General features: G+C 39.6%; 2 protein-coding genes across 3 annotated transcripts; one reads left to right on the plus strand and one right to left on the minus strand.

The window, feature by feature from the left end:
- Nucleotides 1–4805: 4805 nt before the first annotated feature.
- SCGB3A1 (secretoglobin family 3A member 1) lies at nucleotides 4806–6858 on the plus strand. Its single transcript, XM_086413528.1, is given in 4 exon segments — nucleotides 4806–4951; nucleotides 5723–5830; nucleotides 5833–5888; nucleotides 6847–6858. Coding segments are annotated over 4 exon segments (231 nt in total). The 5' UTR covers nucleotides 4806–4896.
- Nucleotides 6859–36995: 30137 nt separating this feature from the next.
- Nucleotides 36996–120253, minus strand: CNOT6 (CCR4-NOT transcription complex subunit 6). Of its 2 annotated transcripts, none has more exons than XM_086407837.1 (12): nucleotides 119847–120253; nucleotides 100965–101078; nucleotides 63638–63824; nucleotides 61590–61675; nucleotides 49553–49642; nucleotides 49388–49456; nucleotides 47982–48139; nucleotides 47031–47185; nucleotides 46144–46298; nucleotides 45019–45249; nucleotides 43075–43277; nucleotides 36996–41022 (listed from the first exon to the last, which is right to left on the minus strand). In XM_086407837.1, exons 2-12 carry the CDS (start codon nucleotides 101074–101076, stop codon nucleotides 40810–40812), a joined length of 1659 nt encoding a protein of 552 aa, XP_086263963.1. In that variant the 5' UTR covers nucleotides 101077–101078; nucleotides 119847–120253; the 3' UTR covers nucleotides 36996–40809. The 2 variants fall into 2 exon arrangements, with proteins under 2 accessions (XP_086263963.1, XP_086263962.1); XM_086407836.1 differs by having other exon boundaries at nucleotides 49538–49642.
- Between the last annotated feature and the right edge of the window lie 17008 nt (nucleotides 120254–137261).

Genomic DNA, 137261 nt, shown 5'->3' on the forward strand with positions numbered 1-137261 from the left:
CTTAGGACACGGAAAGGTTTCATTGTATTTCGCTTTAAATCAGAAAAACATCATAGTAATGAATATATATAGTTATATATATATAAAATAATGGGTCCAACATGGATTATATTTTTTTATTGACGCATCAGTTCAGTTCAGTTCAGTTGCTCAGTCGTGTCTGACTCTTTGCGACCCCATGGACTGCAGCATGCCAGGCTTCCCTGTCCGTCACCAACTCCCGGAGTTTACTCAAACTCATGTCCATTGAGTCAGTGATGCTATCCAACCATCTAATCCTCAGTTGTCCCCTTCTGCTCCCACCTTCAATCTTTCCCAGCATCAGGGTCTTTTCCAATGAGTCAGTTTTTCCCATCAGGTAGCCAAAGCATTGGAGTTTCAGCTTCAGCATCAGTCCTTCCAATGAATATTCAGGACTGATTTCCTTTAGGATGAACTGGTTGGATCTCCATGCAGTCCAAGGGACTCTCAAGTGTCTTCTCCAACACCACAGTTCAAAAGCATCAATTCTTTGGTGCTCAGCCCTTTTTATGGTCCAACTTTCACATCCGTACGTGACTACTGGAAAAACCACAGCCTTGACTAGATAGACCTTTGTTGGCAAAATAATGTCTCTGTGTTTTAATACGCTGTCTAGGTTGGTCATAACTTTTCTTCCAAGGAGTAAGCATCTTTTAATTTCACGGCTGCAGTCACCATCTGCAGTGATTTTGGAGCCCCAAAAAATAAAGTCTGCCACTGTTTTCATTGTTTCCCCATATATTTGTCATGAAATGATGGTACTGGATGGCATGATCTTAGTTTTCTGAATGTTAAGCTTTAAGCCAACTTTTCCACTCTCCTCTTTCACTTTCATCAAGAGGCTCTTTAGTTCTTCTCGGGCTTTCTGTGGTAAGGGTGGTGTCATCTGCATATCTGAGGTTATTGATATTTCTCCCAGCAATCTTGATTCCAGCTTGTGCTTCTTCCAGCCCAGCGTTTCTCATGATATACTCTGCATATAAGTTAAATAAGCAGGGTGATAGTATAGAGCCTTGGCATATTCCCTTTCCTATTTGGAACCAGTCTGTTGTTCCATGTCCAGTTCTAACTGTTGCTTCCTGACCTGCATATAGGTTTCTCAACAGCAGGTCAGGTGGTCTGGTATTCCCATCTCTTTCAGAATTTTCCACAGTGTATTGTGATCCACATAGTCAAAGGCTTTGGCATAGTCAATAAAGCAGAAATAGATGTTTTTCTGGAACTCTCTTGCTTTTTCAATGATCCAGTCGATGTTGGCAATTTGATCTCTTGTTCCTCTGCCTTTTCTAAAATCAGCTTGAACATCTTGAAGTTCACGGTTCACATACTGCTGAAGCCTGGCTTGGAGAATTTTGAGCATTACTTTACTAGTGTGTGAGATGAGTGCAATTGTGCGGTAGTTTGAGCATTCTTTGGGATTGCCTTTCTTTGGGATTGGAATGAAAACGAACCATTTCCAGTCCGTGGCCACTGCTGAGTTTTCCAAATTTGCTGGCATATTGAGTGCAGCACTTTCACAGCATTATCTTTTAGGATTTGAAATAGCTCAACTGGAATTCCATCACCTCCACTAGCTTTGTTCATAGTGATGCTTCCTAATGCCCACTTCACATTCCAGATGTCTGGCTCTAGGTGAGGGATCACACCATTGTGATTATCTGGGTCATGAAGATTTTTTTGTACAGTTCTGTGTATTCTTGCCACCTCTTCTTAATATCTTCAGTCTCTGTTAGGATACAATTTCTGTTCTTTATTGAGCCTATCTTTGCATGAAATGTTCCCTTGGTATCTCTGATTTTCTTGAAGAGATTTCTAGTCTTTCCCATTCTATTTTTTTCCTTTATTTCTTTGCACTGATCACTGAGGAAGGCTTTCTTATCTCTCCTTGCTATTCTTTAGAACTCTGCACTCAAACAGGTATATCTTTCCTTTTCTCCTTTGCCTTTCACTTCTCTTCTTTTCACAGCTATTTGTAAGGCCCCCTCAGACAACCATTTTGCCTTTTTGCATTTCTTTTTCTTGGGGATGGTCTTGGTCACTACCTCCTGTTCAGTGTCACAAACCTCTGTCCATAGTTCTTCAGGCATTCTATCAGATCTAATCCATTGAATCTATTTGTCATTTCCACTGTATAATCATAAGGGATTTGATTTAGGTCATACCTGAATGGTCTAGGCTAGGCCCTAGTCCTCATTAATTAATTTGATCCAGAAGATTAGACAAAGTAGTAGAAAATGTTATCTGCCCCTTGGGTGCCATTAGATGGGTTTTGGCCAAGAACCCAACGAATTCTGCCTTGCTTCAGTGAGAAGCGATGGCAAAGAAAAACAAATGCCAGAGTACTTTGAGTCCTGAACTCATAGGTCTGTTATGTTGGATTGGAGCCAAGAGCCTAGATCACAGGCCTAAGGGCTTGCTTCCTGGTCCTATATCTGCGAGACAGAAGAGCCAAGGGGCAGAGAAGGTCAGCACTGGGTGAAAAATAGGCACCAGGAAAAAGAGGAAGAGCAGTGGGCTGACCACTGAGGGACCCACCATCAAACTATCCAAAGCATGGAACTGGCTGGCAGGAGCTCTCTTTTAGGAGAGGCTGGAGTGAGAAGCAGAGGAGCTGAGTTCTTCTTCCCTGGTAGGGAACTTGGTCCATCTTTTTCTTCCTTCTGGAAACCCTGTTTTCAGGGTTTCAACTGTTTCTTGAAGCTAAAGGTGTGGCCTCCTAGGGAGTCAGAACTTCCTGACTCTGGTCTTCAGGGACTTGGCTGTAGCTCGTGTATCTTAAAGGACGCTGCCTAGATGCAGCTCCAGAACTGTGAAGTGGTTCAGGAATTATGTTGACTCTGAGGACCCACTAATGCCAAATTCTGCCATGTTCCATTTCCAATTGGGAATCATGCTGAGTTGTACTCTCCAAGCTCTACAGGTAGGGCTGCTCTTTGACCAGCAGATGACAAAGGGATCTGGGTGAAGTCAACAACCCCATGACCTGCAGTTGGCCATCTGTAGGAGTGCAGTCCCTTCCAAAATCCCCACAACCAAATATCAACTGACGAAGCTGTGACTCAAGTCTGCACAGCCAATGGCAGTCTGACCTCAGCTCTCCTCAGCCTTTCCGTGTGGCTCTCCCAGGCCAGAGACCCCTTATGCCCACCACTGCTGGCCCACAGCAGGTGGGGACACTTTGGCTGTGGGTGGACCTGGGCCGTCTGGGACCCCTGGGAACCACTGACATTTCTCCCCAACCCCAAGTTGGCATGAACCATACATGCTCTTGTAAGACCCATGTCCCTAAGTCTCAAAGGGACAAAAGGGCATATAAGAACATTCTAGCACCAACCAGCACCATGCTCCCAACACACACACACACACACACACACACATACACATACACACACACGCACGCACATTGAAGAAACTTTACTGACAATTCTGCCCCAGCAGATTCTCCTCAGGGCACATATTCTCCATTCCAAGCAGAGGTGGTGCTCCTGGGAAAGGACACAGTGCAGGGGACACCATGTCCCTGTCCTTAGGCCTGAGAAAATGGCAGGAGACACACTAATATGGGGAAGAGGAAGGTGGGCAAAGACAGAATCTCCTTGGTTTGAAACTGGGAGAAATTTCTCAACTGTGTCTGGTTTTCCTTACCCAAGTTGTGCTATTGTTCCCACTCACCCGGGAACCAGTATCCAATTTGGAAAACCCTTAGGCCTTGAGTTTCATAGAGAAACTCCTCTGGTTTTACCCCACCACTGGCACCCTCTGCCTGCTGGGGAGATGGTTACCCTGGCTAGTAGAAAAAGGTAACCTCACCTTTTCAGGAGGCATCCGCTTGAGAACATGAGGCTCGGGCTCTGGAGGTGGCCATGGCCATCTGCCTTTCCCACCCTGCTGCAAAACAAACAAACAAACAAACAAACAAAACAGTCAAGGAAGAATGGGAGAAAGGAGTGTGAGACCATGTGAATGTGCACACAGTCATCTGGGCTATTACCAAGTCATGCAGTGTCTGCAGGAGGAAGAATATGAAGCACCTTGCAGAGGCGACTATGGAGAAAGGGGCCTGGAGATCCCTCCAGGCTGCAAAGGTCAAGACCCGCTTGTAACCACGATGTGGGTATTCTAAGACATACCCTAAAAAGTCATTGTCCCTCTGATGCACCAGTGTCATGGGGCTAAATGTTTTGTTCATTCTCTCTGCAGTCACAGATGTGTGAGGACTCCAGGAGGAACCCCTCAGTATGTAGACTGATTTCAAAGATGAAAAAATGTCTGACATCCTTCTGTTTGCTTTAGTAGCATTCTGTGGCCTTACTAACGGGGGAGGTGGCCAGGAGTGAGAACTGGACACCTGAAGGGCTACCCAGAGTTTGCCCCTGGTCAACCTCACTAGCCTCCCCACGACCAGAAGGAGCCACAAGGACACCCACTGCACAGCATTTTACGGTCTGAGAGCAGAGGAAAGGACTAGAGTCATATACCTGTCCCTTTCACACCCACAGTACTACTGAAGGTCAGATGGTATCAGGCTAGAGAGCTCTCCAGACAGGTGAAGGCCTGGGTGAGCCTTGTGCAGACAAAGCACAACCTCTGTTCCTGCACTCACAGGAGGGCCCAGCCCTCTGGCCCAGGAGACTGCCAAGAGGAAGTCCCTGAGACCTGGGATGGGGTCGGGGTACAGGTCTCCTAGGACCCACTGGCCTGAGCAGGAAGTTGGCCAAGGCTCTTCCTGTTATCTGAGCAAACAGTACATTTCTCAGGAGGGTAGAGTGAGGCCCTGGTTCTGGAGAAGGGTGAGGATGGGGTATATGAAGCCCAGGGCCAGGCTCTAGGAAGAGCAACTTTGGTCCTAGGAGCATCCACGGAGCCCAGTCTGCCATGAAGCTTGCCACCACCTTCCTGGAGCTCTGTGTGGCCCTGCTCAGCTACTCTGGTGAGTGCTGTCCGGCCTTGGCTCTTGGCTGCACCATGCGCTCCTAACATGGGATCCTTGTCCCCCTCTTCCATGCCAGCTGTTCTTGCCCCTGCTGCTTCTGCACCTTGGGCACCAGGCTCCTCATGCCCATCCCGCCAGTGGCCTGGATGAACCAGGTCATTCCTCTGCTTACCGCCTCCAAGGCTCCCCATCCCTCAGGGCAGGAAGTCTTGCTCCTCCCTAAAGTCTTCCAGTCCTCTGGGGTCTGTCCCCTGAGCCCTCAGGCCTCCTGCCCATTCCAGACTCTCTTCTTTACTCACCAACACCAGGCTTTCCCACCCTCAGTCTAGTGCAAGTGCAGGCCCTAGTCTGGAAACACTGACTTGATCTCTGCTTCAGTCTTTACAGCACAGCCCAGGCATCGCCACCTCTGGGAAACCTACCCTTGCTCCCACACAGCTCAGTTTCCCTCCTTCCACTCCCAAGCTGCCTCCTATGTCCTTCCATCCAACCAGACCCTTGCTGGGCCCCAGCTCTCTGGTTACACAGCCACGTCTCCCCACTGGCCAGGCCTGCCTGGACTCAGCACAGGGCAGACATCAGTGAGGATGGAGTAGGTGGTCAGGGGTGCTGGTCAGCTAAAAAGTCTCTCTAGGCACCTCCTGGAGGAGACCAGCCTTCAGCAAGCCTCCTCAGGACCCCCAGGTCCAAGTGAGTGGCTCGTCTCTACCTATGTTCACAGCCGCTGCTTTCTTCCTAAGCTCAGTGGTCAAGTGTGTGGTTCCACAGGCAGCTGCCCTTCCCCCGCCACGGAGGCCAACCCACTTTTCAAAGATGTCAACCCTCTGAAGTTCCTGCCATCCAGCCTGGGAATCCCAGTGAAGTATCTCACGGAGAGCTGAAGTGTGTGGCTGAGCTGAGCCCTGAGGCCACAGGGGTCTTGAAGGTTCTATTGGTAATTTGGGCGCCTTCCCTGTGGAGGCAGTCCTCTCCAGCCATCCTCCAGCAAAGTGGAAATACTCCACTCCTCAAAATCCTACAAGACACATCTGGGTCTCATGTCACTGAAACCTCATTTCCAAGTCAATCCTAAAGGAAATCAGTCCTGAATAGTCATTGGAAGGACTGACATTGAAGCTGAAACTCCAATATTTTGGCCATCTGATGCAAAGAACTAACTCATTGGAAAAGACCCTGAGGTTGGGAAAGATTGAAGGCAGGAGGAGAAGGGGATGACAGAGGATGAGATGGTTGGATGGCATCACTGACTCAATGGACAAGAGTTTGAGCAGGCTCCGGGAGTTGGTGATGGACAGGGAAGCCTGGCCTGCTGCAGTCCATGGGGTCACAAAGAGTTGGACATAACTGAGCAACTGAGCTGAACTGAACTGATCCAGACTTAACTGGCTCGAATTAAACACAACTGACTCCAACATCGGGAGAATAACACAGGGAAATATCTTATTGTTTAAGCCATGCAATGCTTGGAGGATATACAAGAGTATTTCTTAGCAACAATTAAAATAACCTTGATTAGTGAAGCTGGGTTTCAGATGCAATGAATTTAACCAGCGATTACCCACAGTTTCAATAGACCTGACCTTTTTCTTTTCCTATTTTTGACAAGTATATGTAGTGAGTTAAAATTTGTGTGGGGATCATTTTGATGCATTCACAGTCAAATTAGGGTAGGGAGGAGGCCACTTGGATCCAGATTAAATTTAAATTTCACTGTCAACACATTGACCACAAGGTTCTCAAGGGTTCTAAATCTTTGTGTAAAGCTCTGGTCTGGACAAAAACGAACCAGTAATGAGAGGAATTATTATCTCTGGCAAAGAAGGCGGGAGGGACATGACCTGATCCCAGGCCAATCTCTTCCAGCATTATACACGTATCCAGGCTCCTTGCAGGTGGTCTGGTAACGGTTCCTCAGTTAATGCACTGGATTAAAACATTCAAAGGGATCTCTGAGAGAACACTGTATGCACAAAACCTTGTTGGAACTGACAGTTGGCTTGGGAACTAGACCACGGATTCCATCATGACATGGCCCTGCTACATTCCACCTGGGAAAATCAGTTCGGGAAACTGAACTGGAAACTTCACAGGAAAATCAGTTCAGTTCAGTTCATTTGCTCAGTCATGTCCGACTTTTTGCAACTACATGAAGTGCAGCACACCAGGCCCCCCTGTCCATCACCAACTCCCAGAGTTTACCCAAACCCATGTTCATCGAGTCGGTGATGCCATCCAGCCATCTCATCCTCTGTCGTCCCCTTCTCCTGCCCTCAATCTTTCTCAGCATCACGGTCTTTTCAAATGAGTCAGCTCTTTGCATCAGGTTGCCAAAGTATTGGAGTTTCAGCTTCAACATCAGTCCTACCAATGAACACTCAGGACTGATCTCCTTTAGGATGGACTGGTTTAATCTCCTTGCAGTTCAAGGGACTCTCAAGGGTCTTCTCCAACACCACAGTTCAAAAGAATCAATTCTTCAGCGCTCAGCTTTCTTTCTTTTTTTTTTTTTTAATTTGTGTTTATTTTTTTAATTGTATTTAATTTTTAAACTTTACATAATTGTATTAGTTTTGCCAAATATCAAAATGAATCCACCACAGGTATACATGTGTTCCCCATCCTGAACCCTCCTCCCTCCTTCCTCCCCATACCATCCCTCTGGGTCGTCCCAGTGCACTAGCCCCAAGCGTCCAGTATCGTGCATCGAACCTGGACTGGCATCTTGTTTCATACATGATATTTTACATGTTTCAATGCCATTCTCCCAAATCTTCCCACCTTCTCCCTCTCCTACAGAGTCCATAAGACTGTTCTATACATCACTGTCTCTTTTGCTGTCTCGTTCACAGGGTTATTGTTACCATCTTTCTAAATTCCAGTGAAAAAGTTGGCTTAAAGCTCCACATTCAGAAAACGAAGATCACGGCATCTGGTCCCATCACTTCATGGGAAATAGATGGGGAACCAGTGGAAACAGTGTCAGACTTTATTTTCTGGGCTCCAAAATCACTGCAGATGGTGACTGCAGCCATGAAATTAAAAGACGCTTACTCCTTGGAAGGAAAGTGATGACCAACCTAGATAGCATATTCCAAAGCAGAGACATTCCTTTGCCAACAAAGGTTCATCCAGTCAAGGCTATGGTTTTTCCTGTGGTCATGTATGGATGTGAGTGTTGGACTGTGAAGAAGGCTGAGCACCGAAAGAATTGATGCTTTTGAACTTGGAGGTGTTGGAGAAGACTCCTGAGGGTCCCTTGGACTGCAAGGAGATCCAACCAGTCCATTCTGAAGGCGATCAACCCAGGGATTTCTTTGGAAGGACTGATGCTAAAGCTGAAACTCCAGTCCTTTGGCCACCTCATGCGAAGAGTTGACTCATTGGAAAAGACTCTGATGCTGGGAGGGATTGGGGGCAGGAAGAGAAGGGGACGACAGAGGAGGAGATGGCTGGATGGCATCACTGACTCCATGGACGTGAGTCTCAGTGAACTCCGGGAGTTGGTGATGGACAGGGAGGCCTGGCGTGCTGCGATTCATGGGGTCGCCAAGAGTCGGACACGACTGAGCGACTGATCTGATCTGATCTGATGTGCTGTCCGTGATCTCACGTGCCTTTCGGGCAGGGGTAATGGAGATGGACACCAAGCGGCAGGGCGGCCATCTGGCATCTCGGCCTAGAGCGGTTTCACAAGTGACATCTCAGAACCGGGGCTGAGACAGCCATCCCTCCCCGGGCCCCCCTCGGTGGCCGGGATGGGGGTGGGGTGGGGGAGTGTGAGGTTAGGGAGACGGGAGTGGGGGACTGGGCTAAGGGTCGGGGTCAGGGGGGGCGGCGCGCGAGGCGAGGGGACTGTCCCAGTCCCCCTGAGAAGTGAAGGCAGGTTCCATCCCCCTGAGAACTTTCTGCCTTCAGGCATGTGAGAGGAGTACGTTTCTCTCCAATCCACGGCCACGCATCATTTTCCGCCCTGACAGGAAAGCAAAGCAAGCATGGCAATAAACATTTTCTCAGGAGAAGCTGGAGATCCCTGTAAGGAAGCTATTCCCCATGCCTGGTGGCAGAGTGTTTTTATTTGTCCCCAAGTGGGTATGGAGGCATTCCGGGTCGCCTGAGTCAGGCGGCCTGACACCCTTTTGTGAGGCCGGTGCTCAGCTTTCTTCACAGTCCAACTCTCACATCCATACATGACCACTGGAAAAATCATAGCCTTGACTAGACAGACCTTTGTTGTGAAAGTAATGTCTGCTTTTTAATATGCTGTCTAGGTTGGTCATAACTTTCCTTCCAAGGAGTAAGCGTCTTTTAATTTCATGGCTGCAATCACCATCCGCAGTGATTTTAGAGCCCCGAAAAATAAAGTCTGACACTGTATCCACTGTTTCCCCATCTATTTGCCATGAAGTGACGGGACCAGATGCCATGATCTTCATTTTCTGAATGTTGAGCTTTAAGCCAACTTTTTCACTCTCCTCTTTCACTTTCATTGATAGGCACTTTAGTTTTTCTTCACTTTCTGCCATAAGGGTGGTGTCATCTGCATATCTGAGGTTATTGATATTTCTCCCAGCAATCTTGATTCCAGCTTGCGCTTCCTCCAGCCCAGCATTTCTCGTGATGTACTCTGCATATAAGTTAAATAAGCAGGGTGACAATATACAGCCTTGACGTGGAGGGGAAATCAAAGTGTCTAGAAAAGGAAGACCATGAGTATCACTTGAAGTCCCAAGGCTAGCTGCAATAGCTAGATTCTTTCTTTCTGTAGATTCCTGAGGAAGATGGAATATGGTGGAGAGAAAGCTAGATCTCTTTAATATCTTATTTTGCCAATTTGAGTTTGTAACCATGTAAGTATTTTACAAGACTAAAAATAATTAAAGCAACATCAAAAAAATTAAATTAAAAAAAAAGAAACAAGAATATCCACAGGCATATGAAAAGATGCTCAATATGGTTAATCATCAGAGAAATACAAATTAAAACTACAATGAAATACCACTTCACATCTGAAATATCACCGCACAAACTAGTGACAGGGAATATAGCCAGTATGTTGTAATAGCTGTAAGTGAAACGTAACCTTTAAAAATTGTGAACCACTATGTTGTACACCTAAAGCTTATGTAATGTTGTACATCAACTACACCTCAATATAAGTAAATGAAACAAGGTGGCACACGTGAAAAGAAGCTTAGCATTGATAGTCATCAAAGAAATGCAAATGAAAGGCCACAGTGAGATACCACCTCACGTCTGTCAGAAAGACCACAAATAATAATGTTGGTGAGGATGTAGACAAAAAGGAACCTTCATACATGGTTGGTGAGAATGTAAATCAATGCAAGTGGAAAACAGAATGGAGATTTCTCCAAAAAGTCAAACTAGAACTACCATATGATCTAGTAATTCTGCTCCTGGGCATATCTGAAGAAAATGAAAACACTAATTCAAAAGACACATACACCCCAATGTTCAGAGCAGCATTATTTACAATAGCCAAGACAAGAAAGTTGGCAACCTAAGTGTCCAACAACAGATGAATAAAGATATGACAGATACACACACAAGGGGACATTACTCAACCATACAGAAAAGAACGAACTTCTGCCATTTCCAAGAATGTGGATGGACCTAGAGGGTATTATCCTTAGGGAAATAAGTCAGAGAAAGACAAATATTGTATGCTGTCATTTATATGTGTAACCTAAAACATAAAATGAATGAATATAACAAAACAGAAACAGACTCATATATATATATATATATAAAGAGAGGAAACTAGCAGTTACCAGTGGGGAAAGGAGTGGGAAGGAGGAGCAAGATAGGGGTAGGCAATTAAGAGATACAAACTATTACTTACAAAATAAATAAGCAACAAGGATATATTGTGCAGCACATAGAAATATAGCCACTATTTTGTAATAACTTTATTTTATTTACTTTTTGGCTACACTGCATGGCTTACAGGATCATATTTCCCTAATCAGGAATTGAATCCAGGCCCCTATAGTAAAAGCATCAAGTCTTAACCACAGGACTGCCAGGGAATTTCCTATAATAATTGTAAAAGGACTATGATCTATAAAAATTTGCATCACTGTTGTGTACAATTGAAACTAATATAGTAAAATCAACTATACTTCAATTAAAAAAAATTTAAAGAAACATATAAACCAAATCTTGTTTCCAGTGGTGGTATAATCAGCAGAGAGAAACTATTTCAAGTAACATGAAAATGCAGTAATTTGGGATTCTACATCCTGCACCCCAAGGACAAGAACTGTAAAAACAATGAAATTTTCTGGTTGGTAGCATTGCTATACTGAGGCTATTCTTTGCATATTCTAAGCCAAATGAGTAATTATGTTAATGTCATTGAAACCTGGGGATTCCCTGGTGGCTCAGCTGGTAAAGAATCTGCCTGCAATGCAGGAAACCCCAGTTTGATTCCTGGTCAGGAAGATCTGCTGGAGAAGGGATAGGCTACCCACTCCAGTATTCTTGGGTTTCCCTGGTGGCTCAGATGGTAAATAATCCACTTGCAATGCGTGAGACCTGGGTTCGATCCATGGGTTGGGAAGATCCTTTGGAGAAGGTAACAGCTACCCACCTCAGTATTCTGGCCCGGAGAATTCTGTGGACTATATGACTGTATGGGGTCTCAAAGAGTTGGACACGACTGAGCAACTTTCACTTTCATTGAAACCTGAGATTTCTGGCAAAGTTGATACCGATATGAGATGATCAAAGTAAAAATCTTATACCTCAAGATTTGAACTGGAAGTACAATTATAATTGTATGGTGTATTTTTCCTTAGAAGGGAAAACCTCTTATCTCCAAAAAGGACCCAGGAACAGCCTAACCCTATAACTTAACTAATGAGAATTGTGGCCTCTAGATAACATTTCTCACTAAAGGAACCAGGGATCTTTCAAGGAATGGCTGGTTCCAGGTTTGTAGCAGGAAATGTGAAAGATGAACCTGAAACATCTTTCCATGTAGAACAAAAGGAAGTTACTGAAGACTATTGAGATTGTGCCAAAAAGACACAGAGAACAGTTTGAATACAGTACCCACCAGCCAAAGTTGGGGTAACTTGAACATCAGTAATGGTAATAAGTGGAGTAGATGAAATTCACTCAGTTCAGTTCAGTTCAATCACTCAGTCATGTCCGACTCTTTGCAACCCCATGAATCGCAGCATGCCAGGCCTCCCTGTCTGTCACCAACTCCCGGAGTTCACTCAAATTTACATCCATTGAGTCAGTGATGCCATCCAGCCATCTCATCCTCTGTCATCCCCTTTTCCTCCTGCCCCCGATCCCTCCCAGCATCAGAGTCTTTTCCAATGAGTCAACACTTCACATCAGGTGGCCAAAGTATTGGAGTTTCAGCTTTAGCATCAGTCCTTCCAAGGAACACCCAGGACTGATCTCCTTTAGAATGGACTGGTTGGATCTCCTTGCAGTTCAAGGGACTCTCAAGAGTCTTCTCCAACACCACAGTTCAAAAGCATCAATTCTTTGGCGCTCAGCCTTCTTCACAGTCCAACTCTCACATCCTTACATGACCACTGGAAAAATCATAGCCTTGACTAGACGGACCTTTGTTGGCAAAGTAATGTCTCTGCTTTTCAATATGCTATCTAGGATGGTCATAACTTTCCATCCAAGGAGTAAGCGTCTTTTAATTTCATAGCTGCAGTCACCATCTGCAGTGATTTTGGAACCCCAAAAAAATAAAGTCTGACACTGTTTCCCCATCTATTTGCCATGAAATGATGGGACCAGATGCCATGATCTTCGTTTTCTGAATGTTGAGCTTTAAGCCAACCTTTTCACTCTCACTTTCATCAAGGGGCTTTTGGAACCAGTCTGCTGTTTCATGTCCAGTTCTAACTGTTGCTTCCTGACCTGCATATAGGTTTCTCAGGAGGCAGGTCAGGTGGTCTGGTATTCCCATCTCTTTCAGAATTTTCCACAGTTTATTGTGATCCACATAGTCAAAGGTTTTGGCATAGTCAATAAAGCAGAAATAGATGTTTTTCTGGAACTCTCTTCCTTTTTCCATGATCCAGCTTGTTAAAATCCATATGATTTTGATATGGGGGAAATAGTTTGTGTGGTAACAGAGATACAAGGAAATCAACTCAGTGTTCTGAAAATTGATAAACATTTTTTAAAAATGCTTATCACTTTGAAATATGTACTGAAATATTTATAGATTAAATGATATGATGTCTGGACTTTGCTTTGAAATAACCCAGGATGTACACAACAGATAGGCTAGTTGAAACAAGATTAGTTATATAGTGGTAATTGAAGCTTGGTGATGGGTGAATCAAGTTCATTCAGTTGTTCTTTGCTGCTCCTGCTAAGTCACATTGGTCATGTCTGACTCTGTGTGACCCCATAGATGGCAGCCCACCAGGCTCCCGTCCCTGGGATTCTCCAGGCAAGAGTACTGGAGTTGGTTGCCATTTCCTTCTCCAATGCATGAAAGTGAAAAGTGAAAGTGAAGTTGCTCAGTTGTGTCCGACTCTTCATGACCCCATGGACTACAGCCCACCAGGCTCCTCTGTCCATGGGACTTCCCAGGCAAGGGAACTGGAGTGGGGTGCCATTGCCTTCTTCCAGTTGTTCTCTACACTACTGCATGTGTTAGAAATATTTCAAAACACAAAGTCAAAAAAATAAAAAGATTGAAAGTGAGAGAATATATGCAGCACATATAATTGATAAAAGATAAGTATCCTGAGTATGCAAAGAATTATGCATCAATCAGAAAAGGACAAAACACTCAATAGGCATAAAATCATAAGAGGAACCTGAAATATAATTGAAACCACAATGAAATATTATACCTACCAGACTACCAAAAATTAAAAATCAGACAAAAGCAAGCATTGGCTAAGTTGTAGTGAAGACCTTCACCACACGGGCTCCCAAATAGGTGGACACAACTTAGCGACTGAACAACAGCAAGTTGTGGAATGATGAAAAAAGCCTCACATACTGCTAATGGGAGAGTAAATGGGAACAAAGTCTTTGAACAAATTTAAGCATATCTAGTAAGTCAAACATGTGCTTGATTTCAGTTCATTCAGTTCAGTCGCTCAGTCGTGTCCGACTCTTGGCGACCCCATGAATCGCAACACGCCAGGCCTCCCTGTCCATCACCAACTCCCGGAGTTCACTCAGACTCACGTCCATCGAGTCAGTGATGCCATCCAGCCATCTCATCCTCTGTCGTCCCCTTCTCCTCCTGCCCCCAATCCCTCCCAGCATCAGAGTCTTTTCCAATGAGTCAACTCTTCGCATGAGGTGGCCAAAGTATTGGAGTTTCAGCTTTAGCATCATTCCTTCCAAAGAAATCCCAGGGCTGATCTCCTTCAGAATGGACTGGTTGGATCTCCTTGCAGTTCAAGGGACTCTCAAGAGTCTTCTCCAATACCACAGTTCAAAAGCATCAATTCTTCGGCGCTCAGCCTTCTTCACAGTCCAACTCTTACATCCATACATGACCACTGGAAAAACCATAGCCTTGACTAGACAGACCTTTGTTGGCAAAGTAATGTCTCTGCTTTTCAATATGCTATCTAGGATGGTCATAACTTTCCTTTCAAGGAGTAAGCGTCTTTTAATTTCATGGCTGGAGTCACCATCTGTAGTGATTTTGGAGCCCAGAAAAATAAAGTCTGACACTGTTTCCACTGTTTACACATCTATTTGCCATGAAGTGATGGGACCAGATGCCATGATCTTCGTTTTCTGAATGTTGAGCTTTAAGCCAACTTTTTCACTCTCCACTTTCACTTTCATCAAGAGGCTTTTGAGTTCCTCTTCACTTTCTGCCATAAGGGTGGTGTCATCTGCATATCTGAGGTTTTTTATATTTCTCCTGGCAATCTTGATTCCAGCTTGTGCTTCTTCCAGTCCAGTGTTTCTCATGATGTACTCTGCATATAAGTTAAATAAGCAGGGTGACAATATACAGCCTTGATGAACTCCTTTTCCTGTTTGGAACCAGTCTGTTGTTCCATGTCGAGTTCTAACTGTTGCTTTCTGACCTGCATATAGGTTTCTCAAGAGGCAGGTCAGGTGGTCTGGTATTCCCATCTCTTTCAGAATTTTCCACAGTTTATTGTGATCCACACAGTCAAAGGCTTTGGCATAGTCAATAAAGCAGAAATAGATATTTTTCTGGAACTCTCTTGCTTTTTCCATGATCCAGCAGATGTTGGCAATTTGATCTCTGGTTCCTCTGCCTTTTCTAAAACCAGCTTGAACATCAGGAAGTTCACGGTTCACATATTGCTGAAGCCTCCTTGGAGAATTTTGAGCATTACTTTACTAGTGTGTGAGATGAGTGCAATTGTGCAGTAGTTTGAGCATTCTTTGGCATTGCCTTTCTTTGGGATTGGAATGAAAACTGACCTTTTCCAGTCCTGTGGCCACTGCTGAGTTTTCCAAATTTGCTGGCATATTGAGTGCAGCACTTTCACAGCATCATCTTTCAGGATTTGAAATAGCTCAACTGGAATTCCATCACCACCTAGCAATTCCAACCCTCAGGTTAATACTTCAGAGAAGCTCTTGTACTCCAACACCTACCAGAATGTTCAGAGCAGAATGATTTTTAAGAGCAGGGGTAAGGAGGAAGCAAACTAGAAACAACAATTCAAAGACACTTGCAGAGAAGAATGAATAAATATATTTTGGAATATTCACAAAATACAGTATCATATACAGTGAAAACACATTTGCTACTACAACTGCATGTATTAACATGAATGAATGTCAGAAATGCAGCGACCAAAGAATTCAAGTCCCAGAAGAAATCATACAAAATGATTTTATTTGTCAACTACAAGTAGGCACTTGTTATTGACATCTACAAGGATTATTGAAATATGTGCTGCTTCAGCTGCTGATTTTCAACACGCCACTGTACGGAGCTCAAGATGGAGTGCAAAAATGAGGCACTCTGGGAAAACTGGCAGAACAAGTTTTCAGATAGTTAGACACTTTCAGGAGCAACATTATGAACCCAATTTTTGTATATAATCATATCTAGAAAAGCATTCAAATCCTTCATGGTGACACCTGCTCCTCGTGAATAGCAGAAACCTTCTGCGAAAAAAATTTGTGCTTGATTGCATGTGCTCCCCCTTCACCAAAATGATCTTCCCTGCCCCCACCCTGCCTCTTTGGAGCTGTTTCTCAGAGCTATCTGGGGTGCTGTCTGAGGGCTACAGACCTTATTTTGCCTTCAAATAAAATTTAACTCACAGCCTTTACATTGTGCCTTTTTTTTTTTTTTTTTAAGTTGAAAGTTTTACAGTGACCATGAAGGGACCCACAGTGGACGTCTCTCCTTCACCTGAACTCTATGAAGAACTGGAGTCTTTGTAGCAGCAGAAGCCCTTGTGCCCATCTGCCTCCTCAGAAAGTCCAGAAAAACTTGGGTAAGTCTGTCCTGGTTTTTGGATCTCCCATACTGGTTGATGATCCTGAGCTTTATTTGGTGTTGTATAGCAGGTATCTGCCCTCTCCCAGTTGAAAGATACTGGGGAGAGGGAGCCAGTTGAAAGATACTGGTGAATCTTTCCAGTGGAAACTGCGGGGGGTGTGGGGGTGGGTGCTAGTTGAAAGTTACCAGGGAATACCCACCAGGTAAAAGATACTGGGGGGACAGCCTTGATTGAAAGATTTCAGAGTTTTCTAAGTTGTAGGAGACAGTCTTGACTGAATGGTTAGGTAAGAGGCTGATTTGGCAGTCTTCCTCAATTCAGCTGCCTTAATAGAATTTGTCAAGATTTGGGAAGATATGAGAACTTTGCTCTGAAGAAAAGTGACAAGACTCTCAGCAGGTTCTGGCTTTCTCAGGCAACTGAAAAATTTACAGGAGTGGTGGAGGCAGAGTCCTCATACTGTGTAGTGGTCCCACAGGGAAACCCACTCATTAACTAAAACACTTGCTCATCAGGGATCACAACTAATAATTGCATTCAATGATCCAATCACCCATGCTGGTCTTAAGCTGCCAAGGGAAAAACCAAGACATGTAAGAGGGCTGAAATGACTCTATAGAGAGTGATGACTAGAGGAGATAAGCTCACAAGCTGGTCCACCACACAATTTCACTAGTAAATTTATCCCTGACAAATCCAACTTTAAAATGGGAAATAGCACCTCTCAAACACAGAAATAAGGGCCATCAGAAGTCAACCTCTAAAACACACCTTGGCCAGGATTATGAACATACAAAACTCATACTTGCAAGTACCTAGTTAATTGGGAAAATTATACTAAAGAAAATGTCAACCTAAAATGGTCAAATTGAGGTTCTTTTGATATTCCAAAATTGATATTTTTACACATACATTAGATAATGCTGGCCATAAGATCAACATACTGAATGGACTGGTATTTTTATTTATATTTAGAAGTTTCTAAACGAGGAAATGATGGAGTAACTTCTTTGTAGAAAACAACAAGATTGCTTGAAACTATATCAGAATTTTAAAAGGTCACCAGAAGTACTCTCTGTCTGTTTCTCCCATGTATCTTCTTCTATTTGAATTGCCTGGCCCAGACACTATCTTTTTTTTCTCCTCCAACTCTTCAGCCTCCTGCTGCTCCCCTTTCTCCAGTAAAAGAGGATTTAAAAAATCAGAAGTGATTTCTCCCTTTAAGGAGAAGCCTATCATAGGAAGAGGTGACCTGTCCTTAGTCCTTATGTACACACCCTGGACCCAAACAGAACCTAGAGCTTAGCCTTAGCTAAGTCAGGATGCATTGCAATTTTCTAAGGAATTTGAGTTAACCACCCAGTCCTATGACCCTGGGTATTCAAATCTATTAATATATCAATTAATACAGTTGTTAGTTTCTGAAAACAAAGCAAGGGAATGAATAAAGAAAGCAGGTGGGGACAATCCCTTAATGTGTTTTGAACAACAGGCTTGCACTAAATGCAAGGAATTAGCCTTTGACTGTGTGGATCACAATAAACTGTGGAAAATTCTGAAAGAGATGGGAATACCAGACCACCTGACCTGCCTCTTGAGAAACCTATATGCAGGTCAGGAAGCAACAGTTAGAACTCGACATGGAACAACAGACTGGTTCCAAACAGGAAAAGGAGTTTGTCAAGGCTGTATACTGTCACCCTGCTTATTTAACTTATATGCAGAGTACATCATGAGAAATGCTGGGCTGGAAGAAGCATAAGCTGGAATCAAGATTGCCAGGAGAAATATAAAAAACCTCAGATATGCAGATGACACCACCCTTATGGCAGAAAGTGAAGAGGAACTCAAAAGCCTCTTGACGAAGGTCAAAGAGGAGAGTGAAAAAGTTGGCTTAAAGCTCAACATTCAGAAAACGAAGACCATGGCATCTGGTCCCATCACTTCATGGCAAATAGATGGGGAAACAGTGTCAGACTTTATTTTTGGGGGCTCCAAAATCACTGCAGTTGGTGACTGCAGCCATGAAATTAGAAGAAGCTTACTCCTTGGAAGGAAAGTTATGACCAACCTAGATAGCATATTGAAAAGCAGAGACATTACTTTGCCAACAAAGGTCCGTCTAGTCAAGGCTATGGTTTTTCCAGTGGTCATGTATGGATGTGAGAGTTGGACTGTGAAGAAAGCTGAGTGCCGAAGAACTGATGCTTTTGAACTGTGGTGTTGGAGAAGACTCTTGAGAGTCCCTTGAACTGCAAGGAGATCCAACCAGTCCATTCTGAAGGAGATCAGCCCTGGGATTTCTTTGGAAGGAATGATGCTAAAGCTGAAACTCCAGTACTTTGGCCACCTTATGCGAAGAGTTGACTCATTGGAAAAGACTCTGATGCTGGGAGGGGTTGGGGGCAGGAGGAGAAGGGGATGACAGAAGATGAGATGGCTGGATGGCATCACCAACTTGATAGATGTAAGTCTGAGTGAACTCCGGGAGTTGGTGATGCACAGGGAGGCCTGGCATGCTGCAATTCATGGAGTCACAAAGAGTCAGACACGACTGAGCAACTCAACTGAACTGAGCACAGAAATTACTCAAATTTATCCCAGAGCTTTTTCAAAAAATGTAGACTGGACAGATTCAACAGTGCAAGAAAAGATCAGATAAATCAATTCTGAACTATGGTGAAATGCTTGAGAAAACTTTAAAGCAATATTCTGACTTGACATTTAAATCATTTTCTAACCACCAAAATGATCCTTTGCTTAACTACACCTCTTAGATGGAGGATTTGGACCTAGATGAGTATTTGGCTACTCTAGTCAAAAGACAGTCTAAGTTGGTCAGAGTTATATAAAAATGTCCTTATTACACTGGCTGACCAATTTTTCACAATCATTAAGAAAAAATGGGGTACCTACAACAATTATGAACCTTCAGTTATGCCAATTAAGTGCACATTTTATTGGCATATGGTTGCTCATAGTAGTCTCTTATGATCCTTTGTATTTCTGTGTTGTCTGTTGTAACTTCTCCTTTTTCATTTTTAATTTTATTGATTTGAGTCTTCTCATTTTTTTTTTTTTTTTGATGAGTCTGGCTAATGGTTTGTCTATTTCATTTATCTTCTCAAAGAACCAGCTATTAGTTTTTACTGATCTTTGCTATAGTTCATTTCTTTTTCCTTTATTTTTGCTCTAATCTTTATGATTTCTTTTCTTCTACTAACTTTGTAGGTTTTTGTTCTTCTTTTTCTATGTGCTTTAGGTGTAAGGTTAGGTTTATATTTGATGTCTCTCTTGTTTCTTGGGGCAGGCTTGTATTGGTATGAACTTCCCTCTTAGCACTGCTTTTACTGAATCCCATAGGCTTTGGGTTGTCATGTTTCTAGGCATAGTTTGATTTCCTTTTTTATTTCTGCAGTGATCTGTTGGTTATTCAGAAGCATGTTGTTTAACCTCCATGTGCTTGTGTTTCTGTAATTTTTTTTTTTTTCTGTAGTTGATACCTAATCTTACAGTGTGTGATCAGAAAAGATGCTTGAACTGATTTCAGTGTTTTAAAATTCACCAAGGCTTGATTTGTGGGCCAGGATGTGATCTATCCTGGAGAATGTTCCATGTACACTTGAGAAAAAGGTGAACTCCATTGTTTTGAGGTGAAATGCCCTGTAGATGTTGGTTAGGTCCAACTGGTCCAATGTATCATTTAAACTTCTGTTTCCTTGTTAATTTTCTGTCTGGATGATCTGTCCCTTGGTGTGAGTGGAGTATTATAGTCCCCTACTATTATTGTATTACTGTTGACTTCCCCTTTAATAGTTGTTAGCATTTGCCTTATGTGCTGAGGTGCTCCTATGTTGGGTGCAAATATACTAATAATTGTTATGCCTTCTTCTTGGATTGATCCCTTGATCATTATGTAATGTCCTTTGTCTCTTATAGCAGTCTTTATTTTAAAGTCTATTTTATCTAATAAGAGTATTGCTACTCCTACTTTCTTTTAGTCTCTTTTTGCATGGAATATCTTTTTCCAGCCCCTCACTTTCAGTCTGTATGGGTCCCTAGCTTTGAGGTGGATCTCTTGTAGATAGCATATATAGTGGTCTTGTTTTCGTATCCATTCAGCCAGTCTATGTCTTTTGGTTGGAGCATTTAACCCATTTATGTTTAAGGTAATTATTGATAAGTATGATCCCTTACCATTTACTTTATTGTTTGGGGTTTGCTTAAGGGCTTTTTCTGTGTTTCCTGTCTAGAGAAGTTCTTTTACTATTTATTGAAGAGCTGGATTGGTGGTGCTGAAATCTCTTAGCTTTTGCTCACCTGCAAAACTTTGATTTCTCCATCGAATCTGAATGAGATCCTTGCTAGGTAGAGAAATCCTGATTGCAGGTTTTTCATCACTTTAAGTATATCCCACCATCCTCTTCTGGCCAGCATTGGATTGGAAGAATCGATATAGTGAAAATGACTACACTACCCAAAGCAATCTATAGATTCAATGCAATCCCTATCAAACTACCAACAGTATTTTTCACAGAACTAGAATAGATAATTTCACAATTTGTTTGGAAACACAAAAGACCCTGAATAGCCAAAGCAATCTTGAGAAAGAAGAAAGGAACTGGAGGAATCAACCTTCCCAACTTCAAACTATACTGCAGAGCAACAGTCATTAAGACAGTATGGTAGTGGCACAAAAATAGAAATATAGGCCATTGGAACAAGACAGGAAGTCCAGAGATAAATCCACACACCTTTGGACACCTTTGACAAAGGAGCAAAAATATACAATGGAGAAAAAGACAGTCTCTTTAGCAAGTGGTGCTAGGAAAACTGGACAACTACATGTAAGAGAGTAAAATTAGAACACTTCTAACACCATACACAAAAACAAACAAAATGGATTAAAGAGCTAAATATAAGCCCAGAAACAATAAAATTCTTAGAGGAAAACATAGGCAGAACACTCTCTGACATAAATCACAGCAAGATCCTCTATGACAAATCTCCTACAGAAATGGAAATAAAAGCAAAACTAAATAGGTAGGACGAAGTTAAACTTACAAGCTTTTGCAGAGCAAGGGAAACTATAAACAAGGTGCAGAGACAAACCTCAGGAGGGGAGAAAATAATAGTAAGTGAAACAACTGATAAAGGATTAATCTCCAAAATATATAAGTAGTTCATGTGGCTGAAAACCAGAAAAACAAACAATGCAATCAAAAAGTGGACAGAAGACCTAAACAGGTATTTCTCCAAAGAAGGCATACAGATGACTAATAAACACATGAAGAGATGCTCAACATCACTCATTATTTGAGAAATGCATATCAAAACCACAACGAGGTATCATCTCACACTGGTCAGAATGGTCATCATCAAAAAGCCTACAAACAGTAAATGCTGGAGAAAATGGAATCCTCTTAAACTGTTGGTGGGAATGCAAACTGATACAACTACTATGGAGAACAATATGGAGATTCCTTTAAAAACTAGGAATAAAAATACCAAATGACCTAGCAATTCCACTACTGGGCATATGCCCTAAAGAAACCAAGATTGAAAAAGACACATGTCCCCCAATATTCACTGCAGTACTATTTACAGTACTTAGGGCATGGAGAAGGAAATGGCAACCCACTCCAGTGTTCTTGCCTGGAGAATCCCAGGGACGGGGGAGCCAGGTGGGCTGCCATCTATGGGGTCGCACAGAGTCGGACACGACTGAAGTGACTTAGCAGTAGCAGCACGACATGGAAGCAACCTAGATGCCCATCAGCAGATGAATGGATAAGTAAGTTGTGGTACATATACACAGTGGAATATTACTCAGCTATAAAAAGGTATGCACCTGAGTCAGTTCTAATGAGGTAGATGAAACTAGAGCCTATTATACGAAGTGAAGTACATCCGAAAGAGAAAGACAAATATCATATATTAATGCATATATATGGAATCTAGAAAGATCATACTCACAACCCTATGTGCAAGGCCAGCAAAGGAGACACAGATGTAAAGAACACTTTTGGACTTAGTGTGAGGAGAAGGTGGGATGATTTGAGAGAATAGCATCGAAACATATATATTACTGTATGCAAAATAGACAACTATTGGGAGTCTGACGTATGACACAGGGCAAACAAAGCCATTGCTCTGTAACAACCTAGAGGGATGGGGTAGGGAGGGAGTTGGGAGGATGGTACAGGGTGCAGGGGACAAATGTATGCCTATGGCCAATTCATATTGATGTATCACAAAACCCCTCACAATATTGTAAAGTAATTATCCTCCAATTAAATTAAATAATTGTTTAAAAATGCAAAAAAAATAATTACTGATAGGTTAAAAAAAGTAAAGTAAGCTGTATAAAGCTTGAACTTCACTTTTCTCTCTGTTAAGAGGGTAAGTTTTACTAAGATGCTAAACTGCCTTTGATAACTGATTTTAAGTTGTTTGCCCTTTAAGTGATCTATTCTGTCCTTGCTTTGAAATCTTTTATTATTTTGCTAAGTGAACAACTATTTTTCACAGTGACATATAATCCTATCTATTATTCTAAACCCTTTTGATATTTACTGACAAAACTTCCTAAATCAAAATTTAATGAAGTCCTTTGCCCTCTTGCTAACTTTAGGATGCTTCAAAGGGCCCCTGAAACATCCCAAACAGAGATATTAATTAGTTGTATTTGATATGTTAAATTACCTGAAGTATTGTTAAATGAGTAATCTTCTCAGGTTATATTGAGGATAAATGCTTATTAATATAGACATTTTAGAGATTATATGGAATTTCTAAAGATCTGACATATCCTTGTAAATGCTATAGGTCATAATTCTAGTTATTAAAGTGCTATGTGTCACAGCAGTGATCAAGTCTCTCTGTCAATTGCATTGCGATCAGATTTTAAATGTCTTAAGTCTTTGTCATTATAGGCAGTTGTGGTTTTATTATAAAGCCTTTGGGAAAATTTTTCCCCTCCAAGATTAACAGAAAGAACTTTTGGATAAATACAAGTTTCTGACTTTTAGACCATAATGCTGAACTAGTTAAGAAAATGAAAAATCCTAATGAGAACCTGATGGCTTCATAAACTGTTAGCTAAGAGAGTTAGTTACATAAGACTGAGTGAACTGGTGAATACGGTTATAATTCTTACGGTTTCTATCTGGTTTAAATTTTTTCTATGTATAAGGAAACTTTACCCTCAAACTAATTATGATTCACAGTAATTTGGTAAATTATACGTTTGTAAGCAGAATTGAAATGTTTTTTCTCTATCTGTTCCCTCCAGAGATTTTTAAACTCTTAGGCCCTGGCAGGTTTATCAGATAAATTGTCAAGACTACCTCACTAGCAGGTACAGAAACCTCAAGGTATTTTGTTATTGTTGCTATTTAGTCGCTAAAGTCATGTCCAACTTTTTTGCGACCCCATGGACTGTAACCTGCCTGCCTGTCCATGAGATTTCCCAGGCAAGAATACTGGAGTGGGCTTCCATTTCTTTCTCCAGGGCATAGTCCTGATCCAAATATCGAATCCATATCTCCCACTTGGCAAGCAGATTCTTTACCACTGAGACATGAGGGAAGTCCCTCAAGGTATTTTGGGGACCTTGAAAAGGAAGGAATTCACCTAAATCTGTTAGGTGGAATCTGTGATAAGCCATTGGCATGACTTTCTTAGCTCTGAGTGATATTTTAAAAGTTCAGTCTGAGACTCCTCATAAAAGTTTCAGGAAAGCAAAAGGCCTGTATGATGAATTATAGTTATATAAATTATCAGGCCAAGTTTTTTGACACTAGACGTATTTTACAAACATATTAGTCTTTAATTTGGATATATTTGGTAGAGATGCAGGTGATTTTAGAGAGAAAAAGATGTTTCAATAAATACTTATTTCCAATTTAATGGAGGTCTGTATTACTAAGATTCACTTTCCGGATAATTCCTTGTTGTTATGCTCCATTAATGTAAAGTTTAACTGATTCATTAAAAAATATTTCTGAAGCTTATCTTAGTAATTTCTGGATGAAGATCAGATGCTCTACAACATTCAACCAGGAAATTATGTATACTGGAAAAGGCATCATTTAATAGACTCACCACAACCCAGATACAAAGGCCCTCAACAGGATCCCTGCACTGTACTGTTCTATAGGAAGGACTGATAACCTCAAACTCACCTTAAAACAATGCTCAAACTGAAGAAACTGTACTTCCACCTGAAATGAGATGTCAGAATTAGACAGCTTACCCAAGATGCTGGACATGACTTGCATGATCATTTCTAATGTTTTCTTGACTTCTTGCTGCTGCTAAGTCACTTCAGTCGTGTCCGACTCTGTGCGACCCCACAGACGGCAGCCCACCAGGCTCCCCCGTCCCTAGGATTCTCCAGGTAGGAACACTGGAGTGGGTTGCCATTTCCTTCTCCAATGCATGAAAGTGAAAAGTGAAAGTGAAGTCGCTCAGTCATGTCCGACTCTTTGCGACCCCATGGACTGCAGCCCATCAGGCTCCTCCGTCCATGGGATTTTCCAGGCAAGAGTACTGGAGTGGGGTGCCATTGCATGTCCAACTCTGTGCTACCCCATAGACAGCAGACTACCAGGCTTCCCCATCCCTAGGATTCTCTAGGCAAGAACACTGGAGTGGGTTGCCATTTCCTTCTCCAAAGCATGAAAGTAAAAAGTGAAAGTGAAGTCACTCAGTCATGTCCGACTCTTTGCGACCCCATGGACTACAGCCTACCAGGCTCCTCCGTCCATAGGATTTTCCAGGCAAGAGTACTGGAGTGGGGTGCCAGTGCCTTCTCCCTTGACTTCTTAGACCTTTCCATATAAATTAAATGTTTTCTGTCATGGACAAAACCCTATGCTAATTTTAAAAATCAATTCAATTGTTGTGTTTGTGGTCAATTACCTACGTCTAATACTTTGGGGTTATTTTGGTGGATTTTTCCCCTCCAAGGCTCTGATTGGATAGCCCTTAGGAAATTGTTTTAAAAGAAACAAAGCTCAGTCCTATTCAGACCATTCTTGGTATTACTGATTTGGACCCTCTTACCTGGCCAATTAATAATACCTGCTCTGACCCTGGCAATAGATGTGAATTTTCTTCTAGTTACTCAAGCTGATTGAACAGCAAGCAAAAGTTCAGCCAAGGAATAAAACCTCCCACAATTATGGGATGGATTTATGTGGTTAAAATCAAGCTGTGTTCACTTAAGTTTTAAGACCCCCCTTTATCTTGGGAATAATGAAATTGTGCTGAGGATAACCAGTTCAATAACACTAGGAAACAAGACTGCGAGCCATATGGACAGTGTGTGTGCGCGCACGCTCAGTCATGTCCAACTCTTTGTGACCCCATGGACTGTAAGCCACAGACTCTCCTGTTCATGGAATTTTCCAGGCAAGAATACTGAAGAGAGTTGCCATTTCCTAGTCCAGGGGATCTTCTGGACCCAGGGGTTGAACCCACATCTCTTGCACCTCCTGCACTGGGAGGTGGATTCTTTACCACTGTGCCACCCTGAAAGCTGATGGACAGGACCAACATATAATTTCCTCTAAAGAAAAAGACTGGTATAAAATAGACTAATTTAGACAACCTGAGAATATACTGGGCAGCACCTAACGGAAGTTCTTCACTTAATCATTACTTATGACTTTAATAATACTGCTAGTGATGTTATTTGTACTTTGCCTGTTTTATTAAATTGTTGTTTCTTGCATTACCAAATGTGTGACTGAGCTCCTGACAGAAATATGTAGTTTTATATGAGATCAATGATTGCAATAGTGTAGCTATGGGAAGACACAACAAGAAGGAATTTTTCCTGGACTATAAGAGATTAGTAACAGTCTTGAGTCCTTTGGTTACTTTTGATAAGACCTAGCTCAGTAACAGCACACTGAGTTAGTAAAATCTTTGCCAGACCTAGAAATGAGCCTTCCTAGCACTGTGGGACAAAATGGTCATGAAATGCCTCACAAATTATGGTATAATTTATGACCAAGAGGGGACCCTGTCAATTATAAATGGGCACTTGTCATCTACAAGGATTACATCATGAGTTGCTGCAGCTGCTGATTTTCAAACACCAGGAGCAGAAGTGAGGCACTCTGTGGTCTGGGAAAACAGGCAGAACAGGTTTTCAGACAGTTAGATACTTTCAAGAGCTGATTTTATGAACCCAATTCTTGTTTATACTCACATCTAGAAAAGCACTAAAATCCTTCATGGTAACTAGCAGAAACCTGCCCACCCCCCAAAAAAAAAAATGTGACTGATTACATGCACTCCCTCTTCAAAAAAAAAGCAAAAAGCAAAAAAAGACAACATATATACTGATCTTCCCCCGGCTTCTTTGGAGCAGTTTCTCAGAGCTCTCTGAGGTGCTCTCTCTGGGTTATAGTCTGCATTTTGGCCCAAATAAAACTTAACTCACAACTCTCATGCTGTGTAATTTTTTAAGTTGACACACATGTATTATTTTTGAGATAATTCATATACCATAAAATTACCCTTTTAAAGTAAATTCAGAGGTTTTAGAATATTCAGAGTAGTGCAATTATCACCACTACTGAATCTCAGGACATTTTTATCAGCCCCCAAAGAAACTATACCCCTTAGAAGTCACTCTACATTGGAGAAATGTTTATTCAAATCCTTCAACCATTTTTAGATTCGGCTGTCTTTTCACTGTTGAGCGGTAAGTGTTCTTTATATATTCTGGGGACTAGACCCATCAAATACATGATTTGCAAATATTTTCTCCCTTTCTATGGGTTGTCTTACTTTTTCCCTTGAAGCACAAAAGTTTTTAAGTTCAGCTTATCTATTTTTGTCTTTGGTTACTTGTGCTTTAAAAGTTGTCTTATCTAAGTTAATTACTACCTTAGTCCAATGTCATGAAGATTTATACCTATGTGTTTTCCTAACAGTTTTTGTAGTTTCAGCCTTTACATTTAATGTTATATAGTTGTCAGTTAATTGTAAATATATGGTGTATGTTATAAGTCTAACGTCATTCTTTTACTTGTAGATATTCGGGTGTCTAGCATCATTTGTTGGAGACAATATTCTTTTCCCTATTGAGGTATCTTGGTATCTCTGTTTGAAATCAATTGACCATATACGGAAGAGTTTATTTCTAGACTCTCAATTCAATCCCACTGATGTATATACGCTCCTTATGCCAATACCACAGTGTGTTGATTACTGTAGCTTAGTAATATGTTTTGACATCAAGAAATTTGAGTCTTCCAAATTTGTTCAAGATTGGCTGTTGGGGTCTCTCAGGTTTTGGTAGAAATTTCTAAGATCAGTTTGTCAACTTCTGCAACAAACAAAAGCCAGTAAGATTTTGTTAGGGATGGAAATGACTCTGTAGATCAATTTGGGGGGTACTGTCATCCTAACAGTATTAAGATTTTCAAAACACGTCATTCAAAACCCTAAAGGTTATAAGCCGAGAGGGCGCTGGCAAGCAGTAGGGAAGTTACCTCTAAAATTCCGCAGCAAACTAAGGATGAATATGAAAAACGAAGCACCACAGCCAACGTGTGAAAAGACTTTCCATTTAATTACATCTCTTTGCAATGTTTTAGTTCTCAGTGTGCAAGTTGTGCATTTGTTACATTTATTCCTAAGTATTTTACTGCTTAAAGTATTGTAAATAAAACTGTTTATACTTAACTTGGAATAGTTCATGGCTAGTGAGTAGAAATACAATTGATTTTTGTATATTGATATTGTTATTGTGTAATCTTGCAGAATTTATGTTAGTCCTAACAGGTTTTAATATTTTCTATGCACAAGATTATGTTACCGCAAATATAGTTTTACTTCTTCCTCTCCAATCAATTCCACTTGTATTACCAGATTCATCAGCATACCAGTGTTCATGGGATTCCATAATAATCCTTATTCTGTAGGGCTGGTAGTAATCTAGCCATTTCATTTCTGGTTTTTGTAATTTGAGTGTTATTTTTTCTTAACAGTATAGTTAAAGGCCCATCAATTTTGTTGATCTTTCCAAAGAATAACACATGCCATATGGTATTACAAACAATAAAAAATGTCTTTTATTTCATTTTCTTACCTAATTTCCCTGGGCTAGAACATCTAATAAAACACTGAATAGAAGTGTTAAGAGTGGACTTTTCTTTTCTTCCTGATCTTCAGGGGGAAGTCTTCAATCATTCACCATTAAGTAGATGTTAGCTGTGGCCTCTTTGTAAGTGCTTTTAATCAGGTTGAGGAAGTTCTCTTCCATTTCTAGTTTGGCGAGTCAGTTTTTGTTGTTATTTTCAATGAAAGAGTCTAAATTTTGTCAAATAATTTTTCTGTGCCTATTCTATTCCTCTCATTTTGTCCTTTGCCTTTTGACATTGTTATCGTTATTCAGTTATGTCCAATTGTTTGCAAACCCATTAACGGTAGCACACTAGGTTTCCCTGTTTTTCACTATCTCCAAGAGTTTGCTCAAACTCATGTCCATTGAGTCAGTGAAGTCATCCAACTATCTCAACCTCTATTACCCCCTTCTCTTCCTACCCTCAATCTTTACCAGCATCATGGTCTTTTCCAGTGATTTAGCTCTTTGCATCAGGTGGCCAAAGTACTGGAGCTTCAGCTTCAGCATCAGTCCTTTTAATGAATATTCAGGATCGATTTCCTTTAGGATTGACTAGTTTGATCTCCATGTTGTCCAAGAGACTCTCCAGAGTCTTCTCCAACACCACAGTTCAAAAGCATCATTCCTTTGACACTCACCCTTCTTTATGGTCCAACTCTCACATCCATACATGACCACTGGAAAAACCACAGCCCTGACTAGAAGGACCTTTGTTGGCAAAGTAATGTCTCTGCTTTTTAATATGCTGCCTAAGTTTGTCATAGCTTTTCTTCCAAGGAGCAAGCATCTTTTAATTTCATGGCTGCAGTCACAATCTGCAGTGACTTTTGGAGCCCAAGAAAATAAAGTCTGTCACTGTTTCCATTGTTTCCCCATCTATTTCCCATGAAGTGATGGGACCAGATGCCATGATCTTTGTTTTTTGAATGAGTTTTAAGCCAGCTTTTTCACTATCCCTTTCATCTTCATCAAGAAGCTCCTTAGTTCCTCTTCGCTGTCATTAGAATGGTGTCATCTGCAATTGATAATTCTCCTGGAAATCTTGATTCTGGCTTATGATTCATTCAGCTCAGCACTTCACATGATGTACTCTGCATAGAAGTTAACAAGCAGGGTGACAATATATGGCCTCAATGTACTCCTTTCCAAATTTTCAATCAGTCCACCATTCCATGTCTAACTGTTGTTTCTTGACATGCATACACATTTCTCAGGAAGCAGATAGCCACGGTGGCCTGGTATTTCCATCTCTTTTAAGAACGTCCCACAGTTTACTGTGATCCACACAAAGGCTTTATCATAGTTAATGAAGCAGATTTGGGGGTGGGGGAGCGGATTCCTCTGCTTTTTCTATGATCCAACAGATGTTGGCAATTTGATCTCTGGTTCCTCTGCCTTTTCTAAATCCAGCTTGTACATCTGGCAGTTCTTTGTTCACATACTGCTGAAGCCTATCTTAAAGGATTTTGAGCATTATCTTGCTAGCATGTGTAATAAGTGCAGCTGGTATTGCCTTTGTTTGGGATTGGAATGAAAAGTGACCCTTTCCAGTCCTATGGCCACTGCTCTTTTCCAAAATTTGCTGGCATATTGAATACAGCACTTTCACAGCATCATCTTTTAGGATTTGAAATAGCTCAGCTGGAATTCCATCACCTCCATTAGCTTTGTTGTAGTAATCATTTTTGCATGCATTACAGTCTATTACATTAATTGGGGATCATAAGCCAACTTTGCATCCCTGGGATAAATCTCACTTTGTCATACTGCATGATCTTTTAACATTTTGCTGGATTGTTTTGCTAGATTAAGAATTTTGTTATCTATATTCCTATGTGATGTTAGCGTGTGGTTTTCTTTCCTTGTGATAGTTTTGTCTGATTTTGGTATTAGGGTAATATTGGCCTCACATGAGTTAAGTGTTCCTTCTTCAAATTTTGGAAGTGTTTGTGAAGAATTGTTACTTTTCTTAAAATTCACCAGTGAAGCCATCTGTGTCTGGGATTTTCTTTTCATAGCTTTTTTTCATTATTAACTCAATCTCTTTCCTGAAGTTTATTCAACTTTTTCTATTTCTTCTTGAATCGGTTTTGATAGTGTCTTTCTAGGAATTTGTCTGTTATTTGATTCATTTACAATAGTATTCCATAATAATCTTTATTCTGTAAATTTGGTAGTAATGTTCCCCTTTATTGATTTCACTAATTTGAGTGTTCTTTGATCAATTTTGCTGATCTTTCCAAAGAACCACATTTTTTGTTCCTTTCTCATTTGTCTTCTTATTCTCTATTTCATTCTTTTCTGCTCTAATCATTAGTTTCTTATGCTTGCTTGGGGTTTACTTTGCTGTTTGTTTTCCAGTGTCTTAAACTGAAAGGTTAGGGTTCTTATTTTTTCTTTAATCTAGACTTTTATACCTATAAATTTCCCTTTATGAAGCTTTGACTGCCTCCCATCAGGTTTGGTATGTTATCCTTTTTCATTTATTTCAAAGTGTTGCTAATTTCTCTTTCTTCATTTGACCCTTTGGTTTTTAGGAGTGTATTGTTTAATTTCCATATATTTCCAAATTTCCATACATTTCCAAAGTATCTAACTTCATTATGATTGGAGAATATACTTCTCATTTTAGTTCTTTTAAAATTTTGAAGCTTGCTTTTGATGTAGCCTATGGAATACTGAAGTCCCATGTGCACTTGGGAACAACATGCATTCTGGTGTGGAGTGTTCTACAAGTATCTGTTAGATCTAGTTGCCTTGCAGTGTTTAGAGTCTGCTGTTTGTTGGTCTCCCTGGTTCTATCCATTGACAGTGTGTTAGTTGCTCAGTCGTATCTGACTCTTTGTGATCTAGGCAATGCTCTAGGCAAGAATACTTGAGTGGGTGGGTAGCCATTTCCTTCTCCAGGGGATCTTCCCAATCCAGGGATCAAACCGAGGTCTCCTACATTGCAGGCAGATCCTTTACCATCTAAGCCACTGGGGAGTGGGGTATTAAAGGTGTTTGGGCCTCCCTGGTAGCTCAGGGGTAAAGAATCTCCCTGCAATTCCCTGGAGAAGAAAATGGCAATCCATTCCAGAATTCTTGCCTGGAAAAACCCCATGGACAGAGGAACTTGGTGGGGCATAGTCCATTGGGTTGCAAAGAATCTGACAAAACTTAGTGATTAAACAGCAACAATAATTAAAGTGTCCAACTATCACTGTTGAATTGTCCATTATTCCCTTCCATTTTGTCAGTTTGTTTCCTGTAGTTTGAGGTTGCTTATCATTGGTGCTGCGCATTGTTATAAAATGCCTCCTTTTATTTCTAAAAGCATATTTTGTTTTTAAGCCTATTATGTTAGTATAGCCACTCCAACTTTCTGATAGTCTGTCTGCCTGACACCTTTTCCCATCCTTTTACTTTCACTATTTGTATCTTTAAATCTAAAGTATGTCTCCTATACACAGCAATTAGTTGGATCATGTTTATCTTTATCCAGTCTGATCTTCTGTGTTTTGATAGAAGCAATCCATTCACATTTAACATTATTGGACTTAGGTCTACCATTTTACTTTTTTCAGCTTCTCATGCTTTTTTGGGTTGCTGTTCATTTGTTCCTTTTTGTGTTAAGTATTTTCCAGTGTAACAGTTTAATTTTTATAAATTTTGCTCTCCATTTCATAACTGAGTTCATAGTTAAGCAGACTCATATATCCAAATTGCTTGAAATGTACTTATTTTCCCACAACTGAATCAACTACTTCAAAGTCATTAAGACCTTCTTTTTGGATCCACAGCAACAAATATTTTGTAGAAGAACCTATTTAACTTTTTAGCAAAAGGTTATCAATTTTTAACTTTTCTATTTAAGTATCAATCCTTGTCAACTCTAGATTAAATCAAATTTAAAAAGGTATTTGCATAATTTGTAAAGAAACTCTAAACTTATTTAATATCAACAGTGTTCTTCAAAGTTTTCTGGTTGCTTTTGTTGCAAATTTACAAAATGCCTGATTACAATGAAAATTTTTAAATAATGTCAGAAAATATGTACAATCACCATTTCTTGATCTGTATCATCATGCTTCAATACAGATTTTTGCACCTGGCTGTGAACGTGACAGGTTTTTCCTTTCCTTGGAGTTTCAGTATTGGTTTACTAATATACTGTGATACAGGCAAGAAAATGTGTATTATACTGACATGTTTTGCTTTTGACTACTGGATATTTGGCAAGAAAATCCAAAACTGGGATTAACAGAACAATAAATCATTGTTAGAAATTAACAATTCAACCAATGAGCATTAAGGTAGACAAGATCATTAAATTGTCTTTTATCACAAACTGGTTATGGCAGTTGGATTTGAACCTACATACCGATCAAGTTTTGACAACTGTGACGCTCTTCAGAGAGTCTATTTCAGAAAACTTATTTGCAATAAGCATCACTAGATGAAACAAAACAGTAAGAGAAATCCAGGCTTATTAAAAAAGTCATAAGAAATCCAGATTTTTGACCTGACATAGCAGAAACACTTTCTGTAGTGATAGAAACCTCTATATTCATATCTAGCAAAATTCTTCAGCAGATGTCAAAGTTGCAGAAACATGCCACAAGTGATTTTTTTTAGGCTAAGAATTCACCTTTTTCGGGTCCATTTGGAACTCCTTTAAGATAAAGCATACAAACTGTTAACTGAGCAGTGTCTTTTACATTATAGCTCATCTAAAGCTAAAAAAAACATTGGGTTGGCCCAGAAGTTCATTCATGTTTTTCTGTAACATATTACTTAAGGAAAAACCCAAACATTTGGGGCAACCCAATACTTCAATTTTGAATTAACTAATCTTTAGTACTATCAGAAAGGTCTTACAGTCTATAGGTAATCTGCTTGCTTAACTGAATATATTTCATCTTTGTAAAACACTGTCTTTTCCACAATTTCCAACAAGATTTCCATACTATAAACCATAAATCCATCAAAAAATGTTTTCTCTGCCTGAGTACAAGATCTTCTTTAGCTAGCCAAGTATGTAAGTTCTTACCTCTTGCTCTGTTGGACTTTTAATTCTGATTTCAGGTGATTAATTTCATCCATACTTTTTTGACTGTTAAAACAACAAACCCAATATGCATGTGAACACAATATATCTTAATATTGTTCATTTTATTACTTTTGCATAAAAAGTTTTTCTTTTGCTCTGTGCACAAATTACAATTATTATTTCACTGTAATTCATCTCCCAGTCTTTTCCAGTTGTGGTACTAGCTCAGTTCTATATTAGTAGAACTGATTTTAAATTTAGCAATTTGTTCATATTTATTTTTGAACTAGAAAAAATAATTTAATGATATCAAAATGAATACAGGTATCTCAATTACTAATTGTGACTCACATAGGCACAGTGGCTTGTGCTGCTTACATAAAGCATTTGGATGAACACCTATTACTTTGGTTAGTAAATCACAATTAGAACAGAACCAGTTTTTTGACATCAACTGGTGATGTTTTATGTGTAGGATGAACAAGCACAGTGCAAGATATAAAGGGAAATGTGGTCCTATCAAAATGAAGTTTCACTTAACAGAAAGCATTTTACAGCTCCAATCACACTAGCCGTATTTCAAGTGCTCCAACACCATGTGGTTAGAGGGCATCATACTGAAGAGTCTAATTCATTGCATGAGGGGAAACAAGTGGGTTTAGAATGGCTGGATTCCTCCCATTTAAGGGTTCCTCTACTGAAACATCTTCTAAAGAATAATCTTACCTAGTAATCTAGATTTAAAAAACTCTTTTTATACATATGGCATTTTCAAGGACATAAACAGCCTAGAAGAAACAAGCTAAAACAATCAAATTAGCATCAAATGTTATCTTCTATTATTTTCCAGAATTACTTAACTGTCTAGTAGAGGCACATTGGATCTCTTCTGCAGACTAAAATCTGAATGAATTATACTGGGAAATGAAGTAAAATGAAACGTGAGAAAAAAATGTTTGACTAAATGTTGTCAGGCCAGTAAAGGGCCTGAAAAACAAGGGCCTTGGTGGTAAAGACGTAAGAGATGTTGAGTCAGGGTTTTTTTAATGGAAATAATGAATGAATGAGCAAAATTCACTTACCTGTCTTTTCTCCCACAAGGCAGGGATCAAGTTTCTCACTGATTCTATTTCCTAAATATGTCAAATCTCCCTTCTTCTCTTACTGCCCTGCAATCTCTTCTCAGTTTATCATCTGACAAATGGACGACAAGAAAACCAGCTAACAGTAATTGTTTTAATCCACCCTCCACGGTACTGCCAGGACCTTTCCAGAACACAAATTGGCTAATGCTACTCCCATTGAACACCCTTTGTGGCTCTTTACCACCACCTACAGGATGAAATTCAAACTTTAGTACATGCTTCAAAGTTCAAAGATGCCCACTGTGTTCCAGACAACACACTAGGGCACTTTCAACTGAAAGATCCTCACCATGTTAATATATGTTAATTAATACAGCTCCTACTATATTAATACACCATGTTAATTAATACAGCTCCTATTAGTCATACAGTAAACAAGCTCTTAGTCCTTTAAAACCAGCTTTATAAACACCTCTGAAGACTTCATAGACCCACGTAGACAGACTTGCTCCCTTCATACCTGGTATATCTTTAGCACATATTACACTAGATTATAATGACCCATGAATAACTTAAAGTCAGAGGACATGTCTCATAAATCTCTATTTCCAATCTAAACATGGGGTTGAAAAGAAGAAATTCTAAATGAGTACTGATCAGTATTTATGTATGTGTTAGTCACTCAGTCGTGTCTGACTCTTTGCGACCCCATGGACTATAGCACGCAAGGCTCTTCTGTCCGTGGGATTCTCCAGGCAAGGATACTGGAGTGGGTTGCCATTCCCTTCTCCAGGGGATCCTCTTGACCCAGGGATCAAACCCAGGTCTCTTGAGTTGCAGGCAGATTCTTCACCGTTTAGCTAACAGGGAAGCCCACTGATCAGTATAGTACTAGTAACGCTGATCAGTATAGTAGGAAAAGTAGATTAATGACAATTGATTAATCAAAAGGGACCAAGTACACACAGTTCTCCCACTCATCAGGTCTATTCAAAGGCACCACTAGGAGGCATCATGTTAATGGAGAGAGGAGAAAGTTATTTCCCATATAAAGCTCAGAATGTGAGCACATACCCCTCACATCTTCATCACTATGAATATTAAAAGGAAAGCAAGTCCTACGATTTTGCAGATTTCTTCTGCCTGAATTTGATCACAGCAGCATCCCTTTTCAATGTCTTTCAAGGACCATACTTTCAAGAATTACACAAAGCTTGGGGAAAAAAGTTACTAGCAGGATTGCCATGAAGGGGAGATACCAAAATCACCAGGGCTACAGGGATGAGAGTCAAAAGTCTTTAATTAATGAATTAATGAAGCAGGCTCTGAGATCCCACAGCTTAAACTCACTTTACTGGTAAGCCTGAAAAGTATCTGGCAGTAAGAGCTCTTGGGATCACTTAACAGTCATGTTGGTATAGTGAACAAAGTTTTTCATGACAGGCCCCAAATAATTCAGTAGTTTTTGAACAGATTCAAGTTATTTGAAGTGTGCAGTTCAAAGAAAGTGAGAAAATGGACATCTCCGTACTCATTTGATTTAAAATGTTAATGTTCCTAAAGTAACTGTAGAAACTGGTCTTCAGTCACCTTGTAATCCCAGAGATCTTTCTTCATATCTAGCAAAATTCTTCTGTTATAGATGTAAAATTATATATTAACGATTATTTAGAAAATGCCTGCTTTAAAAACTGGACATCTCAGCAAACATTTTATCTAAATTGTGCTGTATTTTTAAAGGATTTTTTTCCCAGCATCTACATAAAAATTTACATTTATTTATTAAAGAAGTAGTTTCTAAAAAGTAAATAGACGTAATGCTCTGAAGAGTTGAGAAATCAGACATTTTAAAAGTTTATATATACAACAAAATATACATGTAACAATTAAAACATTTAATTAATTAGTATAACCCCACCAATACAATGTTTGCTACTGTATTTAAAAGCATTTATTCAAAATACGTCAAGCTCATTCCAAAGGATGAAAGACACATGAGCCCATTTCTTATGCTATGAGGTATATGGTAACAACAACAAAAAACCTAAATGCAAAAGGACCATCAGTTGCCTAAATATAAAACTGATCTTTGGCAAAGATGTGTTACACAGGATAACACAGCAATAAGGAGATCCTTAATTTCACACCATCTTCTCACATCATGGGCCCTGTTCACTCTTCCCCTTCAAAGAGTTACAACTCTGTTCCAGAGAACTCAGAATTTTAAACAGGTGGTCTGCTGATTAACGTGTATCTCCTCAAACCTCAGTACTACAGCTATACAAATTACACTTTAAAAATATTTGAAACAGATAATTGAATTTATTGGTTGGCTATGAGTAGGAAAATACATCAGTAAAGAAAAGAGACCCTGTATATAAATATAATACTAGCTAGTTACAATGAAGGTTCCACTGAAAAGAACAGTAAAAGCCCTTGTTACCATCAGTCCATAGGTCATATTCAGTTTCCCATTACCCTTATTAAAGAGCTGCCTAGGCAAATGGGACATTCCTTGAGTTTAGTGCAGATAACGTGCTGGGTTTTGTTACATGAATGGTAAACAAAAGTTAGTCCAGTGCATTACATAATATAATGTACTGTGAATAAAGACTAGATACTCTATTTTAGACACTATTTCAATAGAATGGTTACTAAAATTTATGTAACCGAAGAGAGCAAAGTGAACATCTTAAAACACTGTTTACAAGTAGGGGATAAACAATTGCTATAAAGGTTCTTTGAATTCTCTGCAGCATCTCTGCTGGGTATTCTTATTGTTTCATTAAAAGAACAAATCTGCTGTAAATTGTTGTTTTGCCCAGGATGGTTCTTGTACTTATATAGCATAACCCCCAAACCTTAAAAGTTACTATGGAAATTCTGTAAGTTTAAGTAGTAAAAAGTGGAATACAAAAACTTAAAACTTATTATTGAAAACCTGACATCTTAGAAGAGCTTTGAAATTTTAATTTCAACATTTAGAAGTGCATTCCACCCAATTTAATCATGTCCTTAGGTTTCAAAGTGCTAACTCAAGTTTTCCTGGTTGTCACTAAATCAAGTAAAATAGAAAACACTTCTTGGAGTTGTTCCCTGCTTATCTTCTAGGACTGTTAAGTTGCAATCAACAATTTATTTCTACAACTTAAAATTATGCCGTAAGTTAATTTTGATGAACATTATTTAAGTTCATAAAGCATAAATAATCAGCCACTAATACAGTAAACTGTATGTCAAGAGATTTTACAAGGAATTGAGCACCTCTGAATTTCTGATCATTAAAAAGAAAATATACCCCAAATTTTCTGCAAAATATTCATAAGATGGATTTATCCTGTAAGAACACTGAAATTACATTATGGCAACACCACATTAAATATGTTTGTTACAGAATTTTTGAAGAAAACCTATACTGTGAAAACTTACTAGTTTTTCTTTTTTTTTTTTTACTGCATTTTAGGGAGTACGGATTACTGGAAATTATCCAGAACACAGAAAATATTTAAAACACAAACCTTGCTTAACCAAAGTTTCAGTCTATTTTGGTGTGATCATTTATTCACTATAGACTGAAATTATTTTTTCTCTTTTGAAGCTTATGGTTGTAAATCTATAATCCTGGTTCAATTTATCACTATCTAATAAGGTGGAGAAGCTGTTCAAACTGACCCACAGAATGCAGTATGCCTAGAAGAGGCAAGAACAAATATTTTCAAGACATAACCAGCCATTATATCTTAGTATGCTGGTTCCAAATTAAAATATTTTGTAGACAATAACAAATACAGATGAAAATATTTTGTGTAAAGCTCAAACCTTTAGCATCTAACAAGTGCACTCTAGTTCCAGCATCTATGAAAAGAATACATCCTCCATTAAAAACAGAGTAAGTGCTTCTCCCCTTCTTCCATAAAGCTCAAGCAGTTTCCTTCATCTCATCAGTCCAGCCAGCTCCAGCTTGCCTTTGCTGGAAACTGTCATGATGCACACTACCAACACAGTGTTTAGGAAAAATGAGTAAACACACCTTTTATTCACACTTTACAAAAACCCAAAAAGAAACCCTAAAGAAAGCTATGCATTGGTTCTATATCAATAATACCAGCTTTCCAATGTACTGATTATAAACCAGATGTGTTTGGTGTCAGCACAACGTAAAACGAAAGGCAAAAAATAAAAAACTATCACAACAAAATCTTTAAAAAAATAAAAAAGAAAGAAAAAGCAAACCTCAAAGGAAAAACCAGGTCCCAGACAAAGATTCAAGATCAAAACCTTTTGTAGAATTTTTTTTAAAGGAAAAAAAAAAAGAATCTTTTACTTAAACAGTATGTAATTTTATTTTCTCTTAGAATAAGCACATTTAAGTGCTAAACATTTTTCATAAAATTTTAAGTCATTATCCAAAATGACTCATTCTCTGTATAAAAACTGTTATTAACATTCAACAATTTCTCTTCTTAATGCTCACTGGATACATGGTGTCCTTTTGCTTCCCTGCCTGCAGCTGAAACAAAAGCAGTTAGACCAAGTTCCCTCTGAATTCATTTGTTTTTTGAGAGAATGAATGAATGAGAACAGAACATATAGGAGTTAACTTTGCAAAGTTAAAGCTGGCTTTAATCTCTATTCTACTAATGGCACTACAGGCAAAATACAAGGTATAATATCTTTTATCTTGGTTGACATATTAAAATGACTTGGTCACTTTAAAAATGATCTGAAGTATTGTCTTAGGGACCTGTTTTGAAAATACATCTCATTTATTTTATACTGCTTCATAAACGGAAAATTACTTTTTTTCTTTTTTAAAAAAAGGGAATGATTTTTTAAAAACATGGAAACTAAGGAATACATGGAAAACAAAAAGAATTCACATGATAGTAGTACTCTGGGTGACGAACAGCACTGTGCAATGACGCCAAGAAGCAGTGCTTGGGTCTGGCAAACAAAGACCCAGGGCTCCCCACCCTATGAACACGTTCCAAAATGTGATATTCAATGCTTCACAATGGAAAAAACCCACAGCTCATACAAAAGGATTTTCATAAAACTCTCACAAATGTTAAACAGTATTTAAAAAATACAAAAGAGGATGCACAGATTTTCTCTGCATGCACAGGCAGTGCTTGGTGGGAACAAATTCAGGCAGGCACAGTGGAGATAGGACAAGAAGTGTCTCAAAAAGGAGTTAAGAAGCTGTACCTAAGCAGCCATAATTTTTTAACTTAAAAAAGTTAAGGATTTAAAAATATCAGAATGTACATACATCAACCATTACACATTCAGTCCATAAATGCCTTCAGATCATTCACTACTCAGATTATCTGTCCTGGTAAATAGTTTTTTGCAAAAACCCAGGAATTCATCGGTAAGTTGTCTCTAGTCCAAGCAAATGTCCTAAACTTTAAACAGAGTTAAATTTAAAGAGCAATGTTCTCAATTTAAAAACAAAGTAGTACAAAAGGGCTAACAAAACCCTAACAGTGCAAATCATCAGCAGAGAAAGTCTGTTGCAACTTCTTTTACAAGCTTTATAACACATGAAACAGGTAAAAAAAACCTTAGCCTTAGATTACAATACAATCATTTCCAAATCTGATTTTTTTAGTACAAAATTTCATAAATCAGGTCTTCTGTGGATCATATACAATCATAAAGGCTAAATTCAAATTCTATATTTTACAAACAAGTCTGAAAAAGGAGGGAGTAAAGTATGGAAGAATGATCTCTGGATGTTATTACTGGCCTCAAAAAAGTAGTGCTACAGATTTCTGTGCAAAGAGAATATGCTGTTCAGTTTCCTATTTCAAGGCATGAAAATATTATATTGGATAGAAGAAACAGGAAAATTATTTGCAACAAATTAAAGATAGGTGCAAACACACCAATCCCTGTCTAACAGTATATAAAGCATACTGGGCTCAGAATTTGTTTGCTAGCACCTGGCTTTCATACTATATCCTTATCAAATGATCAGACTGAAAACTCAAATCATCATTAAGAAAAAACAAACAAATAAACAAATCTAAGTGGCCATACCTCACTCCCCTATATTCAGAATTTTTACAAGTTTATGAGTAAAACTGAGGTCATCCTCTGAAGGTACTTGACTACCTCCTGCCAGGAAGGTGAATGCCATTAACCTGGGGCAGGAAAGGCAGTAAGAGCTCCAGTTGTGCAAAAAGTGAGAAGTGGTCAGAGGGGATGAGTGGGTGTGGGCAGCCGCTGATATTGTTCTCAACTAGCCAATGGTGGTCCAGAGGTCCCAGGATGCCTAAAGTGTTCAGCTGAGGTTTAGAATAGAAGATGTAGTCAATTATACCCTGAAAAACAGAAGGCAAAAAGAAAAATAAGAAAATGACACATAAAATGACACTGAAATACTGAGAACTTTCAAGACATATCCCCAGTCATGTTTGGTAATCAAAGAAACTTACTGGCCTGTAGAAAAGGGCAGTTATTACACAGATCAAATAGCATCCCCAAATTGAGAATGAAGAAACCTTAGGGATGGTAATCATTCTTCCTCTTATATAGATCGTTTCAAAATCTTTAACGAGACCTAAAGAATCCTTCATGATATGGCCTCTGCTTCTTTTTCCTAACTTAATTTGTGACACTTTTCCTTGCTCACTATTCCACTGCCACACTAGCCCTTTTTGGGGAAGCAGGGTGTGAACTGAGGTACAATTCCTTTAGGTGATAAGCTCCATCCTCCTCCAGGGCCTCCGCACGTGTCTGGAACACTTTCTTCTACTTGTCACCTGGCTAAATCCTTCTTACCCTTCAAGTGCCAAGTTTAATTACTTTCCCAAGGCCTTCTGGAATCCTACCCTCATCCACTTAAAGCTACCAGCTGATTTTTTCCCTCGCTAATGCATACCCTAAAGTGCAACTATATACTCATTTGTGTGGCTGAGATCTACGTTCCCACCAGACCATGATGTCACAAAGGCCAAGCACATCTCTGCCTTTCACACCTTCAACAGCATGCAGGCACAGCATCCGGCACACAGCTAGGATACTCTTAGTTTGCTCCTCTCTGTCCAGTAACTGTAACAGTCTGTCCTTTACATGCTCTTGGCCAAAGTATTTAAGCACATTCTAAATTCTTCCCAACTTTCTACCAGTAACAGCAGTCAGAAGGGAAACACCTCTAATCTCTCCCACCTTTTGGTTATCAGCCTCTCCTCTTCTGCCATCAACCTCCTTGAAACGAAAATCTGTAGCTGGTTTTCTCTCTCATTGCTCAGTTACTCTTCAACTCATTATATTCTAGTTTCTCTGACCATTTCTACAGACAACTCTGAGCAAATCTTTCTGAAGCTTAACACTCACTCCTCTTTCCCTAGAAAGGCTTTCTTTCCTTGGCATTTAAGTTCCTTATACTGTCATGGTTTTCCACCTCTTTGGTTACTAACATCATTTACATGTTAGTTTTGTCCAGTCTACTCTAGTCTCTCTTTAACTATACATACTCATCTCTTCCCAGTGTTAAATCATTATCTACAGTTCTGTAGATCCTCAAAAGTCAAATAAAAATTTTTTTTAGTTTTCAACAGTTTCTCAAAGGAGTCTAAATAACCCTCCCCTCTAAAATTAAGCAACAGTTAACACAAGTATTTACACTATTCTAATAAGACAATCTATTGTCTTATTAGACAATAAGGAAGGGAAAGGAGAGGGTGGGATGAATTGAGAAAGTAGCATTGATAAAAAAAAAAAAGACAATCTAACCTGAATGATTATTTTTTCAGCAGGTTAGAAATGGAAAACTAGGATTTAAGAGAGCAAAAATGCAAAAGATAGCAAAAAAGGACAGTTGAACACAAGTCCTAAACAACCACAGATAATAAAAATGAGGAGAATTACTAAGGAAAAAAACCCCATATTGTAATAATCCATTAATTGTATAAGAAGGCATATAAACAATATGTGTAGTAGAAAATTTACAACAGCTAATAGTAAACTACATTTTGCTTCTCAAATAGTACTGTTCCAGTTATAATGAAATAAAAGAAATGGAACATCAAACTAACATCAAATAAAATACAATGGTCCTGCATATCCAGCTGTTAGTAATGAGCCCATTAAAAAAAAAAAGAAAAAAAAAAGCCCTAAAGAGATGACAGGTAACTCAGGATTTAATATCATTATTTCATCTGATTTCTAACCCTGGAAATGATTCTAATAATATCTATAAAGTAGAGGTAGAATTCTAATCACATGGAATTCTACGTAAGAATACTGCTGTCAGCTAATTCGAGATGGCTTAATTCCATTCTGAGTGTTAACATTTAAAGCCATCACAAAATTATAAAATGCTCTTGAAAAAATAAATGGAGTTTTAAATGTTTATTCATCTCAAAACTCACCTTAAAATCAAATGTGTAATTGGTGTAAGGCATCAGGCCACTCTCATAGGCACTCTTTAACTTGAAGCCATGAGTGATCCTTCCATTGGTTGTCCCATTTTTCCCATTACAGCTGAAGTTTGTAAGACTTTCATTGTATCTCAGTTCCTTAAAGTCTTTATGATTTGTTTCTACTCCACCAGTGCTCAAATATTCTACAACACCTATAAAGAATATAAATGTACTTTCTGCATTGTTAAGTATAATATACAATGTGCAATACATAACTAAACAGACAATTCAATAGTAAAGTTTTAAATCACACATATTCACTTTTTAAAATGTTTCACTATTTTCCACCTTTGCCAAAACTTGTATAAACACATTTTTCCATGGTTTTAATTATAGTATTTTACACTTTACTGTACCATATGAACTTACATCATCTCAATTATTTTTTTTAATAATTGTGTAATACAACAGGGCTGACATATAGTATTTGTTAAACCAGTTTCCTATTTCTTAAAAAAAATTCATGTTATTCCTATTTTTTTAAAAAAATTAACACCACAATCAACATCTTGGTATGTAGGCTTCTGTTCAGGGTTAGTATGAAATACCAAGATTAGGCTTCATGGTGCTTATGAATACATGAATTATGAAAGAATGACAGAGCCATCTCACCATCTCTGGACACTATTTTTCCAGTGTGCTAAGCATAAGATGGGGCTTCCCTGGTGGCTCAGATGGTAAAAAATCCACCTGCACTGCGGAAGACCTGAGTTCAATCCCTAGGTTGGGAAGATGCCTTGGAGGAGTGTGTGGCAACCCACTCCAGTATTCTTGCCTGGAGAATCCCATGGACAGAGGAGCCTGGAAAGATACAGTCCATGGGATCACAGAGTCGGAATGACAGAAGTGACTTAGCACACACACAGGCATAAGGTGGGCTCTGCAAATATTTAACTTTCATTTAATCACTTAGCAAAACTAGACATTTTCCCATGTGTTTTGTTATTACAATGCAACATAGAAATGAGTCTTAAGATCTGTATCATGTGACAAGAGTCTCTCTTTGCCCCTCACATATTTTGTAGCTAAAGAGGATGAAAAGCAAATAAAGAATTTTCCAGTAATCCCCAGATGGCTTTGATGAGATGGACTAAAGAATTATGGATGTTAGGCACCTTTATTTCCCCGAAAACAGATTTTTAACATAAATTTAATTTCATTATCTTTTCTTTCATCTGTTGTGATAGCAGCAATATGTCACTGAATTTAACTACTCCAAGTGTATATGTGTGTGAATGCATGCATTCATGCATGCAAGTAAGTTCAAGGAAAAGTTCTCTTGAGTATCCAAGAAAGTATGGTTGTTACTCACTGTACTATCTATGGAAAAGTTTAAGAATAAGGCTTTGTGTATTCTTCCATTCTGTGACTAAATATCAACATTCTTGATCCTTTTTTGTTAAAACCACTGTCTGACCTCTGTAAATAGAAAAATCTCAAATTCCACCTGAGGAGCACGTTTCTAATCAAGTCTACCAAAATTTGAGATTGTGTGATATATGGTCAAATTTAAACTGGATTTTATTACCACATGCTGGAATCCCAGAGTCTGTCTTAATAACCTTTTCAGAGTCTGCAATACATATAACATGAGGATAATAAAATATGCCCATGTGTTTTCTGAAGATGATTAACATCCTTCCTCTGGAGGTACCAGAGGATAATACCATTACCATTTACTATTTCATTTTATAATGAAGTGGTAATAATACCATTTCATTTTCAAAATGGTCTCCCTACTCCACAAAAAAAAATTTTTTTTAACCTGATTGATAGCGGCCACTATAAACTGAATTTTCATTTTGACTAGATTTGGAATTATCAGAAACAACGCATTACAAAAGCATTTTAAGTCAGCAAGTGTTCTATGTAAAATAGCATTGTTTTGTTTACCAGAGTCCGGCAAAGAATTAAGATCTGCACACAACACTAGTGGAATAGTTCCAAATTCTCCTAATACACTGGACTGGAGACTTCTCGAGGCTTTATCAATAATATTCTTCACTTCTGAGAGGAACATCATCGTTTGAACCAACTTCACATCAGAGTATTCAGGGTCCCAATGCATATGAGCATTAGCCACAAGAATAAGCTGCTTTTCTGTTCCAAGATGTGGCTTTCCAGCTATATTAGATAAAAAGAAAAGAAACAAAGCCCATATATTGTCACATGCTCTGAAAGCAAGTAATATCTCAGAGTCCTGGGAATAAAAAAAGAACGCTAAAATCTGGTTGAAAATCTCCCATCTGAAAACTGATCTACCCTCTGTAACAAACCTGAGAAACAGACATCTGGCCTCTGAGATGAGTACTTCCAGCACAGGGTATTCACTCTTTGAACAAAGAGAGCCCATTCTATTTGGGACAGCTTGGTTTTTAAATAGTTCCAGCTCCTTAAAACTTCTGATCTTCTAGATATCCTAAACTGAGCATCACAAAATTAAACGGACATCCTTTTTCTTAAAAAACATTTAAAACAGTCACTAAGTTCCATCTTTCATCTTTTCTATCCCTCAGATTAAATATCCCCATTTCCAACTGCTCCTCAAGTGATGGAAGTCTCAGTTCTTAGCATGATGATCACTCTCTAAATATACATTTAATTTGAAATAAGTGGTCCATTTCTCCAAGACTTAAGACCTTTAAAATAATGACTAAAAGCAGGTCAGGAAGAGAAGTCAACACAGAAATATCCCTGTTGCCAAGAAATTGTATTAAGTGTACAGAATTCTTCTCTCTGAGCAGTTATTTTAACTAATTATTTACTTCAGCATTTTATGTGAAAAATTCTCAAGCAGAAAAAAACCTTGTTTTATGCCTTTTAAGATTTGAAATATTTTTCTAGGCAATGCTTCCTCTTCTTGAGCTTTGTGGTAGAGAAAAATGGATATGAGATTTTAGAAAACATTTAAATTCTGAATTTCTTCAGACATTAGACAAGAGTATTAATATGAAACATTTTCTGTCTTTTATTCCATTTTGGAAGCCAAATTTTACAGGAAGTGGAAAGGTCACTCACATGATATTTCAATCAATTCCTTTCGAAGCTCTAGCAGTACGGCAACTCCTATGTTATCTTTTGTCATGACTCTGTTCAGCATGGCTTCAGACCCTTCTGAATTTGCCATGGCTAGTTGATTAAATTCAACAGTGTGTTTCTGAACCAAAGTAAATCTAAAACAAAACACACACAAATATAAAATTGGGAATACCAAGACATTCGTTTTGTGGTAAATGCAATTTCCCCCCAACTTCCTTAACAGATATGATGACATGTAAATTACATTATAGAAAATCCTCCACACTTAGCACTAAGCTTCCCATGTCCATTTCAGTTGCTCTCAGTCTGTCACAGATACAAATAACATCTTGAAAAACTTTTACAACTTAAGATAATGCAGTCATTTTCTATTTAGGTTTCATGTTGGAATATTTCCTCTTACAATTTTAAAATAATTTTTTTCCAAAGTATGGGCTTAAGAATCTCTCTACCATCCCAGAGGGAATGCAATTACAAAGTGTTTCAATTAACAACTGGAGTTAAACCCTAGAAGACACCTGAAAAAATAGCAGAACTTTCAACATGTCTTCCAAAAACATTTTTTCTGATGAATCAAAACAAAACCCTTTAAATCATAGTACTGTTTTCTTGAGAAATAATATGGTGCCTCATTCTCTTAGTTGCCAACTAATTTCCATTCCCTTGACCCTCATCCTGCAAATACAGAGAATATTTTCTTTTTAAGAGTAAGATGACTGGGGAATTCCCTGGTGGTCCAGTAGTTAGGACTCTGACTTCTACTGCAGGGGAACAGGTTCAATCACTGGTCAGGGAACTAACATCCCCACATGGCATGGACGCCCCCACCCCCCAAAAAAAAAGAAGAAAGAAAGAAGATGACTTACTTTTCTGTTTTAAAGAATATTGCACAGCCATCAACATGTTTTCTTTCTTGTTCTGACATTGTCCTAGCTCTAGATTTAGGACTAAAGAATCCATTGTAGCCACGTTCTTTCAGTTCTACCAGAAAAAAACTGTAATACTGTTCTGTTTCAACTTCCTGAAAAATTGTAAACAGCAGTTATTTCATAAGACAAAATCCAGTCATATGCACTATCTTTATATGTACAGTTTGAGATCTTAAAATAAATTCAAAGGACTGATCTGAAGAATGAAGAATTACATCTTTTCAATGTAATTTATCTGAAATCAATCATAACACCTACTTGTCATTTTACAGGTACCAGTTGATAAAGTACCTCTTTGCTGTTTAGGAGTAAAGAATGGAAAGCCATATACCCCTATGCATATGTATTTTCTTATATTTTAAAACTGGGGTAAACAAAAATCAGAGCAGTAGAAGGAACTCCACAGATCAAGTTTCAGACCACAAGGAGAAAGTCACTTGCCGAAGGTCACGTGTTATTATGAGGGTTGGACTGAGAACCCAGTTACTGTCTACCAGATTCAATGTTCTTTCCACTTGGCCCTAATTATTCAATTACCACTGGTGGTAAAGCAAAATTATACCTTGACAGTGCCACAGTTTCAGTAACATTGCCACCCAATTAAAAATAGTGTGGAGGGACATAAGGGAGGAGCAGGTAAACATTTAGCTGTAATAGCAAACACCAAAACACCCAGCTTAACCCGTTTGCTTAACTTGGCAGCACAGTGCTAAAAGCACAGGATGCAGTGAATGTTCCCGGAATTCAGTCAATACAGGAAAAGTCTGTATTTTAAGAACCGCTAAAGCCAGGACTTCAAATGTGTTAATGTAATGCATACTCAAGCTATTCCTTGCTTGATCAAGGGGCATTTCTGCAATTTAAACAAGTATTCTTCTGATGACTTACCTGAAGACTTATGATATCAGCATTGCAACTCAAGATTTCTTGAATAATGGCCTTTTTCCTGTAGTCCCAATTTAGTGCCCATGATGGACAGTAGCCATATAACTGCCGGGTCGCATATTTATCACAAAGAACATTATAGCACATGACAGAAAATAAGGCTGTAGGAAAGATAACTTTACTTATTCACACACGTGGCAGAAAAAAAAAATTAATTTTGTTTCACTTAAAACTAAGTTTGATTTTATTTATTCAATAATATATTCACAGAAAAGCTACCATATGCCAGACATGGCATAAGTCAGATAATAAAGGAAGAACAGATATATGAACAAATATAGATAATAATTGTGTTTCCCACTACGCAAGTACAGACAGAAGGTTCAAAAGGAAACAGACTAAGATCTCGAGTCCTTCAGCTTCTAAGACCAAGACTCCTCATTTCTATGCTCCCTCCACCACTTCATCAATTATTAATGTAGAATGTACTCTGACATTTAACTAAGAAAACATAAGTTTTTTCTTAACAGCCATCTCTGCTTTTCTTCTACAAAGCAACTATTAATTTACATGAAAGAAGAACACCACTGCACCCCTGACAGAAGTGCCCAAACTATTTTCATACAATTTTAAAAGATTAGAGGTCATTAGCTTGATTTCTCTCTCAAGTAGGTGTTTTCGCTATCTTATAATTTTGTATTATCATACATCTGGAATACTGTAGAATTTGGGAAATTACAATATAGAAAGATTTGGGTGTGTTTATTATAACTGAATTTGATCAATACTTTAGAGCAGAGTTTCTCAAAAGCAGCACCATGGACATCATGAGTAGGTAATTCTTTGTTGTTGAGGGCTGTGCTATGCACAGCAGCATCTCTGATCTCTAGCCACAAGATGCCAAGAGCACATCTACCACTTGTTGACAATGAAAAGATATCTCCAGATGCTGCTGAATGTCTTCTGGGGGATAAAACTGCCCCTGGCTGAGAAGTACTGCCTTATACCAAACTTTCCTCGACAATGATTATATACAGGCCAGTTACACCAGGGTTTCCCTAGTGGCTCAGACAGTAAAGATTCCGCCTGCAATGCGGGAGACTTGGGTTCAATCCTTGGATTGGGAAGATCCCCTGGAGGAGGGAACAGCCACCCACTCCAGCATTCTGGCCTGGAGAATCCCCATGGACAGAGGAGCCTGGCGGGCAACAGTCCATGAGAACAGAGTCAGACATGACTGAGCGACTTCCACGTCACTCACACAAGCCTTTATTATTATTATCTTCAAACCAAATCAACCTTAAGCGTTCTACTGTAATACTGCCCATAATCTAAAGCATACCAACAATATTATTAGGTTTATAAAGACAAAGTAAAAATAAGATTAAAAAAAAAATCAGGTTACCAACCAGTTGGCCGTGTTCTGTCTGGTTCTTGTAACATAATCCAAGATCTTGGAGGTGGCTGTTCTGTTGCAACTAGTTGAACATAAAACACAAAATTAAACAATATTCTTAGACGTCTTTCTAAAAAAACGGTTTAATCAAATGACCACTTACTTCTTTTTGCAGTACCTGCCAAATTATCAAGCAAATAGTTCAGTAGCCTTCTTGTTCCATCTGGCTCCAGATAGAGGTTCAATATGTCCTGGGTAAGTGGATTTCCTGGAAATATTTTTAGAATAGGCAAAATGAAACAAAGACAAATATTAAAATATTTTAAAACTTAAAAATATACCAAAACTATCAGATCATTTGTGTATTAACTATGTAATTGTATATATTAACCACATATATAAATATATATATATATTAACTCAATATATCAAACTAGAAAAAATATTTTTTTCAGTTTTTGATGTGAAGAGTAAAAATAATTCATACCACATTACATAGAAGTATCCAAAAATGATTACTAATGGACTGATGTCAATCTAGAAGATATCTAATAGTGCTCTGTATTTGACCCTGCCTCTTCAACATTTTCATAATGATCAAAAGCAAGTAAAACGGGATTGGGGAAGAGTGGGAAGAAGGACTAGGAGAAGGAAAGGGGAGAGCCAATATAATCAACCTGAGAATCATAATTTAAGAATGCTACAGAGTTAATAAGGAAATATCCTACTGAGAAATGCAGTCCAGCACTTAGATTTTTCAAAATTCTAAAGAATGAAATAGCAAAATGAGACAGATTTGGTTTAAGATTAACTCACTAACAAAGGGGGAAAACCCCAGAGCAGTATTTCAACAGCAAATTCAATCACTGTTTCATAAGTGCCAAAAATGAAAGCAAATGCAATGGTTTACATGTACTGTTAAGAGTCTGAAATCTCTCAGAAGGGTTTCTTACATACGAGAAGTAACAACACAGTACACTGTTTAAAACCAAAGTTCCTATCCATGTTCCATTTTAAGAAAGACTAGTAAATTCTATAGACTGAAGACAGTTAAAATAATAAGACATTTTAGTCATTTGAAATTTTTTTTAAGTATGAAATTTAAGAATCATCACCAAACAGAGAAAAAAAGCAATTTGCATTTATTCTTTTCTCTTGTGAAAGAACAGACACAAAAAGCAGAATGAGGACAAGGGACAGGATCTAACAGAAAACCAGCTCAGAAGAGAAGTGGATGGTAAGCACTGGAACTATTTAAGATAACACGCCCTGACCTGTGAGATAGTGGAATATCCTTCATAAAAAGCCAGATTACATGGGTGGGAAGAACAGCTAAATTAGTTGGCTTTTAAGATCTCTACAACTTTAATAACTGTAAAGGTAAAAGGTGCTCCTATAAATGCAAAGTATTAATTACAGGAAGACAAGTTACAACATATGTGTACAGTTCTTTACAGATACCAGAGTCCTGAAATTTTCATTTAGTCACAATCCTATGAAACAGATAGCTATAACTTGAAAGTTACCAGGACGCTATGAGTGTGTTGAGAAAATGAAGTCAACTAAAAATTTCTCAGTACCAGGTAAGCATCCCATTCTAACCAGATTACACTTAACACTATCTTTTTTACTACTTTCTAGCGTAAAAAATATTTAAAGGCAATTACTGAGGTTACAGAATTCCAGCTGAGCTAATTAAAACCCTAAAAGATGATGCTGAGAAAGTGCTGAACTCACTATGTCAGCAAATACAGAAAACTCAGTAGTGGCCACAGGACTGGAAAAGGTCAATTTTTATTCCAAATCAAAAGAAAGGCAATGCCAAAGAAAGTTCCCATTACTGTACAACTGCACTCATACCACATGATAGCAAGGTTATGCTCAAAATCCTTCAAGCTAGGTTTCAGCAGTACGTGAAACAAGAACTTCCAGATGTAAAAGCTGGATATAAAAAAGGAAAGGCAGAGGAACCAGAGAACAAATTGCCAACATCCAATGGATCACAGAGAAAGCAAGAGAATTCCAGAAAAAATACCTACTTTTGCTTCATTGACTATGCTAAAGCCTTTGATTGTGTGGCTCACAACAAACTAGAAAATTCTGAAAGAGATGGGAATACCAGACCACCTTAGCTGTCTCCTGAGAAACCTACATGTAGGTCAACAAGAAATAACAGAACCAGACATGGAACAATGGACTGGTTCAAAATTGAGAAAGGAGGTTGTCAAAGCTAAATACTGTCCACCCTACTTATTTAACTTATATACAGAATACATCATGTGAAATGCCAGGCTGGACGAATCACAAACTAAAATCAAGATTGCCAGGAGAAACATCAACAACTTCAGATTTGCAGATGTTACCACTCTAATAGTAGAAAGCAAGAGGAACTAAAGAGATGCTTGATGAGGGTGAAAGACTAGAGTGAAAAGGCTGGCTTAAAACTCAACATTCAAAAACTAAGACCATGGCATTAGGTCCGAGCACTTCATGGCAAACAGAAGGGGAAAAAGTGGAAACAGTGACAGATTTTATTTCCGTGGGCTCTAAAAATCACTGAAGACAGTGACTGCAGTCGTGAAACTTAAAAGACACTTACTCAATGAAAGGAAAGCTATGACAAACCTGGACAGTGTATTAAAAAGCAGAGACATCACTTTGCCAACAAAGGTCCCTATAGTCAAAGCTATTGTTTCTCTAGGAGTCACGTATGGATGAGAGAGTTGAATCATCAAGAAGGCGGAGTGCTGAAGAATTGATGCTTTCAAACTGTGGTGTTGGAGAAGACTCCTGAGAGTGTCTTGGATTGCAAGGAGATCAAATCAAATCAAATCAAATCAAAAAAGAAATCAAACCCAACCCTGAATATTCATTCAAAGGACTGATGCTGAAGCTCCAATACTTTGGCCACCTGTAGTGAAGAGCTGACTCATTGGAAAACATTCTGACACTGGGAAAGATCCACGGCAAGAGGAGAAGGGGGTGACAGAGGATGACGTGGTTGGATGATATCAACACAACAGACATAAATCTGAGCAAAATACAGGAGATGGTGAAGGACAGGGATCTGACTTTCTAAGATATTAAGATGAGGTGGCAAGAATACACAGAAGAACTATACAAAAAAGATCTTAATGACCCAGATAACCACGATGGTGTGATCAGTCACCTGGAGCCAGACATCCTGGACTGTGAAGTCAAGTGGGCCTGAGGAAGCATCACTATGAACAAAGCTAGTGGAAGTGATGGTATTCCAGCTGAGCTACTTCAAATCTTAAAAGATTATGCTATTTAAGTGCTTCACTTAATATGCCAGCAGAGTTGGAAGACTCAGCAGTGGCCACAGGACTGGAAAAGGTTAGTTTTCATTCAAATCCCAAAGAAGGGCAATGCCAAAGAATGTTCCAACCACAGCACAACTGCACTCATTTCACATGCTAGCAAGGTGATTCTCAAAATCCTCCAAGCTAGGTTTCAACAGTATGTGAAGTAAGAATTTCGACATGTATAAGCTGGATTTAGAAGACAGGGGAACCAGAGATCACATTGCCAACATCGACTGGATCACAGAAAAAGCAAGAGAATTGCAGAAAAACATCTACTTCTGCTTCACTGACTACACTAAAGCCTTTAACTATGTGGGTCACACAAACTGTGGAAAATTCTGAAAGAGTTGTGAATACCAGACCACCTCACCAGTCTCCTGTGAAACCTGTATGCAGGTCAAGAAGCAACAGTCAGAACCAGACATGGAACAATGAACTGGTTTCAAACTGGGAAAGAGTATGTCAAGGCTGTATACTGTCACTCTGCTTATTTAATTTATATGCAGAGTACATCATGCAAAATGTTGGGCTGGATGCAGCACAAGCTGGAATCAAGACTGCCAGGAGAAATACCAATAACCTCAGATATGCGTAACACTACCCTTACGGCAGAAAGGGAAGAGGAACTAAAGAGCCTCTTGACGAAGGTCAAAGGGGAGAGTGAAAAAGCTGGCTTACAACTCAACATTCAGAAAAGTCTTATGGACTCTATGGGAGAGGGAGAGGGTGGGAAGATTTGGGAGAATGGCACTGAAACATGTAAAATATCATGTATGAAACGAGATGCCAGTCCAGGTTCGATGCACGATACTGGATGCTTGGGGCTAGTGCACTGGGACGAACCAGAGGGATGGTATGGGGAGGGAGGAGGGAGGAGGGTTAAGGATGGGGAACACATGTATACCTGTGGCGGATTCATTTTGATATTTGGCAAAACTAATACAATTATGTAAAGTTTAAAAATAAAATAAAATTTAAAAAAAAAAAGAAAAGCTAAGATCATGGCATCCAGTCCCATCATCTTATGGCAAATAGATGGGGAAACAATGGAAACGTTGACAGACTTTCTTCTCTGGGCCCCAAAATCACTGCAGACAGTGACTCCAGCCATGAAATTTAAAGACGCTTGATTCTTGGAAGGTTTGAAACCTATGACAAACCTAGACAGCACATTAAAAACCAGAGACATTACTTTGCCGACAAAGGTCCGCCTAGTCAAAGCTATGATTTTTCGAGTAGTCATGTATGGATGTGAGAGTTGGACCATAAAGAAGGCTGAGCACCAAAGAATTGATGCTTTCAAACTGTGGTGCTGGAGAGGACTCTTGAGAATCCCTTGGACAGCAAGGAGACCAAATTAGTCAATCCTAAAGGTAATCAACCCTGAATATTCATTGAAAGGACTGATGCTGAAGCTGATGCTCCATTTCTTTGGCCACCTGATGCAGAGAGCCAATTCACTGGAGAAGACCCTGATGCTGGGAAAGAGTGAAGGCAGGAGAAGGGGACAACAGAGGACAAGATAGTGGGATAGCATCACTGACTCAATGGACATGAGTTTGAGCAAACTCTGGGAAATGGTAAAGGACAGGGAAGCCTGGTGTGCTGCAGTCCATGGGGTTGCAAAAGATCAGACATGAATGAGTGGCTGAATAACAACAATAAATGGATGAAGTCAAATGGTGTATTTCCCACAACATACGTGTACTTTTTTGAAATTCCTTTAAATTTATAATTAATCTGGCTTTTCATTGCCTGGAAAAATAATATACATAGGGTAAACTTAAAAAGTACAACACAATTCTGCAATTAAAACATGATGTTGAGCCCTCAAAATTAAGGAAGAAAAGTGAGTTGAGAGAAGCTGCTTCTGAAGAGATGAAGTAAACATACTTTTCCCTATTCTTCCTATCAAAAACAACTAAAGCCTCTGTAAAGAAACATAAGACTGAATGAAATGTGGTTAAGAAGGCAGAATGATCAGGGCCTGAGGAACACAGTAGAGAACTCCTTGAATTCACTATTTGCCTAACATACGCCAGATACAGAACTGAAAAAGCCAGCAACTTGAACATATAAATGGGAACAAGGAAAAAAAAAAAATCCAACAAAAGCTGAAGGACCAGGAAACGGCAACCTAACAAAACAAAACTCATAGATAGCAGCATCTTTATTCCAGCTAAATACCAAAGAAACAAAGAGCAACTACTAAAGATACACAAATAGATCATTCAAATGTTCTTAGACAAATTAAAACGGTAATATAAAAAGATGCTCAAATAACCATAGAAAGGCAAGAAAAAGAAAACAAAAAACCAAGCAAGGAGAAAAAATAGAAAACAAAAAATGAAGAGGCAGCTGTAGCCCCAATAAATCAATAATTACAGTGAGTGTAAATGGTCTAAATATACCAATTAAAACATAGAGATTGGCAGAATGGATTTAAAAACATGACCCAACTATATGCTATAAACAAGAAACTCACTTCAAATATACCAGTCTAAGCAGGTTGAAAGGAAAAGGATGGGGAAAAAAATCATGCAAATATTACTCAAATAAAAGCAGAAGTGATTATATCAATATCAAATACAGTAAATTTCAGAGAAAATTACCACAGCATGAGTGGTCTTGTGTAATGACAAAGGGCCAATCCTCAAGAAGAACTGGCAATTCTGAATCTGTACTCATTAAGTAACAAAACTCAAAATATTTTTGAGAGAGGGGTATTAATGTCTCCAAGTGTAATTTTAGATTTCTCTATTGTCCTTTCAAATGTAATTTTACATTTTCCTATTGTCCTTTCTTTTAAATTTGTGGGTGTTTGGTTTTATGGCCCAGGCATGAACCTTTTTGTCCCTTGGGCATTGAACAGGAGTTGTATTCTGCTATTATTGGGTAGGTGGTCTATAAATATCAGTTATATCCAGTATATTTGTCTAATACCTCTTGGACTGATGGCATTTGTGGACTTTTGTCTGGTTCTATCAATTTTTGAGAGAGGGGTATTAATGTCTCCAAGTGTAATTTTAGTATGTCAAGACTGAGTATTGTCACCCTGTTTATTTAACTAATATGCAGAGTACATCATGTGAAATGCTGGACTGGATGAAGCACAAGCTAGAATAAAGACTGCCGGGAGAAATATCAGTAACTTCAGATATGCCGATGACACCATCCTTATGACAGAAAGTAAAGAGGAACTAAATAAAGAGCCTCTTGATGAAAGTGAAAGAAGAGACTGAAAACTCTGGCTTACCACTCAACACTCATAAAACTAAGATCATGGCATCCAGTCCCATCATTTCATGGCAAACAGATGGGGCCACAATGGAAACAGTGACAGATTTTATTTTCTTGGGCTCCAAAATCACTGCAGATGGTGACTGCAGCCATGAAATTAAAAGATGCCTGCTTCTTGGAAAAAAAGTTAATGTCCAACCTAGACAGCATATTAAAAAGCAGAAACATTGCTTTGCCAACAAAGGTCCATCCAGTCAAAGCTATGGTTTTTCCAGTAGTCATGTATGAACGTGAGAGTTGGACCATAAAGAAAGCTGAGTGCCAAAGAATTGATGCTTTTGAACTGTAGTGTTAGAGAAGACTGTTGAGAGTCCCCTGGACTGCAAGGAGATCTAACTAGTCAATCCTAAAGGAAATCAGTCCTGAATATTCATCAGGACTGATGCTAAGCTGAAGCTCCAATACTGTGCCCACCTGATACAAAGAACTGACTCATTGGAAAAGACCCTGATGCTGGGAAAGACTGAAGGCAGGAAGAGAAGGGGACGACAGAGGATGAGATGGTTGGATGCCATCACTGATTCAATGGGCGTGAGTTTGAGCAAGTTCTGGGAGTTGGTAATGGACCAGGAAGCCTGGTGTGCTGCAGTCCATGGGGTCACGAAGTGTTGGACACAACGACTGAGCAACTGAACTGAACCGAGTATCACCTTGATACCAAAACCAGGCAAGGTGAGTATAAAGCAAGCAAAAAACAAAAATACAAACATCTCTCATGAATAGAGGGTCAAAAATCCTTAAGAAAATATTAGGATACACACATGGGCAATAAATAAACTATTCATCATGATCAAGCAGATTTTATTCCAGGAATGCAAGCGTGGTTCAATATTCAAAAATTAGTTACCAAGCTAAAGAAGAAAAATTACATCATATCAACTGATATAAAACAGATATTTGAGAAAATTTAATACCCATTCATGATTTTAAATGCTCAGAAAAAAGACAGAAGGAAATTTCCTCAAATTGATAAAGAGAATCTACAAAGTATCTACTGCTAACATTATACTCATAAATGAAAACAATACTTTCTAAGATCAAGTAAAAGGAGGGATATCTGCTTTCACAGCTTTTACTCAACATAGCGCTGGAAGTTCTAGTCAGTCAGTGCCATAAGGCAAGAGAAAGGAGGGGAAAGCATACATATTAGAAAAAATAAAATAAACTTGTTCCTGTTTGCAAGTAACTAATTTTCTACATAGAAAAAAATTTGTAATTACCAAATAACCTATTAAAAAAAAAAAGAAAAACCAACTCCTAAAACTAAAATAGGGTTCTATGATGTAGAAGGATATAAAATAAAACTTTAAAAATCCATTATATTTCTATATACAGGGAATGAACATGAGGAGGGCACTGCAACAACCCACTCCAGCATTCTCATCTGGAGAATCCCATGGACGGAGGAACCTGCTGGGCCACAGTCCATAGGGTCACAAAGAGTCAGACACAACTGAAGCCACTTAACACACCACACAAATATTGGAATGAACACAAAGACAGCAAAATTTAAATACATTATGATTTATATTCACTCAAACAAAAAGACAAGTATTAAGTCTAACAAAATATTTACAGGACTTATATACCAAAAACTATACAACACTGATGAAAAAGATCAAAGAAGATCTAAATATATGGAAAGATATAGCACATTCCTTGATTGGAAGACACTACATAGTAAAGATGTCAGTTCTCCCCAATTTGATACAAGTTATCAAAATCCCAGCAATATTTTTTTATAACCACAGACAAAATTATTCTAAAATGTATATGGAAAGGCCAAAGAACTAGAATAGCTAAAACCATTTTTAAGAAGACTGCAGAGGAAGAATCAATCTATCTATTAAGACTTTTTACTCTATTTCAAGTTCCAAAACCTATGTGATATTGGCAGAAGGCCAGACACAGGGACTGATGAAAAGAAGAGAATCTACATAGATATGTTCAACTGATTTACAAAAACAGTGCAAAAGCAATTCAATGGAGGATAAATTTCCCAACAAATGGTGCTGGAGCAACTGGGCATGTAGAGCTATTTTAAAGAGTTCTTAGACTTGACACCAGAAGTAAGCTCCAGAAACAAAAAAACTGATAAACTGGACTTTATCAAAATTTAAGACTTCTGCTATATAAAATACCCTGTGTGATAGTATGATTTACAATAAGAAATATATATTTACTTTCTGTTTGGTGTTCCTGGTACACAGATCCTAAAACTTCTGAAATTTCCTAAGTGATGAGATTGATAAAGATGCTTTATGTTAATGAGGTGATATTTGGATTTCTCTGAAAGACAGGGCTGATTGCTAAGAGAACTATTATGTGACTAGAAGGTTGGAACTTTCAGTCCCACCCCCAGAAGGGACAAAACACCAACAGCCAATGATCTAATCAACTAGACCTGCAAAATGGAGCCTCCATAAACACCCAGTAAGATGGTTAAACAACCCATGAAGATATATATCTATGGAATACTACTCATCAATATAATCAAGCAAACACCCAACAACCTGGGCGACTTTCCAAAGAATTAACCTAAATTTAAAAAAAAAAAAATCTCAAAAGGTTAGACACAGCATAATTCTATTTACATAGTATTTTTAAAAATAATTTAATTAATTAATTAATTTAATGGCTGTACTGGGTCTTCACTGCTGTGCAGGCTTTTCTGTAGGTGCAAAAAGCAGGGGCTGTTCTCCAGCTGCGGAGCACGGGTTTCTCATTGTGGTGGCTTCTCCTGTTGCAGAGCAGTGCCTCTAGGGTGCTTGAGCTTCAGCAGCTGTTGCACTTGTGCTCAGGAGCTGAGACTCGCAGGCTCTAGAAAACAGGCTCAAAACTGTGGCACATGGGCTTAACTGCTCTGAGGCATGTGGGATCTTCCCAGATCAGGTATCGAACCTGTTGTCTCCTGCACTGGCAGGCAGATTCTGTACCACTGAGCCACCACCAAGTTCTACATATTATTTTTGAAATAACAAAATTACAGAAAGTTTTTTCAGTGGTTGTAAGAAATTAAGGAGTGAACTGGGGCAAGAAGCAGCAAGTGTGGCTATTAAAGGGCAACAGGAGGGATCCTTTGGTGATGGAACCGTTCTGTACCTTGACTGTGCGTATGTGTGTAGTTGCTCAGTCGTGTCCAACTCTTGGTGACCCCATGGACTGTAGCCCGCCAGGCTCCTCTGTCCATGGAATTCTCCAGGCAAGAATACTGGAGTGGAGAGCCATTCCCTTCTCCAGGGGAGCTTCCCAACCAATACCCTGGTTGTGAAGCTGTACTATAGGTTTGAAAGATGTTATCACTGGAGGGAAATTGGTAAAGGCATATGAATTGTTCTCTGCATTATTTCTTACAGGTTCATGTGAATCTTTTAAGTACCTCAAAATTTGTTTTAAAAAATGAATGTGCATCTAAGGTTATAGTCCTATCTTTCACAGTAGAACAATTTTGAAGAACATGGAAAAACTTAAAAAAAAAAAAAAGTGACACATGCTAGCCTTAGGCAAACAACTTTAAAGAAAATGCTATGAACTGATTTACATGGCAGAAATACTCTGGCTCTGTATGAATGGATGATATAGGCAAATAGACTTGATTTTTGAACAAAGTGATACATTTTCTCTTTCAAATAATGAACAGTGATATGAGAAATTATGAAAGTTTTCAGAGAGAAAGGGTAATGTAACTGTTTTTTAGTAGCTAGCACAACATTACAATGCAAAGTTGCAAAGCTCAGGAAAATAACAGAGATCTGTCTTAAAACAGTGAAATTAAGTGAAAAGACTACTGTTATAGACAGATATGTAACAACGTCCAACAGAATTGCTGAGCCATACAAACACCTCAGTGAAACTATACTTCCAAGAGAGAATCATACAGCACAAATGTCAAATGGTAAAGGATCTTTCTGAAATGGAAGACCAAGGAATCAAAACTGAAGGTGCCATAAAGACTTTCCTACCCATCCCCAGCATTTACTTTCACAGGCTTTTACATACCTTAAATCAGTGTAAAACCTGTGACCAATGACCCTAACCTCAAATAAAGTTTGTAATCTTTAGAGGATGAGATGGTTGGATAGTATTACAGACTCAATGGACATGAGTTTGAGCAAACTCCAGGAGACAGTGAAGGACAGGGAAGCGTGGCGTGCTGCAGTCCATGGGGTCGCAAAGAGTCAGACATGACTTAGTGACTGAACAACAACAGCAAAATCTTTAGAGAAATGAATATAGGCTAAGGTTTGTAAATATATATATAAGATTACAAAAAAACCTTAAACCAGAAGGACATACAACAGTAGCTGCCCCTGAGAGGAGAAAAAGACTAGAAGAGGAACAAAGAAGAGGGCCTTAACATTCTGTAACGTTTTATTTCTTTTACATTAAAAAAAAGACACAAAAGTGACAAAATATTGCTAATTCTGGTAGTCCTTATATGGATTACACTTGGCTACATTTTATATTTTTCTGTTTTTCAAATTTAAAAACAGGAAAATAAGAATAAATCAGACTTACCATAGGGAAATAGAACAGAAAAAGGCTTTTGCAACTCACATTTCCCTGACATCCATTTTAAGAGGCCTCACCCAGTGTAACCATACAGATAAAACCTTTCCAAAGAACCATTTATAAAGGTGATGTCTGTTGAACATGGTTTTACATATATTTGTAAAGGTATTATTTATTTTCTTCCAATTGCTTTTGTGAACAATAACATTAATTTTATAATATGACATGGATTTATATAAACAAAACCTCATTCTATAACTATTTTTAAGAAGTAAAATTCTTGAAGACCTAACCATGTGATTTTGGGGTGGAAGGGGCGGCACAACACACAGCATGTGGGATCTTAGTTCTCCAACCAGAGACCGAACGCAGGCCCCTTGCAGTACAAGGGCAGAGCCACAGCCACCTGACGGAGAAGGAAGTCTCCCTGTGCTCTCTATTTAGGAATCAATTAGAGAGTAAGCTGGCCACGTGTACAAGACTAGTGAACAATCATAATGTGATTAAAAAAAAAATTACAGGCATTAACATACACTTAAAATATAACTTTTAACCTTGCTGGTTTAAAAAAATATTTCTTAATACTTCTTACTACGTCAATTATGTCCCCAAGTTCTAACATATTAATGAAGTCCTTATAAATCAATTTTTTTTTTGATTTTTTAAAAAATGCTTAAATACTGGTCTTTATATTAGTGGAGTCAAATGGATCAAAATTTTCTGTTTTCTGCACTTTGTAAGAATCTCCGCTTTTTGAGATCTGAACATTAAAAAAAGAAATAAGCTGTTTTACAGCATGATGAAATAAAGTCTGATATCAAGAATGTATAACCGAAACATAGAGGTGACTGAAATAAGGGCAAGAAAAGCAATGCTAGGCTAGGAGGAAAAAACAATAAAAGGACTAGCAGACAAGCTATCAGTGAAAAAGAGAAAAAACTAGTGGGCTGCATCTAACAAACTGATGCACTCTGGGTAAGAATGAACTGCAAATCCCGGCAAAGATTCCCTTATGCCTTCTTCAGACTCAAAGACATACATATAAACCATGAGCAGCACAAATACGGGAAGTCATACCTTTCAGGCCTAAAGTCTGCAACTGAAACAGTTTTCCCAGCTCAAAAGGTAGAACTCGTAACAGGTTGTTATTTAAATGGAGTTCCCTGTAGATGTAAAAATTCCAGGAAGTCAAAAGATGTATTAACTTTAACAGCTAAAATCAACAATATGATTTCTAGGAATATAAAAATATAAATTCTTAATACAAATTTAGTATTATAAGCTAATGTCTAGTACAGTGCTTCTCATGTGGTTTAAAAAAAAAAAAAAAGACACAACAAAAAAAATCACAAACTGCCAAAGACATACATTTATAAAACACGGGGGGGGGGGGGGGGGGGGGGCGGGGAATCAATTATTGTAAAAGTGAGAAAGAAAAAGAGCAACAAAATATAAGCCCATTTTTTAAGAGCATGAGATTCAACAGATACATGCTGTGTATCTCACTGCAAGCTGGTGACACACTCTGAATTGGCACAGTCCAGAGACTGCCCGGGTCAGCACAGATGGAAGTCTCTCACACATATTCCAGAAAGTGGAAATGAAAACCCCGCCTAACATGTAAACTGTGAAAATAGAATTTAAGTGATCATATCATGCCGAAACAAAATACTTTATGGTAGCTGCATAATAAGTTTATGATTAATATTTTTCCAAATTTACTGTTTCACTTTATAAATAATGGCAGCTATATTAATAACCACTGATTATTTCAATGATTTGTTTTGCATACAAAATTTAACTATGAAAGACACCTTCAGTAGGAAAAAAAAGAAAGATCCAATATGAAGATACTGGTAATATCCTTTAATAGTAAGTTTTGTCAATTTTTACATGTGAATGAGAACTACTTCTGAAATCCTTGGTTCTTAGAATTTAAAAGAAGCTTGGTTACTACTGAGTAAAACCAGAGGTTGGTGAGGCCATAAAATGAACAAGAAAAACTTGTTCTGAATACCTGTTATTTCCACATATATCACATAGGAAAGGAGGTCCTTTGAGTAAATTTGGTTCAGAGGATTAAAAGTCATGGTATATACTCATTAAGCCTGAAATTGTCAAAGGGCTGTCGGGAAACAACAGAGGTTTTAAAAAAAAAAAAAAAAAAACACCTCTCACAAGGTCCTTATACCTTTTTTTATTATGCAGGAAATGATAGAAAGCAGCAGAAAAAGTCAGTGTAATTGTTTTTTTTAAAGGCAGATAATATGAAATGGTACAAGATTTTCCATTAGGATTAACATAATAGCTAGAAATTGGCTTTATATTCAACTTGAGTAAATCTCATCTATCTTAGAAAACAGAGGTTACAGGAATCACCATTTACTAATACAGTATTTGCCAAACAGGGCTGCTAATAGCTTTTTAGTCAGTATCCCAAATACTGCTGATCTCAGCTGGGTCCTTATTACAGCAACTTCACAGATGAAGGAACACTCAGCAAGGTTATAAGAAGCTTGCCCCAAATCACACAATTTTTAAACAACAAAGTTTCTAATCTGAACTCTATGACTCCACATTCTGTCTGCCTCCTATACTCCACACTACAGTCCCCCACATTCAATTGCTAATTCTAGCTTCTTTCAAGTCCCATCTTTGTTACTATCATGCACAGAAGCCCTGGGACAGTCAAAAAGATATCACTAATTGGCAATGACTTCTTAGATCCTGTATTAAGGATAAGGGGCCCCAGAATTTAGTGGAGAAAAAGCACCTCAACTGTGTCACAAGTGTGTGCATATATGGAATAACACAAACACTTTGTATTTGTTTGCTCCACTTTGTCTTAAAATTTTGTTCCAAATATGAAGTATATTACACAAAACAGCAATGAAATAAGTGTTAGGCAATGGATCTACGTGACTTATGATTTATTAGCTGACATTCAATTTTCCCAGAAAACTTTCTTGTTTAAAACCTCATGTTTAATTTTGTTCAAATAACATTAAATTCACAATGTTGTTTCCTAACAAAGTGGTGTTTCCTAACAAAGTCATGTTTCCTAACGATATAACAATATTTTGTTTTAAGGGTATACAACTATGCACTGAGTTGAATCTGTATACCTGAGTGATACCATGTTTCCGAGTTCTGCTGGTAAACTTCGGATTTTATTAGAGGACAGGTCCAGATACACCAGATTGTGAAGCTTGGCAATGTCTGAAGGAATGCGGGACAGGGAATTGTCACTCAGATACAAAGCTGTCAAGTGAGTTAGTGACCACAAAGATGAGCTTAAGCTTCTTACTTTTCCTGTAAAAGAAAAAAAATGGGACAAGAATTAACTCTACAATTTGGTCTCTGGATTAAGTAACATTTAGAATTACTCATCATACAAAAAATTGTGAGAAAGGGGTCAACACCTTATTGATTCTAGAACAATTCACTGCTAGGATTAAGTTATAAACTCTCCACTTAGCAAACTAACCACAACTCATTTAAGGAAATATATCAGTGTTTAGATTGCATTGTTATTTTTAAGAGCACAATAGTTAAAAGACTTTATCCTTTAATTAGCCTCAGCTATGAAAAGAAAAAGTATGAGTAATTTATAGTAATAAGTCTAATATACATGAATCAACCAATTTCAGAGATCAGACACCAATCAAGGCAGGAGAGTGATCCGTTAAGGAAGGGAAACAAACAAGTCAGGTCTACTATTATCTGAGCTTACTTCTTGAACAGTTCAGCACAGTCAGGGGATTCCAGGGGAAGAACACTGATCTCCCCCAAGTACAAGATACCCAGCGAACGTCCAGGGAAGCCAAGATGACTAGAATTTATAAAGGCAGAGGAGCAGAGAGGAGAAAGATGAAGAAAGAGGTTTAGAGATTTGACTTGCCCCCTCAAGTTATCAACTAATCAGCAGATGCATGTGAGAAACTGCCTGAGCCAGAGGAAAAAAACACCCAAAAGGAGCAGAGGTAATAATCCCTAGGTTCACACATCACTCAGATTCACACAGCACTTAATAAGGTAAAATCCACAATATCTGGCACCTAATTAAAAATTACTAGGTACACAAAGAGACTGTAAATCAGTCAATTAAGACCAGTCCACAAGAGATAACAATGATACAACTAGTAGAGATGTTAAAAGTCACTTTAATTATATTCTATACTGTCAAAAGCTAGACAGCTGAACAAGACAGCACAGATGCTCATATTGAACTTTTCAAGTTGAACACCATGGTTAAGAGGAGATGGAGAATGACTGCTAGTGTATTCAGGGTTTCTTCTGGGAACCATGAAAATGTTCTCAGATTAACTATGGTAAGGGGTGCACAACAAAATATATACAAATTACTGAATTTGTACTTTAAGTGGGTGAACTGTGTGAATTATACTGTTACCAATTATAGCCGCCACCAAAAGAGAGACAGACAGACACACAAACACATAGGCAGGAAAATTCCCACATTAATGCAACGATCTAGCAACCCAGAGAGATATTGTCAAAAGTGAAGGCAAACTACAAGATGAAAAGAGCTATGGAGATGGATGGTAGTGACAAATGCACATTATGAATGTATCTAAAAAGCTTTTCCATAAAGAGTATTTTGGAACCAGATGGGTTCACTGGTGAATATTACCAAACATTCAAAGAAGAATTAAAAACAATTCTATACAAATTCATCCAGAAAACTGAAAAGGATACTTTCCTACTCATTATGAGGTCAACACCATCCTGATACCAAAATCACATAACACTAGGACAAGAAAACTACAAAAAAACATCCTCATGGACATAAATGTGAATTTAACAAAAACAAATCCAACAATATATTAAAAGGGATAATGACCAAGTAAGATTTGTGCCAGAAAATGCTAGGTTTGTTGAACATTTTAAAAATATAATTTAAAAAATGTTTTCTCAGAAAAGAAAGCATTTGACAAAATCAGTATCCATTTCTGACTTTTAAAAACCTCTCCTATCGGTTGATTTTTCAGCACAAACTGAAAATTTTCATTTTTATTTTAAAAACAATTTTTTAAAATTACAGCAACCCCATAGACTAAATAGCCTGCCAGGCTCCTCTGTCTTTGGGATCTTCCCAGCAAGAATATTGAAGTGGATTGCCATTCCTTTTCTAAGGGATCTTCCTGATCCAGGGATCAAACCTGTGTCTCCTGCATCTCCAACAGATTCTTTACTGCTGAGCAACTGGGGCCAAATGAAGACTGTTATATAAAAACCTCGCGGTTAACTGCAAACCAAGTATAAATAGATATACACACAAAAAAGGAAGTAACTGAAACAACACTAAAGACAGTCATCAAATCACAAAGAATAAAAGCAGGGCAAAAAGACCTAAAAAACAAAAAAACCATGAGCAAAATGGTAATACTGATTATATATAAATCAATAATTACCTTAAATGTAAATGGACTAATGTTCCAACCAAAAGATAAGAGTGGATGAATGGAAGCAGAAACAATACCCATAAATATACTACCTACAAGACACTCATTTCAGAACTAATGATACACACAAAGTGACTGAATGAAAAAAGGAAGTGTATGCAAAATGGAAACCAAAAGAAAGCCAGAGTAGTAATACTTTTATCATACCCAAAAAAAAAAAAAAGAAAAATCACCTTTAAAATACAGACTGTTAGAAAAGACAAAAAAGGACACCACATAATGATTAAAGTATCAATCCAGGAATATTTATAACAATTGTAAACATATATGCACCCAACATAGGAGCACCTCAATACATAACGCAAATACTAACACAGTATTGACCAATGACACATTAATATGTCTTTTGTTACCTGTGCGTTATTGACCAGGGAGATCAATAGTTTTAGAGAGTGGTACAATTAACATCACTATGCGAAGTTGTTAGAACTTAAAACTTATCAAGGGTTCATTATACAACTTGTGGTTGTTATTATCATTCACATTTTGCTCCGTTAAGATTTTGTCAACCTTCTAAATATTATAAACACAAGTTTATTACTGTAAAACTATCACAAATGACATATCACAAAATTTCTCATTTGAAAAAGAGCCCCCTTCAAAGATCCACCTTGTTAACTATCAGGTAAAATAAAAGAACATGTTCTAGAGGAAATAATACCCACAGGACTAAAAAAGAATCCTGCCAGAAAGTGGAGAGTCTGCGCTTCCCAGGGAAAGCACAATGAAACGGTATATTTGTAATAGATGTTCTGTTCCTCTGCACAGAGATGCCTGATGTACTGTCTATCACATGCTAACAAAATATTAGAAGGCTTTAGAAACACATGTACAAAGTTTCAAATAAATACATTAAGTGCAAAAAAAAACTTGTTAGTATTTACTCAAACATGAGCATGTCAACATTCACTTACATAACAAATCACCAGCCACAGGCATTAAGTTTGTGTAAAAATTCCCCTGGTCGATAATGTGTCAACAGACATAAAAGGAGAAACCAACAGTAACAACTGACAAGGCATCAGAGAGAAAATCAGTAAGGAAACAAAGACTTTGAATGACACATTAGACAAATTGACTTAGTTGATAAACATATAGAACATTCCATCTGACAGCAGTAGAATAAACATTCAAGAGTACAGGAATATTCCCTGGTCCTGGAAGACCCCACATGCCTCAGAGCAAAAGAGCCCGTGTGCTACAATTGCAGAGCCTGTGCTCTAGAGCCTGAGAACAGCAACCGACGAAGCCCACACATCCCAGAGCCTGTGCAACAGAAGAGGCTACCACAATGAGAAGCCGAGCACAATGAACAGCAGACCCCACTCACAGTTAACTGGAGAAAGCCCATATGCAGCAATGAAGACCCAGCAGAGCCAAAAATGAATGAATCAATGAATGAATCTTTTACAAAGTCATCGGATTATCTCAACAGATGCAAAAACACTTCTGATAAAATTCAAATCCATTTATGACAAAAAATCTCTCCAGAGATTGTGGGTTCTCTCCAGCTAGCATCATACTTAACTATGAAAAGCTGCAAGCATTCCCTCTAAGATAGGGATCCCCAATCTTCACACTGGTCCATGGCCTGTTAGGAACTGGGTTGCACAGATGAATGGCTGGGGTAGCAAGGAAAGCTTCATCTGTATTTACAACCTCTCCCCATTGCTGACAACACCATCTGAGTTCCACCTCCTATTAGATCAGCAGTGGCATTAGATTCTCATAGCAGCATGAACCCTACTGTTAACCACATGCAAGGGATCTACACTCTGAGCTCCTTATGAGAGTCTGAGGTGGAGCTGAGGCACTGATGCTGGCACTGAAGAGCAGCTGCAAATACACATTATCATCAGCAGAGAGGTTTGACTCACAGAGACTATAATAAATCAACTGCTTGCAGACTCCTATCAAATCCCTATCAGTGAGTGGCAAGAGACAGTTAAGCAGCATCTGGTGTCAGGGTTTACAGTTGCAAGTAAGTTGACATACTTCAATTGTACAGCTGCATCTGGTGGCAGGCTTTAAGTCAGAATTCGACACAATTTTAGTCCATGAGTGGCCCACCCATTATCTTCTTTACCACTTCCATCTGTGCCTCTTTCCTGCACTGCATACTGTCTCAGTCAGTTTTGGTAAGCCCACAAGGTAATCCCAGCCAAAATGAGTAAAACACAAACGTTGCTAGAGAGTGTCTTTGAACAAAGCGAAAGACCCATGATGAGACAGCAGAAGACTCCAAGACTACTAACAAAAAGAAAGCTGTATTTTAAATACCAGAGTCCTATTTAAATTAGGGGTTCATTGCAACAAGTGATTCACATTCTCCAAGGCCACTTTATGTAATATGTGGCAACCAGTTATCCAAGAAGCCATGAAGCCATGAGAACTGCTTCACCATATGGAGACCAAGGATACTTCATTAAACAACAAGGCTTTAGAGTTAAAAAACAAACATGCAAATATGAAAAACAGAAGCAATTACTGAAGGCCACCACATCATCAAATGTGTCTGCACTGAGAGCATCATTCTTAGTGGCTAACTGCATTGCTAAAACTAAAAGCCCTTTACTATTGGTGAAGAGTTGATCCTGACTGCTGCTAAAGTTCACTTATAATGAACTTTTAGGAGATGCTGCAGTTCAAAAGGTGACATGAGTTCCTCTTTAGGCTAACGGCATAAGTAGACGAATGGATTAAACAGCACCATTATTAGAAAGGATCAGTAAGTCACTGTTGCACACAACCCACGTTGAAAGTCTATGATGTTCACAAAAGGACAAAAGTGCTTGTCTCTGTGTGATACGTGCATGAGGATATGTTATATACACTTTTGTGGCAACAACATCACAGCTGCAGAACTATTCAAAAATGATTACACATCAGAGAAACAGAATTGGTCATTTTGTGTCTGTATATGCATGGACAGAGTGGTTGCCATGACTAGATGGTTTGTTGGTTTCTTTCAGTTCAGTTCAGATGCTCAGTCATGTCCAACTCTTTGTGATCCCATGGACTGCAGCACTCCAGGCTTCCCTGTCCATCACCAACTCCTGGAACTTGCTCAAACTCATGTCCATTAGGTCCATGATGCCATCCAACCATCTCATCCTCTGTCATCCCCTTCTCTTCCTGCCTTCAATCTTCCCCAGCATCAGGGTCTTTTCCAGTCAGTCAGTTCTTCACATGAGTTGGCCAAAGTACTGGAGCTTCAGCTTCAGCATCAGTCCTTCCAATGAATATTCAGGACTGATTTCCTTTACAATTGACTGCTTTGATCTCCTTGCAGTCCAAGGGACTCTTAACAGTCTTCTCCAACACTACACTTCAAAAGCATCAATTCTTCGGCACTCAGCCTTCTTTTTGGTCCAACTCTCATATCTGTACCTGACTACTGGAAAAACTATAGCTTTTATTAGATGGACCTTTGTCAGCAAAGTAATGTCTCTGCTTTTTAATATGCTGACTAGGTTTGTTGTAGCTTTTCTTCCAAGGAGAAAGCATCTTTTAATTTCATGCTGAAGTCACCATCTGCAGGGATTTTGGAACCCAAAAAGAATAAAGTCTGTCACTGTTTCCACTGTTTCCCCATCTATTTGCCATGAAGTGATGGGACTGGATGCCATGATCTTAATTTTCTGAATGTTGAACTTTAAGCCAGCTTTTTCACTCTATTTTACCTTCAGCAAGAGGCTCTTTATTTAGTTCCTCTTCGCTTTTTTTTTTTCCCATAAGGGTGGAGTCATCTGCATGTCTGAGGTTATTGATATTTCTCCTGGCAATCTTGATTCCAGCTTATGCTTCATCCAGCCCAGCATTTCGCATGATGTTCTCTGCATATAAGTTAAATAAGGAGGGTGACAATATACAGTCTTGACCTACTTCTTTCCCAATTTGGAACCAGTCTGTTGTTCATGTCCGGTTCTGACTATTGCTTCTTGACCTGCATAGAGATTTCTCAGGGGACAGATAAGGTGGTTTGGTATTCCTATCTCTTTTTCCACAGTTTGTTGTGATCCACACAGTCAAAGGCTTTGGCACAGTCGATAAAGCAGATGTTTTTCTGAACTCTCTTGCTTTTCCTATGATCCAATGGATATTGGCTATTTGATCTCTGGTTCTTCTGCCTTTCAACAGGAGAACATTGGATCCTACCAAAATAAGATACTCCAGGTCCAAGGGCAAAGGAGAAGCCCCAAGAAGATGGTAGGAGGGGTGAAACTGCATTTAGAATCAAACCCCAAACCCACCAGAGACTCTTGGAGGGCTCAAACTAAACCTTGTGTGCACCAGGACCCAGAGACCCCAGTGAGACTGAGCCAGACCTTCTTTTGAGTGTCTGAGTGTCTCCTGCCGAGGCACAGGTCAGCAGTGGCCTGCTGCAGGGACAGGGGCTCTGGCTGCAGCAGACCTGGGACACATGGCATGTGGCATAAGCCCTCTTGGAGGAGGTCGCCATTAGCCCCACCATAGAGCCACCGAGCAGACGACCCACAAACTGCAGAACAATTACACCAAAGAAATCCTTGCAGTGTTAAGAAAGTTCCAGGACCCACAACAGAGTTCCCAACCTGGGGATCCAGCAAAGGGACTGAAAATCCCCAGGGAATCTGACTTTGGAGACCAGTGGGATTTGATTACAGAACTTCCACAAGACTGAGGAAACAGACTCTTGGAGGGCACAAACAAAACCTGGTGCGCACCAGGACTCAGGAGAAAGGAGCAGTGTCCCCACAAGAGACTGAGCCAGACTTATCTGTGAGTGTCCAGGAGTCTCCGGCGGAGGCGTGGGTTGACAGTGGCCTGCTATGGGGTCAGGGGCACTGAATACTACAGTGCTGGCTTAAGTCCTTTTGCAGGAGGTCACCATTAACCCCACCATAGTTTGGCCTCAGTCCAAACAATAGGGAGGGAATACACCCGCACCCATCAACAGAAAATCGGATTAAACATTTACTGGGCATGGCCTTGCCCACCAGAACAAGACCCAGTTTATCCCACATCAGTCTCTCCCATCAGGAAGCTTCCATAAGCCTCTTATCCTTATCCATTATAGGGCAGAAAGAATGAAAACCACAATCACAGAAAACTAACCAAACTGATCACATGGATCACAGCCTTGTCTAACTCAATGAATGAGCCATGCCACATAGGGCCAACCAAGACAGATGGGTCAGGGTGGAGAATTCTGACAAAATATGGTCCAATGGAGAAGGGAATAGCAAACCACTTCAGTATTCTTGCCTTGAGAACCCCAGGAACAGTATGAAATGGCAAAAAGTGGTTGCATTCAACGCCAAACTGGAATGATGGGGATGACAACTGAACATGGGGATTTCTGACATGTTTCAAACATTGGCAGAGATTTTCAAAGAGACTGAGCCAGGGCCTTCTTTCTCCCAGCTGGTGCATGATCACCTGTCTCAGCTTTCAAGTAAGTTTGAGAATTACTTCCCAACCACAAAAGACCCTGAACTGGGAAGGAATAGATCCACAACCCATCTGTGAATAAGACAGGTGAAACGACTTTGTCCTTGCTAGAAAAGGATCAACTGCTTGAGAGAGCAAACGATTTGGCCTTTAAAGTATGTTTGAGACACCTTCAAATCTCCATACATTCTGGATTAAAATCAAGGTGGAATAGCCTGAGATGGCCACAAAAGCACTGAAAAGCCTGCTTCCATTTCCAACATCCTATCTTTGTGAAAAGGGGTTTTCTGCAGTGACAGCAACTGAAACGAGATTAGAGTAGACTGGACACAAGCAACACACGGTGGGCATCACTGTCTCCCATCATTCCAGATGGCACCATCTAGTTGCAGGAAAACAAGCTCAGGACTCCCACTGATTCTGCATTATGGCAAGCTGCGTAATTATTTCACTCTGCATCATAATGTAATAATAATAGACATAAAATGCAAAGTAAATGCAATGCACCTGAATCCCCCTGAAACCATCTCCCTCAATCTCCTGGTCTGGGAAAAATTATCTTCCATCAAACCAACCCTGGTGCCAAAAAGGTGGGGGAGTATGGCTCTAAGATCAGGAACAAGACGAAGCCCACTCTTCCCACCTTCATTCAACATAGTCTTGTTGGAGGTCCTAGCCACAGCAATCAGACAAGAAAAAGAAATACAAGGAACCAAATTAGGAAAGAAGAAATAAATTGTCACTATTTTGCAGATGACATAACTATACACAGAAAATCCTAAGGACACCACCAGAAAACTACTAGAGTTCATTCATGAATTCAGTAAACTTGCAGGATATAAAGTTAATATACAGAAATCTGCTGCATTTCTATACACTAAAAGCAAACTATCAGAAAGAAATTAAAGAAAGAATCCCATTTATTTTTATTTAGAAATAATAAAATACCTAGGAGTAAACCTACCTAAGGAGGCAAAAGACTACTCCAGAAACTATCAGACTCTCACTGTCTTCCTGTTAAGAAGCCAGTTGCTGTGAAGTTCCTAAGGTGTACACATTTCTGGGTAGTGCCATGAGATTTACTTGTCTCTTGCATGATAAACTGGTAATCAGGAAAACCTTTATTTTGTGGATTTGGAAAGAAAAATCAAGATGAATCATAATTTGTTTTGAAATTTATTTGTAAATTTCTGAACCAACAGCAAATGTAGATTAATGCATCCAGAAGATTCAAGCCATTTCTATTCAATCACGTCACTGTACTAAAGTCATAACCTGTTAACCATTATATTACTTTCTAGCTCTGAAACTATTTTTAATGGAAAATTCTTTTCCAGTTATCCAGCTTTATAATTAAATAATCTTGAATTAAAGATGAAAGAAATTGAAGATACAAGTAGATAGAAATGTATATTATGTTCTTGGATTAGAAGAATCAGTATTGCTAAAATGATACTATCCAAGGCAATCAACAGATTGAATGCAATCCCTACCAAATTACAAATGGCATTTTTCACAGAAGTGGAACAAAGAAATTTTCATTTGTATCAAAACCGAAAAGACTCTCAAATAGTCAAAACAATCTTGAGAAAGAAAAACAAAGCAGGAGGAATTATACTCCCAGACTTTAGTCCTACTGCACAGGACTCAAAACAGTATGGTAGCAGCACAAAAACAGGACAGGACAGAAAGTCCAGAAATAAAGCGGCACACTCATGACAATCTATGTCAATCTGACGCTCATGACAATCTATGACACTCATGACAATCTATGTCAATCTATGACACTCATGACTATGTCAATTTATCACACTCATGACAAGCTATGTCAGTCTGACACTCATGACAATCTATGTCAATCTGACACTCATGACAATCTATGATACTCATGACAATCTTTGTCAATCTGACACTCATGACAAGCTATGTCAACCTATGACACTCATGACAAGCTATGACACTCATGATAATCTAAGTCAATCTATGACACTCATGACAAGCTCTGTCAATCTATGACACTCATGACAATCTATAACACTCATGACAATCTATGTCAATCTATGACACTCATGACAATCTATGACACTCATGACAATCTATGACACTCATGACAATCTATATCAATCTCTGACACTCATGGTCAACCTATGACAAAGGAGGCCTTCTCTGTCAAAGAGTATACAACAGAGAAAAGACAATCTCTTCAATAAATGGTGCTGGGGAAACTAGAGAGCTACATGTAAATAAGTGAAGTTAGAACATTCTTTAACACCATGTACAAAAATAAAATAGATTTGGATAAGAAAGCTATGGTATATATACACAATGGAGTATTACTTAGCCATTAAAAAGAATACATTTGAATCAGTTCTAATGAGGTGGATGAAACTGGAGCCTATTATACAGAGTGAAGTAAGCCAGAAAGAAAAACACCAATACAGTATCAGATCAGATCAGTCGCTCAGTCGTGTCCGACTCTTTGCGACCCCATGAATCGCAGCACGCCAGGCCTCCCTGTCCATCACCAACTCCCGGAGTTCACTCAGACTCACGTCCATCAAGTCAGTGACGCCATCCAGCCATCTCATCCTCTGTCGTCCCCTTCTCCTCCTGCTCCCAATCCCTCCCAGCATCAGAGTCTTTTCCAATGAGTCAACTCTTCGCATGAGGTAGCCAAAGTACTGGAGTCTCAGCTTTAGCATCATTCCTTCCAAAGAAATCCCAGGGCTGATCTTCAGAATGGACTGGTTGGATCTCCTTGCAGTCCAAGGGACTCTCAAGAGTCTTCTCCAACACCACAGTTCAAAGGCATCAATTCTTCGGCGCTCAGCCTTCTTCACAGTCCAACTCTCACATCCATACACGACCACTGGAAAAACCATAGCCTTGACTAGACGAACCTTTGTTGGCAAAGTAATGTCTCTGCTTTTCAATATGCTATCTAGGTTGGTCATAACTTTCCTTCCAAGGAGTAAGCATCTTTTAATTTCATGGCTGCAGTCACCATCTGCAGTGATTTTGGAGCCCAGAAAAATAAAGTCTGACACTGTATCCACTGTTTCCCCATCTATTTCGCATGAAGTGGTGGGACCGGATGCCATGATCTTATACTAACGCATATATATGGAATTTAGAAAGATGGTTAACAATAACCCTGTATATGAGACAGCAAAAGAGACACTGATGTATAGAACAGTCTTTTGGACTCTGTGGGAGAGGGAGAGGGTGGGATGATTTGGGAGAATGGCACTGAAATATGTATAATATCATATATGAAACGAGTCACCAATCCAGGTTCGATGCACGATACTGGATGCTTGGAGCTGGTGCACTGGGACGACCCAGAGGGATGGTATCAGGAGGGAGGAGGGAGGAGGGTTCAGGATGGGGAACACATGTATACTTGTGGCGGATTCATTTCGATATATGGCAAAATCAATACAATATTGTAAAGTTAAAAAATAAAATAAAATTTAAAAAAATAAATAAATAAATTTAAGACCAGATACTGAAAAACTCCCAGAGGAAAATATAGGCAGGACACTCTTTGACATAAATCACAACAATAATTTTTATTTTGGATTTGTCTCAAAGTAAATAAAAGCAAAAATAAACAAATGCAATCTAATTAAACTTAAGTAGCTTTTGCACAGCAAAGGAAACCACTGACCAAACAAAAAACCTACTCGATGGGAGGAAATATTTGCAAATGTTATGGCCTGTCAACATAATATTAACATTAATATCAACATATTCAACAGTTCATACAACTCAGTATCAAAAAAACAACCAACCAGGACTTCCCTGATGGTCGAGTGGTTGAAAAATCCACCTGCCAGTGCAGGAGACTTGGGTTTGATCCCTAGTCTGGGACGAGTCCACGTGCCTTGGGGCAATTAAGCCCACACACCACAACTACTAAAGTCTGTGTGCACTAGAGACTGTGCTCTGCAACATGGGAAGCCACCACCACGAGAAGCCCACGCACCAAGTGTAGAACGGCCCCACCCATTACAACTAGAGGAAGCTCGTGGGTAGCAGCAAAGACCCAGTGCAGCCAAAAAAAAAATCCAACCTGATTAAAAAATGGGCAGAACTGAATAGACAGTTTTCAAAAGAGGAAATACAGATGGCCAACAGGTACATGAAAAGAAGCTCAACATTACTCATCATTCAGTTCAGTTGCTCAGTTGTGTCCGACTCTTTGCGACCCCATGAACTGCAGCACGCCAGGCCTCCCTGTCCATCACCAACTCCCAGAGTTAACTCAAACTCATGTCCATCGAGTCGGTGATGCCATCCAGCCATCTCATCCTCTGTCGTCCCCTTCTCCTCCTGCCCCCAAACCCTCCCAGCATCAGAGTCTTTTCCCATGAGTCAACTCTTCACATGAGGTGGCCAAATTACTGGAGTTTCAGCTTTAGCATCATTCCTTGCAAAGAACACCCAGGACTGATCTCCTTTAGAATGGACTGGTTGGATAAATATATGAATTTAGGGAAATACATATTCAGACCAGAGCAGTTGGAAGCACATTTTAATGTAGGATTTGATTGGGTATTTAAAAGGAAGCTGTCCAATAAGACTAGTCTCAACTTTCCCATGTCTTACAGTCTTACATTTTCCCTTCTTTAATATTCATTTCAAATATTTCGCTCCTTCTCTCTTTTTTTTTTTGGCTGCACTGCATTGCATGTTGGAGCTTAGTTCCCCAACCAGGGACTGAACCTGAGTTCCATGTATTGGAAACATGGAGTCTTAACCAGTGGACCACCAGGGAAGTCCCTCAAATATTTCTAATGGGGCAAAGACTGAGCATAAAAGGAAAAATAAGATAGGTTTAAGTGGATTTATTTGAAAATTAACTAAATTATCTGATTAGTAAGGGACAGATAGTGTGAAATGAGAAAAGTCAGCCAAATTTAAAAGATGAAGGGGCATACTGTTATGGTCAGCTGTATTCATTACCTTTTAAAAATGATTGACTATTGAATTATGAATTCCCCATCATGTCATGTTTCAGAAAATGGGATAACTATCTTCAGAATAATTCATTTATTTCTTCTTGAAACCACAATGAAATAACACCTTACACCTGTCAGAATGGCTATCCCTGAAAAGAACACAAATAAGAAATGTTGGTGAGGATGAGGAGCAAAAGGTACCCTTCTACAATGCTGTATGAATGTAAACTGATATAGCCACTGTGAACACGCATATGAGGTTTCTCAAAAAATTAAATATAGACTGCCATAGGACCCAGAATTCCATTCCTGGATATATATCCAAAAGAAACAAAAACACGAATTCCAAAAGATACATGCTTTCCAATCTTTATAGCAGCATTATTTACAACTGCTAAGATACAGAAGAAACCTAAGTGTCCATCAATTGATGAATGGATAAATATATATATATAGTGAAATACCACTCAGCCATTAATGAATTCTGCCATTTGCAACAACATGGATGGACTTTGAGGGTACTGAGCTAAGTGAGCTAAGTCAGACAGAGAAAAATAAATACTGTACAGTATCATTTATATGTGGAATCTAAAAAAATATAACTAGTGTAATAACAAAAAGGTGGTACATTCACAGATTCAGAGAACAAGCTAGCAGCTACCAGTGGGAAGGGAGGGCAATACTGGGGTGAGAGGCACAAACTTCTGTGTGAAAGGCCACAAGGATGGACTGCACAACACAGAGATTACAGCCAATATCATACAATAACTGTAAACAGCATGTAACCTCTATAAACATATGAATTTTTTAAAATTTTAATAAAAATAAATCCCCTTATACACGAAAAAAATTTTTAAATGCTCAGTAAGCTAAGAACTTCCTCAATCTTGATGAAGGGCATCTACAAAAAGCGTAGTGATAAAGAAATAAATTCTTTCCCTAAGGTCAGAAACAAAGCAAATATATCTACTCTCACCACTACCATTCAACATTATATTGTAGGTTCTAGCTATTCCAAGACAAGAGAAATTAAAAAGGCAGATATAAAAATCTTTATTTGCAAATATCAAATCATCTATGTAAAAAAATCCTATGGAATCTATGAAAATGCTACCAGTAGTGAGTTTAGCAAAGTTGTACAGCAAAGATCAATATACAAAAATATCTACTGTGTATCTGTATGCTAGCAATAAACAATGAGGAATTGAAATTTTAAAATTGTAGCATTTACAATTCAGTTCAGTTCAGTCGCTAGGTCGTGTCCAACTTTTTGCGACCCCACAGCAGCCTGCAGCATGGCAACGCTTCCCTGTCCATTACCAACTCCCGGAGCTTGCTCAAACTCATGTCCATTGAGTCAGTGATGCCATCCAACCATCTCATCCTCTGTTATCCCTTTTTCCTCCTGCCTTCAATCTTTCCCAGCATCAGAGTCTTTTCTAATGAGTCAGCTCTTTGCATCAGGTGGCCAAAGGACTGGGGCTTCAATTTCAGCCATCAGCCCTTCCAACAAATATTCAGGATTGATTTCCTTTAGGAATGACTGGTTTGATCTCCTTGCTGTCCAATGGACTCTCAAGAGTCTCCTCCAACACCACAGCTCAACAGTATCAATTCTTCAGCGCTCAGCTTTCTATATGGTCCAACTCTCCCATACATACATGACTACTGGAAAAACCACAGCTCTGATTAGACAGACCTTTCTCAGCAAAGTAATGTCTCTGCTTTTTAATATGCTACTAAGTTGGTCATAGCTTTTCTTCCAGGGAACAAGCCTCTTTTAATTTCATGGCTGCAGCCACCATCTGCAGTGATTTTGAAGCTCAAGAAAAGAAAGTCCATCACTTCCATTGTTTCCCCATCTATTTGCCATGAAGTGATGAGACCGGATGCCATGATCTTAGTTTTTTGAATGTTGAGTTGTAAGCCAGCTTTTTCACTCTCCTCTTTCACCTTCATCAAGATGCTCTCTAGTTCTTCTTCACTTTCTGCCATAAGGGAGGGTGGTGTCATCTGCATATCTGAGTTTTTTGATATTTCTCCTGGCACACTTGATTCCAGCTTGTGATTCATTCAGCCCGGCATTTCGCATGATGATCTCTGCATATAAGTTAAATAAGGAGGGTGACAATATACAGCCTTGACATACTCCTTTCCCAATTTGGAACCAGTCTGTTGTCTGGTTCTAACTGTTGCTTCTTGACCTGCATACAGGTTTCTCAGGTAACGTGGTCTGGTATTCCTTTCTCTTGAAGAATTATCCACAGTTATATATTATTATCTATCAAACTTATGTTAACACTTAGGGACAAATTTGACCAAAAAAAAAAAAAAGTGCAGAATCCAAGTATATTAAGAACTACAAAAGAATGCTAAAAAAAAATGAAAGGAGTCCTAAGTAAGTGAAGAGATAACCTCTACAGTTGATCTTTGAACAATGCAGAGTTCCCCACACATAACTTACAGCCAGTCCTCTTAATATGCAGTTCTGTTCAGATTCAACCAACCTTAGATGGTGCAGTACTGTAGTACACATTATTGAAAAAAATCTGCACCTAAGTGGGCCTACGCAGTTCAAACAGGCAAGTTCAAGGCTCAACTGTATATGGTGGAGTTGCCAACGTGTTTGGCAGCTAAAGATACAACATTCACTAATTCAGCCAACATTTAGTGACTAGTGTGGCATGGCAACAGAATGGTAATAAGACAAAGTTCCCAACTTCAGGATTTTTTTATGTGAGCTCCATAATCAAAATAGCAATCAGCAATAGGAAAATGAACAACAGATAAGAACAAGTAACTTAATAAAAAACAAAGGGTCAGTCATTTTACAAAGTTCATTTCAGTAATAAAAGAGATGCAAATCTAAATAAAACATTGCTACCAATGCAAATAGCAAAGTAAGAAGATTAATACCCAGTACTGGCAAGGCTAAGAGGGAAAAACACATTCATTATGGGAAACATACAACCATATTTTAAACCAATCTTGTAATAACAGCTACTAAAATTTAACTTTGAATATTCTTTGCCCTATCACAATTCTACAATTAGAGGTTTATCTTATAAAAATATATTTAAGAATGCCAAGAAATATATACTATTGGTAGTAGGGAAAAATGTGAAATAACCAATGATCATTAATACAGTATACTTAAATTATGACTCATATACACAATGATATTCTGCAGCTATTAAAGAGAATGTAGTAGACCTATATACAATGATATGGAAAGATGGTCAACATAAAGAGGAAAAAAGCAAATTTCAAAACATTACAGTACTCCATTTGGGAAAAGATGTTGGTTTAAAAGATCAACAGTTATAAAAGCAAAAGAATGTAACACTATAGAGAAAGATAAATCTCTACTGACAGAACTAGGCTATTCAAGAAACTAAGGTTCCTAATTTTCTGATAGAGGTCAAAGAAGAATACAGACTTTCTGAGGTTCTGATGATATCTATTTATTTTTCTATAAAAACTAAACATATTCATGAGCACTCAAAAATTTGCATTCCATTTTAAGCAGTTTATAGTGACTTCAGAAACGCTGGGATTATCCTGGTCTAAGTTAAGAGCCCTGTTTTGATAGGCAAATTCATTCTAAAGTGTCCAGAATTCTTAATTGCTAAATACCAAGAAACAGAAAGAATCTCACTGGTGCTCCCTGAAATCAAAGGGATGATTAGCAAACAGATTAGGTATAATTCAGTTCAGTTCAGTTCCTCAGCCGTGTCTGACTCTGCAACCCCGAGAAGTGCAGCACGCCAGGCCTCCCTGTCCATCACCAACTCCCAGAGATTACCCAAACTCATGTCCATCGAGTCGGTGACGCCATCCAGCCATCTCATCCTCTGTCATCCCCTTTTCCTCCTGCCCCCAATCCCTCCCAGCATCAGGGTCTTTTCCAATGAGTTAACTCTTCACATGAGGTGGCCAAAGTATTGGGAGTTTCAGCTTCAACATCAGTCCTTCCAAAGAAATCCCAGGGCTAATCTCCTTCAGAATGGACTGGCTGGATCTCCTTGCAGTCCAAGGGACTCTCAAGAGTCTTCTCCAACACCACAGTTCAAAGCATCAATTCTTTGGCGCTCAGCTTTCTTCACAGTCCAACTCTCACATCCATACATGACCACTGGAAAAACCATAGCCTTGACTAGACGGACCTTTGTTGGCCAAATGTTTCTGGTTTTGAATATGCTATCTAGGTTGGTTGTAACTTTTCTTCCAAGGAATAAGCATCTTTTAATTTCATAGCTGAAGTCACCACCTGCAGTGATTTTGGAGCCCAAAAAAATAAAGTCTGATACTGTTTCCACTCTTTCCCCATCTATTTGCCATGAAGTGATGGGACCAGATGCCATGATCTTAGTTGTCTAAATGTTGAGCTTTAGGCCAACTTTTTCACTCTCCTCTTTCACTTTCATCAAGAGGCTCTTTAGTTCCTCTTCACTTTCTGCCATAAGGGTGGTGTTATCTACATATCTGAGGTTAGTGATATTTCTCCCGGCAATCTTGATTCCAGCTTGCGCTTCTTCCAGCCCAGCGTTTCTCATGTTGTAAGTTAAATAAGCAGGGTGACAATATACAGCCTTGACGTACTCCTTTTCCTACTTGGAACCAGTCTGTTGTTCCATGTCCAGTTCTAACTGTTGCTTTCTGACCTGCATATAGGTTTCTCAAGAGGCAGGTCAGGTGGTCTGGTATTCCCATCTCTTTCAGAATTCTCCACAGTGTATTGTGATCCACACTGTCAAAGGCTTTGGCATAGTCAATAAAGCAGAAATAGATGTTTTTCTGGAACTCTCTTGCTTATTCAATGATCCAGTGGATGTTGGCAATTTGATCTCTGGTTCCTAGGCCTTTTCTAAAACCAGCTTGAACATCTGGAAGTTCATGGTTCACATATTACTGAAGCCTGGCTTGGAGAATTTTAAGCATTTCTTTACTAGCGTGTGAGATGAGTGCAAGTGTGCAGTAGTTTGAGCATTCTTTGGCATTGCCTTTCTTTGGGATTGGAATGAAAACTGACCTTTTCCAGTCCTGCGGCCACTGCTGAGTTTTCCAAATTTGCTGGCATATTAAGTGGAGTACTTTCACAGCTTCATCTTTCAGGATTTGAAATAGCTCAACTGGAATTCCATCACATCCACTAGTTTTGTTCGTAGTGATGCTTTCTAAGGCCCACTTGACTTTGCATTCCAGGATGTCTGGCTCTAGGTCAGTGATCACATCCTCATGATTATCTGGGTCATGAAGCTCTTTTTTGTATAGTTCTCCTATGTATTCTTGCTACCTCTTCTTAATATCTTCTGCTTCTGTTAGGTCCATACCATTTCTGTCCTTTATTGAGCCCATTTTTGCATGAAATGTTCCCCTGGTATCTCTAATTTTTTTGAAGAGATCTCTAGTCTTTCCCATTCTGTTGTTTTCCTCTTTCTTTGCACTGATCGCTGAAGAAGGCTTTCTTATCTCTCCTTGCTATTCTTTGGAACTCTGCATTCAGATGCTTATATCTTTCCTTTCTCCTTTGCTTTTCGCTTCTCTTCTTTTCACAGCTATTTGTAAGGCCTCCCAAGAGAGCCATTTTGCTTTTTTGCATTTCTTTTCCATGGGGATGGTCTTGATCCCTGTCTCCTGTACAATGTCACGAACCTCCATCCATAGTTCACCAGGCACTCTATCATATCTAGCCCCTTATATCTATTTCTCACTTCCACTGTATAATCATAAGGGATTTGATTTAGGTCATACCTGAACAGTCTAGTGGTTTTCCCTACTTTCTTCAATTTCAGTCTGAATTTGGCAATAAGGAGTTCATGATCTGAGCCACAGTCATCTCCTAGTCTTGTTTTTGCTGACTGTAGAGAGCTTCTCCATCTTCGGTGTTGACCATCTGGTGATGTCCATGTGTAGAGTCTTCTCTTGTGTTGTTGGAAGACAGTGTTTGCTATGACCAGTGCATTCTCTTGGCAAAACTCTATTAGCCTTTGCCCTGCTTCATTCCGTACTCCAAGGCCAAATTTGCCTGTTACTCCAGGTGTTTCTTGACTTCCTACTTTTGCAGTCCAGTCCCCTATAATGAAAAGGACATCTTTTTTGGGTGTTATAATTAGGATTATCTATAGAGAAATCACTATCTCCCATTTGCAGATTGAGATAAAACAAGGAAGAAATCTTGACTAAATCTCTGAAACTCTAGTATCGGGAATTACAGCTGATCTTCATTACTCCTGGATTCTGTATTTGCAAATCTGCCTATTCCCTGGGCTTCCCTGATAGCTCAGGTGGTAAAGAATCTGCCTGCAATGGAAAGGACCCTGATTCGATTCCTGGGTCAGGAAGATCCACTGCAGAAGGGATAAGCTACCCACTCCAGTATTCTTGGGCTTCCCTGGTGGCTCAGCTGGTAAAGAATCCACCTGCAGTGTGGGAGACCTAGGTTCAAACCGTGGGTGGGGAAGATCCCCTGGAGAAGGGAAAGGCTACCCACTCCATGGAGTTGCAAAGAGATGGACACAATTGAGCAACTTTCATTTCACTTCACTTCAAATTTATTTCTAACTGCCAAATCAATTCTTACAATTTCATAGTCATTCACAAATAAGCACAGAGTAGTAAAAACTGGAGTTGCCCAAGGTTCCAGCTGAGGTCCAACAGGTAATAGTCTTTCTTGTTGCTGCTCTCACAATGTAAACAAGTTATCTTTTTCACTATTTGTTGCCAGTTTTTGCATTTTTTTGCTTTATGAGTGATAACAGCCCCTAAGTGTAGTGCTAAACACAAGGCTGTGTGATATGCCTTAGATAAGCTTCCTTCAGGCACAAGTTACAGTGTTGCTGGTCATGAGTTTAATGAGTGACAACATACATTAAATAAGTTGTCTTTAAATAGAAACACATGTCAAACAGCTTATGTATCACAACTGACAGAAATATTACCACCAAAGGTTGTTAGGAACCTAACGATTTCATCTGACAGTAACAGTTCAGTATTTGCTAATTCAGGTAGTTATATAGAACACGACTACAGTGAATAATGAGAATCAACTATAATTGGAAACAGTGGTAATTTAAATTTTTCTCCAGTCAAAACTCCTGTTGAAGTTCAAGACTAGGATTTCAGGCTTCTAGCAAGGGAGACTGCAAGCTTACAAAAGGAAGATTCAGTTTTAAGATTTGCAAATTGGATTAAAAGGAAGGAAAGAGACCAGATTAAAATACACAAAGGGTGCTAAGGAAAACACTTGGCAGATTAAGTACAGTAATAATGCTTAGTTTAAAAATAGTAGGATTGGCGAGGGAGAAAATGAACTTAATGCACCAAGCATTTGACTTAACAAAAATTTCAATTCATAAAGGAAACCGCAATCGCCAAGGTATATATACACATTGCTGAACTCTTGTGGGAAGGAATTCATGTCCTGCTGCTGCTAAGTCACTTCAGTCGTGTCCGACTCTGTGTGACCCCAAAGACAGCAGCCCACCAGGCTCCGCCATCCCTGGGATTCTCCAGGCAAGAACACCGGAGTGGGTTGCCATTTTCATGTCCTAATAGCAACAAAAAGATGCAGCTTGTTCAAATTAAACAGATCTGATTTAAGCAAAAGATTATAGCTCAAAGTAAAAAGCCTAGAACTTGAGAATGGGAAGACTAAAACTAAGTATTAGGAAAAACACAAAAATTGAGAGAAAGGTGAAAATGTTAGTTGAAAATAAAATGACCACCACAGTGTGATGTAGAAAAGAATGATGCATTCAAGTCAGGGGACTTACGTTCTAGTCTGGCTCTTAACACTAAGAGCTACAGTCCATGGTGTTGCAAAGAGGCAGACACAACAGAGTGACTGAACTGAACTAACACTAAGTAGCTCTACCACGTGGTAACACAGCATCATTTTTAAAAAACCAAAATTCTATCACCTAGCATGACTACCATTGTATCACATTAATATGTTAATATAAAAAGCAATGAAAATGGACTGAAAGCTTCTTTAAATTTGATTTAATAAAAGAAAAAATGAAAAAATAATGGGAATACAGACCTTCAAATTTTGTTTTCTTTTGCTACAGAAGATTTTCTAAAATCCCTCTCTGGTTAAGCTAAGTTCTAAAAAACATTAAAGCTTATTCTTTACAGTTTTAACTGCATGCTTCACTTTTACACTTGACTCCCTATAGTAAAATAGTAAGAAATCATTGTTTTATTCTTCTTCCCATCCAATCATTACGTTACATCTGTCAAAACTATAAATGCATATACCCTCTGACTTATAGATTTATTAGCAGAAATACAAAATCACCTACAAGTTTATTTACTATAGCACTGCTTGTCAGACATCAGTACTGTACCAATGAAATTACAGTATACATGTGACAGAATATATGGAGTTTAAAACATACAGGAGAGTTATCTATATACATGTTAAGAAATCTCTCTAAAACATGTTACGTTTAAAGAAAGAGCCCAGTGCAGATTTGTATATAATGTACAACACCTTTTGAGTTAAAAATAAGGGATGGAACAAGAATTTATTTTATATATACATAGAGGGACTCTAAAAGCATGCAAAAGAAATTAATAAAGCTGTATGTGAATGGTCACGTGCCTGTGATTGCTAGGAAGTGTAACAAGGGGATGAGAGACTTCCATGGTACTTTATATTCTCCATGTCCCCTCTTCCTAAGATGTTAACTCCACCCTCTCCTAATATCATTAACTCGAAAGTCAGCTATTTTAAGGATGCTTTCTGTGATTCCTGGTTAAGACAATCTTAAAAATGACAAACAGTTCAAGCTTTCTCCCTTGTATTTATCAAGGTTTGATTAAGTACCTTCTTGAAGGAATTTCTTCCTACAGTCTGCTGGATTACTGAAATCTGTCCCACCAAAGTTTCAATAAATGAATGAGTGACATATAAGTGATTCTAATGATGGCCTCAGAGCCACCATTCAGTATCTGCTGTATCTCCTTGGGTCTCCCTCCTCTCCTGTTTACCCATCCCCACTATGAACTTCCATACAGCAGACACCAGGGTTGTCCAGAGGGTGGGCATGCACAAGCTGATAACATAATGAAAGCTACCTGACTCTGAAGTTACTTACCACATTATCAAAGAACCAAAAACAATATTTAAAAAAAATTTTTTTTTAATCAGAAATATTTGATTCAGAATTTGGGAGACATGGTCTATCACTTTCCAGTGGAAAACAGTTAAGTCTGAATAGAGATTAACTTTGTGATAAACTCAAGCTTTCAAAATGCTGGAAAATGTCACAAAGTAGTTAAGACTGATATGTAACCTACAGCCAGGTCACCTAGTTCTAAGATCATTTAATGACTACCAAGGAGTGCAGATTTAAGGCTCTACTTACTGGAAGATTCCTGGGAGCAGCTCTGATCAGTATACTGTCCTTGCCCTACACTGCTACCTCAAAAGCCTGGAATAAGCAGTTATTCTGGGCTACAGATGTACCTAAAAACAGGTAACCAGTGTTACCCCACACAATGAAAAAACAGTAAGACCACCACCAAATGAGGAACAGGAAAAGAAATTTGGTATCTGCAGATTCTTTAAGCAGAATTTTCAAATTAGTACACATCTGTTATTTGTTTCCAATTATTTAAGAAAGATATGGTCTTTTCTGGGATTCCCTGGTGGCTCAGATGGTAAAGCCTTCACCCACAATGAGGGAGACCTGGGTTTGATGCCTTTGTCAGGAAGATTCCCTGGAGAAGGAAATGGCAACCCACTCCAGTACTCTTGCCTAGAAAATTCCATGGATGGAGGAGCCTGGTGGGGCTACAGTCCATGGGGTCACAAAGAGTCGGACACAACTGAGCAACTTCACTTTTTACTTTATAGTCTTTTCTATCAAAGGAGAAGGTATAAGAAATAAAGAAGTGATTCACTCTTAGAATAGTTGAACAGAAAGGTATATAGCCAGCTTGTGAATAAGATTCCTAAATGGTGGCTAGGTATCAATCCTTTGCTCTTTTCATGTCCTGATTCTCTTTCCTCATAAGAACATTTTGGCAGGCTAAGTTTGCAGGCTTTACCCTGGACATGTGCAAAGAACTAAAAGGGTGGGGAAAACAGTTATCAATTGTCCAATAAAAAACTTAGGCAATGTCTGGGAAAGACTGTAAAACTCTGTGGTCCTCAATCTATGAGGAGCCAGGGGAGGCAATCTGCACCTTAGGAATAGACCAAGTGGACTTCCCATTTGGTGTGCTTGCTCCCAGACCTGAGTCTGTAGCACATCCTTCTGCAGAAGTAAAGACTACCTTGCGGAGCCATTTTCAATTGTCTATTTTATTCCTGCAACACCGTTTGAGAGCATTTCCAACACTATAATGAGAGTCATTTGTTGCTGACCAATAATCCTGCTGGGCAAAAGAAAAACTAAGTAAAAAAAGAGGAAGACCACCACAAATGAGTTCAAAAGAAATGGAGGACTATAGAGGCAGCAAGACATGAGAGACAAAGAACCTGGAGAAAAGGGAAGCAAATATAGAAGTAATGAGTGAGACACATCCCACCACATTACTTCTAAAGGAATGCATTGAATCACAAGCAGCAGAAGCAAGCAGATGAAATGAAAGTTGGGGCCGGGAGGGTGAAGTGTTGAGCACAACGTTAAGTCCTCTTACACAGCTGGGAACGCAAAACAGCAATTGAACCACCAAGGAATTTGATTTTGTTAACCATCAAGATTCCAGCTGGCATCTATAAATGGAATAGGGGTGACTCTGCAGTAAGTCAACTCTTAAAACCCCTGCCAACACCAAGTTTAAATGAGATGAATGAATCCCTGATTAGATTAAGGTCACTCCTTACAGAACTATCTGACAAACAAAAAGGAAAATTCACTCCTAAGAAAGAGAATACCATTCAGACCATCAAATTATTCTACCATTTAACATATAACTCCTATTATTTAATAAAAATTACCAGACCAAACAAATGAAAAACAGAAGAAAAAGAGAAACAACAAAACAGAACACCCAGGAGATTTAGATACTGGAGTTACCAAACACAATCTTAAACAGAAAAAAAAAAAACTGACAGACTTAATTTTCAGCAAGATAGAGTAACATGAACTGGATTTACCCTCCCACCTAAAGCAACTAAAAAACCGGACAAATATATGAAATATTGAGTTTAAGGCACTGGACAGACAATAGGCAACACAGGACAGTGATCACTGATGAGACGGAAAACAAGGTGAGCCCTTAAGTCTGTTCCACTTTATGGCTACAGTTTCCAAAGTAGTACAAGGAGCAGTACATTGCCAAATGGAGTCTGGCAACATTATGTAAATTGAAGAGATGATGCTGGGAGTCCAAAGATGCCAAGGTGACTATAGGTGACAAGGCAAAGCACCAAAGAGGAGAGACTACACAGACTGAAAGCTCTGGAGACCTGAAGAGGACACTGAAGGGGGAGTCAGTTTGCAACAAAGTTTGCAACAAAGAGAGCAGGCAGTCTGAACATCAAAGATTACTGCGAGGTAAGGAAACTCAGATACTGAGTTAAGGAATTTGCTATTCCTCTCTGTAAGGGAAGATGCAAGCTTCTGGGCTCACTGAATTCATTCCTGTCATATGCATCTCAGCTATCTGGGGCCAAATCCAGTTTCCTGATTGCTTACATCCTTAATGCCTTGTTCACCACCTTCACCTTAAGGAGTGGGGATGGCTGCTGCCTCCATTCCTCTGAGCACCTCAGCAATCACCACACGGGGCAGGGGAAAGGTGGCAACTTGTGCTGGATTGCCCTGTGTTCCGTTTTGAGAGCCCTCACTCACATGTGGAGGCCCGAAATTGCTGATGGCTGTAACATTTCTTGTTTATTGATATGGCAGGAGATAACTTCATTTCACAGTAGCCTGGGTCCCAGAATTTCTCCAAACTGACCAGCCAAGGCCCCAGACTGAGAAAAAAAGAAAAAAAAACTCAAAAAAATAGGAAATAAAATAAAGTAGGACGGGTATAAAAGAGATAAAGGGGGGAAAAGTCCAGATAAAAATGAAAGAAGGGAACAGAACCAGAAAGTTTCAGAAAATAAAATACATTACCACAATTGTGAACACTCTGCAAACAAAAAACACAGGAGAAGGAGCTCTAAAGTTAGAAAAACTATCCTGAAGCACACCTAAAAGTTCATAAAAATTAAATTTAAATAAAAATGAACAAGTTAAAAGGTCAAATCCTATAAAAGTTGTCATATAGTTCTAAAAATTATATAAGAAAACATATATAAGGAACAGGAAAACATATATATAAGGAGCAGGAAAAACTCCCTACAGACAACAAAAACATACCAAACACACCCCGAAACTATCACCTACAATTTCAAAATGACTGGAAAGGTATTAAGAAATGATAAATGAACATAAATAAGACTTCTAAATGCCAATTAAGTTACACTGTGGATACTGACAAACTAATCCTAAAGTTTATACAGAGGAGGAAAAGATACAGAATAGCCAACACAAAACTGAAGAATAAAATTTGGATGCTACCTGACTTCAATACTACAAAGTTACAGTAATCAAGACTGTGGTATTGGCAAAAGAATGAACAAGAAACCAGAAACAGATGCACATAAATACAGTCAACTGATCTCTGACAAAGGAGCAAGGGCAATACTATAGAGAAAAGTCATTTCAATGAAAGGTGCTGGAACATCCAAGAGTAAAACAAAATCCAACCTCACACTCTTCATAAAAACGGACTCAAAACGGATCCTAGAACTAAACATAAAACCATAAAGCTCCTGGAAAACAACACAGGAGAAAACCCACATGGTTTTGAGTCTGCACTGACTACATATTTACGTGGGTCTATTGGTACTTATGGCGTCTGTTTCTGGTCTCTGTTTCACTCTTCTCCAGTGACTACACATAATACCAAAAGCACAATCTGTGAAAGAAAGAATAAACTGGACTTCATTAAAATAACTTCTGCTCAATGGAAGACTGTTAGGAGAATGAAAAGACAAGCCAGACTGGGAGAAAACACTTGCAAAGATATAGCTGATAAGGGACTGTTATTTATACAAAGAACTCTTAAAACTCAACAGGAAAACAACTCAATGAAAAAATGGGCAAAGTCTCTTCAATAAGAGGTGCTGGGAAAACTGGACAGCTACGTGTAAAAGAATGAAACAAGAACACTTCCTAACACCATACGGAAAAATAAACTCAAAATGGATTCAAGACCTAGATGTAAAACCAGAAACTATAAACCTCTTAAGAGGAAAACACAGGCAATACATTCTCTGACATACATCACAGCAAGATCCTCTTTGACCCACCTCCTAGAGTAATGGAAATAAAAACAAAAATAAACAAATGGGAATTAATTAAACTTAAAAGTTTCTGCAGAGCAAAGGAAACAATAAACAAAATTAAAAGATCAGAATGGAAGAAAATAATTGCGAAAGTAACAACTGACAAATCATTAATCTCCAGAATATGTAAAAAGCTCGTACAGCTCAACATCAGGAAAACCAACAACCCAATCAAAAAATGGGCAGAAGACCTAAACAGACATTTCTCCAAAGAAGACATACAGACACATGAAAAGATGCTCAACATCACGCAGTATTCAGTTCAGTTCACTCGCAGTCGTGTCCAACTCTGTGACCCCATGAATCGCAGCAGGCCAGGCCTCCCTGTCCATCACCAACTCCCGGAGTTCACTCAGACTCACATCTATCGAGTCAGTGATGCCATCCAGCCATCTCATCCTCTGTCATCCCCTTCTCCTCCTGCCCCCAATCCCTCCCAGCATCAGAGTCTTTCCCAATGAGTCAACTCTTCGCATGAGGTGGCCAAATTACTGGAGTTTCAGCTTTAGCATCATTCCTTCCAAAGAAATCCCAGGGCTGATCTCCTTCAGAAATGCAAATCAAAACTACACTGACCACCTCACACTGGTCAGAATGGCCATCATCAAAAAATCCACAAACAATAAATACTCGAGAGGGAGTGGAGAAAAGGAAACTCTCTTGCACTGTTGGTGGGAATATAAACTTATACAGCCACTATGGAGAACAGTAAGAGAACAGGGAGATTCCTTTAAAAAAAACTAGGAGTAAAACACACCATATGACCCAACAATCCCTCTACTGGGCATATACTCTTTCATAAATGAAAGAGACGCATGTATCCCAATGTTTGCTGCAGCACTATTGTATATAGCTAGGACATGGAAGAGAAACTAAAGACCCTCTTGTGAAGGTGAAAGAGGACAGTGAAAAAGCTGGCTTAAAACTCAACATTCAAAAAACTAAGATCATGGCATCCAGTCCCATCACTTCATAGAAAATAGACAGGAAGAAAAACAGACACAATGACAAGACTATTTTCTTGGGCTCCAAAATCACTGCAACCATGAAATTAAAAACACTTGGCCCTTGGAAGGAAAACTGTTACATACCTAGACAGCGTATTAAAAAAGGAGAGACACTACTTTGTTGACAAGGTCTGGATCGTCAAACCAGCAGTCACGTAATGATACTAGAGTTGGACTGTAACCAAGAAGGGTTAATTTTGAATTTACACTGGAACAGCTTCTGTGACTTTAACCCTTTTTGTTATTAAGCATACACAATGGTGTGCCTCAGGAAGATAACCTGACCCAGCCCACCTGTGAAGGACTGTGACAACTTAAATCATTTGTGTGGCAAATGGCTCAGCATGAGGCACGGCACGAGGCATCCTTCATTTTCTGCTCACAGGCTCGCCCCAGAAATTCACAATTCGAGACGCTGGAATCACAGATAAATGTGGCATCTTTGTTGTATGACAGGCAATATTCCATTTCATACTACCCATGAAATGACTGTGAAAAAGTGAAACTAATATATCCCCCTACCTGAGTATTGCCATTCTAAGAGGTATTTGCAGGAATGAAATCTTTTTTCTTTGTTTCCTCACTTCCCCTCATCCCTGATCCATAAAAGAATCTGACATCCAGGCCCCAACATGACAGTTTTTTTTGAGGCAGGAGGCACCCATCTTCCTGGTCCCAACACCTCATCTGATTTTCACTGACTTGCTATGAACAGATTTAGCCTGGACTCAGTAGCAGGACCAAAAAGAAGGCTGAGTGTCAAAGAACTCATGCTTTCTAACTGTGGTGTTGGAGAAGACTCTTGAGAGTCCCTTGGACAGCAAGGAGATCAAACCACTCAATCCTAAAGGAAATCAACCCTGAATATTCATTAGAAGGACCCATGCAAACCTTAAGTTAAAGCTCCCATTCTCTGGTGACCTGATGCGAACACCTGACTCATTGGAAAAGACCCTGATCCTGGGAAAGATTGAGGGCAGGAGGAGAAGGGGGAGACAGAGGATGAAATGGTTGGATGACATCACTGACTCAATGAACATGAGTTTGAGCAAACTCCAGGAGATAGTGAAGGACAGGGAAGCCTGGCATGCTGCAGTCCATGGGATCACAAAGAGTCAGATATAACTTAGTGACTGTAAAACAACAACATGAACATAGAAGCAACCTAGATGTTCATCAACAGATGAATGGATAAAGAAGCTGTTGTGGTACATATACACAATGACATTTTCAGTTCAGTTCAGTCGCCCAGTCATGTCCGACTCTGCGACCCCATGAATCGCAGCACGCCAGGCCTCCCTGTCCATCACCAACTCCCGGAGCTTACTCAAGTTCATGTCCATTGAGTCAGTGATGCCATTCAGCCATCTCATCCTCTGTCGTCCCCTTCTCCTCCTGCCTTCAATCATTCCCAGTATCAGAGTCTTTTCCAATTAGACAGTTCTTCCCTGGAGAAGGAAATGGCAACCCACTCCAGTACTCCTGCCTAGAAAATCCCATGGACGGAGGAGCCTGGTGCAGGCTACTGTCCCTGGGGTCGCAAAGGAGTTGGACATGACTGAGAGATTTCACTTCACTACTTCGCATGTAGCCAAAGTATTGGAGGTTCAGCTTTAGCATCAGTCCTTCAAATGAATATTCAGGACTGATTTCCTTTTGGATGGACTGGTTGGATCTGCCTGTGTTCCATGGAACTCTCAAGAGTCTTCTCCAATACCACAGTTCAAAAGTATCAATTCTTCAGCACTCAGCATTATGGTCCAGTTCCCCATCTGTACATGACTACTGGAAAAACCATAGTTTCAACTATACGAACCTTTGTCAGCAAAGTAATCTCTCTGCTTTTTAATATGCTATTTAGGTTGGTCATAGCTTTCCTTCTAAGGAGCAAGCATGTTTTAATCTCATGACTGCACTCACCAGCTCCACTGATTTTGGAGCCCCCAAAAATAAAGTCTATCACTGTTTCCATTGTTTCCCCATCTATCTGCCATGAAGTGATGAGACCAGATGCCATGATCTTTGTTTTTGAATGTTGAGTTTTAAGCCAGTTTTTTCACTCTCCTCTTTCACTAAGAGGCTCTTTAGTTCCTCTTCACTTTCTGCCATAAGGATGGTGTCATCTACATATCTGAGGTTATTGATATTTCTCCCAGCAATCTTGATTCCAGCTTGAGCTTCATTCAGCCCAGCATTTTGCACAATGTACTCTGCACATAAGTTAAATAAGCAGGGTGACAATATATAGCCTTGACATACTGCTTTCCCAATTTGAAACCAGTCCACTGTTTCATGTACAGTTCTAACTGTTGCTTCCTGACCTGCATACAGGTATCTCAGGAGGCAAGTAAGGTGGTCTGGTATTCCCTTCTTTTGAAGAATCTTCCACAGTTTGTTGTGATCCCCACAGTCAAAGGCTTTAGTGTAGTCAATGAAGCACATATTTTGCTGGAATTCTCTGATTTTTTCTATCATCCAATGGATGTTGGCAATTTGATCTCTGGTTCCTCTGTCTTTTGTAAATCCAGCTTAAACACCTGTAAGTTCTCAGTTCATGTACTGTTGAAGTCTGGCTTGGAGAATTTTCAGCATTACTTTGCTAGCACATAAGATGAGTGTAATTATGTGGCAGTTTGAACATTCTCTGGCATTGCCTTTCTTTGGGACTACAATGAAACCTGACCTTTCCCAGTCCTGTGGCCACTTCCAAATTTTTCCAAATTTGCTGGCATATTGAGTGCAACACTTTCACAGCATCATCCTTTAGGATTTGAAATATCTCTGCTGAAATTCCATCACCTCCACTAGCTTTGTTCATAGTGATGCTTCCTAAAGCCCATTTGACTTTGCACTCCAGGATGTCTGGCTCTACATGAGTCGTCACACCATCATGGTTATCCACATCATTCACATCTTTTTTTGTACAATTCTTCTGTGTATTCTTGCCACGTCTTAATATCTTCTGCTTCTGTTAGGTCCATACCATTTCTGTCCTTTATCGAGCCCATCTTCACATGAAATGTTCCTTTGGTATCTCTGATTTTCTTGGAGATCTCTAGTCTTTCCCATTCTATTGTTTTCCTCTATTTCTTTGCACTGATCACCGAGGAAGGCTTTCTTATCTCTCCTTGCTATTCTTCGGAACTCGGCATTCAGATGGATACATCTTTCCTTTTCTCCTTTGCCTTTCGCTTCTCTTCTATTTGTAAGCCCTCTTCAGAGAACCATTTTGCCTGTTTGCAGTTCTTTTTCTTGAGGATGGTCTTAATCACCACCTCCTAGACAATGTTATGAACCTCCATCTGTATTTCTTCAGGCCCTCTATCAGATCTAATCCCTTGAATTTATTTGTCACTTCTACTGTATAATCACAAGTGACTTGATTTAGGTCATACCTGAATGGTTTTATGGTTTTCCCTACTTTCTTGAACTTAAGTCTGAATTTAGCAATAAAGAGTTCATGATCTGAGCCACAGTCAGCTCCAGGTCTTGTTTTTGCTGACTGTATAGAGATTCTCCATCTTCAGCTGCAAAATGTATAAGCAATCTGATTTTGGTATGGACCATCTGGTGATGTCTATGCATAGAGTTGTTTCTTGTATTGTTTCAAGAGGGTGTCTGCTATGAACAGTCTGTTCTCTTGGCAAAACTGTGAGCCCTTGCCTGCCTCATTTTGTACTCAAAGGCCAAATTTGCCAGTTAGTCCAGGTATCTCTTGACTTTCTACTTTTGCATTCTAGTCCCCTGTGACGAAAAGGACATCTTTTTTTTGGTGTTAGTTCTAGGAGGTCTTTTAGTTCTTCATAGATCCGTTCAACTCCAGCTTCTTCAGCATTAGTGGTTGGGGGATAGACTTAGATTACTATGGTATTGAATGGTTTGCCTTGTAAATGAACAGGATCATTCTGTCATTTTTGAGACTGTACCCAAAAACTGCATTTCAGACTCTTTTGTTGACAATGAGGGCTACTCCATTTCTTCTAAGGGATTCATGCCTACAGTAGTAATGTAATGGTCATCTAAATTAAATGACATTTTACTCAGCCATAGAAAAGAACACACTTGAATCAGTCCTAATGACTGAATCTAGAACTTTTTATATAGAATGAAGACAGAAAGAGTATTGTAATTAATGTGTATATACGCTGCTACTGCTGCCAAGTCTGGTACTGATAAACCTATTTGCAGGGCAGCAAAGGACTGCAGACAGAGAAAAGACTTATGAACTCAGTGGAGGAAGGAGAGGATGGGATGAATTGAGAGTGTAGTATGAAAACACATATATTACCATAATGTAAAACAGACAGCCAATGGAAATTTGCTGTATGATGCAGGGGCAGGATGGGGTGGGAGGTGGGAGGGAGGTTCAAGAGAGAGAAGATGTATGTATACCTATGGCTGATTCATGTTGATGTATGGCAGAGACCAACATAATATTCTAAAGCAATTATCCTCCAATTAAAAATAATTTTTAAAAAAATCTAAAAAAAAAAAAACTGGGGGGGTGAACTGAACAGACACCACCTTGCCAATGAAGATATGTCCATAGTAAATAATTATATGAAAAGATGCTCTTAATCATTTATCATCAGGGAAATGAAAATTAAAATAACAATGAGATACCACTATACATACCCATTATAATGGGCAAAACCCAGAACAATGTCAAATGCTGGAGAGGATATAGAGCAATAGGAACTCTCATTCACTGCTAGTGGAAATGCCAAATAATAGCCATTTTGGAATAGTCTGGCTTTTTTTTTTTTTTTTTTTTTTACAAAATTAAACATTCTCACCATCACGCGCCTTGCCATTTACCCAGGAGTTGAAAACCTACATCAAACACACAAAAATCTGCATGTGGACATCTGTAGCAGCTTTATTCATAATTGCCAAAACTTGGAAATAATCAAGATGTCCTTCAGTAAGTGAATGGATAAACTGTGATATATCTAGACAATGGAATATCACTTAGCACTAAAAATATATGAAGTATCAAGCCATGAAAACACATGGAGGAACTTAAATGCATATTACTAAGTCAAAGAACCCAATCTAAGAAGTCTACACACTGTTTGATCCCAAGGATAGAAAAGGCAAAACAATGGCGAGAGTAAAAAGATCAGGGGTTCAGGCAGAGTGAAGCAGGAACGAACAGGGAGAGCACAGAGGACTCTCGGGGCAGTTATACTACTCTGTATGATATGACAGTGATGGATACATTTAATTATATGTTTGTCTAAACCCCAAAAATCTACAATATCAAGAGTGAACTCTAAAGTAAACTATGAACTTGGGGTGCGAAAGCAGATTCATGGATGTAACAAATGCACCACTCTGGTGGGGGATGTTGACAGTGGAAGGATCATACACTGTACTTTACATCAAAGGTGCTATGAACCTAAAACAGTTTAGTCAAAAAAAAAAAAAAAAATTAAAACTCAGTAGCTTCCAGGGGCCGAAAGTGGGGGGACAGTCTGCCTAAAATGGAACAGGGTGAAGTTTTCTGCAGTGATGAAATCATTCCATATTGTAATTGTGATGGTGGTTGAACGACTGTCTGACTGTACATGTAAAAGAATGGTACAACAGTAAGGGAGTGAACTTACTGTACTCTGTCTTTAAAGTGATTCTGAGACAAGTATGTAAATATTCAAATTCAGAGAATAAATCTCTCTGAAAGAAAAAGTGAAGAAAGGACTCAGAACAAACACTAAAGCTATTCAAGCTATTTTAATTTCAAGGAAACTTCCCTGAAATTAACAGAGAAAAAACTCAAACTACACATTGAAAGAGCATACTATACCTAAGAATATCAAAGTAGAACAACCAATACCAAAATATATTCAAGTAAAAATTACTGACTTTAAAGGGAAAAAATCCTTTGAGCATCTAAGCAAAAAAGAGAAAATAATAATGAACTATAAAGAAAGCTGAGCACCAAAGAATTGATGCTTTTGAACTGTGAGGGTGGAGAAGACTCTTGAGAGTCCCTTGGACTACAAGATCAAACCAGTCAATCCTAAAGGAAATCAGTCCTGAATATTCATTGGAAGGACTGATGCTGAGGATGAAGTTCCAATACGCAGGCCACCTGATACGAAGAACCAACTCATTAGAAAGGACCCTGTTGCTGGGAAAGATTGAAGGCAGAAGGAGAAAGGGACGAAGGAGGACAAGGTTGGATGGCATCACCAACTCGATGGACGTGTCTGAGCAAGCTCCAGGAGTTGGTGATGGACGGGGAAGCCTGGCATGCTGCAGTCCCTGGGGTCACAAAGAGTAGGACACGACTGGGAAACTGAACTGAACTGAATAAAGAAAAGAAATCTGACTGCCATCAAGCCTACGGCAAAAGAGGACAATTTTAAGCAATAAAATAAAGAGGAATAATGACAACTCACAGCATATGTTTGAAACCCAAATATAATAGTAAAATACTTTATTTCTTTAATTATTTTTGGATCGGTAGAGCCTCAGCTGCGGCGTGGGATTATTCCTTGTGGCACGGGGGTTTCTCCAGTTGTGGCACATCAGCTCAGTAGTTGTGGCACAAGGCCTTAGTCACTCTGCAGCATGTGAGATCCTAGTTCCTGGACCAAGGATCAAACCTGAATTCCCTGAATTGGAAGTTGGATTCTTAAACCACTGGATACTTTAAAAATGAAACTTTAAAAATCTGATTGGTCACCTTCAAAGGACAACAGGTTATCCTGAAAACTCGTAAATAAAAGGAAAGAAAGAAGCATTCTTTTCTACCTCTCCTATACAAATTTATATCTTGAGCAATCAATTAATAAATGAGGGAATAAATCAACTGTGTGTACCATAGGTCACTCAGTCGTGTCCGACTCTTTGCGAGCCTGTGGACTGCAGCCTGCCAGGCTCCTCTGTCCATGGGATCCTCCAAGCAAGAATACTGGAGTGGTCACCATGCCCTCCTCCAGGGGATCTTCCCAACCCAGGATCAAGCATTGCTTGTGTCTCCTGCATTGGCAGGAGGGTTCTTTACCACTAGCACCACCTGGGAAGCCCAAGATAAAATAAAATAAAATTTTAAGATGAGGGAAAGTATCTCTTAACAGATACAGCTCATCTATCACTATTTTGCAACCTTCAAAGAATTAATGGCTCTAGGCACTGAACATCAGTAGAAAAGAAGGCTTTTGTATCTTATGTGCCTCCTAAAGAAAAAGAATAATACCACACACATAACGCAGTCTTCAGTCCTGTCAAGGGTCTTAAATCCAACTCTTGATCAAGTCTCTGCATCCTACTTGCAAATATGGATGAAAAACATGTTGAACTGCATGCAGGAGAATACATACTGCAGGGTAATAAGAAGTTCAACAGATAAATTGTAAAGAAAAGGATGGACAGGGAACATGTAAATTGAGCACTAAACTCTTAACACTTGTGTTTAGTTATCAGTCATGTCCAACTCTGTGCAACCCCGCCAGGCTCCTCATCCATGGGGATTCTCCAGGCAAGAATACTGGAAATGTATTGCCATACTGCCATGCCCTCCTCCAGGAAATCTTCCCAACACAGGGATCAAACCTAGGTCTCCCGCATTGCAGGCGGATTCTTTACCATCTGAGCTACCAGGCAAGCCCTAAGGAAACAAAAGAAGTGATTACTATAAAAGTTAGAGTAACAGTTACTTTTAGGGAGTGGGGAAGGGATTGTGTTTGGCTGTGGTGTGGAAGGGGTTCTGGGAAAAGTGAAAAACTTCTAATTCCTTTTTTTTAAACTGTAATATAATATTTAATCCTCTATATCTAAAACATTTATTTCATTAATATCAAGTTATTAACAAAGGGTTTTACATCTCTTTTTTATAATTCTCTGAAATCAGGCAAATGTTTTATACTTAGACTACATCCTAGTTTGGACTAAGGACATTTCTTTTTCAGATTTTTTATTTATTTTCGGTTGTGCTAGATCTTCGTTGCTGCACATGGGCTTTCTCTAATTGCTGCAAGCAGAGGCTTTTCACTGTGATGGCTTCTCCTGTTGCAGAGCATGCGTTCTAGAGCACAGGCCACTAGTTGTGGTGTATGGGCTTAGGTGTTCCAAGGCACGTGAGATCTTCCCAAACCAAGGATGGAAACCATGGGCCCTGCACTGGCAGGAGGATTCTTTGCCACTGAGCCACTGAGGGAAGCCCTGGACTAATCTAAGCACATTTCAAATGCTCAGTAGCCACATGCGTTTCATGCCTATTGGACTGATCAGAAAACTTCTAATTCTTGACCTGGGTATTACTAGGCTTCTGGCCTTAAAATAATTCACTAATATGCTTCTGGGGTTTTCTTTATCTGTGTTTGATTTTACCATTAAAAAAATGGCCTTCTTTAAAAAAGTAAATGACTAACAGCCATTTGGATTATCTGGCTACCTCCAATGGCACAAGGATCTAACCACTCATCTCCCTAGAACCAGAAGAATATATGAGATTACTTCAGGTCCAGAATTCAGTGACCTCAGATCCCTAGAATTTTGTATCACAGATCTTAAGGAATGCTAGAGTATATAATATACATGATAACTCTAATCTTAGCATGAAATGAATTCAGTCTTGAAAATTTCTACACACTGGAGTTTATATTCATGTATTAAGATAATAAAGTGACCTTCCTGATAGTGGTTTTGTTAATTACAAGGTCTTATTCCACCAGACCTATTCAATCAACAGCTTATCCTCCACAACACTTGGTAAAGATAAAACTGTTAAGAATGCTATTTTAAAAGAAAAATCTCTCCTTTTCATTCCTATCTTCTACACAGATCTCTTCCCAAAGTTCAGAGTAAGCAGAGAACAATGACTCCAAATTGCCACTGAGTTCCAAACATAAGGTAGAGTGAGCAGACAGAGAAAAATCCCCTTTACCTCAGAGATATAACCTCACTAACCTAAGTGAACACTTTATAGATTATCCAAATTTCCTAGAAGCAAACGACTTGTAATTCAAAAACTGCTAATACAGACTGAAAAAAGAAAAATATAGTTAAATACCAACCCTGCAGAAATTAAAAGGGGAAGTTGGAACAGTAATTGCCTATGCTTCAAAGGCTCTCTGACAGAGAAAATCAAATTTGACAGGACAGCCAAAAGAAGAGAGAAATTTCACTCTCCCACCACTCTACACCAGCACTCCAGAAACTGGAAGAGGGAAAACAGGAGAGACCCATATAGGTACCAACCTCTACCATGGCTGCATGAAGGTGCTTAGGTTACTCAATAATTAATCAGAACTTCGGAGCTGACAAGGGAGAGATGCTACTATCACTACCTCCTTTTGCTTTCTGTACAGCACTTTTCTACTTAGACTTCACAGCTATGTTTTGTCTATTAGTTACTCACACTGGCATAGTCCCTTCCTCTCGCCCAGTAATATGTCAAAAGCGTCAGAATGAAACAGACCTTCCCCCCCATCTATATATCTTACATATGCCTAGTACAGCACCTGGAAAATGTTTTACACATAGCATATACTCAGTATGTTTGTTGCATTAAACTTTTAAAAATATCAAGGGCAGCCAGGTGAAAGAAAAGACAATTTGGTCAATATTATTTCAGAAAGCAACAGTCAAGAAAAACTAGAAGGAAAGCATAAGGAGGCATGTTAGGCCAACATGAACACAAAATTTCTTTAGCCCTGGTTGCCTTAAGAAGCAATCACGCCCCTTGGCCATATTTTTGAAGACTTGCATTAAAGGCAGAAGGGAATCCTGAGAGCTGCTTCAAACTCTTTCAAGATTTTGTGTTTCTGAACAAGGCTGTCCCCAGAGACTCAGACTGAAACACAAATTCAGAAAATAAGGAGAAACAAATCTATCCCAGAATCTACAGCCAAACAGGCATTCCCCACCTCATTGGAAACCTGTAACTGGATAACACAAAAATCCCTACCCTACGTCATCAGAGAATTAAGGAACAGGACAAACCTTTGTATACTAATCACTACATATGCTATTTTCATTTCATCTTTGATATTATCATCTTGATTTTATAAAAGGACACTGACAGTGAGAAAATAAGCAATGAATGGGTTCTGAACTTTGACTCAAACCATGTTTTTCCTACTGAACATTTCAGCTTCTAAGACAAATCAGCATTGGTAAAATACAGCATTGCTTCCCTTGTGTACTGGCATTACTAGATCTTAACCTCCAAACCATAAATTTAGCCGTGTATGTCTTACCACTTATTTCAAGCTCCACCCAATGAGATTTCTTTCCATTTGCTGCTTCCTCAGAGGACATAATTGTGTACATCCTCCGAGGGTCAGGGGGCTCGTATTTTTCTTTGGGCATGCCTGTTGAATCAAGAAAAGAAACCAATCAATATTTGAAAGAGTCAAATAGCTGAAAATAACATCTTTTTAAAAAGTAGACATCCATATTATGATCTCTAAACACAATTTCCCACCAAAACAAACTAGGAACTCCTAAAAGAAATGGAAGATTTCAAGAATGGGATTGGAAAAATATAAACAAGCCTGGACACTAAGAAAGATGCTCTAGCTGTGAAGGGCACAGGAGTTAGCTTGAAGAGATCCCACTGGCCAAGATAAGACAATCTGAACAACAAAAGGAAGACTACGAATCAATTCTAAACTGTATGACTCCAAAACTCTGATGGAAGAAAAACAAAAAACCTGTCACCTGAAGTTGGAAAATAAAGGGAAAGAATCAAGTATTTATCCAGCATTTCTGGCAGAAACTAGTTGAGGAAATGTTCTTAACAGAATTCTAGCTAATAAATGCAGAAAGTTACATAATTAGAAAAACCACTATTTCACAACCTTTAATGAAAAAAACGGATGACCATTAATGGCTAATAAAGGAATCAGGTGAAAAATGTCCAATGGAAAAAATTTAAATAGATCAGACTGTAAGACCTCAACCCAAGGATCAATCTCAGGACAACTAGACTTATATGTCAATACTATGTACACTCTTGCCCCTTCATCCAAAAAAAAAACTACAAGACTGAACTTGAATCAAATAAGCCTCTCTAGATCTGGAACCAGTTTATATCAAGTAAGGAGACAGAGGAATATGGTAAAAGTAACATAAGACACAATAATGTGAATATACTTAACACTACTGAACTGCACACTTAAAATGATTATTAAAATAGCATATTTTGCTATGTATATTTTACTATGAGTAAAAAAATTTTTTCTTAACTCTTAAAATAATGCCACAAGAATACAGCCAGCCAGATGCAGACAACAGAAAGTTCTACATGACAGAAGGCCCAATTTCCCCAACAAATAAATTATATGAAAAGGAAACTGATATTAAATGACTTATGAGGCACAGCAATCAGATGTAATGTATAAGCCTCATCTGGGTCTAATGTGACCAAATTAAGTGTAAAAAACATTTATGAGAATCAGACAAACTGGAAGAATTATATCTAAGCTGATACTGGGACTACTGTGCATTTTGCTTGTCATTATTTTAAAATTCGTATTAAAAAGCAGAGACATTACTTTGCCAACAAGGATCCGTCTAATCAAAGCTACGGTCTTTCCAGTAGTCACGTATGGATGTGAGAGCTGGACCATAAAGAAAGCTGAGCACCAGAGAATTGATGCTTTTGAACTGTGGTGTTGGAGAAGACTCTTGAGAGTCCCTTGGACTGCAAGGAGATCAAACCAGTCAATCCTAAAGGAAATCAATCCTGAATATTCACTGGAAGGACTGACGCTGAAGCTCTAATACTTTGGCCACCTGATGCGAAGAACTGACTCATTGGGAAAGACTCTGATGCTGGAAAAGATTGAAGGCAGGAGGAGAAGGGAATGACAGAGGATGAGATGGTTGGATGGCATCTCCGACTCGATGGACAAAAGTTTGAGCGAGCTCCAGGAGACGATGATAGATCGGAAAGCCTGGCATGCTCCAGTTCATGGGGTAGCAAAGAGTCGGACACAACTGAGCAACTGAATTGAACACCTACTCTGGATACCTTACACAGCTAAACAAAGCTGGAGAAAAACCCACTATCATATGAAGTTAAAGTGAGCCAGTCAGCAATTACTTACCTCAAATGGAGTTACTGCTAAATGGGTTTGAGGTTTTAGTTTTACAAAAAGAAAAGAGTTGCAAAGAAGGATGATGGTGATGGCTGCATAACATCATCAATGTATCTAATAACACTGAATGCTACACTTAAAAATGGTTAACATGGTAAACTTTATGTTATGTATATTTTACACAGTAAAAAAATTAGAAAAGGGCTAAAGCTACTTTCATTATGTTATGCCGCTTCTGTACTGATGAGAACTAGAGCTATTTTTCAAACACAAAGATGGTTTTGACTATGTAGTCAAAACACAGGAAGAGGTAAGTAATCCCTTTTTGAAAAAGGTAAGTAAATAGTGAGACTAACCACCTGCACAAGGAACAGAATATCTAGTTTTTGTTTTGTTAAATATTGTTAATAAAACTGTTCTCCTACATGTTGATTTCTCCAGAATAGAAATGACTGAAGTTTTTAGACTAATACAAAACATACCTAACAAAGAGCTATACTGTCAAGAACTGTTCCTATTCCATCTAGAGGACAAGCTGGCAAAGCAAGTGCCTACTGTGAATCATATGAATATACCAGTAATAACAAAACACTGTGTAAGGCAACCAGAGCTTAATGACAACATCCCTTAAGAGTCCTTATGATCACTCAAATGCCACTGTTCTGACTAGATTTTACTTACAAAGCAACCATCTGATCTTCACTGGCTTTCCAAATAGAATTTAATGATAAGCTGCTGTATTCAGCTAAGGTTAGTATTTTGGTCCTATGAGCTATTTTTTTAAACTAATATACTGTAATTGGAGAATAATTATTTTACAATATTGTGATGGTTTCTGCCATACATTGATATGAATCAGCCATGGGTGCACATGTGTCCCCCCCATCTTGAACCACTCCCTCTCCCTCCCCAACCCATCCCTCTGGGTTGTCCCAGAGCACTGGCTTTGAGTGCCCTGCTTCATGCACTGAACTTGCACTGGTCATCTATTTCACATATGGTAATATACATGTTTCAATACTATTCTCTCAATTCATCCCACCCTCCCCTTCTTCTAAAAGTCTGTTCTTTACATCTGTCTCTTTTGCTGCCTTGCATATAGGATCATCATCACCGTCTTTTTAAATTCCATATGTATGTGTTAATATACGGTATTGGTGTTTCTCTTTCTTACTCCACTTTATATATTAGGCTCCAATTTCATCCACCTCATTAGAAATAACTCAAATGTGTGCCTTTTTATAGCTGAGCAATATTCCATTGTGTATATGTACCACATCTTCCTTATTCATTCATCTGTCAATGGACATCAAGGTTGCTTCCATGTCCCAGCTATTGTAAACAGCGCTGCAATGAACACTTGGGTACATGTGTCTCTTAATTCTGGTTTCCTCAGTGTGTATGCCCAGCAGTGAGGTTGGTTTGTATGACAGTTCTATTCTCAGTTTTTTAAGGAATCTCCACACTGTTCTCCACAGTGGCTATACCAGTTTGCGTTCCCACCAACAGTGTAAGAGGGTTCCCTTTGAGTTATTAAATCATTTGACTTAGTGAAAGTTCAGAAGTCTGATTTACCAATCTCATGCAAGCTTAGTTAGTGTGGATCAATGTCCAGAGTTCATGCTTCAGAGAATAAATAAAAGTATTACAGGACTGAAATCTGAAATCCAGGTCTTAGACCTGGGGTCATTCCATCAAGAGTCATGATTTCTGCCTAGGCAGCCAGCCACTCCCTTTCTGAGTTTTCAAGACATGTGATGGGTTGTCTTAAAATTTAAGAGACAGCACATCACTCTAAACTTGAAAGAGGCACAGTCTTTATTTTCCAAATGCCCGAGAGTGCGAAAAGAACATGACAGAATAAAAGAAATGGTAGCAAACTGGACAATTAAGCCCTTCTGAGAAGCATATCTGCCCACTAAGCAATTCCACCCATTTTTCTTGGAGTCCAACAGAACACAGTATTGGAAACTAGGTAGTAAAAAGGACATAAGAACACAAACAATTCAGGATTTTTCCTCAGGCCTTGAAATCAACAAGCAGCTCTTGCTCTCTAAAAAATACAGCATGTCGCTGCAGATTACTATCTGAAAAGAGTAAAAGGTTTTCAAAACTGACTGGAAAATTGCCAAGGAAAATTATAAGACTTTTAAAAAATAGCTAGGCCAGAGTCAGCATGTATATAACCCCAGACTAGTCAATCTTCAACTCCCCCAATCCAATGCCAAACATCATTACTGATACTGGCAGCATAAAACCTGTCCCTGATCTAGACCTCAGAGAAATGGTTTTTCATTATCTTAGAATAAAATAATTATTTATCTTGAAGAAATACAGGACATTATTTACCAGACAGAAAGATATGCTTACATTATTAAAGATTTTATGTAATGGCTTAAAAATACACAGGAGGAAGGGTAACAGAGAAGTGGAGGGAGGAGGAGAGGGGAAGGGGTCCGGTGGGGGACCCTAACTGCAAGCCAAACACCATTTGAGGCAGCTTCCAAACTAAGAAATTTAGTACTAAATAAAAAGATTTAAGCGTCTATCCTTTCAATGGGTACTCTATTTCAGTCATCAAATGGCCCAGGTGAAAAAAAGTCCCATTTTACAAAAGAAAGACAATAAATGAAGTATGAAAAAATAAAAACAATATCATTTCACAATTCCCAATGAGTCTTTCTAAAACAAAGACTTATAAACTGAGTTAAAACCTTGGGATGAATCACTGGCACTGGCATAATGCTAAGGTAACACCACCACCCAGGTTGTTTTTTGATTATAAGGTAGAAAATGTTCAACAGAGGAATAAACTATTACCTCTTCATCAATCTTCTCAACACTAGTAAGGGGCAGAACCAGACACTGTGGGTCTTTTGATCTGACAGAATATGAAATACACACCAATAATGTTTACCCTTTTCAGAACTGGAGGAACTGGCTGTGCTGTGCTGTGCTTAGTTACGTTCGACTCTCTGCAACCCCATGGACTGTACCCCACCAGGCACCTCTGTCCATGGGGATTTCCAGGCAAGAATACTGGAGTGGGTTGCAATTTCCTCCTCCACGGGATCTTCCCAACCCAAGGATCGAACCCAGGTCTCCTGCAATGCAGGTGGATTCTTTACAGTCTCAGCCCCCAGGGAAGCCCAAGAACACTGGAGTAAATAGCCTATCCCTTGTCCAGGGGAACTTTTGACCCAGGAATCAAACTGGCGTCTCCTGCATTGCAGGTGGATTCTTTACCAGCAGAGCTACCAGGGAAGCCCAGAGCAACTGGCTAGATGACACCAAAGCAGCAACTGCAATGAAGGACTTTCTCCAGGATAACTGGTCTGCTACCTTCAACAAACTGGGGTCAGAACTATTATAGATTTGAAGAGAATGAAAAGATATATATAATGAGATGTAATGAATGATCCACAAATCCACAACAACATTCTGCAGACAGCTGGAGAAACATTTAATACCTAGTTCATATTTTGAAATATTAATAAATTATTATGAGATTTTACTGCAGCAATGTATAAAAACTTGTTAAAAGACACTCTAAAGTTAAATAATTTAATTGTAATGGCCAGATTTTTTTCCCAAGGGAAATAAGGTTGAGTCATAGCCAATTTTTTTATTTTTTAATTAGAGTATGATTGCTTTATAATGCATCAGTTTCTGCTGTACAGCAACATGAATCAGATGTAAGCATACATAGATCCCCTCCCTCTTGAGCCTCCATCGCAGCCCCCAGCCCCACTCCCTAGGTCATCACAGAACATGGAGCGTAGCTTCCTGTGCTCCACAGCAGCTCCCATTAGCATCTATTTCACACACAGCCGTGTATGTATGTGAGTGCTGCTCTCTCAACGTGTCCCACTATCTGCTTCCCCACATCCACAAGTCCATTGCCTAGGTCTGTGTTTCTAGTCCTGTCCTGCAAATACGTTCATCAGTACCATTTTTCTAGATTCCATATATATATATGTGTGTGTGTGTGTGTGTGTGTGTGTTAATATGTATTTGTTTTTCTCTTTCTGACTTACTTCACTCTGTATGACATACTCTAGGTTCATCCATATCACTACAAATGACCAATTTCAAATTACAGCCAATCTTAACTGACAAGACAAAAAGGTAAGTTCTTTTCCTTTTCTTGTTTGTTACATTTTCTCCTCCATTCTTGGTGTTTTACTTCTTTCAGAAACACAAAGAAAAAGAGTGAGTGGGGCAGAGGAAAGGCAGGCAAGGGAAAAAAGGAGAAATAGACTCATTTCTCAAAAAAAGACCCTTTTATTTATTGATCAGGCTCCTCAAAGAACTGTAAGCTAGGGAAAAACAAAAGGTAGTGCCACTAGCCTTGGTGCCCATTGACTTTTTCCAATCCAAATTTTCACTAGGTGTTAACAAATCTTTCACTAAATCCAACTAATTTTTACCTCTTCAGGACTTCTAAACCTGTCTTTTCCACTTTTACAGCTATTAAAGTTAATTCACACCCTCATTTATCAGCTACAACTTTTAAACAACCTTCTCTATATCTTCCTGATTGATGCCTGCCCATGTAACTCTCCTGCTTAAAAATCTAACATGGCCCTTTCTGCCTACCTAGTTAGTTAAAACCCTAACATCAAAGTCCTTTATGACCTGGATTTAGGGCACTATTTTCTCACTCATCTTCAGCCACTTACATGTGCATCATTCTATCAAGTCCAAAGTTGATCAAAGCATACCTACTTCGAAGACAATCTTTCAATGATACATCCTAATCCTTTCACCAGACAACCTTCACTCGAAACTCCTACTCATCCCCTTCACAGCAACTCAAGTTAACATCAGAGCCCCTGTAAGCCCTTCCCAACAAAGGCACAAATCCACTCCTCTTTCCTCTGCACACCACACATTTACTCAGCATTTATCAGTCCAATTGTTATCTCCCAGCGTCCTGTGTCAGACCTAGCATGTTACACTAATAAAGTGGTCTTAACATTCTTTCCTTCAAACTCAAAATCAGGTTTTCAAAGAAAACTAAAAATAATAATTTAAAAAAAAGGGCAATTCAATACAACTGAAATCATGCTTCCTTAAGGAAGCTTTCTTTACAGAATCATTCATTCAACAAATATTTACTAAGCACCTTCTGCTTCTGTTTCAAGCACTCTGTCAGGTGCTGGGAAAAAATAAGCAGGAAACACGTACATGATCTTGGATCTTAATCTACGGGGTTGGGGGAGGGAGTTGCAAACAAAAACCTTACAACAGTGTAATCACACTACAAACCTTTCTTTTTACAAACATTAATTTAGGACTCCTTCCCTATCCCTCACCAACACAGGAGTCTATAATTTCCTGCTTTGAGCTATTCTGAACCTTGAAGGTATTTCTAATGTTGCCTCTTTAACCCCACCTTAATTTTTTTTACATCTCATTCACCTACTCTACTATAGGATCCTTGCACTTACATTTTAAATAGTTTTATATTTTCAGAGCCTGGCAAATAGTAGGTGCTCAGTCAATGTTGTTGTTTAGTTGCTAAGTCGTGTCCTACTCTTTTGCGATCCCATGGACTGTAGCCTGCCAGGTTCCTCTGTCCATGGGAACAGGCTACAGCCCTGGAGTAGGCTGCCATTTCCTTCTCCAGGAGACTTTCCAACCCAGGGATCAAACCCACATCTCCTGAACTGGCAGGCAGATTCTTTACCACTGAGCCACCAGGAAAGCCCAAACTTAAAGGTAAAAACTATATAATCTTAGTGACATACTAGAGCAAAATGAGAGCAAACCTCAAACAGGTGGCAGTAATGACAAAACTGCTGGGTGCCTGTCTGCCACAATCTGCACAGGGCATATAACAGCTAACATGTTCTGAGCACTCACCAACTGGCTGCCCCTTCACATACATTATGTCATTTAATCCTCACAACTCCTAGAAATAAATACTACTACTCTTCATACATAAAGAAAGGAAGGGTCAGAGAGTCACTTGTCTAGATCACAGGTACTAGTGGCATAACTGAGACTTTAACTCAAATCTGATCCAACAGTCTGGCTTTCAACCATTATGCAATAATTTCCTTGTATTATCTCGATTTAATTCTCATAGCAGCCCAGGAAGTAGGCGCTATCCTCTTTTTACTTTTGATGAGGAAACTGAGGCTCTTACATTTAAGTAACTTGCCCAAAGTCACACACACTTGGTTAGTATTAGGTTGGTGCAAAAGTAATCGCAGTTTTAGCACTGTTGAAATTTGCTGTTTGATATTAGAATACATTCTTAAATAAATGTGATTATGTTATACATCATTTTAATACACATTTCTTGCCTTTTTTTCCCCTGCTCTTGACATTACTTTCTATGTATTTTATATTTATTTTAGATTATGGAAAAGATGTTAGACAAAAAGCAAATTTGAGCGATTTTCTTCTTCAAGTTCAAATGGGTTGTAAAGCAGGGGAGACAACTCTCAACATCAGCAACACATTTGGCCTGGGGATCTGCTAATGAACATACAGTGCAGTGGTGGTTCAAGAAGTTCTGCAAAGGAGACGAGAGCCTTGACGATGAGGAGCGTGGTGGGCAGCCATCAGAAGTTAACAGCGACCAACTGAAAGCCATCATCAAAGCTGATCCTCTTACAACTACACAAGAAGTTGCCAAAGACTTCAATGTCCAGCTTTCTACAGTCATTCAGTGTGTGATGCAATTGGAAAGGTGAAAAAGCTTGGTTAAGTGGGTCATGAGCTGACCGAAAATTTAAAAAAAAAATTATTGTTTTGAAGTGTCATCTTCTCTTATTCTACACAACAATGAACCATTTCTCAATCAGACTGTAACATGCAACGAAACGTGGATTTTAGACAACAACTGGCAACAGTGGTTGAACCAAAAAGCTCCAAAGCTTCTCCCAAAGCCAAACTTGGTGGTCTGCTGCCGGTCTGATCCACTACAGCTTTCTGAATCAGGGCAAAACCATTACATCTGAGAAGTATGCTCAACAAATCAATGAGATGCACCAAAAACTGCAAGGCCTGCAGCCAGAACTGGTCAACAGTTTTGATTAATAAAGATTTGTGTTTCAGCCTAGTTATAATGATTCACAGTCTGAAACCGCAATTGTGTCTGCACCAACCTAATAGTAGAGCTAGGATTTGAACCTGGGACAATATAGTTGCAAGCTGTACACCAATGCCTCATACAACTCTAGAATTCTGTCACTGATGAAACCAAGATCTTCTGGGTTCATTCTTCAAATATTATGTTACTAAGACCATGAGTCCTTGAGTTGCCTTCTCAGATATATCATCTTTACAAACCACTCTTCACTCATATTCTCTACTCCCAAACTCTGCCTAATACTTAAGACTGCTGCTGCTGCTGCTGCTAAGTCGCTTCAGTCGTGTCCGACCCTGTGCGACCCCATAGACGGTAGACCACCAGGCTCCCCCATCCCTGGGATTCTCCAGGCAAGAACACTGAAATGGGTTGCCATTTCCTTCTCCAGTGCATGAAAGTGAAAAGTGAAAGTGAAGTAGCTCAGTCGTGTCTGACTCTTAGCAACCCCATGGACTGTAGCCTACCGGGCTCCTCTGTCCATGCAATTTTCCAGGCAAGAGTACTGGAGTGGGGTGCCATTGCCTTCTCCAGCAGATCTCAAATGCTATCATCTCAGGATCCTTATACTCAAGTACCTCAAAGACCTTTTGTATGTGAGTTCTATCTATCAATATTTACTGTATTAGAAATAAGAACTAAGGAATTTAAAAGTGTATTTGTCGGGAGCCATGTTAGGCATTACTGACAAAATGGAGGCATGGCCCCAACCCCCTCTCCTTGTCCCGCAGGCACGGTCCTGGGATGAAGGAGTTAGGCCTTGTGATTTTGACTTGTTTTTTCCTTTCTTCAGTTGAGTTGGCTGGAAAGAATGTTAAGGTGCTTATTGTTCTTGAGAGAAGCATGAGAAAGCACAAAGCCTTCTGCAGTTGTGCCCAGAAAATAATCTATAAAGTAACTATTGACATTCGTTCAAGGATCTTTACAAAGAACGTTCCAGGATGAGCACGCAGGCTGCAGCTCGAGGCCATGGGAAGGATTGTTATCTAAGACCTGTTTGTGAGGGGAATGTTTATGGCAAAGGAAGTCTGCAGAGTTTAGGGTTTAGGAATAATTAAGAATAGTTAGAAGCTAAAAGTTTAAGGAATGTTGTAGTGTTAGCATATTTTACTATAGCTTGTAGGGATTAGGAATTTTAGAGATAGCTATAAGCCTTTTTAGGAGATAGTGAGCTTAAGATACTAGGGGCAAGCAGGATTTAGAAAGATAAGAAATAAACTGAGGAATGTGGTATGCAGCCCAGACATAAGCATGAGTTATAATGTAATCAGGAACTCTGTTTGAAGGACAACAATGAGACAATAATCTGGGTGAAGAGGAACTGAAAATGTCAAACCTCTGACCTAATGCTTTTGTCAAAGTATAAAAGAAAACCTGAAGCTTGAAATAAACATGCAGTCCCGCACCTTGAGTCAGCTGCTGCTGCTGCTAAGTCACTTCAGTCGTGTCCGACTCTGTGTGACCCCATAGACGGCAGCCCACCAGGCTCCCCCGTCCCTGGGATTCTCCAGGCAAGAACACTGGAGTGGGTTGGAGGCTGCATCATTTTCCGCCGACACCACTCATCTCTTCAGGCTGATTCCCTGGCTGCTGGAGCTGGACTCCGGCATGTATTAACTCACTAAATATAATAAACCTAGCACATGTTAACCACAGCATTTTAATGAAGAGTAACTACTTTCAAAAACAAAGCAAAATTTTGCAAGAAGAGTGACACTGTCTTACATTTTTACAAATCTTTAAGGTCTAACATGCTGGAAGACAACCTGTCTACTCTGAATTCAATTAATCAGATATCATACACATTTGTTAGTCTATGAAAAACTGCACAGTATACTCATAAGAGGGTGAGAATGAAAAAGGCAAAGAACATTGCAGTGGTATTTCTAAAAATTTAAGGTTTCAGTAGCTACCTTCTCCTGTCTCCCAAAATCTCAATTCCTTAAATCCTTTTCTCACAGAGAATAAAAATAAATTTAAGGAGGAAATGGAAATCCACATCAGTATTCTTGCCTGGGAAATTCCATGGATAGAGAAGTTCGGCAGGCTACAGTCCATTGGGTTGCAAAGAGTCAGACATGACTGACCAACTAACACTTCTCACTTTAAGTTCATAATGATTTAACTAAAACTTACAACCAGTAAAACCTCTGCAAAAAAGATTTTTAAATTATGATAAAATAATCCTCCAAATACAGAGTCAAACAGCAGACGTAGTAGTCTAATTTCTCAAAGGAGAAGACTGGCATACCCGTCTGTATCTGCAGTGCCCAGTCAATAACCAACCGCCTATAAGAGTTTACTAGACTGCTATTAAGGGGGATTCCCTGGTGGCTCAGCAGTAAAGAATCTGCCTGCAATGCTGGAGGTATAGGTTTGATCCCTGGTTAGGAAGATCCCCTGGAGAAGGAAATGACAACCCACTTCAGCATTCTTGCCTGGAGAATTCCATGGACAAGAGAGCCTGGCAGGCTACAATCCATGGGGTCTCAAGAGTCGGACACAACTTAGCAACTAAACCACCAACCACCACGACAGACTGCTGATAAAATGCAGTTCTAACCATGTGCCTGTGCCTAATAACATGATTGAATATAAAATACAGAGAGAAGCGAGAGTGTACTGCAACACCACAGGAAACTACCAATTTTGAAGGTCAAAAATGGACAAATACTAGCAAATTCAACTCAATAAATCAATTCAAAATATAACTACAAAGGTACCCTAAATACAGGTCATCCACAAATTTCAATTTAAAATACAAATATTTCTCAGTGTAGAAATCTTAATTTCTATATTTTAAGTCAAATATGAAGTACAGAGCAAAAGAATATATTAAGACAATCATGATTTATGATCTAATCAACAAAGCTGAATGCCAACTAATATGAAGGGCGTTGAGTCAAAATTTGGGTGGTGAAACATCACTGAGATCAAAAAGGTAAGGAGAGCCAACCACCAGTACTAAATCTAAATCTTTTCTCTTAGCATAGGACAAGCAACAACCAATCCAACAATGATGGCTGCCAACAGAAACCTTTTCATCTCTTATCTTTGGCCAGATTTTCAATCATCTAATTGCTCTTTCCTCTCTTACGATCACATTATTATAGCTACCCCTTTTTGTTGTCTTTCATTCACTAAATCGCAACCAACTCTTTGTGACCCCATGGACTGCAGCACGCCAGACTTCCCTATCCTTCCCTATTTCCCAGAGTTTGCTCAAATTCATGTCCACGGACTCAGTGATGCTCTCTATCCATCTCTTCTGCTGCCCTCTTCTCTTTTTGCCTTCAGTCTCTCCCAGCATCAGGTGCTTTTCTAATGAGTCTGCTCTTTGAATCAGGAGGCCAAAGCTCTAGCTGAAGATAGAGCTTCAGCTTCAACATCAGTCCTTCCAGTGAATACTCAGGGTTCATTTCCTTTAGGACTGACTGGTTTGAACAGCTTGTGGTCCAAGGGACTCTCCAGCACCATAATTCGAAGGCATCAATTCTTCAGCACTCAGCCTTCTTTATGGTCCAACTCTCACATTCATACATGGCTACTGGAAAAACCATAGCTTTAACTATATGGACTTTAGGTTGGCAACATATTTTTGCTTTTTAAAATGCTGTCTAAGTTTGTCATAGTTTTCCTTCCAAGGAGCAAGTATCTTTTAATTTCATGGCTGCAGTCACCATCCACAGTGATTCTGGAGCCCAAGAAAATAAAACCTATCACTGCTTCCACTTTTTTCCCTTCTATTTGCCATGAAGTGATGGGACCAGATGCCAAGATCTTTGTTTATTGAATGCTGAGTGTTAAACCAGCTTTTTCACTCTCTTCTTACCCTCATCAAGAGGCTCTATAGCCCTCTTCACTTTCTGCCATTAGAGTGGTATCATCCGTGTATCTGAGGTTGTTGATATTTCTCCCTGTAATCTTGATTCCAGCTTGGGATTCATCCAACCTGGCATTTTGCACCATGTACTTACTCTGCATATAAGTTAAATAAGCAGGGTGACAATATACAGACTTGTCATACTCCTTTCCCAATTTGGAATCAGTCAGTTGTTCCATGTAAGATTCTGTTGCTTCTTGACCTGCATACAGGTTTCTCAGGAGGCAGGTAAGGGGGTCTAGTATTCCCATCTCTTTCAGAATTTTCCACAGTTGCTGTGATCCACACAGTCAAAAGCTTTAGCATAGTCAATGAAGAAGAACTAGATGTTTTTCTGGAATTCCCTTCCTTTCCCTATGATCCAACAAATGTCAGCAACTTGATATCTAGTTCCTCTGCCTTTTCTAAATCCACCTTGTCCATCTGAAGTTCCTGCTTGAAGGATATAGAGCAACATCTTACCAGCATTGTGAAATGAGCTCAATTGTACAGTACTCTGAACATCTTTGGCACTGTCCTTCTTTGGGATTGGAATGAAAACTGACCTCTTCCAGGCCTGTGAGCACTGCTGAGTCTTCCAAATTAGCTGGCTTATTGAGTGCAGCACTTTCACAGCATCTTTTAGGATGTGAAATAGCTCATCTGGAATTCCATCACCTCCACTAGCCTTGTTTGTAGTAACGCTTCCTAAGGCCTACTTGATTTCAGACTCCAGGATGTCAGGCTCTACGTGAGTGACCACACCATATCTCATTGCAATTTTGGCCTTTTGAGACATTCAACATTTATTCTAGCTGCTAAGTCATACATACAATCATTGTGGGAAGTTCTAGTATACTAGAAATCAATTTTGACCCTCTAGTCCTTTTTCCCCCTGAAAACTAAGACAGAAAATCATTCACAAAATGCTGACCATATAAATCATGAAGGCTTTAACAATTCTAGAGTATTTCCCTCATAAGGACTTAAGTGAAGTCCTAAGGACTTTCTGACCCCAGTTTCTTGACCCTCTTCATCAAGCCTTCACATTCTTACTATGTCTCCTGAAAAAGTATGTCACACATACAACTTCCCCACCCCATCCACCTAAACTCTCAATGAATCCCTATTATATACAAACTTACATCCCAACACTTTAAGAAAGAGCCTAAGACCATTCATAGACTATTTCTGGCAACTTCTCCTGTCCCTTACATCTTTGCAACCTGTTTCACAGTCCAAGTTGTACGTAACTTGTCTTCGCACATACTCTTTCTTCCCACTGAAATGCCTCCACTCAGTCTAACAAACCTCTATTCAACTTTCAAAATTCAGCCCAAAGACCTCTGAGATGAATTCCCCCGTTTCCAAAGCAGAATTAGATGCTCCTTCTTTGGCGGTGGTGATTTAGTTGCTAAGTCACGTCCAGCTCTTGCGACCCCATGGACTGCGGCTGGCCAGGTTCCTCTGTCCATGAAATTCACCATGTAAGAATACTGGAGTGGGTAGCCATTCCCTTCTCCAGGGGAATCCTCCCAACCCAAGGACTGAACCCAGGTCTCCTGCATTTCAGACAGATTCTCTACCATCTGAGCCACCAGGGAAGCCTCTGTTCCTTCTTTAGCATCCCCCAAATACTGTGTGTATTCCTCATGTAACTTGATGAGCGCTTTATTGGTTCATTTGTTTTTCTCTCTGCACCATTATAAGCCCACTTGAAATAAAAGAGCATAAGCCCTACTGCTGTTGTTGTTGTTCAGTCGCTAAGTCTTGACTCTTTTCAACCCCATAAACTGCAGCACACCAGGCTCCTCCAGTCTCTTCTATCTCCCAGAGTTGGCTCAAATTCATGTCCAGAGTTGGTGACGCTTTCCAACCATCCCAATTACAGTAGCAAGTCTAAAATAGCGTGTTTCAGGTATTTCTGGAATTGAGTTTTAGCACTACTTTAAAATGCTATGTTGAAGCGTAATTAGTTCTGCTGTATCCTTTATTCTGAAAATAATCTGTTCCAATGTAACTAATATATTAGAAAATTTGAGCATAACACAAAATTCCCATTTGCTTACATACGATTTTGTCTGAGAAAAACACTTGAAAAAGGCAGAAACCTGCCCCTGGCTGAACAGAGCTACATAGAAATTTACAAAATACACACACCTGAAAACACCTATCAGCTCCATCAGTTCAGTCTGTGTGTACACATATGCTGAGCCACACCCATCCACATCTGGTGTTATTATAACATTCCATTTGATTTCAGGTAACCCTCTTTCCATCACCTTACAATAACTCACAAGCAGCAACCCTTCTGATGCCCATTTCCACAAGCAAACCAGGTCTTTTTCAAGGTAAAGTGTCACATTTATCATGGTATTTGTTCAGCTGCTGTGTCCAACTCTTTGCAACCCCATGGACTGCAGCACCCCAGGCTTCCCTGTCCTTCATTATCTCCAGGAGTTTGGTCAAACTCTTGTCCATCAAGTTGGTGATGACATCCAACCATCTCCTCTGTCGTCCCCTTCTCCTCCTGCCCTCAATCTTTCCCAGCATCAGGGTCTTTTCACAGTGAGGCAGCTCTTCACATCAGCTTCACAGTGGAGCTTCAGCTTCAGCTTCAGCATCAGTCCTTCCCATCTATATTCAGAGTTGATTTCCTTTAGGATTGACTGGTTTGATCTCCTTGCTGTCCAAAGGACTCTGAAGAATCTTCTCCAGCACCTGTGGTATTTATGTATTCCTTAATCATTTAGGATTAAAACTATGCTACCATTTTTATCAGGTTCCTTTTTAAAAAAATAAAGTCACTGACAATGTTCTGACTGTTGTGTCCCAGCACCATTTTTCCCAAAAGGCCTATAGTTTTTACTGCACAATTCTGCCTACCATGGTGACTTTTAGGAACCTATATGTTGCTCTGGGCTTCCCTGGTGGCTCAGAATCCACCTGCCAATGCAGAAGACTTGGGTTCAAACCCTGGGTTGGGAAGATTCCCTGGAGAAAGGAATGCCAATCCACTCAGGTATTCTTGCTTGGGAAAATCCCAGAGGAACCTGGCAGGAACCCCAGTCCATGGGGTCTCAAGAGTCAGACACAACTTAGAAACTAAACCACCACCACCATACAGAAGGGAAAACTCTGTCCTCCACCCAATTTCACAAAATGTTTACAGTCCATATCCTCACAGACCATCAGGATAGCCATAACCTTTGAGCTTGGTGGCTCTCACTTCTGGTGGGCAAAGGCTTGATTTTTCCAGCTTAACTACTACAATCTGCCTCAGCCTAACTGAGAAGACAAGTTCTAAAAGCCTGAATGCCTACCTACAGTAACACTATATGGGTTTCATTGTTTTCATTGCTCTTAATCTTCAAAACATTTTAAATTACCCTGTTATTACACAGCAACTGAACCGAGTCCTCAAGCCCACTACAAAAGGGATCACAGAAACAAAATACCCTATATATCTAAGTTTAAAACAGATTCAGATTCACTAACTTCACACTATCTCAAATGTGACTTTCTTATATGTAAGGCCTCCACTTAGTTGTCCACACTGATGCCTAAATGATCTCTAAATCACATTGCTCCCCTCTGAAAAATATTTTGCTCTTTCCTTTCCTATAGGATAAAGATATAAACCTCACTTTTAGCTTAATAAGCATGGTTCTTCAAAATCTAGGATGGACATACCTTTGCAGGCTCATCTCGTCACTCTCCTTTTCAGTAACATGTCACCACTGGCCTTACCCCAACATTTGGCGCCTCAGTGCACCCAGAGTTCCTTACGTTTGAAAAGACCCGTCTCCCCAGTTTGACAAACCTAATTCCATGTTATTTTCTGTAAACTGCTCCCACACCTTCTACAAATTTAATCATTCTCTCCTGTTCTCCCACAGCTCTCTACACCTACTAAGACTACAGCAATAATAAGACAGCAACTATTATTCACTTTTTAATTCTCAGGGTCCAACACTATGTCCAGCATATACTATTCCTTGCACAAGGAACCAAGAAAATTAAAATGGATGAGGGAGAGGTAAAGCCCAGAGAAGGGTAAGATTAAGGCAGCCTAAATGAGCCCCCACCTTATATGCAAATAAACACTTTAAAAGCAGTTTTTCAACCAGTGCACCTTACGTATGAGAAAGTTACAAGGGTGCTGAAGAGTCTTCATGCTTTATGACCCAAAAGCTACAAGTTGTGAGCAGCCTTGACCATTTATTCCAGTATGCCTTACACATTACCCCTTTCTGCTGCACTACAACATGAAAAAGGTTTATGCTTTAAAGAACATTAAAAAAAGGCTAATGTGGAATGCCTAAGCACTAACCAAAATACATTATTTATAAACCACAAGTACAGAAGCAAATGCCAATATCTGTAGTCAGGACTAAGTTCTATAACCAACTTCATGTCTATTCAAGAGTCTGAAAAGTTTTACCTTGCCACCAAGGTCTAAGAAAACTAAAAATCCCTACAAACAAATAAGCATTCAGAAGAGCTTCTTAATCTATTAACACATTACCACTGATGAAGACACTTCTGAAACTATGCAAAATCTTCTTAGCTTCACAAGAAACTTTGTCTTTTGTCACATCCTCCCTTTTTGACCACTTCATTAAGTATCTTTTTCACCTACTGAAACTGATCAGACTCAACTACCTCAAATAACTTCCATTTATTAAAACACACTCTGCCCTCCCCAAAGAACTAATCTTTGGCAAGTATATCACTCTCATGTGCTCTCACACTTACACAAAACCTAGTCCTTTCCCTCTTAACTGTAATATCTTGGGCAAGTCGCTTTAACCTTTCTAAGTTTGTTTCCTCATTAGTAGCTATTCAAAAAAATTTTTGTTTAAAGCAAGTCGACTGGACCAGATCACTGATCTAAAAATATTAAGCAATTTTTATTCTAAAAGTCATCATATTCTAAAGACTGTAATAATTACCCTGATAGCAATTACAAAACAAGCCTTCAAACCCTTTTGATCAATGGACATAGCTCCTATAGCCTACAAAACTGTTTTGGGATGATAAACTCTAGTGCATTCAGAAAAACACAAAGTGTAATTAAATGCCATTTTATTTTTCACTTGTTCATATTCACTCTCTTCCTCCCCAAAATTAAAATCCCCAGATACAAAGAGGCAAGAAGATTCTATGGGGCAATCCACCTGGAAATAAGTATGGTAACTCATATTCAAGGAGATTATTTAAACGTCAGTTTAGCACAATAACACATCCAAAAAGGACAAGCAAAATAACCATTCACAACGCGGTCTTTTACAGTTAACAGTTCAAGAAACGATTACAGGTATTGCTTAGCAAGCTCTTCAAGAAAGGGATAGAAGGAGAAGAGTCAAAAGAAAAAAAGTTTCCGGAGAAAATAATTACTGGTAGTTAGAAAAAAGGAGGAAAGATAAGATTTAGGTTATTAAACATAAAAGCTTCAAGTAACTGTATCTCTGAGTCCTCAGCAATATCCTAATCTCTCCATCTGCTGCTCAGGGCTTCTTTAACCATGTCATTCCCATCCTCCCAATCCATTCCCCGCCCCCCCCCCAAAAAAAATAATTGCCTAAAACTTAATTTTAAACACATTTGGGGCAAACAGTTTCCCGCTCTGCGGTAAGTGCGAAGTTCCATACTACACTTCGCGCAATCCCACACTGCCACTTCTCCAAAGTTGCCACCCATCCTGGCCCAGAGTCCCAGACAACAACTCTCCTCCTACGAGTGGCCAGAGCCAGAGCCGAGAGCCAGGGCATTCCCCCCAATCCCGGCGCCCCTCTGCGCGCCCCCACCCCCGCCGTCAATCAACACCCCTCAGCCCCGTACTCTGCGCGGGGGCGCGGTCCCGGAATCAGCGGGGTCGCGACAGATGCGCATCTAGGGACCCCTCAACAGTCGGCATCTCCTCCAAGCTGCAGGCCCGCCGCCCACAAAACTTAAGGTGCTCTCGCTCGAGTGCCCCGCGCTACGGTCCCCGGGACACGACTGAGAGCGGCCCGTGCGCCGCCAGTGCGAGGAGCAGCGCCCGGCTGGGCCTCGGGCCGGTGTCGCTCACCTCTTGGGGTGCGCCGCCTTCTTCCGCCGCTGCCGCCGCCTCCTGCCTGTGAGTGCAGCGGGGTCTGACCTGTGGAACCACCATACCAGTCCCGCCCGCAGCTGCAGCGCCGCCGTCGCCGCTCCTCTGCCGCCTTAGCCGCCGCTCTTTGTTCCCCCTCCGAGATCCACCGCGTCAGCCGCCCGCTTCAGCCTCCTCGACGGGCCGCCACTACGCCCTCTCGGCCTCTCGGCCTCCGGCCTCTCCCTTTTCGCTGCACCCACCGCTGCCCTCGCCTCCGCGCAGCCGACGCCGCCGCCACCGACGCCGCCGCCTCCTCCTCCTCCGCGTCCCCCTTGTTTTCATTGAAAGCAAACAAGCATCATGGCGGCGGCCGCCGTCCCCCTCCCCCAGCTCACCCCCTCTGCGGCGAGCGAGCGAGAGAGCGCCGCGACTGACGCTGCCGCTCCAACATCCCGGGCGCCCATTGGCCACCGCCGCAGGGCGCGACCACTCAGCATCCGGGGCGGTCGCTCTCGGCTCGCAGTTTCCGCAGGCCCCGCCTTTTCTCTTCCCTATCCCGGGCCCTGGGGCTCCGTGATCAGTGCCCGCCTCTCAGGGTCTGAGTTCTCCTCTTCTCGCTCTCTTCGCTTGTTACTGCCTGTCGTTTCTACTTTATCATCTTCTTGACGCTCCTACTCTTTCCAACTAACTCTTTCTTCTTCTTCTTCTTCTTCTTCTTCTTCTTCTTTTTTTGTCTCAGGCTGTTTATTTTTGTCCCTCTCTTTCATTTGGCCTGTCAGTTACTTAGAAACAGGACAAGCTTTCAGACTTTCGCGCTTAGCCAGTATGTTGATCTCTATAAAGACAAGACATTTAGTCGTGAATGATTCTTCTGGCCTCCAACCAGGGCCGAGAGAAGAATCAGGCTCCAGCCTGCCAGGAGTAAGGTCACAGCACAGGGGCGAGAGGCACGTCCTGCAGACTGTTAAAATCCAATAAAGATGCATGGAGCAACGGACTGGGTCAAAATTGGGAAAGGCGTAGGACAAGGCTGTGTATTGTCACCCTCTTCTTTAACTTATTTGCAGAGTATATATCATGTGAAACGCTGGGCTGGATGACTCACAAACTGGAATCGAGGTTGCTGGAGCTATATCAACAACCTCAGATATGCAAATGATACCCTTCTAATGGCACAAAGTGAAGAGGAACTAAAGAGCCTCTTGATGAGGGTGAAAGAAGAGAGTGAAAAAGCTGGCTTAAAACTCAACCTTCAGTAAACAAAGATCATGGCATCTGGTCCCATCACTTCATGGCAAATAGAAGGGGTAAAAGTGGCTGCAGGAACAGATTTTATTTTCTTGGACTCCGAAATCACTGTGGATGGTGACTGCAGCCATGAAATTAAAAGATACCTGCTCCTTGGAAGAAAAGCTATGACAAAACTAGATAGCATATTAAAAAGCAGAGACATCACATGCTGACAAAGATCCCTGTAGGCAAAGCTATGGTTTTTCCCAGTTGTGTACAGATGTGAGAGTTGGAACATAAAGAAGGTTGAGCGCTGAAAAATTGCTGCTTCGAATTGTGCTGCTGGAGAAGACAGTTGAGAGTCCCTTGGACTGCAAGGAGATCAAACCAGTCAATCCTAAAAGGAAAGCAAGACTGAATATTCCTTGGAAGGACTGATGCTGAAGCTCCAATACTTTGGCCACCTGATGTGAAGAGCCAACTCATGGAAAAGACCTTGATACTGGGGAAGATTAAAGGCATAAGGAGAAGGGGCATCACCAACTCGGTGGACATGAATTTGAGCAAACTCTGGGAGATAGTGAAGAACAGGGGAGCCTAGCCTGCTGCAGTTTATGGGGTCGCAAAGAGTCGGACATGACTTAGTGACTGACATCAAAAACAACAAATAATGGCTAGGAGTATGAGAGCCCAGTAAATCAATAGTTGGGAGTTTGGGCTTAATTGGGTGCTCAAGAAGGAAAACTGACCAACCTCTAGCCAGGGCATCAAAAAGGGGTCAAGATAGCATTTACAAAAATTGTATTACTCTATCATTTTACAGTCCCAGCAGGAATTTATCATGGATCCAGTTTCTCCACATCCTCACTGCCATTTGTGTTATTACTGTATTTATTTCTGTAATTATGAATGGTATGTAGTTCTATTTGATATGCAGTTTTATTTGGCATTTTCCTAATGATGTTGAATGTCTTTTCATGTGCTTATTTTCCGTATGCATATCTTATTTCATAAAACATCTATGCATATTTTTTGCCTGTTTTAAAAGTTAGATTGTTTGTCTTTTTAAATCTTGAGTTTGAGATGTTCTTTGTAAATTCCACACACAAATCCTCTGTCAAATATGTGATTTGCAAATATTTCCTAGTCCATAATTTGTCTTTTCGTATTCATTAATGGGGTCAATTGCTGAGCAAAAGTTTTAGAATGTATAAGGTTCAATTAATCAAGTTTTCCTTTTATGAATCATACTTTTGGTTAAGAACTCTTTGCCTAATAGGTCTTGACTATTTTATCATATTTTTTTTAGAAGTTCTACATTTTACGTACTTGTAAAAACTCACCATTTTGAGTTAAAATTTGTATAAAGTTGAAGGATTAGTTTAAGGTTTTTTGTTTTTGCTATAGGTACCTACTTCAGCACCATTTACTGAAAACCCTCTCTCTCTCTCACTGGAATGATTTTTTTCCTTTGTTAAAAGTAGATGAACAAATTTGTATAGATCTATTTCTTCATTTTCTATCTGTTCCATTAATCTATATGACTATCCCTCTGCTAATATGATATTATTAATATTATTGTAGCTAGTAGCAAACGCTTCACATTTAAAAGAATGATGACTCCCGCTTTTCTTTTTTTAATTTGTTTTGGCTGTTTTAGGGCCTTTCCATCTAAAATTTTGAATAAGCCGTTCTATATTTATAAAAAGAGATCTTGTTGAGATTTCGTTGAGGATTGTGGTAAATCTGTGAATGAGTTTGAGAAGAATTAGCATCTTTGCTATGTTGAATCTTTCAAATCTTGAACAAGTTATGTCTCTTTATCAGTATTTCATAAATTTTACCATATTGATCTTGGGCATGTGTTGTTAGATTTATACCTGTTTCATTTCTTTGGAGCAATTCTATGTGGTATCTTTAGTTTTGGTTTCCACTTGAATGTCATCAGCATATAGAAATACATTTGCACAGTAACTTTGTATCCTGCCATCTTTCTGAACTCACTTATTAATTCTAGATGATTTTTATACATTCCTTGGCATTTACAACATAAACAAGCATGTTGTCTGCAAGTAGAGAAAGTTTTATTTCTTTCTTTCCACTCTGGATGTCTTCTTCTTCTTTTTTTTTTTTTTGCATTTCCTTGTCTGAATGATGCTAAAGCTGAAACTCCAGTACTTTGGCCACCTCATGCGAAGAGTTGACTCATTGGAAAAGACTCTGATGCTGGGAGGGATTGGGGGCAGGAGGAGAAAAGGACAACAGAGGATGAGATGGCTGGATGGCATCACCGACTCGATGGACGTGAGTCTAAGTGAACTCCAGGAGATGGTGATGGACAGGGAGGCCTGGTGTGCTGCGATTCATGGGGTCGCAAAGAGTCACGACTGAGCGACTGAACTGAACTGAACTGACTTGTGACAGTGTTTAGAAATTCCAGTATTATGTTGAGTAGGAGTGGTGAAAGCAGATATTGTTGCCTTCTTTTCTCAGTCTCATGGGGAAAGTCACACCATTAAGTGTGATGTTCTCTATTGGCTTTGTAAATGTTCTTTATGAGATTAAGTCCCTTTTTATTCCATAGAATTTTTATCATGAATGATGAACTTGTTGAATTTAGTCAAATGTTTCTCCTGTGTAATTTGAAATGTTCATATGACCTTCAGTCTTGGTTGTGAAATATGTAACCAACCTTTATAACTGGAAAGATAAACCCCACTTGGTTGTGGTATATCATCTTTTAATGTGTTCTTTAATTTGCTAAATTTTTCTGAGGATTTTTGCATCTAAATTTATGAGGGATAATGGTCTGTGGTTTTCTTTGTTGTGCTATTTTTGTCTGATTTGGGGATCAGAATAGTATAGGCTCATAAAATTAGTTGGAAGGCGTCCTTCCTCTATTATTTTCTGAAATAGGTTAAAATCATTTATTAATTCTTCGAATGTTTGGTAAAATACTCCAGTGAAGCCATCTGGGTTTGGAGATATTTTTTCCATCTTTTAACTTTGAAGCTACCTCTGTCATCATGTTTGAAGTGAATGTATTTTTTTTAATTTTACTTTATTTTTTAACTTTACAATATTGTATTGGTTCTTATAAAGAACATAGAGTTGAGTTATTATTTTTTAATCCACTCTTCCACAGTTTGTGGAAAATTCTTAAAATATGGGAATACCAGACCACCTGACCTGCCTCTTGAGAAATCTGTATGCAGGTCAGGAAGCAACAGTGAGAACTGGACATGGAATATGGAACAACAGACTGGTTCCAAATAGGAAAAGGAGGACTTCGCTGGTGGCTCAAACGGTAAAGCATCTTGCTTACAATGTGGGAGACCTAGGTTCGATCCCTGGGTCGGGAAGATCCTCTGGAGAAGGAAATTGCAACTCCAGTACTCCACTCCAGTACTCCTGCCTGGAAAATCCCATGGACAGAGGAGCATGGTTGGCTACAGTCCACGGGGTCACAAAGAGTCAGACCCGACTGAGCGACTTCACTTTCACGTCAAGGCTGTATATTGTCACCCTGCTTATTTAACTTATATGCACAGTACAACATGAAAAACGCTGGGCTGGATGAAGCATAAGCTGGAATCAAGATTGCCAGGAGAAATATCAATAACCTCAGATATGCAGATGACACCACCCTTACGGCAGAAAGTGATGAAGAACTAAAGAGCCTCTTGATGAAAGTGAAAGAGGAGAGTGAAAATGTTGGCTTAAAGCTCAACATTCAGAAAACTAAGGTCATGGCATCTGGTCCCATCACTTCATGGCAAACAGATGGGGAAACAGTGGAAACAGTGTCAGACTTCATTTTTGTGGGCTCCAAAATCACTGTACATGGTGACTGCAGCCATGAAATTAAAAGATGCTTGCTCCTTGGAAGAAAAGTTATGACCAGCCTAGTTCAGTTCAGTCGGTCAGTCGTGTCTGATTCTTTGCGACCCCATGAATCACAGCATGCCAGGCCTCCCTGTCCATCACCAACTCTAGGAGTTCACTCAAACTCATGTCCATTGAGTCGGTGATGCCATCCAGCCATCTCATCCTCTGTTGACCCCTTCTCCTCCTGCCCTCAATCCCTCCCAGCATCAGAGTCTTTTCCAATGAGTCAACTCTTTTGACCCCCTGGACTATAGCCTGGCAGGCTCCTCTGTCCATGGAATTTTCCAGGCAAGAATACTTGAGAAGATTGCCATTTCCTTCTCCAGGGAATCTTCCCAACCTAAAGATCAAACTCACATCTCTTGCATATCCTGCATTGGCAGGTGGGTTCTTTACCAGCTGAGCCACCAGGAAAGCACCCCCGTTAAAGTTATACTGTTAATACATTAAATGTTATAGCACCTTTTGGCTTCATCCATAAAATATAATTAAACTCATGCGGTAATGGATAATCTGTTGTGTTTACGTCTGTTTACTAATTGTATCATTCTTCTTTCTTTTCTGAGGGCCCAGTCTCTTCTGTCATGAGTTCCTTTCTTTCTAGTGAATTCCCTTTAGCCATTCTTTAAGAATAGATCTGCTGGCAGTACATTCTCTTAGAAGTCCTTTATCTGAGAAGTTTTTTATTGCCTTCTCTTTTATGAAGGATAGTTTCAACAGATTTACACTTCAGAGTTTACAGTTTTTCATTCAGCACTTGAAAAATGTTATGCCACTTCCTTCTGGCCCCATGGTTTCAGAAGAGAAATCAGAAAGCCACTGTTATTTGAATTGCTGTTGCTTTGTAAATAGTACATTATTTCTCTCTAGCTTTTTCAATTTTTTCCCTTTGTTTTTAGTTTACAGAAGTATAATTGTGATGTGTCCTGATGTGGATTTATTCGTGTTTCTCATGTTTGGGATTCTCTCTGAATCTTGAAACCGTAGGTTTATGTCTTTCACCAAGGTTGGGAGATTTTCAACCATTATTTCTTTGATTATCTTTTTGGTCCCACATGTTCCTCTGCTCCTCTAACCCTGATTATATGGATCCTTTATTATAGACCCACAGGTCCCTGAGTCTCTGTTTATTATTTTTCAGTCTATTCTCTGTAGTTCAGACTGTCTTCAAGTTCAATGATTCTGTCTTCTGTCGTCTCCAACCTACTGTTGTGTTTATTCAGTGAGGTTTTAAATTTTGGATGTTGTATTTTTCAGTTCTACAGTTTTCATTTGATTCTTTTTTTATAAATGTTTTTCTTTGCTGAAACTTTTTTCATGTGTTTTGAGACAATTTGTAATTGATTGTTGAAGTGTTTTTATGCCAGTTCAATTTAGTTCAGTCACTCATTAGTGTCTGACTTTTTGTGACCCCCCATGGACTGCAGCACAGCAGGATTCCCTGTCCATCACCAAATCCTGGAGCTTGCTCAAACTCATGTCCATCAAGTTGGTGATGCTATCCAACCATCTCATCCTCTATTGTCCTCTTCTCCTCCTGTCTTCAATCTTTCCCGGCATCAGGGTCTTTTCCAGTGAGTCAGCTCTTCGCATCAGTGGCCAAAGTATTAGAGCTTCAGCTTCAGCATCAATCCATCCAATGAATATTCAGGACTGATTTCCTTTAGGATGGGCTGGTTTGATCTCCTTGCAGTCCAAAAGGCTCTTAAGAGTCTTATCCAACACCAGTGTTCAAAAGCATCAATTCTTTGGTGCTCAACTTTTCTTTATGGTCCAACTCTCACATCCATACATGACTACTGGAAAAACCATAGTTTGACTATACAGACCTTTGTTGGTAATGTCTCTGCTTTTTAATATGCTGTCTAAGTTTGTCATAGCTTTTCTTCCAAGGAGTAAACGTCTTTTAATTTCATGGCTGCAGTCACCACCTGCAGTGATTTTGGAGTCCAAGAAAATAAAGTCTGTCACTGTTTCCATTGTTTCCCCATCTATCTGCCATGAAGTGGTGGGACCAGATGCCATGATCTTAATTTTTTGAATGTTGAGTTTTAAGCCAGTTTTTTCACTCTCCTCTTTCACTTTCATCAAGAGGCTCTTTACTTCCTCTTCACTTTCTGCCATAAGGGTGGTGTCATCTGCATATCTGAGGTTATTGATATTTCTCCCTATAATCTTAATTCTAGCTTGTCCTTTATCCTGTCTGGCATTTCATATGATATACTCTGCTTGTAAGTTAAATAAGCAAGGTGACAATATACAGCCTTGATGTACTCCTTTCCCAATTTGGAACCAGTCCATTGTTCCATGTCCAGTTCTAACTGTTGGTTTTTGACCTGCATACAGAGTTCTCAGGAGGCAGGTAAGGTGGTCTGGTATTCCCATCTCTTGAAGAATCTTCCACAGTTTGTTGTGATCTACACATTCAAAGGCTTTGGTGTAGGCAATAAAGCAGAAGTAGATGTTTTCCTGGAACTCTCTTGCTTTATCGATGATCCAGTAGATGTTGGCAATTTGATCTCTGGTTCCTCTGTCTTTTCTAAGTCCAGCTTGAACATCTGGAAGTTCATGGTTGAACTGTTGAAGCCTGGCTTGGACAATTTTGAGCATTACTATACTAGCGTGTGAGATGGGTGCATTGTGCAGTATTTTGAACATTCTTTGACATTGCCTTTCTTTGGGATTGGAATGCAAACTGTCTTTTCCAGTCCTGTGGCCACTGCTGAGTTTTCCAAATTTGCTGGCATATTGAGTACAGCACTTTCACAACATCATCTTTTAGGATTTGAAATTGCTCGACTGGAATTGCATCACATGCACTAGCTTTGTTCATTGTGATGCTTCCTAAGGCCCACTTGACATCACACTCCGGGATGTCTGGCTCTAGATGAGTGATCGCAGTTAACCATCATAACCATCATGGTTAACTGGATCATTAAGACCTTTAGTGTGTAGTTTTTCTGTGTATTCTTGCCACCTTTTCTTAATATCTTCTGCTTCTGTTAGGTCCATACCATTTCTGTCCTTTATTGTGCCCATCTTTGCATGAAATATTTCCTTGGTATCTCTGATTTTCTTGAAGAGATCTCTGCTGCTGCTGCTGCTGCTGCTGCTGCTAAGTTGCTTCAGTCGTGTCCAGCTCTGTGCAACCCCATAGATGGCAGCCCACCAGGCTCCCCCGTCCCTGGGATTCTCCAGGCAAGAACACTGGAATGGGTTGCCATTTCCTTCTCCAATGCATAAAAAGGAAAAGTGAAAGTGAAGTCGCTCAGTCGTGTCCAACTCTTAGCGACCCCATGGACTGCAGCCTACCAGGCTCCTCCGCCCATGGGATTTTCCAGGCAAGACTACTGGAGTGGTTTCCCCTTGCCTTCTCCGGAAGAGATCTCTGGTTTTTCCCATTCTATTGTTTTCCTCTATTTCTTTGCACTAATCACTGAGGAAGGCTTTCTTATCGCTCCTTGCTATTCTTTGGAACTCTGCATTCAGATGGGTATATCTTTCCTTTTCTTTGCTTTTTGCTTCTTTTCTTTTCTCAGCTATTTGTAAGGCCTCCTCAGACAACCATTTTGCCTTGTATTTCTTCTTGGGGATGGTTTTGTTCACTGCCTCCTGTACAGTGTTACAAATCTCTGTCCCTAGTTCTTCAGGCATTCTATTATATCTAATCCCTTGAATCTATTCATCACTTCTATTGTATAATCATAAGGGATTTCATTTAGGTCATACCTGAATGGCCTAGTGGTTTTCCCTACTTTCTTCAGCTGAAGTCTGAATTTGGCAATAAGGAGTTCATGATCTGAGCCACAGACTGCTCCAGTCTTGTAAGTGTGGTGTTGGAGAAGACTCTTGAGAGTCCCTTGGGTCCTGGACTGCAAAGGACTCTCAAGAGTCTTCTCTAACACCACAGCTCAAAAGCATCAATTCTTCGGTGCTCAGCTTTCTTCACAGTCTAAGGAGATCCAACCAATCCATTCTAAAGGAGATCAGATCAAGGTGTTCTTTGGAAGGAATGATGCTAAAGCTGAAACTCCAGTACTTTAGCCACCTCATGCAAAGAGTTGACTCACCGGAAAAGACTCTGATGCTGGGAGGGATTGAGGGCAGGAGGAAAAGGGGACAACAGAGGATGAGATGGCTGGATGGCATCACCGACTCGATGGACATGGGTTTGAGTGAACTCCGGGAGTTGGTGATGGACAGGGAGGCCTGGCATGCTGCAATTCATGGGGTTGCAAAGAGTCGGACACGACTGAGCAACTGAACTGAACTGATGTCTACACAGAAGATACTGGGGCTGGATTTCCTTTGGCCACTGGTGAAAGTCAGGGAAGCATAGCATTTTTCCTGCTGGTGCCATTGCAGGGCCTGCTAGTCCCTGATTATAGTGTGCGATTTGGGACACTCCGAGACTTGGCTGCTGCTGCAGGCAGATACCACCACCACCCATGCACTGTTTTTGGAGTGAGAACTGTGGTAGCCAGGGACTTTGCTGCTCTGTGGCTGCTGGTGGATCACGTGGTTCAGGTTGTGGTTCAGGGGTTTAATCCAAGGTTTTAATTGAGTTTCTCAGCTTTCCTCACTGGCTTATTGTGTGGATTATCTGGAGTCTAAGTCAGTTATGTGTCAATATCTGCTTTCTAGCTTCCAAACTTTTTAATATATTTATTTATGTGGCTGTGTCATGTCTTAGTTATGGTATGCGGGATATAGTTCCTGGGCCAGGGAACGAACCTGGGCCCCCTGCATCGGGAGTGCAGAGTCTTAGCCACTGGACTACCATGGAAGTACTCCAAAACAGTAAGTTTTCCCCCCTCTTCTCTGCATTTTTGTTTTGTGGGTTTCTCACCTCTCTTCCCAGGTGGTGCTAGTGGTAAAGAACCCACCTGCCAATGCAGGAGACACAAGAGACTCAGGTTTGATCCCTGGGTCAGGAAGATCCCCTGAAGTAGGAAATGGTAACCTGTTCCAGTATTCTTGCCTGGAAAATCCCTAGGACAGAGGAACTTGGTGGGCTACAAAAATATGTATTTATTGGGGCTGTTTTTGTTTCTTATTTCATTTTTTATTGTTATTAATTTCCTCTTCTTACTATCTTGGTATTTACTACTTATTATCTTTATAGAAGTGAATGCTTAACTCATTTATTTTGAATTTTCTTTGTTTCATTCAATCAAGCCCAAAGCAGACCCTCCACATGTATGACTCAGCTCACTTGCTGCCCTCTAGTCCCAACCACACTGGGACTCTAGGACCTTTGGTGGATGGCTTTGCCTCTCTGTGCCTCAGTTTCTGCATCTATAAAATAATAATTCTCCCTCTTGGAGTTGCAGTGAAAACGGTTAAGAAGCAACACATGGAAGTGTGTAGCCCAGGATGGGGCTGAGTGATGGTGGTGGTGGTGATGGTGTCAGCAGTGGTGGAGAAGAAGGAGGAGGAGAAGGAGAAAAGAAGGGGAAGAAGAAAGATAACATTTGTTACATCAAAACCAAGTGTGGAACCAACAGGGACCTACTGTATAGCACAGGAAACTATACTCAGTATCATATAATAACTTATAGGGAAAAGAATCTGAAAAAGAGTGTATATATATATATATATATACACACACACACACACGTATATAGTGGAATTGTTGTGCTGTACACTTGAAACTTAATGTGATATTGCAAATCAACTATACTTCAATTAAAAAGTTAAAAAATGTTTATTTTATAAAATTTCATAAGATTGTGGTATGTTTTATTCCTGCATTTTCTTTTGGTTATGCTCAATAGCTTTTAATATATGATATATTATTGATAGTACTTTATAAATTAATATTTCACTCTATGTCACTCTTTTTAAAAAGAGCTACTGACAAAATTTAAAAATTCTTGTGGCCTTGGAATTCTAGTACGTGTGAGAGGTACTGGTGGGGCAGGAAGAAGCTCTCCTTCTGTAGTTGAATTCCCTATTACTGCTTCTTGGTAAGAAAATATTCTGCACAATTGCTATATTCTAGAATTTGCTGCGGAGAAGGCAATGGCACCCCACTCCAGTACTCTTGCCTGGAAAATCCCATGGATGTAGGAAGGCTGCAGTCCATGGGGTCGCTGAAAGTCGGATACGACTGAGCGTCTTCACTTTCACTTTTCACTTTCATGCATTGGAGAAGGAAGTGGCAACCCACTCCAGTGTTCTTACCTGGAGAATCCCACGGACGGGGAGCCTGGTAGGCTGCCGTCTATGGGGTCACACAGAGTCGGACACGACTGAAATGACTTAGCAGCAGAATTTCCTGAGGTGCTCTTTATGGCTGAGTAAAATAATTTTGGTAAATGTTCTATGAGTATTTGTAGGCAGTGATTATTTCTATGAGAGATTCTTATGCTTGTATACAGAAAATAAGAGAATCTTCACTGCTGCTCTTGAAAAATAACTAATGTTTCAGTTCAGTTCAGTTGCTCAGTCATGTCCAACTCTTTGCAACCCCATGGACTGCAGCACGCCAGGCTTCCCTGTCCATCACCAATTTGCAGAGCTTACTCAAACTCATGTCCATTGAGTCGGTGATGCCATCCAACCATCTCATCCTCTGTCGACCCCTTCTCCTCCCGCTTTCAGTCTTTCCCAAGCATCAGGGTCTTTTCCAGTGAGTCAGTACTTCACATCAGGTGACCAAAGTATTGGAGTTTCAGCTTCAACATCAGTCCTTCCAGTGAATATTCAAGACTGATTTCCTTTAGGATTGACTGGTGTGATCTCCTTGTAGTCCAGGGGACTCTCAAGAGTATTCTCCAACACCAATTCAAAACTAATGTTTACTGAGTGCTTTTTTTGTACCATGCACTATTCCAGGATGTCTCAACTTTAGCACTACTGATATATTGGGCTGGATAATTCTTTGTGCATGGGGGCTGTCTTGTACAATGTAGGATCCCTGGCCTCTGCCTACCAGAGTAACATTAGTCTCTAACCTACCTTCCAGTAACAGCTGCAGCCTCTTCCCCAAGTTGTCACAACCAAAATTGTCTCCAGACAATGCCAAATTTTCCCTGGGCACAAAATTATCCTGATTGAGACATGCTGTTTACATTTATGAATTCATTTACTCCTAATTGCAAACCTAATGTTACCCTGATTTTACAGATCAATATCTGTAAACTGAGCTTCTGTAAACAAAAGCTCAGAGAGGTTCGAAGTAACTTTTCAAAGCCACAGGGCTATTAAGCATTATTTGTAATTATAGTAACCAGAACAAAGCCATACCAAATCAACCTACATGTCATTTAATAAATTGAGAAACATGCATACATAGGAATTTTGAAAATTTTAACTACTTGATTTATTTACAATGAATACATCTCAAAGAGGGCTTCCTAGGTGGCTCAGTTCAGTTCAATCACTCAGTCGTGTCCAACTCTTTGCAACCCCATGAACTGCAGCATGCCAGGCCTCCCTGTCCATCACCAACTCCCAGAGTTCACTCAGACTCATGTCCATCGAGTCGGTGATGCCATCCAGCCATCTCATGCTCTGTCATCCCCTTCTCCTCCTGTCCTCAATCTTTCCCAGCATCAGGGTCTTTTCAAATGAGTCAGCTCTTCACATCAGGTGGCCAAAGTATTGGAGTTTCAGCTTCAAAATCAGTCCTTCCAATGAACATTCAGGACTGATCTCCTTTAGGATGGACTGGTTGGATCTCCTTGCAGTCCAAAGGACTCTCAAGAGTCTTCTCCAACACCACACTTCAAAAGCATCAATTCTTCAGCACTCATCTTTCTTTATAGTCCAACTCTCACATCTATACATGACTACTGGAAAAACCATAGCCTTGACTAGACAGACCTTTGTTGGCAAAGTAATGTCTCTGCTTTTCAATATGCTCTCTAGTTTGGTCATAACTTTCCTTCCAAGGAGTAAGCGTCTTTTAATTTCATGGCTGCAGTCACCATCTGCAGTGATTTTAGAGCCCAGAAAAATAAAGTCAGCCACTGTTCCCACTGTTTCCCCATCTATTTGCCACGAAGTGATGGGACGAGATGCCATGATCTTAGTTTTCTGAATGTTGAGCTTTAAGCCAACTTTTTCACTTTCCTCTTTTACTTTCATCAAGAGGCTCTTTAGTTCTTCTTCACTTTCTTCCATAAGGGTGTCATCTCCATATCTGAGATATTTGATATTATAATTTTGATATTATGATGATATTAAATATCATATTATTGATATTTCTCCCAGCAATCTTGATTCCAGCTTGTGCTTCTTCCAGCCCAGTGTTTCTCATGATACACTCTGCATATAAGTTAATAAGCAGGGTGACAATATACAGCCTTGATGTACTCCTTTTCCTATTTGAAACCAGTCTGTTGTTCCATGTCCAGTTCTAACTGTTGCTTCCTGACCTGCATACAGGTTTCTCAAGAGGAAGGTCAGTGGTAAAGAATCCACCTCTCAAGCATCTGTTCAATCCCTGGGTCAGGAAGATCTGCTGGAGGAGGAAATGGCAACCCACTCCAGTGTTCTTGTCTAGGAAATCCCATGGACAAAGAAGCCTTGTGGGCTACAGTCTATGGGATTGCAAAGAGTCAGACATGACTTAGCGACTAAACAGCAACAGAATCTGAAAAAACACACAGAAAGAAAAAGCAAGTTGTGGATGTATTTGGAAAAAAAAAATGAAAGTGTTAGTCAGTCAGTTGTGTCTGATTCTTTGCAACCCCCAGTAGCCTGCCAGGCTCCTCTATCCATGGGATTTCCCAGGCAAGAGTACAGGAGTGGGTAGCCATTCCCTTCTCCAGGGGATCTTCCCAACCCAGGGAATAAACCCAGGTCTCCTGCATTGCATGCAGATTCTTTACTGTCTGAGTCATCAGGGAAGCCTGTGGACATCATTTAGGTGAGGATAAAATATGCAATATGGGGATTCTATTAGTCTTTCCTTAAGTGCCAAATGGCTCTTGTTCTTCTGTTTGCATGTACAGGGAAGAAAAACCAGGCAGGGTTGCTGGCTAGTAGCTGCCACCACAGAGCTGCCCTGGGAGAGAGTAGGTGCCCCTGGCCTTGGCAAGCCTGGTACTTTTGGGGCCCCTGGGCAGCTGGGAATAGTTCCTGAACTCCCTCTGGGCTGGGTGACCTTGAGGACCTCAAGAGGTTCTGCTGCAACCCAATTCACCCACTCCCCATTTCTCTGTGGAAACCTTTAACTGTCAATACTCCCTTTTCTTTTTCCTCTTTACTTTTATTGAGGTATAATTAACAAATAACATTATATTAGTTTCAGGCATAATGATATTTGTAGAAACTGCAAAGCAATCAATAAGGCAAGTCACCTCTACTTACTGAGTCTCAGTTTTTCCATCAGTGATATTGGATGAGGCTATCTCATGAAAGGAGTTCTGAGGAAAATTAGAAGAGATACTGTATGTCCTGAGCCTGTACCCTGCCCTAGAAAGGGTAACCTTTCGTCTGGTAACCTTCCTTTAGGAGTGCCTGTAATTCACCTTAAGACCGCCAGGTGGGGCCATTTGCATCAGGGAAGAAAAGCAGCCAGAACCAAAGTTGAATGCGCATCTTTGTCTCCTGAACGGTTTTTTTGGTTTGCTGTTTTTTTCTTATAAAATATTAATTCCCCAGAGGAGACAGAATCACAGTCTCTATTGGGGCTAGGGTATCTGCATTTTAACAAGTGATTTTTAGTACACACTATGAAAATCTGAGACCCGCTGATTGAGCACGTGGAGTAGTTTCTCTCCCAGAAACTGTGCTCGGTCGCTCAGTCGTGTCCGATTCTTTGAGATCCCATGGACTGTAGCCCTCCAGGCTCCTCTATCCATGAGGATTCTCCAGGCAAGAATACTGGAGTGGGTAGCCTTTCCCTTCTCCAGGGGATCTTCCCAACCCAGGGGTCGAACCTAGGTCTCCCGCATTGCGGGCAGATTCTTTACTGCCTGAGCCACCGGGGAGGCCCAAGAATATGGAGTGTGTAGCCTATCACTTCAACCCACTCCAGTGTTCTTGCCTGGAGAATCCCAGGCATGGGGGAGCTTGGTGGGCTGCCGTCTATGGGGTCGCACAGAGTCGGACACGACTGAAGCAAGTTAGCAGCAGAAGTAGCAGCAGCAGCAGCCTATCACTTCTCCAGGGGATCTTCCTAACCCAGGAATCAAACTGGGATCTCCTGCATTGCAGGCAGATTCCTCACCAGCTGAGCTACCAAGGAAGCCTTCCCAGAAACTAGCATTCAGAAAATATAGTTATACTTTATTGAGGGATTGAGATGGACTTTAAAACTTGAAAAATAATTTTCAAGCCTTTCAAACAGCAGCATCAATTTACATAGTGGGAAGAGTTAACCTATATTTATATAATTTTATATATTTTTTTATTTTGAGGAAATTGATAGAAGTTTGGGGTTTTTAATTCTTTTCTTTCCCCAATTCAAAATGTATTATAATTTACAAAGGAATGGATAGAGAAGATGTGGTACATATATACAATGGAATTTTATTTTGTTCAAAGGAATAAAAGAATGCCAATTCCATATTGAGATTATCATACAGAATGAAGTAAGTCAGAAAGAGAAAGACAAATATCATATAATATCTCTTATATGTGGAATCTAGAGAACTGGTAGAGATGAACTTATTTACAAAGCAGAAACAGAGTCACAGATGTAGAATACAAATTGACAGTTGCCAAGGGGAGAAGAGGGGGTGGGATGAACTGGGAAATTGGGGTTGACATATATATACTACTATATATAAAATGGATAACTAATGAGAAGCTACTGTATAGCACAAGGAACTCAGTACTCTGTGGCGACCTAAATGGGAAGGGAATCTAAAAAAGATTAGCTATATGTATATGTATATGTATATGTATACGTATAACTGATCCACTGTGCTGTACAACAGAAACTAACCCAACATTGTAAAGCAACTATACTCCAATAAAAATTTAAAAAAGAGAAAAAACCAAAATGTATTGTCATCTAATATAATCTCTTATTTAAAAATTTGCTAGGATTAAAAAGTAAAATAAAAATTTTGCTTTAAATCTATCCTGTAAAATTATCATAAATCAAGTGAAAGATGATAATGCCAGAAACATCATTAACTTTCACTACTAGTTTATGGAGGACCTAGGGATGTTTCCTGTGCAGTGTGTCCATATATCATAAAAGAGCAAAATTTGCTGTCCCAAAATGTGACTCTTTGTTTCCTTATTAATTTTCTATCTGGATGATCTATCCATTGGTGTAAGTGAAATGTTAAAGTCCCCTACTCTTATTGTGTTACTATTTATTTCCCCTTTTATGGCTATTAGTATTTACCTTTGTATTAAGAACCTCGTATGTTGGGTGCATAAATAGTTAAAATGGTTATATCTTCTTCTTGGGTTGATCACTTGATCATTATGTAGTGTCCTTCCTTGGCCCAGGACCTTCGGGTCCGCTGTCGGATGCATCCCAGGGTTGATGGGATGACTCCGTTCAAGCCCGTTTGCTGGCTTGGATCTTGATGCCCCTCCAGGACTCCACTCTGTGCACAGCCTCCGGCCTTGCTCAGAGTTGGTGGTGAGGAACATCTTCAACTCTGCAGCCTGCCCTTGGCAAGAACCCTGTTGGCAATTGTGGTCAAGATGCCTGACCAAGTAGTACTTCTCATGGAACATTTGATTTCTCCTGGGGACACCCCTTAGCAACATGAACCTAAGGAAGACTGATCAGCAGGTGTTGAAACAGCCCAGGTTAGTGATCATGGGACCTGAAAGTAGGTGTGGTAGGAAGAAAGGAGACGGCAGATTCAAAAAGTATATAGGATGTGGAGGTGGGTGGGTGAGGGAGAGGGAAGTCCACAAGCCACATTCTGGGGGCTTATCAAAAATTCGAAATTTTGGACCTTCCAGACCTGCTGAATCAGTACCTGTATTTGGGTGGTTTATGTGTACCTTGGACTTCCCTGGTGGCTCAGCAGTAAAGAGTTCAGTTCAGTTCAGTCGCTCAGTCATGTCCGACTCTTTGCAACCCCATGAACTGCAGCACGCCAGGCCTGCCTGTCCATCACCAACTCCCAGAGTTCACTCAAACTCATGTCCATCGAGTCGGTGATGCCATCCAGCCATCTCATCTTCTGTTGTCCCCTTCTCCTTCTGCCCCCAATCCCTCCCAGCATCAGAGTCTTTTCCAATGAGTCAACTCTTTGCATGAGGTGGCCAAAGTATTGGAGTTTCAGCTTCAGCATCAGTCCCTCCAATGAACCCCCAGGACTGATCTCCTTTAGAATGGACTGGTTGGATCTCCTTGCAGTCCAA

This window comes from Bos grunniens, chromosome 7, assembly GCF_055505025.1.
Source record: "Bos grunniens cultivar Pamir isolate PY7600 chromosome 7, Bosgru_T2T1.0, whole genome shotgun sequence".
Lineage (NCBI taxonomy): Eukaryota > Metazoa > Chordata > Mammalia > Artiodactyla > Bovidae > Bos > Bos grunniens.

Bases quoted from the DNA above. Each gene is read 5' to 3' on its own strand.
- CNOT6 (XM_086407836.1), bottom strand. From the start codon at position 101,076: ATGCCCAAAGAAAAATACGAGCCCCCTGACCCTCGGAGGATGTACACA. The intron at 47,186-47,981 runs GTAAGTCATCAG...ACAATTTTTCAG, and splicing joins CTGATATCATAAGTCTTCAG to GAAGTTGAAACAGAACAGTA. The intron at 46,299-47,030 runs GTAAGTCATCTT...GTTTTGTTTTAG, and splicing joins ATATTCTTTAAAACAGAAAA to ATTTACTTTGGTTCAGAAAC.